This window comes from Diaphorina citri, unplaced genomic scaffold (genome assembly GCF_000475195.1).
Source record: "Diaphorina citri unplaced genomic scaffold, Diaci psyllid genome assembly version 1.1 scaffold6, whole genome shotgun sequence".
Taxonomy (NCBI): domain Eukaryota; kingdom Metazoa; phylum Arthropoda; class Insecta; order Hemiptera; family Psyllidae; genus Diaphorina; species Diaphorina citri.
Window position 1 is genome coordinate 176,814 of NW_007377445.1, and position 144,179 is coordinate 320,992.

The 144,179-nt window shown below is 38.3% G+C and overlaps 6 protein-coding genes and 3 long non-coding RNA genes across 9 annotated transcripts; 4 read left to right on the plus strand and 5 right to left on the minus strand.

Annotated features, from left to right (window-relative positions):
- Window positions 1–23,765: 23,765 nt before the first annotated feature.
- LOC113465475 lies at window positions 23,766–25,777 on the minus strand. The gene is made up of 3 exons (XR_003390176.1): window positions 25,722–25,777; window positions 24,767–25,290; window positions 23,766–24,335 (listed from the first exon to the last, which is right to left on the minus strand). It is a non-coding gene; the product is annotated as an uncharacterized LOC113465475 (long non-coding RNA).
- A 1,258-nt stretch (window positions 25,778–27,035) lies between these two features.
- On the minus strand, window positions 27,036–75,365 carry LOC103524526 (bestrophin-4-like). The gene is made up of 5 exons (XM_026819855.1): window positions 75,203–75,365; window positions 52,213–52,451; window positions 32,862–32,999; window positions 31,716–31,823; window positions 27,036–27,287 (listed from the first exon to the last, which is right to left on the minus strand). The coding sequence occupies exons 1-5, from the start codon at window positions 75,225–75,227 to the stop codon at window positions 27,036–27,038; spliced, it is 762 nt and encodes a 253-aa protein (XP_026675656.1). The 5' UTR covers window positions 75,228–75,365.
- Window positions 35,249–38,422, plus strand: LOC103524443. Its single transcript, XM_008489462.2, has 5 exons — window positions 35,249–35,508; window positions 35,809–36,097; window positions 36,418–36,656; window positions 37,179–37,305; window positions 37,879–38,422. The coding sequence occupies exons 1-5, from the start codon at window positions 35,281–35,283 to the stop codon at window positions 38,136–38,138; spliced, it is 1,143 nt and encodes a 380-aa protein (XP_008487684.1). The 5' UTR covers window positions 35,249–35,280; the 3' UTR covers window positions 38,139–38,422.
- LOC113465469 lies at window positions 38,974–41,245 on the minus strand. Its single transcript, XR_003390173.1, has 3 exons — window positions 41,105–41,245; window positions 40,630–40,992; window positions 38,974–39,282 (listed from the first exon to the last, which is right to left on the minus strand). It is a non-coding gene; the product is annotated as an uncharacterized LOC113465469 (long non-coding RNA).
- LOC113465472 lies at window positions 40,950–41,380 on the plus strand. The gene is made up of 2 exons (XR_003390175.1): window positions 40,950–41,017; window positions 41,132–41,380. It is a non-coding gene; the product is annotated as an uncharacterized LOC113465472 (long non-coding RNA).
- On the plus strand, window positions 67,820–69,875 carry LOC108254569. The gene is made up of 3 exons (XM_026820001.1): window positions 67,820–68,083; window positions 68,579–68,824; window positions 69,579–69,875. Exons 1-3 carry the CDS (start codon window positions 67,853–67,855, stop codon window positions 69,849–69,851), a joined length of 750 nt encoding a protein of 249 aa, XP_026675802.1. The 5' UTR covers window positions 67,820–67,852; the 3' UTR covers window positions 69,852–69,875.
- Window positions 75,366–78,990: 3,625 nt separating the features above from the next.
- Window positions 78,991–96,521, minus strand: LOC103524545 (adenylate kinase 9-like). The gene is made up of 7 exons (XM_026819860.1): window positions 96,024–96,521; window positions 94,642–95,039; window positions 94,323–94,546; window positions 93,859–94,169; window positions 93,623–93,788; window positions 85,357–90,264; window positions 78,991–79,655 (listed from the first exon to the last, which is right to left on the minus strand). The coding sequence occupies exons 1-7, from the start codon at window positions 96,303–96,305 to the stop codon at window positions 79,054–79,056; spliced, it is 6,891 nt and encodes a 2,296-aa protein (XP_026675661.1). The 5' UTR covers window positions 96,306–96,521; the 3' UTR covers window positions 78,991–79,053.
- Window positions 96,522–121,946: 25,425 nt separating this feature from the next.
- On the minus strand, window positions 121,947–135,453 carry LOC103524553 (histone H4 transcription factor). Its single transcript, XM_026819864.1, has 11 exons — window positions 135,264–135,453; window positions 134,377–134,511; window positions 133,995–134,180; window positions 129,178–129,384; window positions 128,809–128,945; window positions 128,243–128,429; window positions 127,396–127,562; window positions 126,791–126,981; window positions 125,884–126,039; window positions 125,481–125,588; window positions 121,947–122,145 (listed from the first exon to the last, which is right to left on the minus strand). Exons 1-11 carry the CDS (start codon window positions 135,328–135,330, stop codon window positions 121,947–121,949), a joined length of 1,740 nt encoding a protein of 579 aa, XP_026675665.1. The 5' UTR covers window positions 135,331–135,453.
- Window positions 135,454–136,281: 828 nt separating this feature from the next.
- Window positions 136,282–139,846, plus strand: LOC103524562 (cytochrome P450 315a1, mitochondrial). Its single transcript, XM_017449655.1, has 7 exons — window positions 136,282–136,629; window positions 136,939–137,082; window positions 137,377–137,564; window positions 137,805–138,142; window positions 138,379–138,570; window positions 138,976–139,215; window positions 139,757–139,846. The coding sequence occupies exons 1-7, from the start codon at window positions 136,340–136,342 to the stop codon at window positions 139,844–139,846; spliced, it is 1,482 nt and encodes a 493-aa protein (XP_017305144.1). The 5' UTR covers window positions 136,282–136,339.
- The last annotated feature ends 4,333 nt before the right edge of the window (window positions 139,847–144,179 follow it).

Here is a 144,179-nt window from a genome sequence, read left to right on the forward strand (position 1 = left end):
TTGTTTAAGAAATTTCAACAAAATCAGAAAAACCATTCGTGAGTTGTCAAGGCACAAATAGACACTTGACATACTACCATAATAGGTCGTAGGTATACGGTTTTGCTGAGATCTCTTCGTTTGGTGATTAAATAAAGGGACTTTTGTACAGTTTTGATAGCGGAAACGGTAACTGTTAAGGCCTTAACGGCCCGAAAGCGAAGACAGAAGGAAGACAGGATAGAAGAAAACCAGCCGTTCTGTGAACGAACCTGATCTGTTTTGGATAAAATCAGCCCCGGGGGGATCGAACCAGCGACCTAGCGCTTACAAGGCACATGCGTTACCAACCAAGCTAACTAGGCTGGCTTAATAGACTTTATTTGATACTTTAATTGTTCGTTTACAGGGATTCGTTGAGTCATGCTATCATTAACACCATCACACGTCCCAGTAATAAATTGACCAGATCTACCGTGAACAAATAAACAAATTATAACTTCATATCACCCATACTTAACACATTAATATAACATACGGTGTAGAACCATTAGAAAGTGATAGACAGCCCCATCGCAGATGATGTATTAGAACTTTCAGAGAACCATGATGTAAGAAGAACCATTTGAACTTGAAGATATAGACAGAAGACACCATAAAAGACTGTGGGGTCCACAACAATTTAGGCCAGTCATTTATTTAAATTTCGAATACCTAATGAGCTCTCGTGGTGGAGCTTTTGTCTTGACACAATGCTTTTGGCTTTGGTTTCAGGGGAGATGAAAGTTTATCAGTCTTGTTTATCTTGAGTGGTTCTCAGATTGGTTTACTCCGGACTGTAGAATAGAAATAATAGAATCAAGGGTCGAGGTTTACCTTGCCCTTGGGATCAATTTTAATTTGAACCTTGTTTATAGCTTTATAGTAAATTGCTAATATAGGACTGAAAACTCCCTTTACTCTCTAAACAAGGTATTCTATGTAACATTCCTTGGTAAATAGTTCACATTTTGAACATTTTTTGAACAATAAGAACTGTTTAAGACCCGTCTTTGTATCTAGATAGTAAAACCTCAAAACAATAAAACATACCCATCTATCAGTTTAGGAACCACTGATCCAGATGGTTTTTGATTCCCCAAGAGTGTCTAATATACGTCTAGCATTACTATAGGTTTACCTTGCCCTTGGGATCAATTTTAATTTGAACCTTGTTTATAGCTTTATAGTAAATTGCTAATATGTATAGGACTGAAAACTCCCTTTACTCTCTAAACAAGGTATTCTATGTAACATTCATTGGTAAATAGTTCACATTTTGAACATTTTTTGAACAATAAGAACTGTTTAAGACCCGTCTTTGTATTTAGATAGTAAAATCTCAAAACATACCCATCTATCAGTTTAGGAACCACTGATCCAGATGGTTTTTGATTCCCCAAGAGTGTCTAATATACGTCTAGCATTACTATAGTGTCTTTTGTATCCAACATATGAACTTCTAGCAGTGCTCTAGTGTCTTTTGTACTAGTTGCCTATCTCCTGCCTGTACAAACATTACATGATTTGTTTCTTTGGGTTTGTTTGTCTCTCGCCTCTCTTGTGGTTTTCAATAGGAGTCTTTGTATTTATCAGTCTCAGAGCTGGAGAACTAAAGTCAAAAATGAAATCCTCTTCATAGGTAGTGTTTAAACCTAAGTTTAAATGTTTAAACACTGTTAGGGGTACGGTTGGCCAAGCGGTAATGCTCTTAAGGTTCAAAAAGTTGCACTCATAGTCTCATACCTTTCGACATGTACCACATATTTCGATTAAAAAAGTTTCAAGAGTTACCTACTTTCTGGTGTGTCTGACACATTACCTATCTCATGACGGATACACCAAGGAATGGGCATGCTATGACACAGAGAAATGTAGTCCAATGCAGATGTTTCATCCCTAAAAAAACTGGGAAGAAGTAAATGAAACCTATGAAACCATGATGTACATATTCACTCTGAAAAAATGGTTTTAGTCCATCTTATTATTCAGATTTCATGCTAGTCAAATTCCAAGCACGCGGACACATAGAGGTGATTTAATAATTCGGAATCACAAAGCATTGTGTGTAGGACAGTCCAAACTATTTGACTTGTGCTCGGAACTTTCGATTTCATTCTTAATTCTTATGTAAATCACTGCATTCCACCGAGAGGATCGGAATCCCCACGCCTAAATCGCTACTTAAGTTCTTATGAAATCGAAATGCTGAAATCTCTACTCAGCAGGAAGATATTTGGCATTTTGGCAAAGCGTTAAATGTCTGCGCAAGTTCTTAAATAACTTGAAGTCAGTTCCTAAGAAAGAAATGTAAAAATGTATGTTTAAACTGCCAAAATTCTTATAAAGGTTACGGCGTTGGATTTCATTTTAGCAACTTCCGAAGTTTTAGCAACCTTTTAAATCTTTGTGAGATTACATGATGTATGATAGCGATGAGCTTAATCCTCAGAGATTGAAAAATATTACATTATGTCCTTTTCAACAATGTATTCTAATGAATCTAATGTCAATTTAAAAGCCACTACTCTTACCTTACTTTTTCAGGTTGGTTAATTAAGTTTTAATGCTTTTAATTAAGTATTGCCTACCTAATCTAGGTACCTATTTGTTTCTGTCGGTTGGATGGGTGCTAGGTAGGTACTAATTTTTCCAAGATGAGAACTAACTAACGCCTGAAAACTAGTGATGATTATGCAATGAGCTCTATTTTGTTTCAATCATTCAGTTGAGTCAGGCGAGCATTCAAGAAGTAGGGTACATTTTATTGAACTTAACCTAGGTACCTAGATGTCTTCTATTTATTTTCAGACTAAATGGAGTCATAGTTCTTCTAGTCTTTTTTTTCAAATAGGTATTAACGACATACCTAAAGAACCGAGCAGTCTATTTTTATCTCATTGAAAAACTGAGGCAATTTTTCAAAACCATGCAAAATCTCGTGCTTAACTGTTCTGGTTTAGTTTCGTCACGATCAATAAAAGCAGTACTTTCTTCACAACATGTCTTGGTCAAATTTGGACTTTTCAAGCTCTGAGTATAGCACAAATCACAAAATATTGTAATATCCCGTATGGATAGTGATAGTCACAAAAGATCTAATCAGGTCGCAGTGACATAATGCGTTTATTAAAGCCGACGGCCCTACTTATACTAACACCAATAGCCCTCGCCAAGGAATTAGGGAGTCGCGGGATCAAATCCCAGCTAAGGCATGGGTAGCTCAGTGGTCAAGAGATCTTGGATTTTACTTCTGTGTTACTATTATTGTCTACCGCGGCTGTTCTACTACCTAACCTCTTCTGGGCTTTCAAGATAGCAACGAGTGTGACACATCCTTTCATGTGGGGACACATCCCTTCATGTTGGGGTTTTGCCAAACGACAAATGTCGAGCTAGTGGAGACTTGGCTAAAGAAATCAAGTGATGAAATCTGTGCACATGTTGAAACTTTTTGATTTTGCATGCAACTTTTTTCAATGCTCCCGACGAGAGTGGTCCAAAAGAGAAAGCAAAAAAGAAAAAGTTGTTGTCATGTTGATTGGAAAAAGTAATTCGCCGACGGATCGAGCACAAAACATCAGAATTAGCTGAAAGCACGACGAAAGGCTACACTGCTACCTGAAACTAAACTTTGCTACCTGAACTGAGACAAGAATTTCCGAAGAAATAGAGATTTCTTTCGAGAGGGAAACAAAGTCGTGAAGAACCATGAACAAAACGTTGTTCTTTTCAGCTGAACAACGAAAATTTCGTGTCCAGTAACAAGCACCGCTAATGTTTTGGTGTTGTTGACAAAGTTGTTGTTCTTGTTGACATGGTTTTGTTGGTGTTTTAGTTGTTGACAATGTCGAGTTGTAGCGGATTTCTCTGCAGTCAGGGTCAGGGGAGATCATGAGGGAACTGAAAACCGTGAGATGCTTTCTCAGATTCCATCAGTGTAAGCGAAGTTAATTGTTTATTCAATTATCCAAAACTATACATTGTAGGTATACTTTTAAAGTAATTAAGTAAGTATAGAACTCTTACATTGCGGTGCTCCCTTCATTACGAGTCCCAGTAGTGCAGTTGCTGAGGCATTGGATTCATAACCTACGGTACTGCGGTTCGAATCCCAGCTGGGTCAAAGGAAGTCCATTTGTGAGACTAAGGTCAAATAGAGTTAGGTCCTGGTCTACGGGTTTGATGGAGGAAATTCCAAGAACGGAGATCTTATCGTCCCGAAATCGAAGAGGTCAACATAATTATAGACTTCGTCTGATGCATCGGCACCATATTTGGAGCAAATCTATATTCGGCTACCAGAGATAGCACGTGATCACAGGGGTCAACAACCTTGGACACAAGAATGGCGCCAACTGAAGTACAGTTGTCATTCTTCTCTGACCTTGAGAGGAAAGTTGTACTTAGGATGAGTTGAGTCCTGAGGACCTGAGGTTGGAGCAAAGGTACTATGATCGTTTGTACTGGTTTTTGGCGCAAAAATCATGGTTTGTGAATGCTTTTTTAAGGGGCTTTCTAACGTCTCTGTACCTATAACTGAGGAGGTTTCGATAGTTGGCCGGGGGTTAAACCTTCATTCGCAGAAAAGCTATCCGGCTCCGCTTTTACCAGCTCCCTTTGTGAGGGGGACTGGTAAAAGCCCAGATAGTCATCCATGAGCAATTGCTCAGAAGATCAACAAATAGGTGAACTAGGTAGGTAGGTATGTGAAACAATAAAGATTGAATAACAAAATTAAACTCCTGGAAACTATGAGACTATGCAATCCGTCATACTTGAGAATAACGAGATCGGTCCAAGAATGTCCGGGCATAGCGTCCAAACATGCTGAGAACTGAGAGGTTAACAAACAATTAGATAACGTACCGTACGTGAGACTTTGGACCCAACAATGATCCAGCTCCTGTCTGACAAAATCAAAACACATAACGAAACAAATACCTCCTCCATCAATACAAAGCACTGAAGTATCTCTGAGAGATCTCTTGTTGTTACCAACCCGATACCTGAGCTGATCAACCAGCAACCAAAACACAAACAATAACACTATAAAGTGTCTCAGGTGATCCCCAATTACTATAGTCAAAAGAGGAGCAATAGTAGAAACAACAAGAAAAGAAGAAGAAGAAGAAGAAGAAGAAGAAGAAAAAAGGAGAACAAGAACCAGAAAATGTAGTATAATAGGATGAAAAAGTAGAACAACAAGATGGTAACACAATATGAAAAAGTAGAACAAGAAAAAAGAACCCAAACCAATTTCAATGAAGATCCTCGACATCTCTGGGCCCGTGAAGGGTCTCTGGTAGGGCGAAGTCAGTCATTCGGAACCCGTTCTAAGTTCCTCAGAGTTCCTCTGGGCCCGTGAGAAAAATCTCAACAACTGGTACGATGGAATAATAGATGCCACTGCTCACTCTGTTGAGCTTCGAGCAAAACTGTCTTTGTTTTAAAACTACTCGGAAAGAGTTTGTTATTGTTTCCTTTACGAGACAATAGAATACGAAAAATAGTTTCGTTTTCCTTAATTGAGAAGGAAAACTCATTAGAAGCAAAAATGAAATTGGCAGTTATGATGCAGCCTCTCCCAAAGGAAGAAGTTGACAGTCATACAGGAAGACGTAAAATACAAATAGATCCTCTTTCCTTCAATTTCTTCGAATAAGCAAATTCCAAAAACAGTGGAGATGACAAATTCAGCGTAAATTTGTCATCTGCACTATTTTTTGGTGGATGTGCCAAATTTCAATCCTTTTTCTCGTGTATTCAGTAAACAAACAACGAGCGTCTTGCTTAGACAGTCTAAATAAAATGAAAACTTGGAGTTATTTTCGAGTGAGCAATGGTGATAGCTCGTTGTCCAAGTTCACTTGAAGCTATTCTGTTTTAATTTGAATAAGTTAAGCTCCGGGCATAGCGTCCAAACATGCTGAGAACTGAGAGGTTAACAAACAATTAGATAACGTACCGTACGTGAGACTTTGGACCCGGAATTTAGAAGAGACTCAGAGACACTTTCAGAAAAGGTTCGTTCGTTTAAATCGAAGTGGACAAAAGGCTATAACATAACCAATAACCATTATATGCAAGGAAATCAAGGGATAGTAAACACTTGAGTGGTATAATAGAGCTAGAATAACCAAACATATTAGAAAGCTTTATTTATACAGTCCTCCAAGTATAAGACGTACAAAGGAAAATATAGGTCAGGTAGCTAGGTGAGATAGTTTTAGTGCTCTTACACTTGAAGAAAGGCAATATTCTTTTCATAAGTCTCTCTCAACCTCACTATAAGGTCTCCCTAACTCAGCTTCACTATAAAGTCTCTCTAACTCATTGAGGATAAGGACACAGCTGAGTGCACTCAGAAAAGATCCCTACCTAGATCTCTTTCAACAGGAACCACACCGGAAACCCTGAATTTCAAGTTTATTGAAGGATCTACACTTGGTGTGAGTTTAATCAGGTTATTGATTAACAGGTTTGTGATACGTACAATCATCAGATTAATAATAAAAAAATCACAATGATTCTAATGGATATGGAAGAAATGGTGCTGGATTTATGAGGTGTCAATAAAGATACTTAGTCTGTTCCTCAGGAATCCTGAGTCACTGACTCAGTAAGTCAGGATAGAACAACTTGAGATTTGATTATGAATGGACATTCGATTGATCATACTCTGGTCTATTTATCTTGAGATATTGAGAGAATTGGCCAGCACATTTTGTACAATCCATTGGAATCTTCTTTAAGACTTGCCATATAAATGATCCTGAGTTCAAATCAGTCCAGGCGACAGGATACAGATTTATTTCTTCTCACAACTTGATCTCTTTCAACAGGAACCACACCGGAAACCCTGAATTTCAAGTTTATTGAAGGATCTACACTTGGTGTGAGTTTAATCAGGTTATTGATTAACAGGTTTGTGATACGTACACTTATCAGATTAATAAAAAAAAAAAATCACAATGATTCTAATGGATATGGAAGAAATGGTGCTGGATTTATGAGGTGTCAATGAAGATACTTAGTCTGTTCCTCAGGAATCCTGAGTCCAGGAATCCAGGATAGAACAACTTGAGATTTCATTATGAATGGACATTGGACAGGCTCGATTGATCATACTCTGGTCTATTTATCTTGAGATATTGAGAGAATTGACCAGCACATTTTGTACGATCCATTAGAATCTTCTTTAAGACTTGCCACATAAATGATCCTGAGTTCAAATCAGTCCAGGCGACAGGATACAGATTTATTTCTTCTCACAACTTTTGGCGGAAGAGAAATACGAAAAACACCAGAGAATCATTGCCCATGTCACAACGTATGAGCATAAATTAGAATATCCTTATATTATTCTCCAATATCCTCCATTATCTTTCCTTAATGACTGTATTTATCACTAAAGTCTACCCACATACTCGTCTAATGGGGAACCTAATAGTCCTCTTAGAATGTCAGGCCCGAGGAACAAATTGAGGGGCAAGGGGTTATTTAGGTGCCCTTTAGACTGTGAAGTGTACAGTGCATCATTTTAAGCATGGGTATTTTGACATCTTCACTAACTCCGGGAGAACTATTGAGTTTGGATACATAGTTTGGTAATTTTGACATCTCCATTAATTTGAGTTTAAGTTTTACGATAATTATTTCGTAGTTTTGATATCTCCACTAATACCGAGATAATTTGGGAGTTTCGGCATCTTCAGTAATATGAAGATAATTAGGGAATTTCGACATTTCCATCTCCACTAATATCGCGATAATTTGAGTGTTGATATCTGTGTATGTAAGATCTCCACTAATCTCGCCAGAATTCGCGAGTCCTGATATCTCCACTGTGGGGCCCCCTCTATTCCCCTGATTCCTAGTTGGGCCCTGTACCCTAATTTTCTTGTTGATGTGTTACATTCTCACATGATTGAACTGTATCAATTTATTCCTTGATTGTTTGGTCCTAGAAATCCTATCCTCCTCCTCAAAATCCCTGTAGGTCTTAAAATATTATAATTATACACCTATTAAACATTAGGTAAATCTTCTCAACAAGTTCAAAATCAGCGGCGCTCAACATGTGGTAGTTAGCGGTTCATAGTGGTTTTTACTTTCTCCTTTACAGATTGTAGAATTCTATTTCTTACAATATTTGTCTTTTAAATTGCATCAGTTGAATACCCAATAACGCGTCAAATTTAGTAAGAACAAACAATAACAAACTTAATAATACTGGTTTACAGTGTCCCGCGAAGAAGGTATACCTTTGTTGAGGACCTCTTTTCTAACCCATAACCATAGCGGGCTTAACACTTTTAACATCTTCATTAACATTTCAAGGAGAGCTCTATGCAGAGAGAAGATTATCTGGACCACTATTGTAGAGGTTTTAGAAAAAAAAATGAAAACTTGGAGTTATTTTCTTGTTAGAGTTATTTTCGTGTTGGAGTTATTTTCGAGTGAGCAATGGTGATAGCTCGTTGTCCAAGTTCACTTGAAGCTATTCTGTTTTAATTTGAATAAGTTAAGCTGAAAAATATGGTGGAATTCCGTAAGACTGATGTGTGATTGTACCGGTCTTCTGCACAGGGAATACGAAAAATAGTTTCGTTTTCCTTAATTGAGAAGGAAAACTCATTAGAAGCAAAAATGAAATTGACAGTTATGATGTAGCCTCTCCCAAAGGAAGAAGTTGACAGTCATACAGGAAGACGTAAAATACAAATACATCCTCTTTCCTTCAATTTCTTCGAATAAGCAAATTCCAAAAACAGTGGAGATGTCAAATTCCGCGTAAATTTGTCATTTGCACTATTTTTGGTGGATGTGCCAAATTTCAATCCTTTTTCTCGCGTATTCAGTAAACAAACAACGAGCGTCTTGCTTAGACAGTCTAAAAAAAATGAAAACTTGGAGTTATTTTCTTGTTAGAGTTATTTTCGTGTTGGAGTTATTTTCGAGTGAGCAATGGTGATAGCTCGTTGTCCAAGTTCACTTGAAGCTATTCTGTTTTAATTTGAATAAGTTAAGCTGAAAAATATGGTGGAATTCCGTAAGACTGATGTGTGATTGTACCGGTCTTCTGCACAGGAACTGTTAAGTCTTACAGTTTACAGTGTTTTTGCACTCGGATAATTAATGCTGTCTGAAGACTGTCAAAGTATAACAGTTCCGTCAAGAGGCCAAAGAGTGATGAGGTAACATAAAATCTACGTGTGTGTAATATGTATGTAAAGCGTTTGAATGTTGAAAATAGAACCAGAAAGGCTGTCAACTAGGAGCAGACTAAAGTTGAACAAACCCAATAAAAAAAGCCTAAACGACTGATTTAAAAATAAATAAATAAATTTAATAATAAAATTCCTTTTGTAGATATCTTTTTATTGGTCACGCTAAAGCTCCCAAGATCAAGATTCCGACCTCACCTAAATGTTGAAATCCTAATCCCGACATTCAAATCCTCACCAGAATTCAGCATGTAAAATTCGAAGCTTTTATTATAATTCCTAGATCGCAAATCCCAGTCGGCCAAGGTGTTTGCAAGTTATTCGCAGAAATTAAAATTGGCACGATCCTCCAACACCGTCCTTTGTATTAGAATTGTACTTTTATTTAGCGTATCATAAGAGGCATAAATGTGTAATCCTTTTTTAAATAAAGGCAAAATCTCTTATTGATCTGGTAATTTACGGCCTTTTTTTTGCCAAATGTACTGAAACACCATTTTATAGGTTTAGATCTTTTAAACCCAATATGTTTAGTGCTTTTAAATACCCAACACTTCGAAACAAATTGCAAGATTTTATGGTGTTATGGAAAATTTGGATCGTGACTAAATATGTCAAATGGGCTTAGAACTATTGAGTTTAACCTTTTGAGCTGTCTTGAGGCATCCTTACTCCATCAGGGACGATTGAACTAGGCGAGTTACGGGGGAAAGGTACAGAGGAGAAGAGAGAGCGAGGTTGGAAAAAGAATATTTTGAAATTAGTGGAGATGCCAAAACTCCCAAATTCATTCACTCACTCATTCAAACACTGTTCGCTCTATCTCCAGAACCTCAACATCTAGAAAGCTGAAATTTGGTAGGAATATTCCTAACATGTTCTAGATGTTCAATAAGAGAATTTTGCCAAAATCTAGAACAAGCTTGAGTTACGATCAATTTTCCGTGGCGAAGCACAGGCAACCTGCTTCTAAGTGTTTAGAAGAAAGAGGTTTTCAAAAATTCATTGTGTCCAACATTCTAGCTTCACTCCTGATGTAACCAGATTACAGATTATCACATTAACGGCTCAGTCTAATGTGCTTAAACCAGACTGGGCAAATATTTATGTGTCTCAAGCAGGTAACTTATTGGTGCTAAGTCAATATTAGTGTTATTTAAGTACCTACAAAGCTGCAAAGTACTCAAGTAGGTACTTTAAGTTTTAAATTCGTGACACGAGACTAGGTGCTCGAAAGTTCGGCTTTATTTCGTTCGCCTTTCTAGAAGTTTTAACACTTTTTAATGTTTGCATGAGACATAATCAGTTTAATAAAAATTAACAGGTCTATATAGTAAGGTTGGTACACACTTCAGTTAAATAAATATTATGTACCTACATAATTATTATTTTTGTCATGGGTGGTTAAAATATCAACCTCAATAGTGTACCTAGTGATTAACAAGGCTTCGAATCGTGAAGTTATTTATAAAATTTATTGAGGTGTATTACACATGTCGTTCCTCTAATCATGCACTAATTTTCAGCACATGGACTCAAACCGCCTATCTTCAGATTCGAACTCCACCGCGCTCACCACTACACAACTGAGATTGTTTGTTTGAAACTTTAAATAAATAGAATAGAATAGAATATACCTTGTTTATCCTGCCCGAATAGGACTGACAAGTCCCTTTACCCCAGCAGTCTAAACAAGGTCTCGTGTATTTGATGGGTTAAAGAATAATATATACAACTAACAATTCAGTTAAAAGACCTTGCTTAACTAGAAAAAAAAAGGGTAAATGTAATCTTACCTGGTTATATCACTGTTGTTGGTGTTGCTGACTTTCTTGCTGTCACGATTGTTCCACAAGAACATGATGTCAACATGGATGTCAACACCAGAAATTCAGGCTAAAATACCTTGCTTAACTAGAAAAAAAAAGGGTAAATGTAATCTTACCTGGTTATATCACTGTTGTTGGTGTTGCTGACTTTCTTGCTGTCACGATTGTTCCACAAGAACATGATGTCAACATGGATGTCAACACCAGAAATTCAGGCTATACCAACACAGTAGTCGACAAGATGTCCATGGCTGTCCACATTGATTCACAGAGTCATCATTCTTAAATACTTGATGTCTAAATTCCATGCTTTGACTAGAATTTGAACCATCAACCATAGAATTCTAGACTCTACCCCTTACTAGGCGAATAATTGACAACTGAGCTATCAAGGCAGATTTCTTAAATACTTGATGTCTAAATTCCATGTTTTGACTAGAATTTGAACCATCAACCATAGAATTCTAGACTCTACCCCTTACTAGGCGAATAATTGACAACTGAGCTATCAAGGCAGATCATTCGCAGAAAAGCTATCCGGCTCCGCTTTTACCAGCTCCCTTTGTGAGGGGGACTGGTAAAAGCCCAGATAGTCATCCATGAGCAATTGCTCAGAAGATCAACAAATAGGTGATCTATGTGAAACAATAAAGATTGAATAACAAAATTAAACTCCTGGAAACTATGAGACTATGCAATCCGTCATACTTGAAAATAACGAGATCGGTGATCAAGGCGTTTTCTACAATACCAAATTTCGTACCTATTCGTTTTTCACCAATCTGGTTGGTTTTGGTTACCTTCCTAAACTCAGAATAATAACATTCTGATAAGGCTGTTTTCCTCGACTTTCAACGCCTACATAATGACTGAAAGCTCTGGAGCATTCTAATGACAGTCTGTCGAGTACTCTCATTACGGATGAGTTGGAAACGTAGAGAAATAATAGTACTAGGAATGTACAGAGAGCTCTGTGTGTTCATTGAACTTCAAGTAGTAGGAGTCTCCCATTAATATCAACTGTACATCCTAGCCCGAGTAGGAGAAACCGGGGAAGAGCTCTGTGTGTTCATTGAACTTCAAGTAGTAGGAGTCTCCCATTAATATCAACTGTACATCCTAGCCCGAGTAGGAGAAACCGGGATATGTATGTAAAGCGTTTGAATGTTGAAAATAGAACCAGAAAAGCTGTCAACTAGGAGCAGACTAAAGTTGAACAAACCCAATAAAAAAGCCTAAATGACTGATTTAAAAATAAATAAATAAATTTAATAATAAAATTCCTTTTGTAGATATCTTTTTATTGGTCACGCTAAAGCTCCCAAGATCAAGATTCCGACCTCACCTAAATGTTGAAATCCTAATCCCGACATTCAAATCCTCACCAGAATTCAGCATGTAAAATTCGAAGCTTTTATTATAATTCCTAGATCGCAAATCCCAGTCGGCCAAGGTGTTTGCAAGTTATTCGCAGAAATTAAAATTGGCACGATCCTCCAACACCGTCCTTTGTATTAGAATTGTACTTTTATTTAGCGTATTAGAGTTCCAGGTTCAGACAGATCATATGATTTACGAGCGGGTTTTGTAATATTTTGGAGCTCTGATTATAAAAGCTCTTCACAGGTTCCATTGGTTCTTTTGGTGAAGTAATATTGTTTGTAGGTTTGTAGAGGACGTAGGTACACTTTCGTCTTTTTTTGTCATGTTGTAGCACCTAGAAGTAATACGTTTCTTGTTTCTTACTAGGCACTGGAGCTACCAAATATGATGAGAAAGAAGAGAACTCAGAAAGTAAGTAAGTAGAAGGTACAGGATATAATGTACGTACGTAGGTTTTCAAAAGTGATTTGAAAAGTCCGTTGAAGGTCGTTGTAAACAGTTTTAGTTTCTACTGTATAAGTAGCCTAAAGGACACGAAAATCATCTGGGCTCTTTATTGTTTTACAGTAGAAAGTAGGTAAAATAAAACCAATTTACAAAGTACCAAATGTAGAAAACAAAACAAATTAACTCACCAAATATGTGTCAAAACTGAGGTGCTACTGATTACTAAATAGCTTAAACAACACTCATACCCAGACCTAATTGATCTTATACAAGAAAATGAATGAAAGCTCTGACACTATTTATTGATGAACTTCAATAATTAGAAAACACAAATGTTCATAACTTTGAAAATGGGAACGGACATTAACATTTACGAAGACACCTAAAACCTATAGATGTCCGGTGAAAGTATCATAAACAATAGCACATCTTAGTTATTATCACCATAGAAAACTTGTGAACATCAATACCGATATTTTCCACAACTTTATTCATTATTCAAGCTATAAACTTTGAGACAAAAGACACCACACAGACTGAAAAAGAGGAGTGTCCTCTCAAATTACCTACACATCTGCGTCTCAAACTGTCACATATCTACCTACCAGAAAGCTCTGTGATGATAGAGCCATAGAGAAAACATTTTTTCAAATAACATAATTAATTCGAACCACACAACTTTTGGACTGAAAACAAGAGAACCTTTTGACACCTACGTGAGATTGTCTGGACCTGGAGGAGTATCTGACCTTACCAAGTCCTAGACTTGACTTGGAACCAACATTATGTGTCCAGCTACTGGAAATAATGGTGGTTATTTATATTGTGTGAAATGAGAATTAGTCAAATCAGTCCTTTTCCTCCAACCACAGTAAGCTTCATTACGGTTGTTGAAGGTTGATTCATATGAGCTTATTGAAATGAGAATGAGTCAAATCAGTCCTTTTCCTCCAACCACAGTAAGCTTCATTACGGTTGTTGAAGGTTGATTCATATGAGCTTACATAAGCAAATTCCAAAAACAGTGGAGATGACAAATTCCGCGTAAATTTGTCATCTGCACTAGTTTTGGTGGATGTGCCAAATTTCAATCCTTTTTCTCGCGTATTCAGTAAACAAACAACGAGCGTCTTGCTTAGACAGTCTTAAATAAAAATAAAACTTGGAGTTATTTTCGTGTTGGAGTTATTTTCGAGTGAGCAATGGTGATAGCTCGTTGTCCAAGTTCACTTGAAGTTATTCTGTTTTAATTTGAATAAGTTAAGCTGAAAAATATGGTGGAATTCCGTAAGACTGATGTGTGATTGTACCGGTCTTCTGCACAGGAACTGTTAAGTCTTACAGTTTACAGTGTTTTTGCACTCGGATAATTAATGCTGTCTGAAGACTGTCAAAGTATAACAGTTCCGTCAAGAGGCCAAAGAGTGATGAGGTAACATAAAATCTACGTGTGTGTATGTATGTAAAGCGTTTGAATGTTGAAAATAGAACCAGAAAGGCTGTCAACTAGGAGCAGACTAAAGTTGAACAAACCCAATAAAAAAAGCCTAAACGACTGATTTAAAAATAAATAAATAAATTTAATAATAAAATTCCTTTTAATCCTTTTGTAGATATCTTTTTATTGGTCACGCTAAAGCTCCCAAGATCAAGATTCCGACCTTAAATGTTGAAATCCTGATCCCGACATTCAAATCCTCACCAGAATTCAGCATGTAAAATTCGAAACTTTTATTGTAATTCCTAGATCGCAAATCCCAGTCGGCCAAAGTGTTTGCAAGTTATTCGCAGAAATTAAAATTGGCACGATCCTCCAACACCGTCCTTTGTATTAGAATTGTACTTTTATTTAGCGTATCATAAGAGGCATAAATGTGTAATCCTTTTTTAAATAAAGGCAAAATCTCTTATTGATCTGGTAATTTACGGCCTTTTTTTTGCCAAATGTACTGAAACACCATTTTATAGGTTTAGATCTTTTAAACCCAATATGTTTAGTGCTTTTAAATACCCAACACTTCGAAACAAATTGCAAGATTTTATGGTGTTATGGAAAATTTGGATCGTGACTAAATATGTCAAATGGGCTTAGAACTATTGAGTTCCTAATCCTTTTTTAAATAAAGGCAAAATCTCTTATTGATCTGGTAATTTACGGCCTTTTTTTTCGCCAAATGTACTGAAACACCATTTTATACGTTTAGATCTTTTAAACCCAATATGTTTAGTGCTTTTAAATACCCAATACTTCGAAACAAATTGCAAGATTTTATGGTGTTATGGAAAATTTGGATCGTGACTAAATATGTCAAATGGGCTTAGAACTATTGAGTTAGAGGAAAACAGGGCAAAATTTACTGCATGTGCAAATAGAAAAAAAAAACATTGTGAATGATTTTGTCCACAATTTTGATTTGTACAAGAGAGATTTGAGGCCAACGTATGAATATGGATATGTGGAGCATTCTAATTATATTTCCAAAGAGCAATCTGTAGGCCTACACTGAGAAAAAAAAATGGTCTCAGGGTGCCACAAGTTTAGGGTGGAAGAACTCTATTATTGGGTTACTTCCCCTCCCCTGATTTAGGCTGTTAGAATGCTATTATTATAGTGTCGAGATTCCCGATATAGAGTTCAACATTGGAATGCTGGAACCCAGTCATCCGATTAGGCTGCCGGTACCCTAGTTTTTTTCTCAGTGTACGGGAATCGAACTTTATACCCTGGAATGCAATCCAGTGACTTGGGTATGATAACCCAGGCATAGATTATTCTCAAATATTTGAAATTTTACCACAGTTAGGTATATGTAATATTAAAAGGTAACTAACTACCTACTAACTATGTAGAGTACCTACTGACGATGGGGTAAACCTAACTACGAGTATATTACTGATGGGGCAAAGGGACTATTTAGTCTCATTCGAGCAGTGTAAATATAGGCAGTGCACATAAGCACTGTTATTATTTCTCTAAACGTGATGATTCCACGATAAACATCAAGCCAAGTTTGAGAAGTACTTTTATCTAAAGATTAAATAACATAAAATTTTAACGCATGTAAACAATGAGTGCTTACGATATTGTTATTATAAAGTCAGGTAAAAAATGTTCAGGTACCTAATGTAAGAGGTATTACAAAGTTAGGTAAAAAATACCTATTCAATGTATAAGGTATTATCTAGGTAAAATTATTCTGTAAGGTAATGCGTTATGAGCTTATAAATATTAATACGCAACGAAATAATAACAAAATTACCTCACACCTTGAGATGTTTATTAGCAAAGTTGCTCAAAACTTTGCTGAAAGCCACTTGGCATTCGTGCTTGCTTTGGACATTTTTTGATTGGCAGAAAAGTTCAAAAAGTGTGTCAAATACACAGACACCTAAACAGGTACCTACTCTCATAATAGTAATTATTTTGCTGACAAAATAAATACATATATGCAAAAGCAGCAAATTATGGATCACCCAACAGTTTGGTAGGAACAAAATATCTCAAGAACGGTGTGAAGGAAGAAGAGGAGGGTGCAAAAGCAGCAAATTATGGATCACCCAACAGTTTGGTAGGAACAAAATATCTCAAGAACGGTGTGAAGGAAGAAGAGGAGGGTCAAATTTTCACACCGTTCTTGAGATAAATTGATTAGGTATTGATTTGAATTTTAGGACATGCATTACCTACCTACAATAAGGTAGCCCCTTTTTGCAAAGTTAGGGTACTTCTATTGCTCCTACTGCGAAATATCGAATCAAAAATTAAAATTCTCAATGCCTGGGGCTTTCTCTACAACTCACTTTTTAAGCTCCGTTATCATTATCATCTGTGGTCAAATGCTCAACAAGATGAGGATAAAATGTAGGTAATTCCTTGACTGGAAATTGAACCCGCGCCCTCATGTTTACCAGGCGAGCGTCCTTACCACTACATTAACAAGGAAGGTAAGTCATTGAGAAAGAGTTGTGATGTTCCTCACAATATCTAAGATTAACGTAAGTTTCGTGAGAAAACCTCAGTAGATAAGTTATGAACCCGCGCCCTCATGTTTACCAGGCGAGCGTCTTAACCACTACATTAACAAGGCAGGTAAGTCATTGAGAAAGAGTTGTGATGTTCCTCACAATATCTAAGATTAACGTAAGTTTCGTGAGAAAACCTCAGTAGATAAGTTAGAAATTTCAACCAAAACAAATGGCTGAGATTTTAAAATAGCCTCTAAAATAGAGGTTGTCTTGGCGTTTATGGTGGTAAAAAATTACCTACTAAAAATTCAATAAAAAATAATTCGTACACACAACACTTTGTGTGTTTGCTTAGATAAATCTTGTTACAGCATCACCATTCTGTTATGAAAACTTTCACGCCTTCTGTGATGAAATTAATGGGTGAATTTTGGAATTAAAAATGTTTCCACGGTGAAATACGAGTGATTCGTGTGGAAGAAGTGTAAGGATGTGTTCACACAGAATGGGCCTAGCGAGAAGAGAGTTCCTCATCCTGATGTAAGAAATGAAAATGATAAATCAAATCCTAAGAAGATAGGTACCCTCGTAGCACAAAGAAGGTACTTCACAGGGCCTAACAATTGTCGACTATAAGCCCGACAATGTTTGCAATCTGGTGATCACTTGGAAAATACATAACTACAAAACAGAGGCCTTCCGGCCGGTGATCTTTGAGGTAGGTATCTGTTCTCTGCCAGGAATTCGGTAGGAAATTTGATTAATAAAATTACATCCTCTCTACCTATATTTATCAGGGACGATTGAACTAGGCGAGTTACGAGGGAAAGGTACAGAGGAGAAGAGAGAGCGAGGTTGGAAAAAGAATATTTTGAAATTAGTGGAGAATGTGGAGATGCCAAAACTCCCAAATTCATTCACTGACTCATTCAAACACTGTTCGCTCTATCTCCAGAACCTCAACATCTAGAAAGCTGAAATTTGGTAGGAATATTCCTAACATGTTCTAGACATCAGGGACGATTGAACTAGGCGAGTTACGGGGGAAAGGTACAGAGGAGAAGAGAGAGCGAGGTTGGAAAAAGAATATTTTGAAATTAGTGGAGATGCCAAAACTCCCAAATTCATTCACTCACTCATTCAAACACTGTTCGCTCTATCTCCAGAACCTCAACATCTAGAAAGCTGAAATTTGGTAGGAATATTCCTAACATGTTCTAGATGTTCAATAAGAGAATTTTGCCAAAATCTAGAACAAGCTTGAGTTACGATCAATTTTCCGTGGCGAAGCACAGGCAACCTGCTTCTAAGTGTTTAGAAGAAAGAGGTTTTCAAAAATTCAATGTGTCCAACATTCTAGCTTCACTCCTGATGTAACCAGATTACAGATTATCACATTAACGGCTCAGTCTAATGTGCTTAAACCAGACTGGGCAAATATTTATGTGTCTCAAGCAGGTAACTTATTGGTGCTAAGTCAATATTAGTGTTATTTAAGTACCTACAAAGTGTAACTACAAAACAGAGGCCTTCCGACCGGTGATCTTTGAGGTAGGTATCTGTTCTCTGCCAGGAATTCGGTAGGAAATTTGATTAATAAAATTACATCCTCTCTACCTATATTATATACTATTGGTTCGCGGGGACTAAGACTAAAAAAGTCCCATTATGCCATGCTGCACAGCATTGCTGCAGCTTCTGCTCAAAGTTCAGTTTATTAAGAGTAACCGCACCGAGAAGGTTTTGAACCAATCAGAATGACCGTAACAATATCCACCTACAAAGCTGCAAAGTACTCAAGTAGGTACTTTAAGTTTTAAATTCGTGACACGAGACTAGGTGCTCGAAAGTTCGGCTTTATTTCGTTCGCCTTTCTAGAAGTTTTAACACTTTTTAATGTTTGCATGAGACATAATCAGTTTAATAAAAATTAACAGGTCTATATAGTAAGGTTGGTACACACTTCAGTTAAATAAATATTATGTACCTACATAATTATTATTTTTGTCATGGGTGGTTAAAATATCAACCTCAATAGTGTACCTAGTGATTAACAAGGCTTCGAATCGTGAAGTTATTTATAAAATTTATTGAGGTGTATTACACATGTCGTTCCTCTAATCATGCACTAATTTTCAGCACATGGACTCAAACCGCCTATCTTCAGATTCGAACTCCACCGCGCTCACCACTACACAACTGAGATTGTTTGTTTGAAACTTTAAATAAATAGAATAGAATAGAATATACCTTGTTTATCCTGCCCGAATAGGACTGACAAGTCCCTTTACCCCAGCAGTCTAAACAAGGTCTCGTGTATTTGATGGGTTAAAGAATAATATATACAACTAACAATTCAGTTAAAAGACCTTGCTTAACTAGAAAAAAAAAGGGTAAATGTAATCTTACCTGGTTATATCACTGTTGTTGGTGTTGCTGACTTTCTTGCTGTCACGTGAAGTTATTTATAAAATTTATTGAGGTGTATTACACATGTCGTTCCTCTGTTCATGCACTAATTTTCAGCACATGGACTCAAACCGCCTATCTTCAGATTCGAACTCCACCGCGCTTACCACTACACAACTGAGATTGTTTGTTTGAAACTTTAAATAAATAGAATAGAATATACCTTGTTTATCCTGCCCGAATAGGACTGAAAAGTCCCTTTACCCCAGCAGTCTAAACAAGGTCTCGTGTATTTGATGGGTTAAAGAATAATATATACAACTAACAATTCAGTTAAAAGACCTTGCTTAACTAGAAAAAAAAAGGGTAAATGTAATCTTACCTGGTTATATCACTGTTGTTGGTGTTGCTGACTTTCTTGCTGTCACGATTGTTCCACAAGAACATGATGTCAACATGGATGTCAACACCAGAAATTCAGGCTATACCAACACAGTAGTCGACAAGATGTCCATGGCTGTCCACATTGATTCACAGAGTCATCGACATCCAAACTTACAAAATCCACTTTATTTATACGAAAAACACCCAAGGAGTTTGCAAAATTAACACTTTGATGTGATTCTAGGTTTAGTAATTATTTTGATTCACTGCATAGCATAAAATTATGTAAAAACACTACCTATTATGTATTTATCCACAGAGTTCACCTGGGTATGTAAATATGTCATCAGTTTATTTTTTAAAACAAGTTCTAAGAAAGGTGTTTTATTCCTAGATTCTATTGTCATTTTGGATCATACTTATCAGTAAAGTGCCTTCGCGAATCGCAAATAAAAGGTCCTACGAATTGGCCATTGAAATTTAATGGTATTTTTTCTATGGGTGGTGGAGTTTTAGGTGTAGCGGCAAACAGCCTTACAGGACAGGTTAAGCTTCTACGAATGGGTGGGGAAGGAAAAAGGAGGAATGAGTTGGGTGTAAAACAAAAATTAAAACGCTGGGATAGCTTATGGCCAGCATGCTTATCCACGTGGTGGACCCCTGTCAGTCTTCTATAAAGTTTGCCCCCCTACTTCAAGGTGGACCCTATAGGCTGAACTTTTCTCCCGCCGTTGTACTACCGGGGTCTTAAGATAAGTCCAATACCAAGTCCACCTGAAGTCACAGACCTCTTCGGTATCTCATTCTACCTTACGTTAACTCAAATTAATATGCCAAACTGAAGTACACCTACTTATTAAGGTACCTTCGAGATTATTTTCGGGGCTATTTCCTTGTTTTGATCAGGGAAGGGCATCGGACCCGCGACCTAGCGCTTACAAGGCAAACGTGCTACCTTCTTAGCTGACTAGGTTGGCGGTCCTCATTTTTAAACGGACTTACGATTTTCTAAACTGATTCTGTCGCTCATTGTTTATTTCAAAGGCGCCGAATATGGGTTTCCAATTTGGACAGCCCTCTTGTACACCGCCTACAGGAAGGGCATCGGACCCGCGACCTGGCGCTTACAAGGCAAACGTGCTACCTTCCTAGCTAACTAGGTTGGCGGTCCTCATTTTTAAACGGACTGATTTACGATTTTCTAAACTGATTCTGTCGCTCATTGTTTATTTCAAAGGCGCCGAATATGGGTTTCCAATTTGGACAGCCCTCTTGTACATTAGAGTGTTATAAAAAGAACCTGTTGTTAAACAATACATCATAACAAGTTAAGGTGCCAATGTGGCTACAACTTTGCATTGGGGCAGGTATTCTGTTAGTTGCAACAGCTTTTATGAGTCATCCACTAATCTCAGATGGCCCTTTAGATTTTATGAGGAATCATAATCAGGGTCTGAAATTTGGTTCGAAGAGTTGGAAGTATTTACCTACCAACCTTATTTGCCAAGTTAGCTTGGATTCGATTGAAGTGTGTCTGCCTTTAGAGCGCTAAGTCGCGATATCGATTCCCACCCGGGGCGGAGATCATCCTAATATTCTGTTAGTTGCAACAGCTTTTATGAGTCATCCACTAATCTGAGATGGCCCATTAGATTTTATGAGGAATCATGATCAGGGTCTGAAATTTGGTTCGAAGAGGTGGAAGTATTTACCTACCAACCTTATTTGCCAAGTTAGCTTGGATTCGATTGAAGTGTGTCTGCCTTTAGAGCGCTAGGTCGCAATATCGATTCCCACCCGGGGCGGAGTTCATCCTAAACAATAAGGTTCGTTCTCAGATTCGCTGGTGTTCTCCTATCCTGTCCTGTATTCTGTTAGTTGCAACAGCTTTTATGAGTCATCCACTAATCTCAGATGACCCTTTAGATTTTATGAGGAATCATAATCAGGGTCTGAAATTTGGTTCGAAGAGGTGGAAGTATTTATTTGTCAAGTTAGCTTGGATTCGATTGAAGTGTGTCTGCCTTTAGAGCGCTAAGTCGCGATATCGATTCCCACCCGGGGCGGAGATCATCCTAAACAATAAGGTTCGTTCTCAGATTCGCTGATTTTCTCCTATCCTGTCCTCCTTATGTTCGATTTTGGGACGACCGGACCTCCGCTGTTACAGTTCCCTCTATCAAAACTCTTGCAAAAACAAAGTTCTCAGTTAGCCAGCCACTCACTATCAGGTAGACCTTACAGGCGGACCTGTTCAGGCAGGCGTACCTGCCAGGTCTACCTGATAGTGAATGCCCGACCTTATCCTCTCTAACCTACGCGTCTGACTTGTGGAGACTCAGGACAGACTCGGAGTCACATCTCCACCGAGTCACCGTTAGCTTTAGGTTACTGTAACTTTGGTGCGTACATTGCATGACTCTACTGTGGTGCTTTGTAACAGCAGCTTCTCAAGTGCATGGGTTATAGCTACAACCACTAGTATGACTATTATTTCGGTAACGAGGATCAGCTGGAATCGTGATCTTCAGCGAATAATGTATGTAGTTATATTGGTACCTGCATGTGGAACTATACCTAGTGGGTATTTTTAACTGTACCTAGCTATTCTGACTAGGTAGGCCTATATGTGTAACTATACCAGTATACCTAGTTGGTACTTTTAGCTAGCTATTTCGCTATGTATGTAGGTATAGGTATACAAATTACCGCATCATATTAGATGATGTGGTAAGCTGCGGCACAGTAAACATACAAAATAGACACATCGAAGAATCAAATTACTCTATGTAGGTCCTTTTGAGGATCCATGGTCTCAAAAAATGAAGTACAATCAAATTAAATAATTGATCCCAACTCTCCTATAAGGGCAAGGTAAACCCTTTAGCCTTTACCCTTGACAAATGGAGTGTGCCTGAAGGCAAGTGATGTGTTCCAATACACTCGACCCTACGACATGTACCTTCATAAAAACTGATTGAGCTAAGCTAACTGCTGAAATTTTCAGCTAAATTCATACCTATACATACATTTACGTCTTTTCTTGTGTCATTGCTTTACTTGATTTCCCACATTACAAACTAAAACCATGTTCTCCCTTCCGTTTAAACCAGACAGGTTTTGCAAGCATGACGGCTACAAGACAACTATTTTCAGTATTTTCCCATCAGATGTTCATATCCGGAAATTTTACTAATGATGAATGATAGGAGTTGAAAACACTCTTGCGTCTCTTGTCCCTTCTTTCAGTCACTTATACCCGCCAGCCCACCACTCACAGTCACGGTCAGTGCCCTATATCACCAACGTAGGTATAGAAAAGTATTTACAATTCCACATTTCGATATAATTCGTCCAAATTCAAAGTTCTGCTTTTCCATTGGCTATTATACTTGTAAGATACTTTTCCATACTTTGGTGATACGGCTACAAGACAACTATTTTCAGTATTTTCCCATCAGATGTTCATAGCCGGAAATTTTACTAATGATGAATGATGGGAGTTGAAAACACTCTTGCGTCTCTTGTCCCTTCTTTCAGTCACTTATGCCCACCACTCACGGTCAGTGCCCTATATGGCCAAAGTAGGTATAGAAAAGTATTTACAATTCCATATTTCGATATAATTCGTCCAAATTCAAAGTTCTGCTTTTCCATTGGCTATTATACTTGTAAGATACTTTTCCATACTTTGGTGATACGAGGCACAGACTGTCTGACAGACCTGGGTCTGGGTCTGTCAGACAGTCGGAAAGTGTGTGGCGGAAAAAGCTTGAGACTTTGGTCTCTCAAAGTTGGAATGGAAATATCTGATACAGACTGATCTTTACGCTTCAGGCTGTGGTATCACGTGTTTTATTAATAGTACCTAATTCTAGATAGGTACTTGGTTAAGTAATTATTTTACACCTATTAGCTCTGGTTACGTTCAGCAATTACACATTTCTACCTATACCTACCTAGGCAAAAACTAGGATGATCTGCAGTTAATGGAATAAAAAACTCAGGTAATCTTTGATCTAATGCCACAGAGTAGATCTAAGATATTACCTATAGCTCAGTAAATTATTTATTTTAATTTTTGGGAAATACACTCAGGTAATCTTTGATCTAATGCCACAGAGTAGATCTAAGATATTACCTATAGCTCAGTAAATTATTTATTTTAATTTTTGGGAAAAAATCGGTCATTATAAATATGTAATAAATACAGGTATTTAAAAATTACCAATTAAAAATTAATGTCTACTTTTCACAGATAAATAACAAGCAAATTTTAAATTAGGTATAGAAAAATTCAGGGGTAATAATTAAAGAACTCTGAAAATCAGGACTAAATTTACTTACTACTGAAAAAAGTTAATTGATTAAAAATAAACAAACAAACACCCACGACTTGAAATTAAATAACGTAAAAACACTCAAAAAGAACGGTAAAACACCAAATATGGACTGATTAAAAAAAGAAGGAAAAAATTGAAAAAAAGTTCGTTAGAAAAAAAAAAGAGTTAAAAAACCGGATGGCTCACACACGACACACACATGAACCTGTTGTGAGTCACAACCGCGAGACGGTACTCCTACTAGTCCGCACACTCACACAATCAAAACCATAATACCAAAGAACTCAAAACTCATCAAAGAAGCAACCAAAAGGCAATAGTAGAACCTACGGAGTACGGTATACATGGAGCTTATGCGAAGACTTAAACAAAGCATAATGCTCCCAGGGGGCGATGTCATGCCCGAAGAGTTGATCCCGAGGGAAGATAGCATGGGTTGGGATATGGACACGGTGCCGAGTGTTACGGGACTTACTGTGACCGGTGTGCCTGAAGATGAAATAATTCGAAATATGAACGTCTGTTTAGTACAGTGCTTCTCAAACTGTGTGCTGCGGCACTGTAGTGTGCCGCGAGGTTGCTTTAGGTTGGAGGTAGGGTCTATACGGTTGCCTTTGGACTTTTTTTCTGAGTCTTGAAAAGTGTGCCGCGGAGTCAACAACTTTGAGAAGCACTTACTGGTTTAGTACATAATTAGATGTAAAATGTTCCAGGGAAGGTAATAGTCAAAGAAGCAACCAAAAGGCAATAGTAGAACCTACGGAGTACGGTATACATGGAGCTTATGCGAAGACTTAAACAAAGCATTCGATCGTGAGACTTCTCAGGGAAGTACCTACTGACGGACCCCAAGAGAGGATCTGGTGCAACTTGGGTGGAGGTGCCCAAACTGAGGAGCCCTCTGTATCGGAGGTCGCGAGCTTAGTAATCGGTGTGTTGATTCCTGTGCTTGTGTGGGTGCACTATGGCTGGTAAGGACAATTGAATAGTGAGTAGTGAGTATGTGGCGGCAAGTAATGAGGTAGGTAAGTAACCAGTGACAACATTATACCAGTGTGGTCCCAGAAATTGTGAACAGGCTCTCAGGTTCACCACAAATAATCAGCAATGGTTTAGAGAAGTCGAGACACTTTCTTTTATCACCTATTCACCCTAGAATTCCCTGAATATATTCCACTCGATTTCTTACAAAGAAGGGGTTTATTCAAATAAAAAAGTTGAAGATATTAGCACCTCACATGTGAACAAAACGGACCCATATCCAAAGCGAGGGGAACAGACCTCTAGCCCTCTGTATCGGAGGTCGCGAGCTTAAGTAATCGGTGTGTTGATTCCTTTTCGGCTCTGTGCTTGTGTGGGTGCACTATGCCTGGTAAGGACAATTGAGTAGTGAGTATGTGGCGGCAAGTAATGAGGTAGGTAAGTAACCAGTGACAACATTATACCAGTGTAAAAAGATTCAACAAAATTGAGAATAAAGGGCAAAGGTGGTCCCAGAAATTGTGAACAGGCTCTCTAGGTTCACCACAAATAATCAGCAACGGTTTAGAGAAGTCGAGACACTTTCTTTTATCACCTTCACCCTGGAATTCCCTGAATATATTCCACTCGATTTCCTGCAAAGATAGGGTTTATTCAAATAAAAAAGTTGAAGATATTAGCACCTCACATGTGAACAAAACGGACCCATATCCAAAGCGAGGGGAACAGACCTCAGGTTGGGTACCTCTAGTTTAGCCAAGGAATATACATATTATTTAGACCCGACACAATACTCTGATCGTCTTCACAATACTCTGGCATGCCTGTCAATGAGCCAACTTTACCTTGATATGCCCGTCAATGAGTCAACTCTACCTTGTTATGCCTGTCAAAGAGTCAACTTTACCTTGATATGCGTCAATGAGTCAACTCTACCTTGATATGCCTGTCAATGAGTCAACTTTATCTTGATATGCCTTCAATGAGTCAACTTTACCTTGATATACCTGTCAATAGTCAACTTTACCTTTTGGGGCACGGTTGGTCCAGTGGTAACGCGCTTGCTTGCCATGCAGAAGGTCCCGGGTTCGAATCCGACCATCGACAAAAATTTGTACTCGAAAAGACATGGGGGAAAAACAAGTTTGCCGATTCATCAAAGATGACTCGAAATTCAAAGCCTTCTTTACAAAAACTGTCGTGCCCAGCGGCTTTACGAAATTGAATGCACCATTTCCTGGTGGATTACTGCAGGGGAGTTGGTGAGTTCGGTGCAATAATTTCCCAACCTTACGAAAAAGGTACAATTGAGAAAAAAGGCATTTCTTTGAGTTGGTTCTATGCCATTTACCTTTACCTGTCAATGAGCAAAATGTCAACTGATATGACTGTCAATGAGTCAAAATTACCTTGATATGCCTGTCAATGAGCCAACTTTACCTTGATATGCCTGTCAATGAGTCAACTTTACCTCGATATGCCCGTCAATGAGTCAACTCTACCTTGTTATGCCTGTCAAAGAGTCAACTTTACCTTGATATGCGTCAATGAGTCAACTCTACCTTGATATGCCTGTCACAGCTAACACAGCGACAAAAATACACAAAATAAACCGTACAACAAGTCAACAAAAATCTATACTTTGAGGGCAATAGGATAAACGACCGCTCTACAACTACCAACATTACCATCTAAATTCTAAATCCAAATCCAAAATGTAATTTACATCAGGTAAAGGACCGCTATGGATAATACTGGCTAGTAGATAATACTTGTTAAATCCATGAAATTTTTTGTAACACAAGTTAAGTAATGACGTTAAGTCGTAAAGGATAGCATACCTGTCTTGTAGGCACTAGGTCCTGGGTTCCATTCCCTCCCCGGGCGAACTTCATCCTAGAAAGGTAAGGTTCGTTCTCGGAACGGCTGGGTTTCTTCTATCCTGTCCTACTTATCTCTTCAATATCAGGACGATTAGACCACCGTTGTTCCCTCTATCAAACCTCTTGAAAAATAGTCAATTCAGAGGAGGAAAGGCCAGACAGTTAAAAGTCACTTACATAGTCTGCATACACATCGTCAGGAGCCACAGATTTCCGCCTGGATGTGATGTTAGCGTATAGGGAGTCAGCCTCTTTCACCTTGTAGAATTCTGCCGAGCCTTTCGGTTCCGATCGGCGGTAACACTCGGACGCCAGCGTGTACGGCAAGTCTTTGGGTACTACTTCGTCCCAGTATTGGTCCTTGAGCAGTTCCGGGTGTTCTTCGTGCATTTCGTCTACGATCATGTAGGCCGCCTGGAACGAAAAGGTTAGGGGGTTTTTATGGTGTTTTAGATGGAGCGGAATAGGATTGCAAGTGTAAAGGTGTGTCCAAACATAGTCCAAAGCCCGTCGCGTCGATCTATATCGATCTAACAGATGAGAGCAATTCACATATACCTACCTTTTTTCCAACTACCTATATAACCTAACGTCACTAAATTTCAGAATGGGGGCAAGTGGTATAAAATGAGAGCAATTGGAGTCCACTCCATATAGAATATGCTAGGTGTTTTAGATGGAGCGGAATAGGATTGCAAGTGTAAAGGTGTGTCCAAACCTGGTCGAAAGCGCGTCGCGTCGATCTATATCGATCTAACAGATGAGAGCAACTCACATATACTACCTAGCTTTTTTCCAACTATATAACCTAACGTCACTAAATTTCAGAATGGGGGCAAGTGGTATAAAATGAGAGCAATTGGAGTCCACTCCATATAGAATATGCTGTCAGAGAAAAGGCACTTCTCCGAACACTTTTTCATGAAAATACAAAAAAAAAAATTCAATGAGTAACGACAACCCTTTATGTATTTTAAACATGAATTATTAAATTTATACCCGGTAGTCAGGTGATCCTAATTATTATTAATACGGTAACCTCGGAAGCAATAAAATATAGAACCGCCCGTAGAATTGTAGATCCAACTTAATCTCACCCGTCAATCAAATTAATCGACTGCCAAAAACTTGTAATGAATTAAATGAATGGATTACATACCAACAAAGTGGATTATACCTACACATGGCAGGATTACATATTAAAAATATATTCTATTCTATATTAAAAACATACAAAGTCATGGAAAATAAATTGGCAGGAGACCCGGGTTGTGTTTATTGGTCTCCGAATTCCGGACACAGAAAGTAAGGAAGACTTCGGATGAGGAAGGGATTTAATGGCAAGGCTATCAATGCACTTTGCAATTCATGCTGTGATGCATAACAATGTGATGAGACGACTATGACAATGTCTTCTTCCATGTGTTTATGCCGCTTGTCAACTGATTTATATGTACCACGGTGACAGTGTAACTAATACAGGTTTGCACCAACCAATAACTTATTGTTTCATTACAATTTTTTATCAGTAGATGGGTTCTTGAAATAAAGGAATTTTCAATTGTGTTAAGCATATTTAAGTGCTTGTCACAAATATCGTTTCCCGATTATTACACCTAGATAAATTTTATGACTTGACTTGGACTCGAACCACCCACCTCCAGATCCAAAGTCCAACGCGTTAACAACTGCACCACTGAGGTTGGTTGGTTTCTTGAATTAATCCCAAGGGCGAAAAGATAAATAATCAGACCTTTGACAAATGGAGTGTGCCTGAAGGCATGTAATGTGTTCCAATTCACTTGATCCCACATCATTCGTCAAGTCGTTAGTGGGCTCCAGATCCGGAGGTTGGTGGTTCGAGTCAAATTCAAGTCGTGAAATGTAGCACTGCTAGCACAGTGTTTTAATTGAAGAAGGATGTCGAGATAAATAATAATCAGACCTTTGACAAATGGAGTGTGCCTGAAGGCATGTGATGTGTTCCAATTCACTCGATCCCACATCAGTGGTCAAGTCGTTAGTGGGCTCCAGATCCGGAGGTTAGTGGTTCGAGTCAAATTCAAGTCGTGAAATGTAGCACTGCTAGCACAGTGTTTTAATCGAAGAAGGATGTTTGTGACAAGCACTCGTGCATTTCATACTCAACACAACTAAAATTCCTCCTTAAGCTTTGCTGAAGCCTAAGGCTCATTCCATGAGGGATTTTTTACTCCAACATATCTTGCTCCTAAGTTAGTAGTAATTATTGGAATACCGCCCTCCACCCAATCTAGGAACGGAAAATCGATTAATAAATAATGATAAAATAAATAGGTGCCCTACCGGTAACATTCAATATATGGATTGCATGATATCGAACACTCGGTATTACCAATGTGTCAAAACAGCTCACTTTTATTCTGATAAGTTGGTAATGTGATCTTGCCAAGTGATAGGGCTTCCTGATGTCTGAACGATCTATCCATCTTCTTTGTTTCTATCCCTATTTCTTCGTAAGTATTGGGGTTTCTGTGAGTGCAATATTTTGTTATTCACAACCAACGAAACAGTTTATGCACAACTAATTACCTGTCGTTCTATTTTATTGCCTCAGTAACCTTCTCTCCTGGTGAAGTCATAAATTTAGAAAATATAAATTGTTTTTTATGACCCTATGGAGTATTCTTCTCTTGACGGGTATTACGTCGATGGTGCTTTTTGAAGATTACGTCGAATAAGGGCACCCTTTTAACGGATAAGGTCAAGCCAGGCTTTGATGTCTCACATTTTTATTATAATTATTTTATTTTCGATATGTCTAAGGCCGGCCCCACTGAGACAGTGTGGCAGACCTAGGTGTACCGCGTCTGTCAGATGGTCTGAGCGTAAGTGGCGTGCATAATAGATTCTGACTCATTGACAGACGTCTTCATGAGGAAAATTGGAAATGATTCTCCTATTGGTATCTACAAAGCCTACCCTACAGTAACACGCGCAAAAAATCAAATCAATGAAGCCAACAAACCGAGAAAAATTACGTTCCTTATCAATGAAAACCAAATGTCAGCCCAAAGCAATCACCCTAGTTAGGACTGATTGAGAGCCTGACGAAAAGCGCCGACTCCGTCTGTACACGGGAAAAGGCGAAGAAAAAGTCTGAACGAATTAACACTTTGAAGTCCTTTAGCAGGGGTTCACATAGGTAGCCAAAATTAAATGTCGGCCCAAAGCAATCACCCTAGTTAGGACTGATTGAGAGGCTGACGAAAAGCGCCGACTCCGTCTGTACACGGGAAAAGGCGAAGAAAAAGAAGACATAGATGCACCAAATCTCCCACATCGCCTCAACCATAACGAAAATAAATTAACAAATTTTGTCCATAAATCGACCATTTTGGAGATCAATAAAACCATGTTATTAAAAGAATACAAGGGGCAATAATGAGACCAAAGTGAATGTATAGTCTCTTCATACAATTCGGGTATACATATTCATCATACTTTTAGCATAGTTCATTAATTGAAATGGCCTATTGATCACAGATGGCAACATACACATTAATCGAGGAACGACATTTTCGACATTCAGGCTCAATACAACTGAAATTCCAATTTCTGGATGAAAGTAAAATCAAGTCGATTTCAAAGTTAAGTACCTACCTGAGTACACTTACACGGAATTTCAAAAGACTTCTTCGTCAATTCACGAATGCATTTATTGAAGGAACACCAAGAAAGGAAAAGGGTTAAGAGCGATAAATTATGGAATGATATGTAAGATCTGCTAGTACAGTAACAAAATAAACATTTTCCATCTACCTACACATAGGAGGACCCAATTCAGCTATGGACGAAACACAAAGGAATTTTTCCGGTCTATTGTATCGATTCATTGGTTATCCTGATCCGTAACTACCCAAATTAACCCTACTATATGCCCACAAAAATATAAAAGACCTAGTTCCAATTGAAATGGCCTATTGATCACAGAAAGCAACATACACATTAATCGAGGAACGACATTTTCGACATTCAGGCTCAATACAATTGAAATTCCAATTTCTGGATGAAAGTAAAATCAAGTCGATTTCAAAGTTAAGTACCTACCTGAGTACACTTACTCGGAATGTCAAAAGACAAAGTTTCTTCGTCAATTCACGAATGCATTTATTGAAGGAACACCAAGAAAGGAAAAGGGTTAAGAGCGATAAATTATGGAATGATATGTAAGTTATATAATTTTATTAGTCAGTTAGCCTGGTTGTGATGAGGAACTACTGGATTTGTGTTACTGTGAAAACTGCAAGGTCAAATTTGCATGCAGAAAAAGACAAGGAGGAAAAACAAGTTTGCCGATTCATCAAAGATGACTCGAAATTCAAAGCAGCAAAAACTGTCGTGCCCAGCGGCTTTACGAAATTGAATGCTCCATTTCCTGGTGGATTACTGCAGGGGAGTTGGTGAGTTCGGTGCAATAATTTCCCAAACTTACGAAAAAGGTACAATTGAGAAAAAAAGGCATTTCTTTGAGTTGGTTCTATGCCATCTATGCCATTTACCTTTACCTGTCAATGAGCAAAATGTCAACTGATATGACTGTCAATGAGTCAAAATTACCTTGATATGCCTGTCAATGAGTCAACTTTACCTTGATATGCCTGTCAATGAGTCAATTTTACCTTGATATGCCTGTCAATGAGTCAACTTTACCTTGATATGCTTGTCAATGAGTCAACTTTACCTTGATATGCCTGTCAATGAGCCAGTTGAGCTCAATGTCGTCATCGTCTTCACCGAATGGACCAATCAGAACTTCGGCATAAATAAAAATAAATATGCCTATCAATGAGCCAACTTTACCTTGATATGCCTGTCAATGAGCCAGTTGAGCTCAATGTCGTCATCGTCTTCACCGAATGGACCAATCAGAACTTCGGCAACTTTCAGCCAGCCCAGATAGAAACAGAACTGTAACCATGGAAACAGATAAACAAAATATTAAATAGGGTAGCCAGCCTAGTTAGCTTGGTTGGTAGCGGCGCGTCTACCTTGTAAGCACTAGGCCACAGGTTCGATTTCCACCCGGGGCGAACTTTATCCCAAACAGATAAGGTTCGCTTTCGGATAAGCTGTTTTTCTCCTATCCTGTCCTAATTGCCTCTTCAATTTCAGGACAGTATAGAAGATAGAAGGCTGGCCTTCTTCTATCCTGTCTTTTTTTCGGCTTTCTTTTAAATGGCTGGGTTCTACTGGAGAAGCTCTTCCAGTTCCGCTCAACTACTAAATTTTTCTTTTACCTTTTACTGTGAGCCTTTAAGGGCCGGTTTCTAACATCCTCGGTTGACTCGCGAGTTTGAAAACCAATGGTTCACCCAAACTCCGGAGTTGACCGAGTGTTGCTAGGCCACAGGTTCGATTTTCGCCCGGGGCGGATTTTATCCTGAAGGGATAAGGTTTGTTCTCGAAAAGGCTGGCTTTCTCCTATCCTGTCTTCCTTCTCCCATCGATTTCGGGACGATAAGGCCCAAGCAGTTACAGTTCCTTCTATCAAACCCCTTAATATATATATAGGGTAGCACAAAGTGCTGGGTAGCCGCCAAACGCTTTAACTTGGAGAGTGGAGTGCCTGCCGTAGGTCGCGAGGTCGATTTCCGCCCGGGGCGAACTTTATCTCAAGCAGATAAGGTTCGCTTTCGGATTAGCTGTTTTTCTCCTGTCCTGTCCTAATTGCCTCTTCAATTTCAGGACAGGATAGAAGATAGAAGGCTGGCCTTCTTCTATCCTGTCTTTTTCTCGGCTTTCTTTTAAATGGCAGGGTTCTCCTGGAGAAGCTCTTCCAGTTCCACACAACCACTAAATTTTTCTTTTACTGTGAGCCTTTAAGATATTTCAGCAGGGAGTTCTTGAATGCCCCTAGACTTTGTGAGTCCCTTATATCTTTTTTCAAGTTTTTTTCTGCGGAGTTTGGAGTGGTAAGTCCATGAGCTCTCTGTTGGAGTGACTTACTTGCAGTACAGTGAAGATGGGTATGTACACATCCATGTCTTCGGGCCTGACTTCTTCACCAGGTTTGAGTGGAGGGTCGGTGATTTGAGCGCCTATCAGGGCTGCCGCGAAATAGGTGTACACGGAAATAGTTACTACCTGTTGGTGAGAAAGGGAGAGATGGGTTAGTTTGGCACAATGGTGCGCCATAGGTAAGACTTTATGGAAACTGCTGGCAGAAAGGGATAGCCCTACGTTGCGCTGGCAGTCTAAATAAAGTATTTGTAATTGTAAAAAATATTGTCATTTATCCATGAAATACGAGAGACCTTATTTGACTATCTTGTCTCTCCACAGACCCATAGCTGGAGTAAAGGGACTCATCAGTCCTTATAGGTAAGACTTTATGGAAACTGCTGGCAGAAAGGGATAGCCCTACGTTGCGCTGGCAGTCTGAATAAAGTATTTGTAATTGTAAAAAATATTGTCATTTTGTATCATTTATCCATGAAATACGAGAGACCTTATTTGACTATCTTGTCTCTCCACAGACCCATAGCTGGAGTAAAGGGACTCATCAGTCCTATTAGAAATCTGGCGGGTGCTATAAAACAAGGTATTTTCTGATATTATTTTTACAATTTAGACATGTTATAGGTCAAGCGTTTTGGTACAGAGCAGCATGTAGCTATATCTAAGGACAGAGCAATGGGCAAAATGGCTTATTGAAAGGACAGAGCAATGGGCAAAATAGCTGATTGCTTTCAAATTGTAATATTAGAGTTCGAATAAATAACAAAATAATTTGTCATTATGTATCAAGTCTTTCTCTCTCTCCCTTCTATCCATCGAAAATGGCTTATTGAAAGGACAGAGCAATGGGCAAAATAGCTGATAGATTTCAAATTGTAATATTAGAGTTCGAATAAATAACAAAATAATTTGTCATTATGTATCAAGTCTTTCTCTCTCTCCCTTCTATCCATCTTATCTAGGTGTAATAATCGGGAAACGATATTTGTGACAAGCACTTAAATATGCTTAACACAATTGAAAATTCCTTTATTTCAAGAACCCATCTACTGATAAAAAATTGTAATGAAACAATAAGTTATTGGTTGGTGCAAACCTGTATTAGTTACACTGTCACCGTGGTACATATAAATCAGTTGACAAGCGGCATAAACACATGGAAGAAGACATTGTCATAGTCGTCTCATCACATTGTTATGCATCACAGCATGAATTGCAAAGTGCATTGATAGCCTTGCCATTAAATCCCTTCCTCATCCGAAGTCTTCCTTACTTTCTGTGTCCGGAATTCGGAGACCAATAAACACAACCCGGGTCTCCTGCCAATTTATTTTCCATGACTTTGTATGTTTTTAATATAGAATAGAATATATTTTTAATATGTAATCCTTTCATGTGTAGGTAATCCACATGACTTTATATATCTTTAATATAGAATATAATATATTTTTAATGTGTAATCCTGCCATGTGTAGGTATAATCCACTTTGTTGGTATGTAATCCATTCATTTCATTCATTACAAGTTTTTGGCAGTCGATTAGTTTGATTGACGGGTGAGATTAAGTTGGATCTACAATTCTACGGGCGGTTCTATATTTTATTGCTTCCGAGGTTACCGTATTAATAATACCCCTTCCTCATCCGAAGTCTTCCTTACTTTCCGTGTCCGGAATTCGGAGACCAATAAACACGACCCGGGTCTCCTGCCAATTTATTTTCCATGACTTTGTATGTTTTTAATATAGAACAGAATATATTTTTAATATGTAATCCTGTCATGTGTAGGTAATCCACATGACTTTGTATGTTTTTAATATAGAATAGAATGTATTTTTAATATGTAATCCTGCCATGTGTAGGTATAATCCACTTTGTTGGTATGTAATCCATTCATTTAATTCATTACAAGTTTTTGGCAGTCGATTAATTTGATTGACGGGTGAGATTAAGTTGGATCTACAATTCTACGGGCGGTTCTATATTTTATTGCTTCCGAGGTTACCGTATTAATAATAATTAGGATCACCTGACTACCGGGTATAAATTTAATAATTCATGTTTAAAATACATAAAGGGTTGTCGTTACTCATTGAATTTTTTTGGTATTTTCATGAAAAAGTGTTCGGAGAAGTGCCTTTTCTCTGACAGCATATTCTATATGGAGTGGACTCCAATTGCTCTCATTTTATACCACTTGCCCCCATTCTGAAATTTAGTGACGTTAGGTTATATAGTTGGAAAAAAGCTAGGTAGTATATGTGAGTTGCTCTCATCTGTTAGATCGATATAGATCGACGCGACGCGCTTTCGACCAGGTTTGGACACACCTTTACACTTGCAATCCTATTCCGCTCCATCTAAAACACCTTAAAAACCCCCTAACCTTTTCGTTCCAGGCGGCCTACATGATCGTAGACGAAATGCACGAAGAACACCCGGAACTCCTCAAGGACCAATACTGGGACGAAGTGGTACCCAAAGACTTGCCCTACACGCTGGCGTCGGAGTGTTACCGCCGATCGGAACCGAAAGGCTCGGCAGAATTCTACAAGGTGAAAGAGGCTGACTCCCTATACGCTAACATCACATCCAGGCGGAAATCTGTGGCTCCTGACGATGTGTATGCAGACTATGTAAGTGACTTTTAGCTGTCTGGCTTTTCCTCCTCTAAATTGACTATTTTTCAAGAGGTTTGATAGAGGGAACAACGGTGGTCTAATCGTCCTGATATTGAAGAGATAAGTAGGACAGGATAGAAGAAACCCAGCCGTTCCGAGAACGAACCTTACCTTTCTAGGATGAAGTTCGCCCGGGGAGGGAATGGAAACCAGGACCTAGTGCTTACAAGACAGGTATGCTATCCTTTACGACTTAACGTCATTACTTAAGCAGCCCATTATATTTCACTCATCATCTCCCTATTTTCTTCACAGGAAAGCGTCGACACACCCATGGTGGAGCGGCGCAAGAACTGGTTCCAGAAGCAAATCCATCGTATGGGATCGGTGCGATCTTCTTCCGTCTACTCGTCAAATCGGACCGGTCTGTTCGGGAGAACTCGGCATAATTCGGTTTATTCTTCGCCCGAGAACGGAGGTATGCAGCCTCCCACGATTACAGTGGTGCCAGACTCGAAGGAAACGCTCAACGCTGCCAAGTTGACTCTGTATGATAAACTGGTCGGTAGCAAGTCCACACGACAGCCCAGTGCCGCGAAAAAAGGTGAGTTTTAAGGTGGCCCTTTCTTAATCTAAAACTTTACTTTCCTTCTTATAGGATAAAGAACGTAAAAATTTATAGTCTCTTTTATAGTGAGAAGTTTATAGGTAAAAGGAAAATTGGTTTTATAGTCAAGAAAAATAGAAACAGATCATTTGCTTGCTACAAATATGTAGAGGTGAAATTCATCCTCACTTATGTATACCTACTTATAAAATATCAATAATAGGTATGTCTCTTTATTCGTTATAAATTTTTGCCAGGGGCAATCTTTACACTTCAGCCTTTCCTAATTCTACCTTCCGTTGTCCTCTTCTCCCCAGGTGCCAGCAAAATGAACGGATCAGCCATTCCGACCACCCTCCGGAATCGACCTCGCATCCCCACCCCGGACGTTACCAAGGAAGACCACCCACTCAAACCTCCACCCACCTCCCAGTCAGTGACGGATAGCAATACGCTCGTCATAACAACCAGTGGCGGCGGGGGCAACACGACGACCACGTCGGTACCTTATAGCACGGCGTTCAACAGTGGCGACCTTTCGCTGGGGCAGATACAGGTGGGTCTTTTTTTTTAGAGGGAACTGTAACCACTGAGGTCTTATCGTCCCAAAATCAGACGACAAGATAGAAAGCCAGCCGCACCGACGAACCTTTTCTGTTGAGGATAAAGTTCCCCCTTTGTTGAGGATCGCTCAGGGCGGGAATAGATCTCGCCACCCAGTGCTTACAAGACAGACCCGCTACCCTCCAATCTTGCTAGGCTTCTATACTGGTGCTACGAACACTACATTTTAAAGAGGGTCTTTTTGAAGTAGTGCCTCTAACCATCCCTGGTGGGCAATGTAAAGGGGGCACCTGCTGGCTTTCACATAAATCCCCTTCCCTGACATTTTTAGTATCGAGTGTTTCTTTCTAAGGCCAGTCACTCACTATAAGTATAAGGTATCAGGTCTACCTTAGTGAGTAGCTGGCCTGAGAGAAAGGTCTTTCGTATGTAGGTATTTGTAGGTACACAATTGGTATTTTCCATTTCGAAGTGTTAAGATCCTCTAATCCAATATTTTGTTATTTCTTTTCAGGTTGTCCTGTCGCCAATCCTGGAGTCTGATCCCAATCATCAGATGACCATCACCTCTACCAGTAGCGTAGGAGCTGCAGCCTTAGCCCAAGCTGTGCTCAATCCAGCACTCATGACCAGCCATATTGGTAAGTAGACCTTGTTTATCCTGCTGGAATAGGACTGAAAAGTCCCTTTATCCTCGCAGATCAACTACAGGGTTTATACACGATCTGAAAAACATGGAATAGTCATGGAATTTCATTCCGGGAAAACGGTATAGACCCTGAACTAGGTCTTTTATATTTTTGTGGGCATATAGTAGGGTTAATTTGGGTAGTTACGGATCAGGATAACCAATGAATCGATACAATAGACCGGAAAAATTCCTTTGTGTTTCGTCCATAGCTGAATTGGGTCCTCCTATGTGTAGGTAGATGGAAAATGTTTATTTTGTTTCTGTACTAGCAGACAGCCTAATGTAAGGTGACACCTCTATTACCTTCCCTGGAACATTTTACATCTAATTATGTACTAAACCAGTAAGTGCTTCTCAAAGTTGTTGACTCCGCGGCACACTTTTTAAGACTCAGAAAAAAAAAAGTCCAAAGGCAACCTCTCTCTCCAACCTAAGGCAACCTCGCGGCACACTACTGTGCCGCAGCACACAGTTTGAGAAGCACTGTACTAAACAGACATATTTCGAATTATTTCATCTTCAGGCACACCGGTCACAGTAAGTCCCGTAACACTCGGCACCGTGTCCATATCGCAACCCATGCTATCTTCCCTCGGGATCAACTCTTCGGGCATGACATCGCCCCCTGGGAGCATCACGGAAATCATGTCCTCAGACAAGGACAACCCGGGTAAGGACGATTCTGCCTGTGGATCCAGCAGTGGCAGTGTGTCCTCAACCGAGGACAGAAGTAGGAAGACCAGCACCACGTCGCAGACAAAACGCGGTGAGGTGTACGTGTGACGCGGTCGAACGCAGAACGCATGTCCGAGAACGCGGACGCGTGTATTTTATTCTCTGATCTGTGATTTTTACTTTCTATTACTCAAGTATTAGCGTAGCTATACTTTAGTTAGGTGAAGGTTAAAGTATAGCAATACTATGCTGGTAATGAGAAAGTATTTTTTTGTTTACTTTACAATAGGGGGTGTCACACGTACAGATCAAAAAGTGCCTATAGCTATAGCAGCGGAAGACTGAAGTAATGCAAAGTTAGTCCTCCGGAAGCCGAAGTAATGTGGGGAAAACCAAAATAAATTTCTGATGATTTAGGGCTTCCAAGTTATTGTTGGCTGGCACCTAGATAGAAATGGACTCTCAATAGTGTTTGTATTCCAACAGTTCTGTGAGTCCATCCACCTAATTGAATTGGTGGATCAGATCTGCCTTTTTGGTGCCTATAGCTATAGCAGCGGAAGACTGAAGTAATGCAAAGTTAGTCCTCCGGAAGCCGAAGTAATGTGGGGGAAAAACCAAAATAAATTTCTGATGATTTAGGGCTTCCAAGTTATTGTTGGCTGGCACCTAGAGAGAAATGGACTCTCAATAGTGTTTGTATTCCAACAATTCTGTGAGTCCATCCACCTAATTGAATTGGTGGATCAGATCTGCCTTTTTGGTACCGAGTGATCGATATCATGCAATCCATATAATGAATGTTACCGGTGGGGCACCTATTTATTTTATCATTATTTATTAATCGATTTTCCGTTCCTAGATTGGGTGGAGGGCGGTATTCCAATAATCACGTATAACACCAAAATAAATTTCTGATGATTTAGGGCTTCCAAGTTATTGTTGGCTGGCACCTAGATAGAAATGGACTCTCAATAGTGTTTGTATTCCAACAGTTCTGTGAGTCCATGCACCTAATTGAATTGGTGGATCAGATCTGCCTTTTTGAAGTTTTTGATCTGTACGTTGTGTGAATAGCCCTTATGATAGTGCAGGCAGATTTGGATTTGTGTACATAAGGAAACTTATTATCATTTTACCATGTTTTTCCAAAAGGATTGGAAAAGCTTAAAAGCTACAATTCTATCCAATGGTTTTTATTAATGAAGGAAACAATAGATAGTTAGGTAATGTAGATGTGTGTATAGCTCACCTATCCCTGAAAAGAAATATTCAGCAAGTGATTCTTCGTTTATTTTGGTAGGCATTTTGATTTTGTGATTTTAACCGAATGGACAACAAGATTGCTATTAAGTGATAGCTAGAAGCCTAGTTATCTAGTCCAGACACTGAACTCGATCTAACAGATATGTAGATAGCAAAAAAGTCAGTCTACCTGTCCATTCCTATAAAGATTTACTGTGTAAATAAATTATACGTAAGTATAACTATTTGATTCCCGCGCGGGGCGGATTTTATTCTAAAGAAATGAAGTTTGTTCTCGAAACAGCTGACTTTCTCCTGTCCTGTCTTCCTTCTGTCTTCGCTTTCGGGACGATAAGACCTTACAGATCCCTGTTTAGATTTACTATTATTAAAACACGTCATACCACAGCTCGAAGCATAAAGATTAGTCTGTATCAGAGATTTCCATTCCAACTTTGAGAGACCAAAGTCTCAAGCTTTTTCCGCCACACACTTTCCGACTGTCTGACAGACCCAGGTCTGTCGGTCTGTCAGACAGTCTGTGCCTCATATCACCAAAGTATGGAAAAGTATCTTACAAGTATAATAGCCAATGGAAAAGCAGAACTTTGAATTTGGACGAATTATATCGAAATATTGTATAACTTAGGAGCAAGATATGTTGGAGTAAAAAATCCCTCATGGAATGAGCCTTGGGCTTCAGCAAAGCTTAAGGAGGAATTTTAGTTGTGTTGAGTATGAAATGCACGAGTGCTTGTCACAAACATCCTTCTTCGATTAAAACACTGTGCTAGCAGTGCTACATTTCACGACTTGAATTTGACTCGAACCACTAACCTCCGGATCTGGAGCCCACTAACGACTTGACGAATGATGTGGGATCAAGTGAATTGGAACACATTACATGCCTTCAGGCACACTCCATTTGTCAAAGGTCTGATTATTATTTATCTCGCCCTTGGGATTAATTCAAGAAACCAACCAACCTCAGTGGTGCAGTTGTTAACGCGTTGGACTTTGGATCTGGAGGTGGGTGGTTCGAGTCCAAGTCAAGTCATAAAATTTATCTAGGTGTAATAATCGGGAAACGATATTTGTGTCAAGCACTTAATTATGCTTAACACAATTAAAAATTCCTCTTTTAATTCAAGAACCCATCTACTGATAAAAATTTGTAATGAAACAATAAGTTAATGGTTGGTGCAGACCTGTAATAGTTACACTGTCACCGTGGTACACATAAATCAGTTGACAAGCGCCACAAACACATGGAAGAAGACATTGTCATAGTCGTCTCATCACATTGTTATGCATCACAGCATGAATTGCAAAGTGCATTGATAGCCTTGCGCACCTATCCCTGAAAAGAAATATCTGCATTCAGCAAGTGATTCTTCGTTTATTTTGGTAGGCATTTTGAATTTTGATTTTGTGATTTTAACCGAATGGACAACAAGATTGCTATTAAATATGACTGTGATAGCTAGAAGCCTAGTTATCTAGTCCAGACACTGAACACGATCTAACAGATATTTAGATAGCAAAAAAAAAGTCAGTCTACCTGTCCATTCCTATAAAGATTTACTGTGTAAATAAATTATACATAAGTATAACTATTTGATTCCCGCGCGGGGCGGATTTTATAAGTTTGTTCTCGAAACAGCTGACTTTCTCCTGTCCTGTCTTCCTTCTGTCTTCGCTTTCGGGACGATAAGACCTTACAGATCCCTGTTTTTCCACAGGTAAGAAGGTCAGTAAATTATAAATATGTTTAACGGTCTATTCTTAGGTTTTATATTTATCTCATTTGTATGAAATTGTAAGGCCACCTTATAGATCCCTCTGTTTTCCTACAGGTAAGAAGGTCAGTAAATTATAAATATGTTTAACGGTCTATTCTTAGGTTTTATATTTATCTCATTTGTATGAAATTGTAAGGCTGTGGGGACCACAGTCGCTTTTGGGTACTTATATTAGGTGTTATAAATAATATGCCTGCAATAATCTGGCATTCTGGCATAGTATGACTGTGGTTCTGAGCCCAAGTGTATTATGTACCCGAATATCCATTATGTAATTAAAATGTGTAAAAATTACGCCCTATGTATTTACGTTTTTTTTTTTTTAACTTCAGATAATGCTTTCTAATGCCTAAAATTCTAGTTTCTAAGTAGGTATATCATAAATTCTGGAGCCAAAATCTAAGGTTTATGTTTAACTCCTAGATTAAGAGTTAAGCATAAATTGGTTGATTTCATCATTTTTGGCCAATCAGATTACTTAATCCGAAAGTTAAACCTTAAACCAAATTAAAACTCAGATTGTGGCCCGGCCATTAGAGAGAACTTTAGATTAGATTCTATAGTGTTTTTAAGTCAAGCACATTGCATACACACTCTAGATTTCTAGGCACCATGAATTTATTATTGGTCAGCCAGACTAGTTAGGCTGGAAGGTAGTGTACCCACCTTGCAAGCTCTAGGTCGCGAATTCGATTAGCGTCGGGACGAACTTTATCTTAAAATTTGTCTTTAAGGACGAGTTTCTAAATTTTCTATACAACCTCCATTTTATTAGTTGCCTAAATTTAATTCCACAATATTACAATATTCCACATGAAACTCTAAATCCGGGGATAGTCTCATGGTTCGAGTAAAAACCTTAATTAAAGTTTTGCCGGAAAAACCATCGTGGAGCTCCTTCTGCTCTTGAACTAGAGGCATGACCAAAGACCAAGTAGATGCAACTATTCCATTATCCACATGTTGAAGTTCAAAGTTCACACTAAATGTACTTGCTGGTACTTAGGATACAAAAATAGTTTTGGTACCTTAATTGGTAAAATTAGTAACGGACAATTTCTCTTATTGTTTCTTGTGTTACAAAAAATTTCATGGATTTAACAAGTATTATCTACTAGCCAGTATTATCCATAGCGGTCCTTTACCTGATGTAAATTACGTTTTGGATTTGGATTTAGAATTTAGATGGTGATGTTGGTAGTTGTAGAGCGATCGTTAATGCTGTTGCCCTCAAAGTATAGATTTTTGTTGACTTGTTGTACGGTTTATTTTGTGTATTTTTGTCGCTCTGTTAGCTTTAGCTTCTGTATCTTATATGTAAATTTTACCATGTGTGCTACGTAGGTATGTCCGAACACCAAGTTTTCTGGTGTCGTTCCTTCTCCTTTAATGATAGTTTCTTCTCCTTTGATAATTATTTGCACGTCTTGTCAGGTACTCTTTCGGAGACCGCAAAAGTAAACGGCGAGCCAAGCCGTTAAGCATAAGATTATCTGGGCTCTTGACCGTTTGGGACCATCATTCTGCCAGCCACTCACGCTGACCGTCTGGCAGACCTGGGTCTCAAGATTTTTTCGCATTTCCGCCATACATGTTGAATAGAATAGAATATACCTTGTTTATACTACCAGCATAGGACTGAAAAGTCCCTTTACTCTCGCAGTCTAAACAAGGTCTTATATATTTGATTGGTAATAACATTACATTTTATGGAACAATAAACAAGACCTGTTTAAATGAAAAAAAAAAACCGTACGTGCCCGTATGCCGTTGCCGTTGAGCCCGTTGAGACCGTATGCCAGACACAGGTCCTGTCAGACGGTCTGAGTGTGAGTGGCAGGCATAAGTACCTACTGTTGCCGGCCAATTCCCTACTAAAAGGCGCGAGATTACCTTCCAAACCCAAGGCCAGCCACTCACTACCGTGTAGACCTGACAGGTACACCTGATCAGGTTCGTCTGTCCGGTATACCTAATACCTGTTGAGCACACACACTATCAGCTATCAGGTAGACCTGACAGGTACACCTGATCAGGTCCGCCAGTCAAGTCTACCTGATAGTGAGTAACTGGTTTAAAATAGGATAAAAACCTGTTTCTCGGAATCATATGGCAACAGTACATTATCAGAAAACTTTGGGCAGTACCTTACAAAATATATTTCTACCTATTTGGATTTTTACCATTAGGTGCTATGCTGAGGCATCCAAGCGTTACGATTTCAAAAAGAAACAAAACGAAGAATTTCCTTTTGTTATAAATAATAATAAACGTACTGTTTGTACGTACGTTTTTACCTATATCTTATGGTATTACAATTATCAGACTGTTAAGTACCCTGGGGCCCTGGATACACCGCTGGCTTTTGAGGCAACTGGGGGGCTTTTCTGTTGTATGCATTGATAATAATAATACCTGCCAATTTTCTTTGGCAGGCAACAGTGATGCTTATATTTGGGTATACATTATAAGAAAAGTTCAGCCTAAAGTGTCCTGATTGGGGGTCCAAACAGCCTATAGGGTCCAAATTGGGGCTCTCATTCTCAAGAAAACTGATCAAAAACAAGGAAATAGCTCGGAAAACGTCAAGTCGTTAGTGGACTCCAGATCCGGAGGTTGGTGGTTCGAGTCAAATTCAAGTCGTGAAATGTAGCACTGCTAGCACAGTGTTTTAATTGAAGAAGGATGTGATATGTAAGTTATATAATTTTATTAGTCAGTTAGCCTGGTTGTGATGAGGAACTACTGGATTTGTGTTACTGTGAAAACTGCAAGGTCAAATTTGCATGCAGGAAAAGACATGGGGGAAAAACAAGTTTGCCGATTCATCAAAGATGACTCGAAATTCAAAGCCTTCTTTACAAAAACTGTCGTGCCCAGCGGCTTTACGAAATTGAATGCACCATTTCCTGGTGGATTACTGCAGGGGAGTTGGTGAGTTCGGTGCAATAATTTCCCAACCTTACGAAAAAGGTACAATTGAGAAAAAAGGCATTTCTTTGAGTTGGTTCTATGCCATTTACCTTTACCTGTCAATGAGCAAAATGTCAACTGATATGACTGTCAATGAGTCAAAATTACCTTGAAGGTGGACTTGGTATTGGACTTATCTTAAGACCCCGGTAGTACAACGGCGGGAGAAAAGTTCAGCCTATAGGGTCCACCTTGAAGTAGGGGGGCAAACTTTTAAGGAGAAGACTGACAGGGGTCCACCACGTGGATAAGCATGCTGGCCATTAGCTATCCCAGCGTTTTAATTTTTGTTTTACGCCCAACTCATTCCTCCTTTTTCCTTCCCCCACCCATTCGTAGAAGCTTAACCTGTCCTATAAGGCTGTTTGCCGCTACACCTAAAACTCCACCACCCATAGAAAAAATACCAGTAAATTTCAATGGCCAGTTCGTAGGACCTTTTATTTGCGATTCGCGGACCGAACGATAACAAACGTAGTAAAACGCGAACAAATCCACCAATAGACAGTCCTAAATTTATTAAGAAATGTCGCTAACTTCCCAAAAATAAACGCTGAAATTCATCTTCTCTGGAATACACACGATTACGGGTTACAGGGAAAGGGGAATATGTTGCACCTTGAGGAACCCCATTCATTTTGAAATCGCGGTGGGTGGTGATCTGATAAATTTAATAATCCATGCTCCATTATTTCATCATTTGGTCTCAGCGGCAACCCTGTAATCTCATCATGGACCTTAGAAGAACTCAGGATCCAGAGGTTGAAGACGATCAGAGTATTGTGTCGGGTCTAAATAATATGTATATTCCTTGGCTAAACTAGAGGTACCCAACCTGAGGTCCTCAGGACCCAGAGGTTGAAGACGATCAGAGTATTGTGTCGGGTCTAAATAATATGTATATTCCTTGGCTAAACTAGAGGTACCCAACCTGAGGTCTGTTCCCCTCGCTTTGGATATGGGTCCGTTTTGTTCACATGTGAGGTGCTAATATCTTCAACTTTTTTATTTGAATAAACCCCTTCTTTGTAAAAACAAGTTTTTTTTATATATATATAGCAAATCTACCATGTGCCAGAAAATACGAGCACCAAACAACGATGTTCTAGAATTCTAAAAAAAAAAAATAAAACAAAAAAAAAAATAATAATAACACCATATCTGATTGAAATTTGCAAACAATCGAAACAGGTGGCCTTGGTAATCTGGGAATTATTTTGCACATCCAATGTAGTTTATCGCTTTATTTACATACAGCAAAAAACAGTACCTACAATCAGCACATTGTTGTACAAGGTGGCAGCCATATCCTCTTCCCATTCGAAAACCTAAACCTAGATACAGTATAGAATAGAATATACCTTGTGTATCCTGCTGGGATAGGACTGAAAAGTCCCTTTACCCCCGCAGTCTATTCCAGGTTTTATATATATTTTGACATATTATGGGGAGACATATACTATTAGGTACCTATAAAGTACCTACATCTGTGTACACGACATAGGTAAACTGATATAGTTAAAAATACACTGATTCAATTTTCAATTATTGAGACCAAGTCTAGGAACCGAACTAAGGACATGACCCCGGTCAACAGGACGGAAGAGGGAGGTGTTACCCATGTAGAACAATTAGTGACAGGATGTAAATCTGGCAGGACAGAAGGGGTCACTTGTTGATTCCGGTTCCCATTTTCCTATCGGTCTGATATAGGTTCTCCTACATGGTACTAATTGGTACTATGTCATAGAAAGTACAAGTAGGATGAGTATTGCATACTCCTACATCATATTTAGATTGTAGGACTTATGGCCGGGGCCACAAGTGAGCGTATTTGGATTAACCTCGGACTAAGCAATCTGATTGGTTGATTTAAAAGTATTCCAAAAATTTTAGCCAATCAGATTACTTAAACCGAGTTTAAACTCACTTTGTGGCCCCCGATCTCAAGTATACTCATGGTAAACTCTTGGTTTTTCCACTCGGTGCAAAACTTGAATTGCGTAAGAACAACTGTGCCAAAATTATGAATTCATGACTCATACTCATTGTAGCTTACGGGAATGTTCTTACATTCAGCTGGAAATTGTGTATCTTGAATATTTAAGTCCATTTCAAGAAACGCCTAAAAAACAAATTCGCAGACTTTAGCGTCAATTGAAAAAAAAAAGAAAAAAAAGAAAAAAAAAAAAAAAAACACACACACAACCCCGACCCAAAGTTGTGACTTTCGTTAGAAATTAATACGAGTAGCTCACCCCTAAAGGAGATTTAGCTAAAAATCAATGAAACTTCTCTTCAGAAAACGTTCTTCCAAGCTTTGTGTTATAGTGTTTTGAACAACGTAAATGTTGAAGAGTAACAAGGAGATTCCAGCGCAAAAACCCGAGAGATTCGAGATCAAATAACTGCAAAATCACGTAGATAACGTAGATTATGAAACGTGCCGGAGTTAAACGCTTGCTGGGTTGCCCCTCCAAACATAACTGAGGTGCCTCCTTGATCATTAGATTTTGCAATTTCATTCTGATGAGTTAAAATTGGAAGATAAAAAACAAATCTAGCTCATAATATTAAACTGTTATTACCTGTCGACCCAGGTATCTATGAGATAGTTCCAGACCTTCCTGCTACAACAGCACATTACTTTTCGTGCCTTCAAAACAACCAAGCTGACAGCATATTCGACATTCTGCAAGCTGCAAATCCCGTTGCTTGGAAATCATCTCTCGAAGTATCGCACAATTTCTCGAAAGACGTAGTAAACAAAAGTCGTTTAGATAATAGATACCTAGTTCTATTTATTGAACTATTCAGAACCAAATTATAGAGCCTACTGTCATGCCACAAACCAATTGAAAACGAGGATAGAAAGGCCTTGGTCCAGCTGTTAAAGTGCATCAGTTCCAAACCCAAATTCATCATGCTAAATATCAATTTTTTATGTCTACCCCAAAAGCAGTAGATATAGAAGAAACAGTAAGTATTGACTAATCACCTGACTCTTTAGAAAAAAAAAAAAAAAAAAAAAATAGCTCCTTTATCTCCAGAACTGTTAAACCTTATTGCAGACATATTTCAGGTAAACGTGCAGAACGGACATGAGAAAATGTTCTCAGCTACTGAGCACCCTGCTGAGTAGACTGCGTCGAGAGTTCATAAAACACATTAAAAACGAAATAACCCGTGGTCAGAGATATCAAGCTCTTGTATTTCATACTCAGAAGGTCCATGGAATCAAGAAATAACGAAAGAAGAGACAATATCCACAAGGAGAGAAAAAGAAAAGGACAAGAAAGACAATATAAATGAGAAGTACCCGAAATCACAGAAAAATATTTAAAAAGGACCAAAAGATAGTAGGCCCAGAGAGTCACTCCTTTTGAAAAATCCAAGTCATAATTTAACGAGACTTGCTGATAAATTGATAAAGCAATAGTTAGTGTAAAGAATAAATAAAAGAGTGTTGTACCAAGACTAGCAAGCGCATTGGTCTTTGTAAGTTACTAACCACAGCAACGAAAACAAAGTTTGAAAGGAATTAAGTAAATACTAACATGGAGCACTGAAGTAAAAAAGAAATGGACAAACGAATGTTTTGTGAAAAGTACAAAAGCAACAACAATAAGCGGAGAACTCCATACCATGGTTGTTGCAGAAAAGTACGAAGCTAAACCAAGACAAGATGAACACCTTGGTAATCTCATTGCAACGGATAATGGATATGATAATAGCAATAATGGATCAGTAAGTATCCTTAATGAATGACGAACACATTGTATTGTAGGAAAGTTTCCAATGGTATCAACCGCTTCACTAGTACAATCGAGTTAATGAAACTAATAGGAATAATAGGATCAATAATATATCTCATGATATACTGGGTAAGACAACACAATAGGGGACCAGCTATTCCAGAGAGAACTTTTGATTTTGTACCTAACGAAAACCATAATAGAGGAAAACCTTGCATGATAAAGTCGAAATATATTCACAGGGCACACTCAACAGCTGTATTACAAAAGAATGTACGCAGTACAAACCAGATAATACGAGTAGATACTTATGTGAAAAGTGAATTTGGATCTAATGCTACAAAAACGAAACACAAAGTCCGTCAGATTTCAACCATCCCGTAAGCACCGGTAACGATATCTCTGTTCCTATGAATGAGGTTGATGTCAGATGTCAGCCGTGGAGTGAACAAAGAATTATGATTGAAATCATAAACATCAACATTCTAGATGGGATGAGGATAATGCAATGGAAAATTCTATCCCACTAGCAAGACTACTTCAAGATGCTCCAGCAAAGTAATAGAAAAACAGTATGGCAAGGAAAATGTTCGAGAAAATTCTAAACAACTAAGCAATCTAGCGAAATTCCAACCTGGTGAACTATTAAAGCTAAATTCCAACGTAATGAAGCATGTTGCAATTTTTAATTGATTCGATTTCCATTTGTCAAGTCTGAATTTCAACAATTTAATGAGTATGTCAATATTGGCATCTAATCTCCCGAGACATAGACGCTCCGAAAGAGTCCCCAAAGACGGTTTGCATGTTGCAATTTTTAATTGATTTGATTTCCATTTGCCAAGTCTGAATTTCAACAATTTAATGAGTATGTCAATATTGGCATCTAATCTCCCGAGACATAGACGCTCCGAAAGAGTCCCCAAAGATCATTAAAGTTCTTAGTCCAAATGGAATTTACAAGAGGAACAATATTACATTATTAAATAATACCAACCAATGGTACAGTCCAACTTTATTTTGAGAAAGAGATACATGATTATGAACGTGCCATATTCAATGAAAAAGTTGGAACAAAAAATGTAATTATGTAAGCTTCCTTCCTACCTACTTATTCAAATATTAATTTTCAAATGTTAAAGGTATTTCCATTTTTTTCAGTTCCTTCCTATACACACTGAACAAATAAATTCTAAAATATTTTACAAATAATAGTTAAATGGTGTGAGTACCTTTTATAATTTTATACCAATATTTAGGTTGGTATGTGTACTAGTATTTGATCATTATTAATAATTGGTTCCTAGTTTAAATTTTTGGACAGGTATCTGTAAAGTTTCTAATAACTATTATTAGGCAGGTAATTACTTTAGCAATGTCACCCACCATCTCCAGTTCCCACATTGTACATATTATTATTATTTATTTTTTTTACTGACCAAACTAGTCTTCCTTGCAAATTTGTATCTATTTCTCCACCTATAATTAGCGCGTTATCGATGCTAGGATCAAATTGATTTGCCGAAAGCTAACCTGTTTGACGATTTTACCTAGATATTTTGCTTTGGTGGCCGTGTTTAAATTCGACATAATCGCTATGATTACCGAGAGATCAACTTGTCCTAGATTTTCCCTTTACATACGTACTAGTCCTTCCACAGGCCCGATACATATCTACGTACTGGATAGAGATTCAACAATTTAACATACTGATAAAGATAATATGTATTGGGAGTAACGACCTCTGTTATCTTAAAAGCTTCAGGTAAGAATCACATCTTCATATCTGGATCACGAGGTATTTCTGTGACTTGGTGTCTGTCTGTTTTGAGTTGTTTTCTGATTGAATTTTACCAAGTTTATTTACCTGTGGTGATTTATTTACACTAACAAAATAGGATAGGACGCGTACGACATCGGAAAATTCCGTTCTCTTGGTTAATTTTTACGTTAAACCTACCCTAAAAAAGGATGTTCTTCAAAAATGGGGTAGTCTAGTAGTCAAAAATACACCCCTAAATTAATTAAATTTGAGCTACCTTGGTAATTATCGAATCCAATTAAATGATTTTCATTTCGAGCTTGAACCTACAAACCTCAGATGACAAAAAGCTTCAAATGACCAATTCCCCAATCCCAATATCTACTTCAACAGACTGACTACTACAGAAAACCACACTTGTAAACCTAAAACTACACAAAACCTATAAGTAATTATGTTCTACGTATGGAAAAGAGGAAATAATTCCAACGCTGCAGGTACCAGAAATTGATTTTCTGATTTTAACCAAAGAAAACAATGAGAAAAAATATCCACAGTATTATTAGGCTTGGAAATGGATTTGATACGATGTGCATAAAAATATGAAACTGCTGAAACTATGCTAGTGGCGAATCCTAACAACAGACATGAGCAAAAACAAACTAATAATTTCAAAACACCCGTACCTATGTGTAGCTTGATCAGGGAAATAGAAAGAACAATTTAACACGAACTTGAGAGTTAATTGCAATGGTCAGTTACATAAATTTGACTTACCAATTTTGAACAAAGGGCCCAGAAGAGCCCTTTTCTGTTGGTCTTGTTTTTTTAATCCAATCGGTTTAGAGATTTCAATAATGCATCTGACTGACTAATAATCGGGTTCACAAAGTTAGTCTAAGTTTAACATCGTTTAAGTTTAACTTTTGGATTAAGCCACCTTCATTTCAAAAACATTCAAAAATTTTAGCCAATCAGATTGCATGATCCAAGAGTTTAAAGTCACTGAGTGGACCCAGCCAAGAGTGGCTACCCTTTATCATTCACTCGTCATACACATTTCCTTTCTCCAAGTATCTTGGACTGAACGTCCACTGGTCATTATGTAATGATATAACACATGAGAGAATTCTCCATCTGATGGGAACTCCATCAAGCACGTATCAAGTTCAAGGGGCGGACCAAATTGACCGAGACATACAAGGCCTTGAATCTGGTCATGCAAAATCAGACATGGAAGATTCAAGAATCAAGATTCCTCACAGTACTCTCAGCAGAGACGGAAACAAACACAGCTTCTCTCTGTTTTGTGGTGAAATATAGTTTTCCGTATCCGTGTATGATTACCGGCGATTTTATTGATGTTTTCTTACCTATTATCCTATTGAACATGATATATGTAGGTAATAATAATGAAATCTGTTAAATAGGTTTTTTTTTTTTTTTTGTCTAATGACGAAAAGTAAACGAGAAGCCATTTTAAAGAAGTCTCACGACTCTGATGAACTTTTAAGCAAAATGTGTAATTTGTGTATACCTACGTATCCACCTATCTACTAAATAGGCTGGTACTACTATTTCTAAGGACAAAGATACAAACAGAAAAATAAAATCAATCAGCCATTTTGACCAAGGAAGAACATTAAAGTAGTAAAAATAGCAAAGTAAATAATGCTTTATCAATTACAAAAGCTTCAGCTAATTAGCTACAAAGGGGGAAAGAAGCAAAAGCATGCATGAGAAAATATACAAATTGATAAAATACAAAGATGTATAAATGCCGGACGTATTCTGAAAACAGATGGCAAAATTATACGTGAAATTAAAACAAAATCAACTAAAATACACAAAGATAGTATGTTAGATAAAATTACAAGGTGTAGGAGTTAGTAAGAAGATAAATAGAATTAAAAGAGACAGTTCAAGAGAATATAAGAGAGAGGCAAGAAATGAAATTGACCAAGTTTGCCAGTAATTTTTAAAGAAATGTTTCCTGAAAGTACAATTTGTCATCCCAGGAACACGGAATTTCTGGCCAAATTTCACTTGAACCCAAAGAAAAAACTTTCGGTGTCGAGTGACATCCATGAATAAATCAAATCAAAGAAACCAGTTTTGACCAGTCTGTAAAAATGAACAAACCTTATGCAAATTTCAAACATGCAAAAATGATATTGGATGATTCATTCGAATTTGCACAAGACCCACTCAGAAGAACAGTTGGAAAGATTGGAAGAGCTGCGATGTAAAACACCATATTGGTAGTAATGAGAGTGTTAGAAATGAGGATATTAGTAAAATAGAACATTTAGAAATAGAAAGAATAGAAGAAACAAGAGTAGTACGAGTATATATCGATACACACCACAGAGAATTTCAAGGATCTATTGCAAATGAAACTCTTCTCATAAGACCAATATGAGCTTGATCAGCAAGAGATCTTCTGAGAGCCAAATCAGGAAATGGGATTAGTTCTAACACAAGGAATGCCTCTCTGGAAAAAATTTCAACAAATTTGAAATATGTATTATGAAATATCGACTCGTATGTATTTTTAATTTCAGCAACTCTTCGGAGGAACTAACCCATTTCGCAGTTTGGCTCTTGGTGAAGTACCTCCTAGTGCACTTACCCAAACATCTTACCTGAGTATAGACGAGGGGAAGGTTGACATTGTCGTACCCGATCAAGGATCCCAGCCTCCACCGTATATCCGACATCTCATTGAGAATGGTCTGAACCATATGATCGCTGGTAATGGTCGCTTCCCGTCTGGCGCGGTTTATGATATTCGTAGCCCAAGTCAGTGGCAACCAATACTTCGTCATCGGATGTTTCTCATCCATAAGTTCGAAAATTTTCTTTTCAGATTCCATCATGAGACCTGAGAGTATTTTTTTATACGTCAACATAGGCCACGTGCTATTTCTAATGCAGATAGATCTAGCACATGCCCAAAGCAGGAATCACATGGTACGAATTTTCCATGACATCAGAATGGTAAAACGACATTTGTGTGCCAGCAATCTAGATGTAATCATTAAGGAAGAAAATCTAATGGAATATTGATTACAAGCGGCAAATGGAAAAATGGTATTATGAGTAACTTGCTGAGCTCAGAAAAGTCTTGTCTTTTTTTTTTCTTTCTTTTTTAATATGTATATACGAGTAACAAGTAAAAGATAGGTACCTACTTTGAAATTTCGTCTTCAAAAAGGACACCTAAATAACTCCATTAGTCCCAGTTCCAGAAAAATAAAACAATAGCACAGGAAAAGACTACTTTTCCTCCAATGAGGTAGGTGTAGCCGGGGACTACGTAAGAAAATGACCGTAATTCCAGACTGGAGGAACACCAGATGAGTCCGAGAATCCCAAATCATTGCGTCCCTCGTACCTGAGATTGAACCTATATACTTGAGACCATAAAGTAAATAAATAAGTATATAACGAACAGGGTGACCAAAAATAACTGTTACCTGTATTCTATAGGCCTATAGGAACAAACTTTGAACATGAACGCTATTGCTATTTTTTTTGTACTTGTCTTTTGTGTTTAACCTAACCCTCGTTTAACCTAACCCTATAATAACATTGGTCACTGCTCAAATAGTGAAAACTCTTTTTTGCGTTTAACCTAACCCTATAATAACATTGGTCACTGCTCAAATTGGGTCATCCCGAATTGCGTCCCTCGTACCTGAGATTGAACCTATATACTTGAGACCATAAAGTAAATAAATAAGTATATAACAAACAGGGTGACCAAAAATAACTGTACCTTTACAGTATGCTATAACTTCTGTATGCTATAGGCCTATAGGAACAAACTTTGAACATGAACGCTATTGCTATTATTTTTGTACTTGTCTTTTGTGTTTAACCTAACCTTATAATAACGCTGGTCACTGATCAAATTGTGAAAGCTTTTTTTTGCGTTTAACCTAACCCTATAATAACACTGGACACTTCTCATTTGTGACAGCTCCTTTTATAGAAACATTTCATTGACGTAACTTCTGAAAAAGTACAGTTGAATTTTTAACGTTATCGATTGTAGGTACCTACATGATGAAAGCTGAAAAAATGCTGCGTACAGTATTTTTTTGTCACCCTGTACTACATGTATACCTTCAAACTAGGATAAGTATATGAAGTACATAGTTCTAACTCAGGTAGCTGAGGGACGCAACTCGGATGATAAATTTCAGAAATGGGACGCAACTCGAATATCACAGTCGGGACTCAAGTCAGATCCCCCCACCTCATTTCCTACAGATACTCGTATCTGCGATTGTTTTCCTCCTTGAGGTTAGAAATTAAATTCAAATTAGTGGTTGATAATAATTTTCCAATTAAACAGTCATCAAACTAAGCATCAAGTGTGGGGAATTTTTGAATTAAAAAAACACGTGATGTTTACATTGTAAACCGAAGGGAATCACCATTAATGGTAACAAGATAGATAAATTCTTGCCTAACTATAATATGATATCTATGTATTTTCTAGAAATATAAATAGGCTATAGGTACTTGTATCCGGATACTTTGGTAAAAATAGTACTTATGAAATAAATCATAGATACCTCCTATCTCTACTCTAGGTAATAGGTACCTACGTATGTATCTACTGTGTATGTGTGAAGTGTGTACTTAATGCTCATTTCTGGACAGTAAATGAAAAATTGCATGACTCATATTTTTCCTACTACTTGTAATGCATCATCACTTCAATAGAAAAGTATTTTGAGGAAACTGAAACCACTAAAGATGAACACATCTTCTCCTGGTCCAATCAAGTTGCACAAAGTCTGCTTACATCACAACAGGATAAACTTTAGAGATTAACAGCCGGTTTTTGAAATTATCAAATAGATAAGAACATGGTTATTATTGCAAATATCATCCTCTACGTTACCCAAATATTATCAAATATCATCCAAATATTATTCTCTTACTTAATTGCTACGTCAGCAATTATTACTTTAAATACCTACTAGCAGGAAAAAAAATTAAAGACTTTCTGAGCAAGATATGAAAAATACTCTAAGGTACAAATGATGGGATGTTTAAACACTCTTCCGCGGAATGGAAAAAAGCAGAGCTATCAGCAAAGAAGGCGCTTCATCCTTGGTAAAGGACATGGAAATTATTTGAGCATTATTACAAAAGGGCTGGTTGGCAAAAAGGCAGCTTTGCGGAAGCCATTACTAAAATATACAGCATATTGCACTTTTTTTACTATTATATTTTTTACATATTATATATTTTGTATTTGCATTAGTTCGATATACAAATTTATTTAGCTCCCTCTTTTTTTTTTTTCAACCTCGTTTTTATACATTTGCAAATACTCAATTCCCATCCAGACATTAAAAATAATAGATCTATGATAATTTAAATGAAAAAAAAATCAAAGGTAAGTTGAAAAGGGATAGAGATGAATGTCGATGACACATATTCAAAATACTGAACAAATTCCAATCATCATTTCTATCCCCAAATATCCCCAAAAGTGATCCGCCCAAATCCATTATGTAAACAAGATTTCCATTTCTCATTACAGAAAAAAGACTGTTGTACAAAATTTCCGTGACAACACAGACAATACAATCTCCCTCAGGTTTACAAAAAAGTCCATTTTAACAATAAAGTTACAAAAATATCAATATCGTCCAAGGATATTTTATTGACAATGCTTACATTAAAATGTTGATTAAAATGCCCATTAGCTTTTAGTTCACAGTTTACACTCAATATCGTCAATGGATATGTTTGATTTGAGTCTATACAAGAACATGCTAAAATGTTGAGTAAAAGCCTGCTTACAAGAAAAAAAGCAAAAGATTATAAAATGAGTAGCAAAATATTATAAAATATTTTGTTAGGTATAGTTAAAGGGTAGATCCTATACTCAATGGGGAGGAAAATACATTCAAAGTTGATAGGTATCTAATAGGTACATAAAATAAATCAATTTGAAAAATAATAACACCAATAAGGAATAAAATTATGACAACTAATTATGTATAATTAATTAAAGTATTTATTTGTAACAAGTGTTTGTTTTGTAATTTTTTCAAAGTTAATTCTTTTGATGTTTTTCATTTAATATTATTTTCTTGGGCTAATAGTAATTGATTATCTACTTTATTAATATGCTGGTAGTGAGATCACTAGTTTCAAATCAAATCCACCACATATGATCACACCCCACACAATATTCAAATCATGGTGGTCATAGATAAATCTCGGGTAATTCCAGAGGCACCTACCTACAGCTAAATACTTGACTACACTATCCATCTACAGTTCCACTATACTGGTTTTGTTCTATTCGCTTCTTGCCTTTCCATCGGAATTGGCATGATATGATTTATACATTCACTGTTTTAAATACAAGCATCTTTTTGGAGAGCTTTGGTAGTTCTATTCCGAATTTCCGATACAAGTCCATTGTCCAATGTCTTGTTTGTAGAAAATATTGTAAAGTTGTTGACCGTAGATGTAGATATTTTTTGCCCAAATTGGCAAATAAATGGTTGTAAATACTTTGTAACAAAACATTTTTCATTGGAAAATAAACTTGATGTTTGCTCGGGTCTGTCCAATTGATTTCAAGACCCATTTACCTTGGTCTCTCCTATGTCAATCATAATTACAAACGAGAAGTCCGACAATTTCGTCATTTTCATCCGAAATATGTTTCGCATGGTAGAGCTGGAGCTATTGACATTACCAAGTCCATCTACATGACTAATAATTATAATGTGAAACATTAAACTCAATGACCACTGAATACTTTGGACAAGATCCAAACAATGTTAGTCACAAGGGATGGTCTATTCTCAATTAGAAGTACTTGCATGATTGTTGGTGTCAACGACTTTACTAGAGAAACGGAGATTTTTTAACTTGGAAAAAAAACTACAACTGCTAAATCCAACAAAACTGCAAAATACATCAAAATTATTACCAACTTTTTTGGTAGTTTTTTTGTCACAATGGGAATGCTTACATAATCCCATTTTGAGCTTCCGTGTAACAAGGTATTGATTAAAGATGCATAAGTGTGTCCACCTATGGTCCAATCACTTCATTGTACTCTTCAAAATCAATCCTCTCAGAGTAGATGAAAAGGAACCAGAGTTATTTTAGCAAAATTCAGAGTATGGATGGAGGAATAGGAGGCCCTGATCAGATCTTCGAATGTGATTTCTATAGACAGAAAAAAGATCCATTTCTATCCATTATACGGTATTGAATGTATTGACTGGAGAACAAACTGTCCTACTTTGATTGAAGGCATTGAAGCATTATCCACAAGACCTGACTGATGTTGCACTGTAAACACTCAGATGAGTAAAATAAGTGCACTGTGTCAAACATGAAATACATGTGTTTATACGGGTGTAATAATTGTCATGTTACACCCATCATTCTAACATGGTAGACAAGTACATCAGTCCAATAGTAACATCTGTCTGTACTATTCTGTGTTTTACTAAGTAGGTATGATTGTATTGCGAGCATTGTACGAAAAGCAACACCGCAAATGACATGTGCAGAAGAGTAGTTTTAGTAGGTTTGGTCGGTGCATCTAAAAAATTTTGCTGCAAGTTCGCAAAAACAAGTAGAAAGTAAAATTTACCAACGAAAAGGTCCCAAGCTTGAATTTTGAATGTTCCTTCACAATGGGTAACATTTACATACATATCTCTCCATATCATAACCGGATAATCCTCACCAACAGCTATATCTTGTGAAATGGGTAAACGGGTTAAGATTTTTGCCCGAACAGTCTGACCACAAATAACAGAAAGTCAGGGTTATTAATTGTGTTTCTTTGGACAAGTCTGGGAGCATTGTAAATCTTTCGACCATTGTAAATGTTTTATTGCTTTCAAGTTCAGAGACAAGGCTGACAATTGAATACTCTCTAAATTGGGGGAGTCCATCTTGTATTACCCGAAGCTGTATGATTTACGTACCGATCTAAAGCACTTTTCTTATACAATATACATATCTACTTCTTGTACTGATTCAAATAAATCTTCAAGAAATGTGGAATATACGTCTAAAAGATAGAACTAACTTCGGAGCATCAGATTATTGCCTGAAGTATTTTTACTCCCCTACCTTCGCCAAGAAAAGGATCCCCTATTTTGGGCCGGAAATCCCTCCCGTGAGTTCGCCCCTGGGTAATGATTGTAGAGCAACTTACAGTTCCCGAGAGTTTTGCTCGGTAAATCGCGTATTGTAGTGTAGCATTCAGCAAGAAATATGCTCTAGCATGTGGCAATGGTGAAGGTGAACCACACTGTGACATGCTAGGGGCACATAGCAAGTTATTCTAGCAGCTCCCAGTCTTCTCTTAGACAACCAGTCTCGATTGACATCAGTGACTCAGCTGAGAGAAGTCAACAACTAGCTGATAGAAGTCATCAACTTGTTTGGTTTCGCGAGAGAGAAATTTCCCACAAAAGGTCTGGTCAAGTTCACCAGCTCTCGTCGGGACGTAAGGCCTGGGCCTGGGCAGACTAGGCCTCTCCGACGACCGTAACGTGTGTGAAGGTCCTAAAAGAGGTATAAGCGAGAATTGGAAATAGACAAATGTGTGTGTGTGTGTTTTTTTTTTTTTTTTTTTTTTCAAGAGGTTTGATAGAGGGAACTGTAACTGCTAAGGTCTTATCGTCCCGAGAGCGAAGAGAGAAGGGAGACAGGATAGGAGAAAGCCAGCCGTTCCGAGAACGAACCTTATCTGGTGGTTACCTTAAAGCCTAGTTCTCCGGGGTTCTCGGGTTCGAAGTCATACAGAGCAGTACAGCACGGGGCCTTATTCACCACAGGGGTACGTCCTTGTCGCACAGGAGATGGTAGAGGTGAGGCTGAAAGTCGAATCATTGGAAACAGAGTGAGTATAATTCATTTTTTCACTATTATTATTTTACTAGAGACAATAAGGTTTTTTTCCCCTCAAGATACCTACCATACTCGTACATGGTATCTTAAGGCTAAAAGAAATTGAGATATCACATTGATCTCAGGTACCTAAAATGAGCTTTGTACAAAACAATACAGTTATTTTATTACTCTTACTTTGTTTTTCTAATCACTTTATTTAAGTGATAACAAAAAATAGGTAATAATAATAAAAAAAAATACAAAAGTGAAAATTGAACAAATACCTACTCTACCAGAGTACGCTAGATATCCATATTACAACAAAAGAGTTGCTCTTCACATGCCCCAAAAAGCATAGGTACGAAACTGAGTTGAGAGTTCAATGCTTGAGATTAATTATTATGTCATTTTACTACACCAATTTTTACTGGTGTAGTAGGGGTTTGCACTCTGTGCAGTTCAAAAGTACAAAACACGGTTAATTTTCAAGTACAAAAGTCATAGTAATAAATTTAAATTTCCTCTAAAAAAACTGTCTGAGAAAATGGTTTTAAGTATTGGCAAAATTGCAAAAACAACGCGAAACGAAAATATCAAACAAAGATATTCTAAGAAATCTACAAGGAAAGTTTTGGACTAAAGAAAGTGCCTCAGCCCTATGCGAATATTCAAATTTCAAATAGTTAGTGGATGATCCATGATCCTGAAAATGATCTAGATTATTATGAAGTAAATATCTATATTATTTGCTGATTAAGTCACCAAGGGAAAGAAGTAATTATTATGTAATGTCTTATGTAATTTTCACCTGACCTTGTATCAATTATCAAACAGTTCTGGAATGCAGACAGGATTCGTTTATCAAAGGAATTATTTTTTTGTAGTTGGTTTTCTCTACGTGACTGAATTAAAAAAAATATGACTCGGAAACAGAATTGCAATAAAGCTCAATTTCCTTCTATCTTCTGGTACAGTCCAAAGTTCACAAGACCGCTTGACTTGAGAGAAAAGGGACAAAGCTTCTGCTTACCGTAAGACGCTCTGGAGGGGAAGTAGTCGTGCGCAGAAAGTGGAACAGCACAAAGTTTGCACACTTTCGGTTCCACTTCCCTCACACACTCCAGAAATGCCTGGATTGAAGATATGCCACAACACCTGCATGACGTCATCACATGCAACATGCATCCCAATCGTGCATGACATTTGACCGTTTAAACTTTAAACGTTTCATTAGAGAGATTTTACACTTTTCCCATTGTAATAATGGTGGATTTCACCAATGACTTAACGAGAGATTTTACTAATGGCAGAATTTTTAATGTTCCGAAAAGGAGTTTTCAATGATCCAAGCCGATATGCCACAACACCTAGATGACGTCATCACATCCGACATGCATCCCAATCGTGCATGACATTTGACCGTTTAAACTTTAAACGTTTCATTAGAGAGATTTTACACTTTTCCCATTGTAATGGTGGATTTCACCAATGACTTAACGAGAGATTTTACTAATGGCAGAATTTTTAATGTTCCGAAAAGGAGTTTTCAATGATCCAAAACCAAATAGGAGTTTCTGGATCATTAAATTTTTTCCCATTAGTGAAATCTCTCATTAAATCATTGGTGAAATCCACCATAAGTCTTATAGCCATAACGAGAACGAGTTTTAGTTTCTGCTCATGCGCAGAGACATAGTCATGGGCAGATTATTGTGATGAAAACCCCAAATAGGAGTTTCTGGATCATTAAATTTTTTCCCATTAGTGAAATCTCTCATTAAATCATTGGTGAAATCCACTATAAGTCTTATAGCCATAACGAGAACGAGTTTTAGTTTCTGCTCATGCGCAGAGACATAGTCATGGGCAGATTATTGTGATGAAAACCGGAAGTGTAAAATGTCTCCAAAATTGAGATGAGGCCGGGACCATAATGTGAGTTTAAACTTGGTATAAGTTTAACTCTTGTATTAAACAAGCTGATTGGCTGAAAATTTGAAATCAACTAATCAGATTACTTTTTTTTTCTTTTCAAGAGGTTTGACAGCGGGAACTGTAACTGCCAAGGTCTTATCGTCCCGAAATCGAAGAGAGAAGGAAGACAGGATAGGAGAAAGCCAGCCGTTCCGAGAACGAACATTATCAGTCTTATCGTCCCGAAATCGAAGAGAGAAGGAAGACAGGATAGGAGGAAAGCCAGCCGTTCCGAGAACGAACATTATCCCCGCCCCGGGCGGGAATCGAACCCGCGGCCTAGCGCTTACAAGGCAGACGCACTACCAACTAAGCTAACTAGGCTGGCAAAGAGAGAAGGAAGACAGGATAGGAGAAAGCCAGCCGTTCCGAGAACAAACATTATCCCATCAGGATAAAATCCGCCCGGGCGGGAATCGAGGATAGGAGAAAGCCAGCCGTTCCGAGAACGAACATTATCCCATCAGGATAAAATCCGCCTCGGGCGGGAATCGAGCCCAGTGGCCTAGCGCTTACAAGGCAGACGCACTACCAACTAAGCTAGCTAGGCTGGCTGAACCTTAACTTAATTTATGCCGTAGGACGAAAGCCAGCCGTTCCGAGAACGAACATTATCCCATCAGGATAAAATCCGCCCCGGGCGGGAATCGAACCCGGGTCTAGCGCGAGCCGTTCCGAGAACGAACATTATCCCATGAGGATAAAATCCGCCCCGGGCGGGAATCGAACTCGCGGCCTAGCGCTTACAGGATAAAATCCGCCCCGGGCGGGAATCGAACCCGCGGCCTAGCGCTTATAACCCGTTCCGAGAACGAACATTATCCCATCAGGATAAAATCCGCCCCGGGCGGGAATCGAACCCGCGGCCTAGGTGTTCCGAGAACGAACATTATCCCATCAGGATAAAATCCGCCCCGGGCGGGAATCGAACCCGCGGCCTAGCGCTTCCATCGAGAACGAACATTATCCCATCAGGATAAAATCCGCCCCGGGCGGGAATCGAACCCGCGGCCTAGCGCTTACAAGGTAGACGTCAGGATAAAATCCGCCCCGGGCAGGAATCGAACCCGCGGCCTAGCGCTTACAAGGCAGGCGCGCCACCAACCAAGCTAACTAGGCTGGCGCGATTACAAAATCTCCCACTGAAGAAATCTCCCTCAAAATGAGCTCTAACAAAATTGTACCAACTAAGCTGACTAGGCTGGCTATTAATTATCTTGATTTCAACCCTACTGTTTACCATCTTCCTCCGGACAAAGCAAGCTAACTAGGCTGGCAATCAGATTACTAATCCACAAGGTAAACCAAGTTTAAACTCAAAATATTTTTAATGGCCAAAATATTTTTAAAGTCAGACAATTCATCGGCAACTTGTCACCTATGACTTTTTCACCGTAATCGAGTTGTCAAACGCTTTACCTCATACAGAAACCCACAACCAAAGCGAACACATATTGAATAACGAGCAAACATATGACATTATTGAATAACAAGCAAACATGACATAAGGTTATGATTGTTATGCCACACAGATGACATGGTGGAAATTAAATAGCGTGCAATAATCCCGCCCAGTCGCCCACAATATGGTAACAAAACAGGTCATGCACAAGTTTGAGACCTGAGGTAGAAGGTACTGTACATCAAAATTATTACCAACTTTTTTGGTAGTTTTTTTGTCACAATGGGAATGCTTACATAATCCCATTTTGAGCTTCCGTGTAACATTATAAAGTTATTGCTTTCAATTCGTTAAATAGACATTTTAATTGATTGATTAATTTTATTGATTCCATCCTTGGGAAAAACCAATAGCAAAATTTCTCTCATATCGGAGCCATCCCTGCTCAAATGCCATCATGTCATCAATGACAAGCTGAATACAGTAGCATATGTTTACAACTCTACCGTGAACAATATTGTCATTGGATTCGTGTCGAGCAGTCATGATCAAAACCAAAGACAAATTAGTACGCCCTGTGAATATTAATTCATGCAAATTGTTGAACACTGTTGAATTGTTCAAGCAATTTCGCGAATTTAATCGATAGACACCTGAGTTCTTCGGAATCTCAGGTCGCAACGAACTTGACATGGTCTCTGACACACAGAATAGCCAATTATTAACCAAAATGTGCACATTCCTTTGCAGACACTTCAGGAACTTGCAACTGAATTTTCAAACTCACAAAGCAGAATGGTCTCCAGAATTTTTTTCTTTTTCGTGTAAAGGCCAATGGTTTTTATGGGTAGGGCAAAGGTTGCGTCGATGTTTACGGGGTTGTTAACCAGAGACGATGCTGAGGAATAAATAATTCCGTCCAGTGTTTGTGGAAAGCTTAAAGATGCTCTACAGAGTTTTCTGAGGACATACAGTCTCCTAGGTCTGTTTTTGAAGATGACTTGATACAGAAGTCAAGGTAATTGAAAACCAGGCTGATTGAAATTGTGCTCAGAAGTTGCCGGCAAATTATTCCTCCGAGATGAAATGCTCTTTACAGCTATCAGTGACCTTCATTTGATATATCACGTATGTAGGTAGTTACATATAGTAATTGTTTATTACTAAGACGGTTAGCGCCCATTTCACTGCTCTTTAGGAATGAACTTTTGTTTCCATCCAGCAAAAGCTCATTGGTCTCGAGATTGCATCAATTTCATCGTCATGTAGAAACAATTCAATGTTATCTCGGATGTTTTCAAAGTTTCTGACTATTTCAAAATCATGTCCTCCTGCATACATATATCTTTCCATAGGTACTGAACTACATGGTTTTTGAATCACGACTATCTAAATTGAATGTTTCATCATCATCCAAGTCATGAGATATAAATCTAATTCGCATGACAGATGAGTGCACGAGCATCACCTGGGAGTCATGGATGCCATTTGCATCTAGTCAAATGATTCAGACAGAGTATCTGGCGAATTGCACTTGACTGTGTGGATTGCTGGTCTCTCTTGATATCATTTGTCTCTTATCAGATTTATCTGGTTATTTGTATTATCATCTGACTGGTATTAGCGCAGGTACTGGTGGAGTTTGTGCTGGAAGGGGCGTTTTGGCGTAAGTTTCTTGAGCGTCAGTTGGTTTTTTCAACCAAACTTCATGATCATCTTCATCTCTCATGGTGTTCGTGGTGTCTAGGTAATCTTGATATGGAGAATTTGAAATCCAGAAAACTTGTTTTGGTCTGCTCCACACAATATTTTATGCTAATGTAGAATAATTCTTTTGCCTTTTCTTCTAGAAATCTAGAGTTCAAGTTGGACTTTTTTTGCTCCCTTCTCAATTTTCGTTAGTTCCCCTTTTTTTACAACAAGGATATTAACTTAACCAGAATTGTTTAATACTGACTAAACTATTAAAATTAATTTATCATTAAAAATATTATGTCAGGTGTAAAATAATATTCGTTTAGGAATTATTTATAAGATATGTACTTAATGCATTCATTAACTGTCATACCTAAGCCACATATCGCTGAAACCTTGCTACTCTAGAAGCAGAATTTAAAATCTAGTTTTTTTGAGTTTATGACAAGTGATAAAAATATTAAAAAACTAACAAGCTTCATAAATGTAGGTAGGTATACATATCTTAAAATTAATCGAATGGATTCTTAACAAACACTTCATAACTCAACTATCTGCATTATAACTGGGTGACAAAGAATTTTGGCTACCTTTTTCTATGATTCAGCAGTAGGTCACCCATTTTCTTTTGCACATAAGACCATAAGATGCTACAGGCTTTAATAACCCTTCTGGGGATTTTCAAGCCAAATTCAAGTAGGTAAATCTTTCAGAGATTTGCAATAATACTCGTATACAAACTAGTTACTGGATAAAGGCAGCTATTTACTGATTGCTGATGACTATTTGATGACTTTCAAAGTCCAATCAGACTTGATTAAACGAATCCATTATGGGTTCACGTACAGTGCACATGGCCCCATTATGATCATTTGCTATTTTTAAATAAAAATATCAATGAATATCCACCATGAGATAATCTTGTTTCTTGGCTAGCCCTGCAGTGCTGATCAGCAAAATAGTGAGTGCCCCCCATTATGATCATTTGCTAAATAAAAATTAAATTAAATTTTTTAAATAAAAATATCATTATTAAATAAAAATATCAATGAATATCCACCATGAGATAATCTTGTTTCTTGGCTAGCCCTGCAGTGCTGATCAGCAAAATAGTGAGTGCCCCCCGTGAGGAGGAATCATAAAAAAAGGTAGGATTCCCTGAAGTTTTTAAGTGCTTTTAAAAATTGACTTTACTGTTATCTGTTTAAAATAATTAAAATATCCATTTTAATAAAAATTTACCAACCAAATGACAATTTTATGGATCCTATGAAAGAACACCTTTTTCTATGGCTGATAAATAACTGAGAACCCATGATTTTTTATAGGATACCAATTGCTGGAGACCATTCGAAAGGTCGTAAAAAAAATATAGGATTTAAATAGGAGTGGTCAATTTCTTTTGAGTTGAAATATTTTGTGTAAAAGTATTAAAAACGTAAATTCAATAAGGTCAGACAAAATCGTTTTTATTAAAAGTGAATTAACTGCTGCATTAGTAGATTTAGATTAGTACTGCTACTGCCCTATGTATAAAATCGAAGTTATAAAAGTACGTACAGTGTGTTCGGAAATTATTGGACACACATCTTATTTCTGATGAGTGATGACCAAATCTATAAAATACCTATGGTGAGTTATTAAATAATTATAACTAAATATTATACTTCTTTTAACTAAATTAAAGTTGCAGGTACAATTTCCGTACATTGGTGGGTTATTAGAAGTATATTAAGGACAGCATAGTTTCAAATAAAACCTGAAAAGCAAAGAGGCGTAACTCAACATAAATTTAGCAAGGTACGCCCCTTTGCTTCTCAAGTATCGAATTGAAGGGTTTATATCAAGAAGGGCCTGGAAAATCGAGTTTCCAGTAAAACAGCTTTGAAATTTCAGATTCATTGAAAAGTTTTGTTCTAAAAAAACTCGTGAATCTTGATGAATAATAGAGATATCGACATAGTTCCTTTTGCAATTGATTATGAACATTTCCCGTTGGCAAAGCTATTTTACTCAAGGCAAAGCTATTTTACTCAAGAGTTATGACCTCCTTGATTAAAACCTGCAGTCAATGTTCGCAGTTTAGAGATAAAATGAGTAAGCGTAAACATAGGGTCATACGTATCGTTTTTAAACGCATCTGAAAAGATGGTCTGCATTTCAGTTCAGATGGTTCCCACTGTACAAAGGCTACAAACATAAACAACGAGAACGGGGGAGTAACTTTGGACTGATCAGGAGATAAAACCGTAAAAAAAAATTCTTTTTACATTCAGGCCTATCTCGAAGAAAAATTAGGACGAAAAAATTGGCCCCGACCGGGATTTGAGCCCATAAACTCCGCGTAACTGGAGACTTGGAGTCTGGAATGCAGACAGGATTCGTTTGTATCATTTTGTAATTGCATTTCTCTATGTGACTGAATTCATAAAAAAAAACTTATATGACTCGGAAACAGAATTGCAATAAAGCTCAATTTCCTTCTATCTTCTGGTACAGTCCAAAGTTCGCAAGACCGCTTGACTTGAGAGAAAAGGGACAAAGCTTCTGCTTACCGTAAGACGCTCTGGAGGGGAAGTAGTCGTGCGCAGAAAGTGGTAATGCTTGAGATTAATTATTATGTCATTTTCTACACCAGTTTTTACTGGTGTAGTAGGGGTTTGCACTCTGTGCAGTTCAAAAGTTCAAAACACAGTTAATTTTCAAGTACAAAAGTCATAGTAATAAATTTAAATTTCCTCTAAAAAAACTGTCTGAGAAAATGGTTTTAAGTATTGGCAAAATTGCAAAAACAACGCGAAACGAAAATATCAAACAAAGATATTCTAAGAAATCTACAAGGAAAGTTTTGGACTAAAGAAAGTGCCTCAGCCCTATGCGAATATTCAAATTTCAAATAGTTAGTGGATGATCCATGATCCTGAAAATGATCTAGATTATTATGAAGTAAATATCTATATTATTTGCTGATTAAGTCACCAAGGGAAAGAAGTAATTGTTATGTAATGTCTTATGTAATTTTCACCTGACCTTGTATCAATTATCAAACAGATGAAGCTATGAATCAGATCAAGCAAAAAATCAATGGCAAAAAATTGATTATCCAGTGCTTGAGTTTCATGTGGGACATGAATCCTACCGTAAGAGCGATTCTGGTGAAATTGATTCTGTACGCAAAAGGCTAAGATCTAGTGAAAAAGCGGTGTAAAGTGAGTAAGGCTGGTGTTTTACGGTCGAGTGTACTGGCGGGCGGAAAACACTGCCTTTACATCTCAAGCCAATAAATTATACCGGTATTACCAATATACCAATTTATTATGACGGTTTCACCGACGTATTATACCAATTTTCCACCGGTTTGAACGGTGCTTTAGGTCTGTTGAACCTCCTCATTTATTTGGGAGGGAGGTGGTACCTATGAAACAACATAATATCAGAAGGAACATTTTAATTTGATTACATTGACCACTTCTCTATTTTTTTTTTTTTTTTTTTTTTTTAAGAGGTTTGACAGAGGGAACTGTAACTCTAGGGTCTTATCGTCCCGAAATCGGAGAGAGAAGGAAGACAGGATAGGAGAAAGCCAGCCGTTCCGAGAACGAACATTATCCCATCAGGATAAAATCCGCCCCGGGCGGGAATCGAACCCGCGGCCTAGCGCTTGCAAGGCAGACGCATTACCAACCAAGCTAACTAGGCTGGCAATCAGATTACTGATCCACAAGGTAAACCAAGTTTAATCTCACATTGTGGTCTCGGCCAAAATATTTTTAATGTCAGACAATTCATCGGCAACTTGTCATTGTCACCTATGACTTTTTCACCGTAATCGAGTTGTCAAACGGTTTACCTCATACAGAAACCCACAACCAAAGCGAACACATATTGAATAACGAGCAAACATATGGCATTATTGAATAACAAGCAAACATGACATAAGGTTATGATTGTTATGCCACACAGATGACATGGTGGAAATCAAATAGCGTGCAATAATCCCGCCCAGTCGCCCACAATATGGTAACAAAACAGGTCATGCACAAGTTTGAGACCTGAGGTAGAAGGTACTGGGCGGGAATCGAACCCGTGGTCGAGAATTGATCTATTTTATGTGTTATTATTTTCAAGACATTTATTTATACAATTGAAGGAGTTTCAACAGTAAAGTCCTACTTCCTAACGTGATATGGATGCTTGCATTTTAGTTCCCTCAAGATAAATGCTACAAAAAACCCAATTTTTTATTTATTTATACTCATGTTTTTGCCGCAGTTCCAGTAGTGACGGCTAGTGACCTCTCTCAGCTCAGCATGTTAGGCGGTGGCGGCAAAGAAACCCTCTGGATAGACCGCGGTTGGCGCGGCTCTGGAGAGAAAGGCGACACGCAGACCAAACTACTGGGTGGTCGAGTAACGGAGTGTTCGGACTATGCCGAGGTAGACTCGAGGAACCTGAGTACGTTCCATCAGGGACCGAGGAAGCTGTATGGCGCCAATCCCACCCCGTATGCGACCACGACGCTCATTAATGGTGCTCCTGTGGTAAGTCCAATAATAGATACCTCCTAAGGCTAGCCACTCAGTATCAGGTAGACCTGACAGGTACGGCTGGAAAGGTCCGCCTGTCAGGCCTGCCTGATACCTGATGAACACGCACCATCAGGTAGACCTGATAGTGAGTGGCTGGTCTAAAATAATATAGGCTCTAGTTGGTCAAGTCTTTTGATGTGAGAAGAAGGATAAGATAGGATAAGAGAAAGTCAGCCGTTCCGAGAACGAACCTTATCTGTTCAGGATAAAATCCGCCCATTTTCTATCGCAGACTGTGGCGAAAACGTAAATTATGAAATATTATTATTATTAAACGATTAGATCAAACTTTATTTACAGAATAAATATTTACAAATTAATGGTAACATAATGAAACAAATAAATAATGGCAAGTATGAATTCATACCTGAGCAACTTCCCGGGTGGGCCTTTTTTTTTCAGAAAAACTAACCAAACCAACATTCCTCATTCCTTCTTCTTCCTCAGGACATGTCTCAGCCCATGTTCGGTGCCAGCAGCTCCTCGGAAACCAAAACCCTCAGCTCCAACGGCTCTTCCGTCGGGAATAACCAAGATGGCGGCCTCGGTCCCGTCTACATGGAGGATAGGGGGGGCAACGCGGCCCCTCATTGGTCAGAATTCATGCCCCCTCCCCCACCCCAACACCCGCCTCCCAGTCGCTTCTGTTTGGCACAACAGGAGAGGGGAAGTGAACCACGGCTACTCTCACAGGTAAGAAGCAAACTACTCTTAAATATAAATAAAAAAGAAAGAAAGAAACTGTTGTTATTGTTGGTTTTATTTTTAAAGAAAGAAAGAAACTGTTGTTGGTTTTATTTTTAACGTTTGATAGAGGTAACTTCAACTGCTAAGGTCTTATCGTCTAGAAATCGGAGAGAGAAGGAAAACAAAATAGGAGAGAGTCATCCATTCCGAGAACGAACATTATCTGTTTAGGATAAAATCCGCCCAAGGGGGAAATCAACTGTTGTTATTGTTGGTTTTATTTTTAAGGTTTGATAGAGGGAACTTCAACTGCTAAGGTCTTATCGTCTAGAAACCGGAGGGAGAAGGAAAACAAAATAGGAGAGATAGTCATCCATTCCGAGAACGAACATTATCTGTTTAGGATAAAATCCGCCCAAGGGGGAAATCAAACCCGCTACCTAGCCGTAGCTAAAATCTAAAATACCAAGGTAACCAAGGTCATATTAGATATTAGTGCTTTATTTAGACTGTCGAATTAGGACATGTAGTCCCATTATCTTAACAGTTTAATATTGCACCACTTTATTTATTTAAATCATAAAGTACAAAATGGTAGGTAACAAATAATAATAAAAATAAAATAAAAAAGTGAAATATAAAATACATATTAGGTTTCTCTGTCTCATATCTCCAATGGGAATTCATTCGGTAAGTACTTTTAGTTTGTAGTTATGTATCTGTAGTTTTATTTTAACACGACAATCTGTTCCGATTCCAGGGCGGTGGTAACAGCTCGGGCCCCTGTGGGTCACCCCAGTTGGGCCGTCGCGCCCAGAGCACCACAAGCACGCACTCCGCACCACACCGCACGGGGTGGCATAACTATGTGCCGCCCCCGTCCGAACATCCGCCGCCCGTGCCGAGGTCCGGGGCGCCGGGCTTGAGAAAGGGGCCGGGTAGCGGTCAAATGCCGCCGCAAGGTCAACACACGGGCTCCCAGTCCGTAGCGTCTGAGTATGACTATGAGAGCGCTTCCCTACTATACAAGTGAGTAGGAATAATTAGACAATACCTATAAAATTAGTATAGGTGGGTAAAAAAAACTGTCTTGGTCTTCATAGGTAAAAAAAAATCCTCCTAGAATTAAGTTGAAACTTTCAGCCTACAAGGTCCCTTTTAGAGCGCTTCCCTACTATACAAGTGAGTAGGAATAATTAGACAATACCTATAAAATTAGTATAGGTGGGTAAAAAAAACTGTCTTGGTCTTCATAGGTAAAAAAAAATCCTCCTAGAATTAAGTTGAAACTTTCAGCCTACAAGGTCCCTTTTAGGCAGTATTGAAAATGTGGATAGCCTTGGTAGCTTGGTATCTACCTATCCCTGACTTGTTTTGGCCTGAGTCAGGCCGACTGACCAGAAATTGTTTAGGATTGATAGAGGGAACTGTAACAGCAAAGGCCTTATCTTCCCGAAATCTAAGATAGAAGGAAGGCAGGATGAAGAACTCGACATAATTATCTAAAATCTAGATTCTAAATCAAAAAGGATTCCAGACTATTCTAGAGTTATTACACCTAGGTAATCCAAAATTCTAAAGATACACACACCTAGGGTGGGTATTCGGAAGATTATCTTAAAGATGCATAAGTGTGTCCACCTATGGTCCAATCACTTCATAGTACTCTTCGAAATCAATCCTCTCAGAGTAGATGAAAAGGAAACAGAGTTATTTTTGCAAAATTCAGAGTATGGAGGAATAGAAGGCCCTGATCAGATCTTCGAATGTGATTTCTATAGACAGAAAAAAGATCCATTTCTGTCCATTATACGGTATTGAATGTATTGACTGGAGAACAAACTGCCCTACTTTGATTGAAGGCATTGAAGCATTATCCACAAGACCTGACTGATGTTGCACTGTAAACACTCAGATGAGTAAAATAAGTGCACCGAAGCATTATCCACAAGACCTGACTGATGTTGCACTGTAAACACTCAGATGAGTAAAATAAGTGCACTGTGTCAAACATGAAATACATGTGTTTATACGGGTGTAATAATTGTCATGTTACACCCATCATTCTAACATAGTAGACAAGTACATCACTCCATCAGTCCAATAGTAACATCTGTCTGTACTATTATGGGTCTTACTAATACTATTCTGTGTTTTACTAAGTAGGTATGATTGTGTGATTGTATTGCGAGCATTGTACGAAAAACAACACCGCAAATGACATGTGCAGAAGAGTAGTTTTAGTAGGCTCCATCAGTCCAATAGTAACATCTGTCTGTACTATTATGTGTCTTACTAATACTATTCTGTGTTTTACCAAGTAGGTATGATTGTGTGATTGTATTGCGAGCATTGTACGAAAAACAACACCGCAAATGACATGTGCAGAAGAGTAGTTTTAGTAGTGTTTGGTCGGTGCATCTAAAAAATTTTGCTGCAAGTTCGCAAAAACAAGTAGAAAGTAAAAATTTACCAACGAAAAGGTCCCAAGCTTGAATTTTGAATGTTCCTTCACAATGGGTAACATTTACATACAAATCTCTCCATATCATAACCGGATAATCCTCACCAACAGCTATATCTTGTGAAATGGGTAAACGGGTTGATTTTTGCCCGAACAGTCTGACCACAAATAACAGAAAGTCAGGGTTATTAATTGTGTTTCTTTGGACAAGTCTGGGAGCATTGTAAACGCAAAAACAAGTAGAAAGTAAAATTTACCAACGAAAAGGTCCCAAGCTTGAATTTTGAATGTTCCTTCACAATGGGTAACATTTACATACATATCTCTCCATATCATAACCGGATAATCCTCACCAACAGCTATATCTTGTGAAATGGGTAAACGGGTTAAGATTTTTGCCCGAACAGTCTGACCACAAATAACAGAAAGTCAGGGTTATTAATTGTGTTTCTTTGGACAAGTCTGGGAGCATTGTAAATCTTTCGACCATTGTAAATGTTTTATTGCTTTCAAGTTCAGAGACAAGGCTGACAATTGAATACTCTCTAAATTGGGGAGTCCATCTTGTATTACCCGTAGCTGTATGATTTACGTACCGATCTAAAACACTTTCCTTATACATATCTACTTCTTGTACTGATTCAAATAAATCTTCAAGAAATGTGGAATATACGTCTAAAAGATAGAACTAACTTCGGAGCATTCTAAAGCACTTTTCTTATACAATATACATATCTACTTCTTGTACTGATTCAAATAAATCTTCAAGAAATGTGGAATATACGTCTAAAAGATAGAACTAACTTCGGAGCATCAGATTAATGCCTGAAGTATTTTTAATCCCCTACCTTCACCAAGAAAAGGATCCCCTATTTTGGGCCGGAGATCCCTCCCGTGAGTTCGCCCCTGGGTAATGATTGTAGAGCAACTTACAGTTCCCGAGAGTTTTGCTCGGTAAATCGCGTATTGTAGTCCTAAAGCACTTTCCTTATACATATCTACTTCTTGTACTGATTCAAATAAATCTTCAAGAAATGTGGAATATACGTCTGAAAGATAGAACTAACTTCGGAGCATCAGATTATTGCCTGAAGTATTTTTACTCCCCTACCTTCGCCAAGAAAAGGATCCCCTATTTTGGGCCGGAAATCCCTCCCGTGAGTTCGCCCCTGGGTAATGATTGTAGAGCAACTTACAGTTCCCGAGAGTTTTGCTCGGTAAATCGCGTATTGTAGTTGTGGATTCAAACACCCGAACTTGAAAATATGAAGAAGAAAGAAATAAATTAAAGCTAAAACACGTCAAAATAGAGCAAATGTGGAGCCAAACACCCGAACTGAGGAACATCCAGACTTCCAGAGATAGAAAAAATCAAAAGAAATAGAAATCAAAGTAACAGCAGGACCTACGCATTTCTAGAAGCGTCCACCAGGCAGGATAAGAGTTGAATGAAAGAAAGAAAGGAAACGAGACCTAAGGATTTCTATATACATCCATCAGAGAGTACAAGAGTCAAACGAAAGAAAGAAAACAAGAACAAGGGCTTTCTAGAAAGATCCATCAAATATACCAATACCTGGATGGTATTGTAGTGTAGCATTCAGCAAGAAATATGCTCTAGCATGTGGCAATGGTGAAGGTGAACCACACTGTGACATGCTAGGGGCACATAGCAAGTTATTCTAGCAGCTCCCAGTCTTCTCTTAGACAACCAGTCTCGATTGACATCAGTGACTCAGCTAAGAGAAGTCAACAACTAGCTGATAGAAGTCATCAACTTGTTTGGTTTCGCGAGAGAGAAATTTCCCACAAAAGGTCTGGTCAAGTTCACCAGCTCTCGTCGGGACGTAAGGCCTGGGCCTGGGCAGACTAGGCCTCTCCGACGACCGTAACGTGTGTGAAGGTCCTAAAAGAGGTATAAGCGAGAATTGGAAATAGACAAATGTGTGTGTGTGTGTTTTTTTTTTTTTTTTTTTTTTAAAACTGTAACTGAAGATTATCAAATTTCTAACCTTCATTCTTCAATTTTAGTAAGGATGACCTTAATTAATTAAAAACAAGAACACAGGAACAGAATTCAATCAGTCTCTTGGCCAAGTACTCAGCACACATACCTGATGCCAAAGTCATAAAGTCTACCCAACTAAAAATGATCACACTCTCAGAATTAATTAAAATTTGCAACCATTAGAGGGAGGCACTCTTTAGGGTACAAATAAGCAATTCTCCTAAGTGATGATGACGCAGAGTTACCTACAAAATTTATGGATGAAGGCGACACAAATTGGGAACATGCAATTAAATAGTGCAACAGCAATACTAAACATGTGTAAGTGTAACACTCTGAATTCAATGAAGTTTGAGGGTGGAATGATTAATGGCTGTCTGGTTTAAATTCACTCAATCTACTGGATATGAAGCTTCAGGAGATGGTTTAATATTATATTGGTGTCAATCAATAACTAATTAAAAATCCTTTTGGTTGCTCTTAAGTTTGCTATTTTTGCTAATAAATCCTCTCATTAGCTTAATTATTTCACTAAAAGGAGCTTAAAGGAGCCAGGGCAATAAGTAACAGGGCATAAGTCTGAAGAAGTCCTCGGAAAAATACAGTTAACGATTTAGACCCTTTTGGTTGCTCTTAAGTTTGCTATTTTTGCTAATAAATCCTCTCATTAGCTTAATTATTTGACTAAAAGGAGCTTAAAGGAGCCAGGGCAATAAGTAACAGGGCATAAGTCTGAAGAAGTCCTCGGAAAAATACAGTTAACGATTTAGACGCTAAGCAGAACCCTAAAAACGATAACAAACATAGAGTAGAGGATAATTATCACTACACTTAAATTCAGGTCTACCTGATAGTCTGTGTGCTCATCAGGTATCAGGTGTAGCTGTCATGTCTACCTGATGTGAGTGGCTGGCTTTAACAGCATGGTCGCTGTGATCTCCGATTTTATTATCGTCACACACGAAGGGAACTTTTGGACTTGAGAGTGCTTGATTCTGTTAAGAATATTTCAAATTTCACAACGAGATTAGTATTTAGAGTACCATGAAAAAATCTCATTTTGAAGGCCCATGCTCCATCAGTTTAAAAGAAAATATCTTCTCCACTTATTCATGATAATTTTAAAATTTGGGCTTATAAATCTACTCAATGGTCTGAGGACATAAAATATGGTTAATAATATGGCCCCTCAACTTGAATTTCACACTTGTGACTTGGTGTCTAGACTGATCACTGGATAATCAATCAATTTTTTGCCATTGATTTTTTGCTTGATCTGATTCATAGCTTCATCTGTTTGATAATTGATACAAGGTCAGGTGAAAATTACATAAGACATTACATAACAATTACTTCTTTCCCTTGATGACTTAATCAGCAAATAATATAGATATTTACTTCATAATAATTCTAGATCATTTTCAGGATCATGGATCATCCACTAACTATTTGAAATTTGAATATTCGTATAGGGCTGAGGCACTTTCTTTAGTCCAAAACTTTCCTTGTAGATTTCCTAGAATATCTTTGTTTGATATTTTCGTTTCGCGTTGTTTTTGCAATTTTGCCAATACTTAAAACCATTTTCTCAGACAGTTTTTTTAGTATACATATAAAATATGAAATTTATGGATGAAGGCGACACAAATTGGGAACATGCAATTAAATAGTGCAACAGCCATACTAAACAACTAAACATGTGTAAGTGTAACACTCTGAATTCAATGAACTTTGAGGGTGGAATGATTAATGGCTGTCTGGTTTGAATTCACTCAATCTACTGGATATGAAGCTTCAGGAGATGGTTTAATATTATATTGGTGTCAATCAATAACTAATTAAAAATCCTTTTGTGTTTGAAATTGAAAGTTTGAAAGAAACAAGAAAACCAAATTTCGAGTTTGACTCTGACCTGCGTGTAGACCAGGGGTACGCATACAGTATCATAACTGATAATGGAGCCCAGCTTTCGCCTGTGCTCCGACAGCTCGTACAGGAGCGTCTGAACCACGTGGTCGCTCGAAATGAGCGCCTCCTTGCGAGCTCTGTTAATGATATTGGTCGCCCAGACCAGGGGCATCCAATATTTGGCCATCGGGGACCGTTCGTCCATCATTTCGATGATTTTCTTTTCGGACTCCATTAGTATACCTGCGAACATGAAGAGTATTGAAGATTAGTGAGAAACAATTGACCATTTATTTAATAGATAGTTTCTGCAACCAAAATTAGCGTCCCCATTAACTGAACTTTTTGACGTTATTTGACGAAAACTCATTTATGCGAAAACTTAATTGACGGGTTCAATTCAACTTAAAAAGTTCAATTAACCAGACGCTAATTTTGGTTGTAAAAACTCTCTAACAAAATAAACAAAACGTAGCTGCCAGCCGTTGACCGGTTGGTAAACAGCATACCTAGTTCACAGAAGCACAATGTTGCAATGTTTGACTTAGGCGGGGCCGGTTATCACTTCCGAGTAGTAACAGAAAAAATTAGCCCTTGCTTATTCATTTTGTTTTGTTGAAACTTTATGTAAATAAAGTTTCTCGTTGTTTGATGGATTGAGGGGTTGGATGGAAAAAGGGCGTAAGTCGACTTACACGGTTGTAAAAACTCTCTAACAAATTAACAAAACGTAGCTGCCAGCCGCTGACCGGTTGGTAAACAGCATAGTTCACAGAAGCACAATGTTGCAATGTTTGACTTAGGCGGGCCGGATTTCAGTAACAGAAAAATTTAGCCCTTGTTTATTCATTATGGTTTGTTGAAACTTTATGTAAATAAAGTTTCTCGTTGTTTGATGGATTGAGGGGTTGGATGGAAAAAGGGCGTAAGTCGACTTACAATCCTAATTTATTAATCAAAATCGGTTCAAAACCCTTTGAAAAATAAAATTTAGTCACCTTCGACAATGTTCACCTTTCCATTTTTCCAGGAAAGAATGTCAAAAACTTTAAAGCCGTTTTTCTCAAAACACAGTTTTCCAACTTACGCCCTTCTTCCATCAAAGCCCTCAATTATTCACAGTTATTAGAAACTGCATATCATCGAACTACACAGTTTTACAACGACTCATCATCAACATCGGTCTCAAACTCCAGTCCCTTGATAGCCCTTGACTATACAGGGGTCTAAGTGAACCTCTTATGTTTATTAATTACGCATTGTTTATTCATTATGTTTTGTTGAAACTTTATGTAAATAAAGTTTCTCGTTGTTTGATGGATTGAGGGGTTGGATGGAAAAAGGGCGTAAGTCGACTTACAATCCTAATTTATTAATCAAAATCGGTTCAAAACCCTTTGAAAAATAAAATTTAGTCACCTTCGACAATGTTCACCTTTCCATTTTTCCAGGAAAGAATGTCAAAAACTTTAAAGCCGTTTTTCTCAAAACACAGTTTTCCAACTTACGCCCTTCTTCCATCAAAGCCCTCAATTATTCACAGTTATTAGAAACTGCATATCATCGAACTACACAGTTTTACGACGACTCATCATCAACATCGGTCTCAAACTCCAGTCCCTTGACAGCTCTTGACTATACAGGGGTCTAAGTGAACCTCTAATGTTTATTAATTACGCATTGTGTCATACTATTTCAAGTACACAGACGTCAGACATGGAAAAACAATCAACAAAGCCATAGTTAAACTCTCTTATCTTGATTCCGTCAGGAAACACAACCTCTCTCTGTCATACTATTTCAAGAACACAGACGTCAGACATGGAAAAACAATCAACAAAGCCATAGTTAAACTCTCTTATCTTGATTCCGTCAGGAAACACAACCTCTCTCTACATATAAACAATAACGAAGTGTGAATGGTTTACAACCGGGTCTGGAGTTCCTTCTGTTAGCTGAGTCCACACAAAGTCGACGCCGTCCATAGACGTCGACTGAAACCGTACACTGCCTCGACAACATAGATTCACATCTTCAACTCGCCGATCGACGGCGTCGACTATGTGTGGACACATTTTTAGGGAAAATACAGGTTATGTTCATGCGTCCAAACAACCAGATTAGAACGGAAAGCAAGACTTCTGCTAGTATTTCAAAGACATTATAAAGGGACCGCCTATCCTACCCGACGTCGACTGAAACCGTACACTGCCTCGACAACATAGATTCATATCTTCACCTCGCCGATCGACGGCGTCGACTGTGTGGACACATCTTTAGGGAAAAAACAGGTTATATTCATGCGTCCAAACAACCAGATTAGAACGGAAAGCAAGACTTCTGCTAGTATTTCAAAGACATTATAAAGGGACCGCCTATCCTACCTTAACAATCTAAATCAGGGATCGCCAACCCGTCGATCGCGAGCTACTGCAACCCATAAAAAGTTGGCGACCCATGGTCTAAAGAAAGCACATTACTATAGCCATATGCATGTATTCCAGACTATAGTACAGCCTATAGCATAATGGACCCAGATATTCGACTACTATTGAACACACTGCTGCACCTCGAGAACACCTCGTGCAAACCAATGCACACCACCACTAGGCCAAGGTGGATTCCAATGCAGATGGAACACATCAAATGCATTATGACTTATGTTATGACAGAACTAGAACACGTCAAAGTAGAGCGAAGTGGATTCAAACACCCAAACTTGAAAATATAGAGAAGAAAGAAATAAATTAAAGCTAAAACACGTCAAAATAGAGCAAATGTGGAGCCAAACACCCGAACTGAGGAACATCCAGAGATAGAAAGAATCAAAAGAAATAGAAATGAAAGTAACAGCAGGACCTACGCATTTCTAGAAGCGTCCACCAAACAGGATAAGAGTTGAATGAAAGAAAGAAAGGAAACGAGACCTAAGGATTTCCATATACTATCAGAGAGTACAAGAGTCAAACGAAAGAAAGAAAACAAGAACAAGGGCTTTCTAGAAAGATCCATCAAATATACCAATACCTGGATGAAATCTAATAATTTATGTCTAGAAGAACTTGACATAATTATCTAAAATCTAGATTCTAAATCAAAAAGATTCCAGACTATTCTAGAGTTATTACACCTAGGTAATCCAAAATTCTAAAGATACACACACCTAGGGTGGGTATTCGGAAGATTATCAAATTTCTAACCTTCATTCTTCAATTTTAGTAAGGATGACCTTAATTAATTAAAAACAAGAACACAGGAACAGAATTCAATCAGTCTCTTGGCCAAGTACTCAGCACACATACCTGATGCCAAAGTCATAAAGTCACCTAATAGCCACCGCCGCGCGGCACGGAGGTAGCAATGAAAGGGATTGGTCTTAGGGCAGCTACTCACTATCAGGTAGACCTGCCAGGTGGACCTTTTCAGTCGTACCTATCAGACCAGACCAGACCAGACAGGCGGAACTCTTCAGCCGTACCTGTTAGGTCTACTTGATAGTTGATAGTGTGTGTGCTCATCAGGTATATGGTATACCTGACAGGCGGACCTTCTCAGCCGTACCTGTCAGGAGAGTCAGGTGGTAGAACATCTTAAGACTAGTTTCAAAAATGCAACATTGTAAAAAGAAAACAAAGATAGTACTTTAATATCCCTCTACACTTCTTTCATGTTGGTAACATCTCAATAGCTTCAATCAGTTTCCCAGTTTTTGTTTTCAACGTTCGTCGAAAATCACGATCCTCTTTGTCTCCCCTCAGCCACAGCCCGTACCAGAACATCTTGAGACTAATTTCAAAAATGCAACATTGTAAAAAGAAAACAAAGATAGTACTTTAATATCCCTCTACACTTCTTTCATGTTGGTAACGTCTCAATAGCTTCAATCAGTTTCCCAGTTTTTGTTTTCAACGTTCGTCGAAAATCACGATCCTCTTTGTCTCCCCTCAGCCACAACCCAATCAGAAACGGATTATAGTCCCAAGGTAAAGTTTGCACTAAATGGAGCATAATATCCATCCTCGCCAGAAATTGTTGGAATTGTTCAGTAAAAGTATTGGTGATACAGGTGTGTTTGTGCTGTATCTTGGACGACAAGTAATAACCCAAGTACAAGGCCGCAGACAGATGTGGTGACATGAAGGGATATTTCGGCCGCAGATGGCCAACATTCAGCAGTGCCTCTTGCACGACCTCGGCCAGATTTTCATAGATGTAACCCACCAGTGGGAGTTCCCTCGGTGGAATGGGCTTACGTTGCTCAACAGGCAAGAGAGACAAGGTGCAGTTAATCTCCTTGTCATAGTAGTACTCAGGCCGAAGACAAAACTGTTGCATGCAACATTCGCAACAGAAGAGGAAAATCTTCTTTCTATAAATGACGGCAAACTCTTGCAATCCTTTGTTGAGTTTGGCGATTCTATTGGGGAAACTGTTCCAGAAACACACGTTACAGTAACCTTGGGAAAGAGAAAGAGAACGGCACTTGGTTATTTTCATTTACGTCACCTGACTGGTTTTGGAAAACTAAGTTGGAAAAAATATATTTGATCTGGATCTACACTCACCCACAAAATTACTTGGACACATCGAAAAATGTCCATAACTTCGCTTCTACCTGTTCAATACGGATGATATTACTAGGGGACATCCCAAATATTGTTTTCAGTGTTTGATTCCTCATGTTTCTGAAAATTTTCATCGTCAGGTGCTTCATTTGAATTATATAGAAAAACTATTTCATTTGACAACACACTACACTTAAAACAGGGCAGCTTGCCAGCGATAAGAAAATAGAAATAGCTGATGATAGAAAAGCAGATACTAGAATACCTATTAATAGAAAGGTACACCTACAAAGCAGATAGTGAAAAACGATGTGTCTATCTTTCATATCTCACCTGACTACTGTGCAATTATGTTCAATACTATGAGCATGAGAACTTGCATTATTCCATTATCTTTATCTTTCGCGAGAACACGAGTCAAAAAGTAGGGTAGATAGACTCAACTGGGACCAAAACTTGAAAAATTGACGTTATGGAAAGTTCGGAATGACAATATAATATACCTACCTACTTGAAAAGGCCGATGAGACAATCCCAGAAGTAACAGAAAGTCAACCTTTAAGCTTTATGACTGAGTTCTGTCTATAGCTATAGAGACCATACAAGTACCTATACGTAGATGAGATGGGGGTTGAAGAACTGATGGTGACTCCTATGATGATATACTCCAAAGTGAGGTTCAAGAGAAAAATTTGGTAGCTATAGATGACTAACTTGACAAAATAACTAACCAAGCTTTTTAGAAAACACAAAAACTTCAATAGAACATGGAAAGTTCGGAATGACAATATAATATACCTACCTACTTGAAAAGGCCGATGAAACAATCCCAGAAGTAACAGAAAGTCAACCTTTAAGCTTTATGACTGAGTTCTGTCTATAGCTATAGAGACCATACAAGTACCTATACATAGATGAGATGGGGGTTGAAGAACTGATGGTGACTCCTATGATGATATACTCCGAAGTGAGCTTCAAGAGAAAAATTTGGTAGCTATAGATGACTAACTTGACAAAATAACTAACCAAGCTTTTTAGAAAACACAAAAACTTCAATAGAAAAGCATCATGGAAGATGAGCACCACAAGACAACAAAGTCCGGGGAAGAAACTGCCTTAAAATTTCGATCTTTGATTATTCATTGGACCATCCTCGTCACCAGACGGAAAAAAGTCACAATTTTCTCAATGTACCGATAGAAAGTCCTCTATTTGGTCCACTGGTCACACTATCTGACGAGCACTGCAATTATCTTGTTTCGGAATTAGACAGGAAAAACAGAAGGTAGCATCTTTAATTTTTAATGTTCTTTTCCACAATAGAGGGCGCGATGGCCTTGGCCTCAGTTTGGATGATAATGATCGTGCCTAATTGATACGGACAGCACGAGGTACGGAACATAAAGAATCTAATGGCATGGATGTAACAAGCATACTCGCATGTAACAAATAATGGATGTAGAAATGACATGGATCTAACAAGTATAATCGGATGTAACAAGTATACTCGGATGTAACAAATAATGGATGTAAAAATGACATGGATCTAACTAATATAATCGGATGTAACAAGTAATTAATGTAAAAATGACATGGATGTGACAGTAACAAAAGTTGTATAATCGGATGTAACGTAATGCTTTCGAAAATTAAAAGAAATAAAACACATAGAACATGAGCATTTAAAAGCCCCACATGGATGTAACAAGCATACTCGGATGTAACAAATAATGGATGTAGAAATGACATGGATGTAACAATAACAAAAGTTGTATAATCGGATATAACGTAATGCTTTCGAAAATTAAAAGAAATAAAACACATAGAACATGAGCATTTAAAAGCCCCCTGTCACAGGTAATAATGTCAATCCTAACAAGTATAATCGGGTGTAACAAATAATGGATGTAAAAATGACATGGATGTAACAATAACAAAAGTTGTATAATCGGATGTAACGTAATGCTTTCGAAAATTAAAAGAAATAAAACACATAGAACATGAGCATTTAAAAGCCCCCTGTCACAGGTAATAATGTCAATCAATCAATGGACATTGAAAAAGCCGTAAACAACATCAGAATGAAGAACCCTATGTTAGAGAAGCTTTGAAGACTCTAGAAAACATGAGAAAGCCAAGGTTAAAAGACAGTTAGCTAAAGAGATGAAACTAATGAATATCCAAGAGAACAAAGTTGAAGAAATTAAAGAATTAGGGGTGATTCCACAAAGCTAATGAGTTGATTTCTTTTCTAGTATCTGATTGACTTGATTTTAACTACCAATATGTATAAAATAGCCGTAAACAACATCAGAATAAAGAACCCTATGTTAGAGAAGCTTTGAAGACTCCAGAAAACATGAGAAAGCCAAGGTTAAAAGACAGTTAGCTAAAGAGATGAAACTAATAAATATCAGATAACAAAGTTGAAGAAATTAAAGAATTAGGGGTGATTCCATAAAGCTAATGAGTTTTCTTTTCTAGTATCTGATTCTGATTGACTTGATTTTAACTACCAATATGTATAAAATATCAGCTCCCTGGAGTAGAGCTCAGTTTACATTTAACGCTCAAACAAAAATATGTATAAAATATCAGCTCCCTGGAGTAGAGCTCAGTTTACATTTAACGCTCAAACAAAATCCAAGTATTACAGCACTGGACATTAAAACAGACAAACAGTGGCTGTTGAGCAAGGCTAGATATGGATTACAATGGTTTGACTTGTGGTTCCTGGTATAACTCGGACCCCAGGTATTCCCATGTTGTTTTCCATTTAAAATTTCAAGAAAAAGTGAAACAGACAAACAGTGGCTGTTGAGCAAGGCTAGATATGAATTACAATGGTTTGACTTGTGGTTCCTGGTATAACTCGGACCCCAGGTATTCCCATGTTGTTTTCCATTTAAAATTTCAAGAAAAAGTTTGTGGTGTCCCTGTTTAACTTTGGTGCTCGATAAAAACAACAAAAATTCGTACCAGAACTAAAAAACATGACTTTATCAAGCACTTTTTGGAAGTTCTTTGTGAAATAAGGTTGGTGTTCACCCTGGGTTCTTTTTTCATTGATTCACAAGTTTTCATTCAGCAAAATTGAGTTCAAGTTTAGGACCGTTTAGCACAAGAACCACATCCCGCAGTAAGGTGGTTTCTCCCTAGAAATGGTCGACAGATAAGAAACTGTCAAAATAGCATTAAAAAACAAAAACACAACTTGAAAATAAAGTCAATATTGTACTCGAGATAAATGGCACATTGAAGTCCTCTAGAACAAAACAATGGAAATTATCCCAGGTTCAAACACTTAGCCAGCATCCCAGATTATCAGGTAGCTTATACCTATTAGGCGTCAACTGATAAATTAAATAGAAAGTAAAAAAAAAAAAAAACATGACTTTATCAAGCACTTTTTGGAAGTTCTTTGCTGAATAAGGTTGGTGTTCACCCTAGGTTCTTTTTTACTTTCTATTACTACAGTATAGCGGAGCTATACTAGTAATGAAAGTATTGCAATCGGTCCAAATTTTCAAAATCGGGAAATGGTTGGAAATATCCGTTTTGGGATCCCCTGATGTCAAAAAAGTGATTTTTAGCCCACTGGACATTCGTGATCTCATCATAGGCAATTACACTGGTACCTCTTGGATAATAACTTTGTTTTGAGTGATGCGATGAGGAAAACATACCTCTTGTTTACTTGCATCGTGTTCACTGATATCTGTGAAAATTTTAACGAGGCAGAGGAAACTAAAGTAATATACCTACCAATGGAATGAGTTTGAGAGGGCCTCACTTTAAGGAAATAATAGGTACCTAATTTCCTAATTATAATATCAGGTATGTACATAGTATAAACTGAAGTGTTGTTTCTAATCATGCCCTGGGTATGGGTACCAATAAATACATAGATACCTCAATAGTTTAACAATAATTTATTTATTAGAGTGTAGAACAATAATTATGGTAGGTTCAGATGGGATTCAACAAAATAGCTGATCTCCTGGCATCACAATCACATACGAGACCCATCTAGTACTCCACACAATTAGTTTATTAGTGTCTATGATATCAGGTACCAATATTACACTATTAATATCGATGTAGCTCTTAATAATTGATTTTTACTTTCCTCATCATTATTCTACTTCCTAAATTATTCAACAAGGCGGCCCAAGGCTGCAAGTCCCGGGGGCCCTATGAAAATTTTCACGAGGCAGAGGAAACTAAAGTAATATAAGTACCAATGAGATGAATTCGAGAGGGCCTCACTTTAAGGAAATAATAGGTACCTAATTTCCTAATTATAATATCAGGTATGTACATAGTATAAACTGAGGTGCTGTTTCTAATCATGCCCTGGGTATGGGTACCAATAAATACATAGATACCTCAATAGTTTAACAATAATTTATTTATTAGAGTGTAGAACAATAATTATGGTAGGTTCAGATGGGATTCAACAAAATAGCTGATCTCCTGGCATCACAATCACATACGAGACCCATCTAGTACTCCACACGATTAGTTTATTAGTGTCTATGATATCAGGTACCAATACTACACTATTAATATCGATGTAGCTCCTAATAATTGATTTTTACTTTCCTCATCATTATTCTACTTCCTAAATTATTCAACAAGGCGGCCCAAGGCTGCAAGTCCCGGGGGCCCTTCATCACAATCACATACGAGACCCATCTAGTACTCCACACGATTAGTTTATTAGTGTCTATGATATCAGGTACCAATACTACACTATTAATATCGATGTAGCTCTTAATAATTGATTTTTACTTTCCTCATCATTATTCTACTTCCTAAATTATTCAACAAGGCGGCCCAAGGCTGCAAGTCCCGGGGGCCCTTGGGAAAATTATATGCAGGTGGTTTTTGAGACATTTTCTTCTGAATTAGCTGAATTGTCTTTGGACGAAATATCAGTGAGTCTTAAGCTCATGATTTTGGTAGGATCTGAGATCGGTGGCTCTGTTCAACATAAGCAAATACTTGTTCCTGGAAAATTATGAACAAAATGTACAATTAAAATATTCTAATAACAAAAGATTCGAGGAATTCTTGATTTTGACATTTTATTGCCGTCTTTGGACTCAGTTCTCAGAAGTGTGATATCCCCAGGGAAAGATCATCCCCTCTAGGCTGTTCAATGTTCATCATTGTTTTCAATCATATGTGCTACTTTTTGTTGGCAAAAATGTTCATTAAGTTCCATTTTTATGGCCTTTCTTCGTTCAAGACCTTTCAGTAAGAATTCTGCTATCCTGAAAAATCTTGTTTTTCGTCCTCTAGTGAGTCATCATTGTGCTCATTTTTGATAAATTGCTTGAGAATATGTCCAGGTACCCTTTTAGGTGTTCTGATTTAAATCTGGATGTTGTGGAGGTAACCCAAGCCGTGTTTTCAATTGATGAGGGTAACCTATCCGTATTGAACAGGTAGAGCGAAGTTATGGACATTTTTCGAAGTGTCCAAGTAATTTTGTGGGTGAGTGTATTATTTAATATTGTACGACCGCATTAAACAGTAGACAGTAACAAGTAAAATAACAAAATTATGCCGATTTGTATGAAGTTACCTTTATTTTCTGCTATGTTCATAAGCATTTCCTTGTATTTATTCTGTTTCAGAGCTATTTTTCTTGGTCGTTCAAGAAAAATATTGGGATCCAAGTTACAAAAGAATTGGTCAGGATCATTCAAAAACGGTAGGTAATGTTGTGGACACAACCAGAAAAAGTGGTTTTTGTACTGTACAGAATTGGCACGATCCAAAGCCTTACTGACAAATTGCCTCTTTTCCACCATACAACCCACACAGCTATTTTGAATCAGGCAGTGCAACCGAGAGTCATATTCATAGGGGGTAATACACATGTGTTTGAGTGTGGCTGGAGCATTTATCAAGTTTTTCATCTTGGCATAATTTCCATTGATTGCAGTGAATATTTTGTTGATTTCGGTCACGATTATGTCAATATTAAGTTTAATAGTAATCGTTTCAACAGTTAAAACGTTGTCCCAATATTCACGTACTTTCTCGACAATCGTCTCCAGTTTCGACGGAAAACGACTAGTATTCAGTTTGAAGTTTATGAACTGTGAAGAATATTTCAAAGGCATTCTTTCAGGGATGGAACTTTCTTTGAGATGAGAGAAAATGTGTTCCTTTTGAACATTTAACTCAATAACAAGGTGAGGTATAATATTGAGTTTGGTTAACTCCAGGATGAGGTTTTCGTTAGCAATCACACCATCCAGCACATAGCCCATGACAGGTGCTTTTCCCACATGTACAAGAACTTCGATACATCTCGCAACTAAAATATCTGGTATAGAGCAGCCTTTGGTCAGACAAATTTCAATATGATCCGCTAACAGTGTCCAACTGAGATTTTTCTTAACATAACGTACAGCTGCACCAATTGTAATTACTTCCAAGTCATAATATTCAGCGAGTGTTTTGGCTAATGTTGACTTTCCACTTTTAACAGCTCCTACAATAGCTATTTTCACTGGACAAGAGAATGCATCTACTGTGCTATTGAATTTGACATATTCCAGAACATTTTTCTTGAACTTGTTTCGATTGCTTTCACCATGGATGAAGTAAATATATTTTCTATGAATCAACGTATAGATTTCATTCCGTTTAAGTCGTTTCTCATATGGCTGTATTGTATTTTTGGTATCATGCAATTCAACGGGACATAAACGACCGTATTTACTTAAATAAAAATATCCGATTTCAAGTAACTTTTCTGCAGTTTTTCGGTCAACCTCATAAAGTCTTTCCAATACATGTGGATCTTTCATACGTAATCGTTCCTTCAAATGAAACTCGCATTTAGCGACATCGTGTTCAGATGGTATTGACGAGATCCAAGGTATATCCAATTTTTTAGCAACGCGTTTAATTTTTGAAATTTCGAGTAGTTCTGTTTCGTGAGTAGACATAATATCTTCATCAGGAATGTTTACTTTTTGATTTAACGATTTCATTTTATAAATTGGTTTTGGAACTATCTGACAAACAATCTTGTGTACTTGTTTTACAACGTTCAGATCTATTTCTTCTGGTTCTAGTCCATAGCGAATAGCAATGTCCTTAATACTAGAACTGTGTTGTAGAGGATTAGTTACCTTTTTAATCTGGCTGAAGTTTGGCTCTATATCGTATATGTCTTCCACTGTATCGAACAGACTGTTCGCATCTACTTCTGCCAGTTCAAAATTCTCCATACCATGAGCCGTGTATTTTTCCATTAACTCTTCCAAAAGGCGATCATTACCTCTAGCAAACTCAATTTCAGCTTCAATTCTCTCGAGTATATCATGACTACTCGAATCCATAGGTTTCCCATCTTTCAAAGCTATTTCTCGTGACCATACAATACCCAGTAAATAATGAAAAACTCTTTTCCTTGCTTCATCGTATTTTAGTTTTATGTCTTGGTCATGTAAAATTATTTCCATTTTTATGGCGCCTTTATGAGCCGTCCAATTCTGTTTGACTCGATCTAGAACTCTTTCATTAATTTCATCTTCTGGAATCTTTAACTCTATGAAAACATCTGGTAAGAACATATTTGAAACAAGATACTTAAAGTCAGTTAGAGTATGAGGAAATCTATAATATAGAAAACCATCTGTACATGGATGCTGAAACGTCCAGTATCTATCCACCAAAATGGACTGTTGCTCTTTTTCGAGAAGAGGTTCACAACTATTAAAGTATTCACGTAACATCTGCAGGTCACCCAAAATAGCTTTGTCTTTGAACGCCAAATCGAACTTTGTTGTAGGATCCTCGTACAATACACCAATTGGTAAAATACCCGGAGGTACAATATCTCTTTCGAAAACAAAATAGTCACCCAAAATGGCTTTGTCTTTGAATGCCAAATCGAACTTTGTTGTAGGATCCTCGTACAATACACCAATTGGTAAAATACCCGGAGGTACAATATCTCTTTCGAAAACAAAATTGAAATTTATCAACGGAAGATCCAATAGAGATGCTAACTTTTTGCAAAAAAATTCTCCCGATCCACAAATAGTGGTGAGAGCACATACTTTTAAAGGCCCAAAAGCTTTTTGATTGAGTGGTTCTATGAAATTAACGTAGAGATTTGGATTCAGTTTAAACTTTTCTTTGTTTTTCTCAGATTTGAAGTGGTACATTTTATTCTTGTATTGGACAACATGTTTTGAGTTCCCTTTGGTAAGCTGTTTGTGTTCTTTTAAAGCAACTGGACAGTAAAATACGGTGTCTCCCAAATCATTAAAAATGAACCACTGTTGATCAATAGATTCATCACTATCGTCATTTGAATCCTTGGTCTCTTCATCCTCTTTTTGTGACATGCTCCTGTCCACTACAGGGTAAGAATATTTAGAAATAAGATGGCTTTCGATTTGACTAATAATATCTGTTGATTGAACAACATCAACCTCTGTAATAACGTCACTGTTGTTGGGTAAAACGGTTGATTTAACATCAGTCCAATTTAAAAGTATGCGATCATTCGTTTCATATTGATCTGAGTTATCAGATACTGGAATGATTTCGACATGGGACTTGAAGGTTATTCGTTTAGGAGGTTTTTCTTTTACAGGTTCTTCATTTTCCAGTTCATTTTCACCATGTTGCTCTTGTGTTTGTTCTTCAAAACTAAAGGCACTCGGAGCTTGTAGAATACTAAGTTCATCTCTCTGGCCTACGAAGTTAAAATACTTTTCTTGAATGGAAGAAAGTTCTTTTCTATTCGGACCAAGGTTTTTCTTTCTTTTGTGTATCACTGAATTGTCGTCTATGGTTTTAATATTTATGTTGGATAGTTGTGTGTTTGATTCCTCATGTTTCTGAAAATTTTCATCGTCAGGTGCTTCATTTGAATTATATAGAAAAACTATTTCATTTGACAACACACCATTATCTTTAAGAACCGTCCATAGGTTTGTTTCAATGGGAAGACCAACCAACACCCATCCTCTGTATGGGGGTAGTTCATCATTGACGAAATTTTGCTCATATAAATATTTTTGATCTTGATCAATATTGTCAATTCTGACTATTGCATCTTTTATGTCCTCAAGAGACAAACGTGGGTCAAATTCATAGGAAAATGATCGTTCGACTAATTCGTCTAAACTTTGTTCACATTCTCTTTCAACAATTTCCTCAAAATTATCAGGAACGTACTCATCAAGCAAAGTGTAATTTTCACGAATTCTTTTACAGAGTTCTGAATTATTTAATATGTTCAACATTGACTGAGTTGGTCCATGATTTCGATGATCTGAAAAAATTGGCTCCTCTCCCTCTTCTTGCTGTTCTTCTTCTTCTAGAGACATTGTGGCACTCAGACTAAACTTTGAATTTATCAGAGCAAAAACTTTATTTTTCCAATCAAGAATTTTCTGTTCCATCATATTTTTCTTGATTATTTCTAACACTTTTGATTCGTTTGCTCTATTTTTAGCGTACATTTTAAAACGTTCCAAAGTTCTATTTCTTTTGATATCGACAAACTTCTTGAGTAATTTGTTAAAGTCAACGTATTTCAAATGAAACTTTGTGCACATATTGCGAGCAATATCTGTTATATTGGTTCCAACAAAACCACAAATCATAAATTTGAAGATTGGCTTTGGGTTCGGTTCTTTGATAAAGACTTTTGGGTGTAAAATAAATTGTTCTAGACAGATTTTTGACTCCAAAAAGTATACTTTGTCCAAATAGGTTGCTGCAAAGTTTGATTTTCCATTAGCAGGAGTCCCATAAAACAAAGACACAGGACATTTTGTACCAAATTCAGACAGTTTCCATTTAAATGAACGAATATTGTTTATAGCGCAGACTTTCTTAAACATTTCTTCTTCTCTAGAGTCCTCTTCTCCTAAATCTTCCTCTTCTTCAGATTCTTCTGTTTCTTCAGCAGTTTGCTCCTCTTTATTTAAAGCATTTGGATTCAAGGGGTAAGCCATGCAAGGTTTTCTCACACATATTTTATTCAACCACTTCTGTAAGATCGTGAAATTTTGTCGGGTTGGGAATCTAGCATCCAACTTGATATAGTACTGGGGATCATGACTAAGAACATACTCATTAATCAAAGGTAAAATGATATCGTGGTAGTACTTAATCGTTTTTAGACCAACATTTGTTATTAAATTTTGTGCTTTGACAGATTTGAAAGTAGAATTTAGATGTTGAGAAGCATCTTCGAAATCTTCAAGTATAAAGTTCAAGACATACTCGTCTGGCAAGTTGGGATATTTAGGATTAATGTCATGTGTCTCCTGAGAATAATGCTTTTCCTTTTCTCCTTGCGTATCTTGTTCTTCAATCTCTTCACCTTCTTCTTCCTCTTCTTCTTCTTCCAGCTTAGCATCCTCATTTACATTTGCTTCTTTTGGGGGTTCAGCTTGCAGAATCTCATAGATTTTGACAATTCTCGAAATGCCCAAATTGTGTTCATAACCTTAAAAATAAGAGATATATTAAATTAATAACTTTTTACAAATGGATGACATAGTCCTAAATCTGTACCACTTTAAGTAGGTGTTGTAAGAGTAATCAATAAGTAGTCAGTCAGCCTATAGATAGGATGACGGACTCCTAGTAGAGTTATTATTATTATTTTATTGTTATTATTAACATTTATTTAAGTGTGCTAACATAATTATAAAATCTAGGCGCACGGCAGTGCCCGTGCGCCAGGCCAAGTTCCGGCCTGAGCACGCCAGTGTGTATACACGAAACATTTCGACGCATTTTTACCCCTGTCATAACTCCGTCAATTTTCAATGTAATCTCACGAAATTTGGACCATATGTTAAGTTATACATGCTTATTATGCCTGCAAATCCGAAGTTCTAGCTTTAACTGAAGGGGTAGAAAGAACGGCTTGAAAATCGCTTATTTTACGACTGATTGACTCATCAAAATTATGAGGCACTTCCCGATGTCGTGGAAACTTGAAATTTGGCAGGATGGTAGGTCTTGATGAGTAAGTAAGGGGAAATTGTCATAACTCCGTCAATTTTCAATGTACTGTCACGAAATTTGGACATATGTTAAGTTATACATGCTTATTATGCCTGCAAATGCAAAGTTCTAGCTTTAACTGAAGGGGTAAAAAGAACGGCTTGAAAATCGCTTGTTTTACGACTGATTCACTCATCAAAATTATGAGGCACTTCCCGATGTCGTGGAAACTTGAAATTTGGCAGGATGGTAGGTCTTGATGAGTAAGTAACAGTTGGACCAAATATTCACTCTACAGAACAAACCCAATATTATCGTTTATTTGTTTTGTCCTGACCCGTGTTTGATTCGGTTAAGATCACTAACTAACACTGACTCCAACACAGGTAAACTTTGTGAAGACAAAGTATTCTAATCAATTTCCCTACATAATGCTACTTGACATAGTATCCCGTTTATAAAACGCAGGTAAACTTAATTATGTTTGAACTTTTTGGGGACTACATACATACGTAACTTGCAGACGACCTTAGGGACCAGAACGTAACTGAAGTAGAGGGACCGGAACATTAAGAGCTATTACTTTTAAATGTGAACTTATACATACCTATTACATATCTCATTCTGTTGAGAAGTTCATGTGTACGACTTGCAGATCGGCAAAATTTGCACTGGGCTCCGCCCAAAGGCGGAATTAACCGCTTTTGGCGGTTTTCACTAAACGGTTAGAGATATTGAAAAAGTTATGAGAGTAGACCCCCAAAAACCATACCTAAAACCCCCATAATGTATTTTTATGAACATCGGAACAACGGTTAGCGGTGTTTTACCGTATTTTTTACAGTTAACGGTATTTCGACCGCTTTTTTACTGACTACAGGCTAACTAAGGTATCAAAAAAGATATTTCACCAACAACACCAACACCAAAAACAACAACAACAACTCATGGAAAGCTTGCAAATAGCAAGGTAATAAGGAGATCTTTACCTAATAATCATTTGTAAATACACACTTAGAAAAAAGGAGTGAGATCCCCCACAAAAACACAAATGTGAAAAAAAGGCAAAGTTCCTATCCAAAAATGTTGGCCTATAAAAGTGGTGAGATCAGAAAATTCAGGCCAAGTCTGCATTCACAGTTTTTCGTGTCTGCTGAAAACGCTGGATCTCAATAAAATTCCTTCAACCTTCTCCCAATTTCAACTTGGCAATGTTTTTCCTTCTCACATTAATAATTACCTACCTATTATTAACATGAAAATAAATCAGAAAATTCAGGCCAAGTCTGCATTCACAGTTTTTCGTGTCTGCTGAAAACGCTGGATCTCAATTCCTTCAACCTTCTCCCAATTTCAACTTGGCAATGTTTTTCCTTCTCACATTAATAATTACCTACCTATTATTAACATGAAAATAAAAAGAAAACATGGGTGAGATTAGTGTGACCTATGCGGAGGCGAGTGAGGGTGACTTGGTCGCGCCGAGAGAAAGTTTGAGGAGGGTGCCAGGGTTTATTTGCTTCTTTAATTAGTCGAAGTTTGTTACCTATTAGGTATAGTAGAGTTATAATTTTCCCAGTAGTTATAATTTTGATGAATTCAAAGTGTGTTCATCTCGTTATTTTAGAAATCAATAATTGATCGGCATTAATGTAGTATTTCAATCTGTTTCATGTTCTTAATCAATAATTGATCGGCATTAATGTAGTATTTCAATCTGTTTCATGTTCTTAAGTTCCCTAAGTTGTATGCTGACCTACAATGACCTTGTATCACCCAATGGTATCTGATTCTCTACAGGTATTTCAACTGAGGAAAGGGAACTATTACTTTGCTCGAGTTAAGTTTGTTACCTATTAGGTATTAGGTATAGTAGAGTTATAATTTTCCTAGTAGTTATAATTTTGATGAATTCAAAGTGTGTTCATCTCGTTATTTTAGAAATCTAGAATTGATCGGCATTAATGTAGTATTTCAATCTGTTTGATGTTCTTAAGTTCGCTAAGTTGTATGCAGACCTACAATGACCTTGTATCACCCAATGGTATCTGATTCTCTACAGGTATTTCAACTGAGGAAAGGGAACTATTACTTTGCTCGACTTGCCACATGTGTAGTTTTGAATGCAACAAACTGCAAGCCGTACACATGAACTTCTCAACAGAATGAGATATTTAATAGGTGTGTATAAGTTCACATTTAAAAGTAATAGCTCTTAATGTTCCGGTCCCTCTACTTCAGTTACGTTCTGGTCCCTAAGGTCGTCTGCAAGTTACGTATGTATGTAGTCGTTGCCACATGTGTAGTTTTGAATGCAACAAACTGCAAGTCGTACACATGAACTTCTCAACAGAATGAGATATGTAATAGGTATGTATAAGTTCACATTTTAAAGTAATAGCTCTTAATGTTCCGGTCCCTCTACTTCAGTTACGTTCTGGTCCCTAAGGTCGTCTGCAAGTTACGTATGTATGTAGTCAAAAGTAATAGCTCTTAATGTTCCGGTCCCTCTACTTCAGTTACGCTCTGGTTTAGGGACCAGTCGTCTGGAAGTTACGTATGTATGTAGTCCCCAAAAAGTTCAAACATAATTAAGTTTACCTGCGTTTTATAAACGGGATACTATGTCAAGTAGCATTATGTAGGGAAATTGATTAGAATACTTTGTCTTCACAAAGTTTACCTGTGTTGGAGTCAGTGTTAGTTAGTGATCTTAACCGAATCAAACACGTATGTAGTCCCCAAAAAGTTCAAACATGATTAAGTTTACCTGCGTTTTATAAACGGGATACTATGTCAAGTAGCATTATATAGGGAAATTGATTAGAATACTTTGTCTTCACAAAGTTTACCTGTGTTGGAGTCAGTGTTAGTTAGTGATCTTAACCGAATCAAACACGGGTCAGGACAAAACAAATAAACGATAATATTGGGTTTGTTCTGTAGAGTGAATATTTGGTCCAACTGCTCATCCGGACTAATCACATCAGTATCCTCCTTGAGTTCTTTATTTCCAATCTGGAACGTAGGGATTCCGCTCAGAATGTATCCATTGTTTTTAACTTCACTCGATGATTTGATCTCTTGCATGATCAACTTGAACAATACAGTCGACCGGACTAATCACATCAGTATCCTCCTTGAGTTCTTTATTTCCAATCTGGAATATAGGGATTCCGCTCAGAATGTATCCATTGTTTTTAACTTCACTCGATGATTTGATCTCTTGCATGATCAACTTGAACAATACAGTCGGACTTATACATTTGCCTTTCTTGAGTTCGTTGGACAGTTCTTGTGTTTCATTGGACAGTTCTTTTACGAGGACAGTTTTCGGATCGAGTACAACTAAGCCATAGTCATCGTGCAGTTTTTGTACTAGTTTTGAGCAGTCAATCCCTGTGGAATGGACAAGTAGATTGTTAGTTCTTAGGATGCCTTTCTTCTACCGAAACGAGAGCGACATAAAAACATTTATCAACCAAATTGATGTCAAAAGCGACAGTAAATACTATCATCAACCAAACTGCTGTCTTTTGGAGATGTGCTCACCTGGTTTATTAAAGATAATGAAGTTCTTCGGGGACTTCTCTAGGAATGTCATATCAGCATACTCCAAATTGTATTCATCCTTGAATTTGTCATTCCTTTTAGATTCAAATGGTCTATGCATCAGTTTATTCTCAACGGAGTCAGGTTTGCAAAGATATTCAAGCTCCTTTTGAATGAAGGCTAGATCAAAATGAGCATTCAAGTTACGAATCTTCTGGTGAAATGTAAATACAGAATCTTTTGAGCTATCAGCTTTAGGTTTCGTCTCAGATGAAGAGTCTTGTGATTCGGATTCAACAGGAATAGATAACGATATGGGATAAATTCAGAATCTTTTGAGCTATCAGCTTTAGGTTTCGTCTCAGATGAAGATTCTTGTGATTCGGATTCAACAGGAATAGATAACGATATGGGAACATCAGATACATTCTCGCTGAGAGCTTCATGTATTAAACTTCTTAGTGAGCTACACAAGTCAGTCAGATCACTTCCTTCTTCGGAGGGAATGTTCGAGTCCAAATGGTCTAGAATCGCATTTTGTAACTGCTGACTTAAAGCATCACTGATTTCGGACAAGTGTAAATTGTCAGATATGATATCGAGTAGGAATTTGTCCCAGTGGACAGAATCGACGGTAGATAGTGGTATGGGTTCGTTTTCATTTTCACTGAGCTTGTGTGTGAGCAGGCTTCCTAAATCTTCAACGAGTTTGCTGATCTTTAAAATCAAACAAAATATGGGAGTGTATGTATTAACCTGATCATAAAAAACAACAATTACCTATTGAACAACATCAATAAAATTGTAACCTAAACCAACAGTACTAACACACAAAAGGCTGAGCTAAAATAGTAACAAAAGTTTCAGTCTGAAAATCGCAGCAGATGCTGTCCTTTGGACCTTACAAAAATCAAAAGCCAAAACTAACAACAAATGAAACACCTATGAATAAAACACACCTGTGAATTTGCTCGCGACGGAGTTCTAGGTTTCGTCTGGGTCAGCTGTTTCAAATGGTCGAACGTCGTTCCATCTTCAGTTTGGGCGTACAGAAGTGACGGGAAGGTCAAAAATTCGCTTAACGGCAAAAATCGCAAATCTCATAAAGTACAAATAATGCATGTATGTAGGTGATTATTTTGGAAAAATTGCTAGAACCAATGAATACCCTCGAAAATGTGGGGGCTGTGGGTTCTCAATTCTAATGGATACTTCTTCGCGATTCTGCTCCACATGTATACGAAATGGGACTAACTTTTGGGATCATTTTTCAGTATACGAGTAATGCCGGCCACTCACGCTCAGACTGCCTGACAGACCGTCGCGGGTCGGAACGTGTGTGGCGGAAAAGCTTCAAACCGTCTGACAATACAAGCTTTTTCCGCCACACTCGTTCCGAAGGTCTCAGACTGTCTGAGCGTGAATGGATAAGGTACTTTTTGGACACCTTATCGTCATTGTTATAGATTGGTAAGTAGGTAAAATGTATTTACCTGATCATAAAAAAACAACAATTACCTATTGAACAACATCAATAAAATTATAACCTAAACCAACAGTAGGTACTAACACACAAAAGGCTGAGCTAAAATAGCAACAAAAGTTTCAGTCTGAAAATCGCAGCAGATGCTGTCCTTTGGACCTTACAAAAATCAAAAGCCAAAACTAACAGCAAATGAAACACCTATAAATAAAACACACCTGTGAATTTGCTCGCAACGGAGTTCTAGGTTTCGTCTGGGTCAGCTGTTTCAAATGGTCGAACGTCGTTCCATCTTCAGTTTGGGCGTACAGAAGTGACGGGAACTGTCTAAACGGAACTGGTTCATCGTGATGAAACTTTTTTTCTTCTCTCAGCAGAGTGCGGGCCAGTCTATCTTCTTCCGTCTCGGGACGAAGGCGGGGTCCCTGTTCGCTTTTTTCCGATCCCAAGGAGTGAAGCGATTCGATATCGCCTAAGTCTAGAAGAATCGTCTCGTCCATTGTAATATCGTCAGTGGAAGGGGTACTCGATTCGCAAGATGTCCATGACAAAAGAACGTTTACTTCAAAAGTGTTTCTTATTATTTGGAAATGAAAACTGTCCTCGTGAAAATATTCTCAGAGAAAATGAATTAGCTGGAAAATTATTATAACGTAATCCCAGCATTCCCAGCTTCACACCCTAGACAGATTGGAAGGTGGGGCGACTCCCTTGTTAGTGCTTGTTAGATCGATTACCACCCGGGGCGAACTTTATCCTAAAGGGACAAGGTTCGTCCTCGGAACGGCTAGCTATCTCCTATCCTGTCCTTCTCAACACCCTAGACAGATTGGAAGGCGGGGCGACTCCCTTGTTAGTGCTTGGTCGCAAGATCGATTACCACCCGGGGCGAACTTTATCCTAAAGGGACAAGGTTCGTCCTCGGAACGGCTAGCTATCTCCTATCCTGTCCTTCTCTCTTCAAGGGACGATAAGACCCTATAATCCCTATATCAAGCCTCACCAATCAATTTCTTTGAAAATATGAACCGTGCTGAAATTCCTTGCACTTGATCCCAAGGGCAAGGAAAACCTAGACCCTTGATAAGTAGTGTGCCTGAACGCATGTGATGTGGTCCAATCTAATCAAAACGGGATTTTTGCAACGGGGGAAAAATTAGGAAAACTACACTTACCACTCCCGGTATGGCAGCACTGACGAACAGAGCCAACGTATCCGGCCACGGCAGAAGCCGGTACTGTTCCCACCATCGCTTCACAACCAGGGATACGTAAAAGCCCAGCACGAACGACATGGGACTTGACAAGTAGTGTGCCTGAAGGTATGTGATGTGGTCCAATCCAATCAAAACGGTTTTTTTTTCGTAATTTTGCAACAGGGGAAAAATTAGGAAAACTACACTTACCACTCCCGGTATGGCAGCACTGACGAACAGAGCCAGCGTATCCGGCCACGGCAGAAGCCGGTACTGTTCCCACCATCGCTTCACAACCAGGGATACGTAAAAGCCCAGCACGAACGACATGGGAATCACTTCAGTCTTTTTGGCACAGTATTTCTGCAGTCTTTCAAACAACCTGGGGACACGAAGGGTGAGTGGGAGTTATTTAAGGGTTTACCCAAGGATGAATACTGCTGTGAACTTGTAAGGTTTTCTAAAGTGGAATGAATATTTAATAGGAATGCATTTGATTCAGACTTTCATGAGTCTCTCTCTCTGCAAGATTGATACTAATATGCATGATTTGTTTGATTGTTTGTTTGTTTATTTGTTTGATTGATAAAATTAAAATGATTAACGTCACCGTATATCTGCTAAGATCTTTAAGTCTTTAGTGACCGGGGTATTACTCACTATTCGGCGACAAGCTACAAGTCCTACTCAGGTTGAACTCACCCAGCCTGAGTGACGCCGGGAAAACCAGCAGCACGCGAACAATCCTCTCTGCAAGATTGGTACTAATATGCATGATTTGTTTGTTTGTTTGATTGATAAAATTAAAATGATTAACGTCACCGTATATCTGCTAAGGTCTTTAAGTCTTTAGTGACCGGGGTATTATCCACTATTCGGCGACAAGCAACAAGTCCTACTCAGGTTGAACTCACCCAGCCTGAGTGACGCCCGGAAAATCAGCAGCACGCGAACAATTTAACAATTTATGATAACCCCAACAATTGGTACTAGTTTTCAACTAGCAATAATCGCTCAACGGATTAAAATGGAATTATAAAGACTTGAGACAAAAGGAGTGATTGACTTACCTCTGATGAGATTCTATCAGTGCAAATCTATATGTAAAATTAATAATATAATAAATAACTAAATAGACGACTAGTTCGCGCCACACTAGTTTGTATACACTGCCACGCCATCTGAAACAAAAGAAGGGAATAGGAATTAGTAAATCCTTCCAGGATGATGTTGCAAAGAGGATAGGCAACAAGAAAGTAATCAGCGAAATGCTAGGTCTACTAAGGTCTGCCAAAGACGAGATTGTCTGAACGAAACTATTTGCTAACGTTTGCGTATTCTAGGTACTCCACCTTGGAAAATGAAAACATCAATCACGTTTTTGAAGATGTCATTGCCATTCAATTGAACAGTCTGTATGTATGCATGCCTTTGAAGCCACCTTCTAAATCATATCAAACATTCAACATTAAGTACTTTGCGCGAGAAACTTTTTTCCCGAATACCTTCAATGAACTCTTTGGCACGGTCATAATTATTTCAAGTAGCTCCAGTTTCCAGTTTCACAGAGGTACACTCCAAAAATTCCAACAGTCATTGGTTTGCAGAATTATTGATGAATCCAATTCTTGCTTTCTCTACGCGAACTCTAACCTCTTTGAAGAGTTCCTAATCTTCATTAACATTACTATGTTCCAAAATTTCTCCCAATGTCTTAATATCCAGAGACTGAAGTACTTCACCTAGCCATTATCAGGTCACCATTACAATGGTACCGCTGATGCTGTAGAATCTGTAGATAACTCAGACAGTGTTCAACATAAGGTATATTAATAGATATATCTATCAATGAAACCTACATACTTCTGGATTCTGGATTGTGTAATCTTCTGTCTTCATTGGAGAAACGATTCATCATAAAATGTGTACTTAGGTACATTAATATTGAGATGAAATCAATACATAAAATGTCTCTTGACTCAATCGTAAAGATATTAATTAGTACATCTACATGCCGATGGAAATGTAGTTAAAATAGCTGATGTGTATCCATCCTTCATTCAGTCTGTTCTACTATTAGATACCTACTACTGCTATGTAGTTAGTCTTATAATTAAGAACACAAGTACTACTAGTCAAGAAGAAGGTAAGTACCTGTAGAAGGTATGTATACCTGTTGCTCCTTATCTTGCCATTCTTTTGCAAAAATACATATAATCCGGTTTGCGTATTCTAGGTACTCCACCTTGAAAAATGAAAACATCAATCACGTTTTTGAAGATGTCATTGCCATTCAATTGAACAGTCTGTATGTATGCATGCCTTTGAAGCCACCTTCAAAGAGCCATCAAAAGAGTACCTAAATAACGTAAAAAGAAGTTGATTGGAATCTAGGTACGAGTAGTATAGGTACCAAGTTCAAATTCTTACTTCAGTATCAAGAAGAAGCTACGATAAGATACAATGAGGAAAGCATTCCGCTAAAGATCGTTTTACTGAGAGAAGCTTACTCATAGCTTTACTTAAATGTAGCTCTGGGATATAACATGTCAATAGTTCAGATTAAGATGTCTATCTAGAATCTCCAAGTTCAAATTCTTACTTCAGTATCAAGAAGAAGCTACGATAAGGTACAATGAGGAATAGCATTCCGCTAAAGATCGTTTTATTGAGAGAAGCTTACTCATAGCTTTACTTAAATGTAGCTCTGGGATATAACATGTCAATAGTTCAGATTAAGATGTCTATCTAGAATCTAGATTAGAACATGTATTAGGAATATGTGGGCTTAATGGTCTACATAAGACACCTGTAGTCTACCGCTAAAGGTGAATACATTTACGGTAGTCAGTAGACAGGTTTAGGTAAATTTTAGAGGCATTTTGACATATGAATCTAAACCAAGTTGATTAATGTTGACTACTGTCACTGAAGTGCATATCATTTTATTAATGGTCCGGTTTTATTCAATACGTTTAGTATGAACATTTATGGTTTTATTTTTATTAGTTATGGGTAGGAACACTGAGCTGATTGCGCATACTTCCGTGAGGTGTTGTAGTGTGGTCACGTCACTGAAGTGCATATCATTTTATTAATGGTCCGGTTTTATTCAATACGTTTAGTCTGAACATTTATGGTTTTATTTTTATTAGTTATGGGTAGGAACACTGAGCTGATTGCGCATACTTCCGTGAGGTGTTGTAGTGTGGTCAAATACTTTTTTGAGGTTAACAGACTTAACCCAGTGAGCATTTGGATGCTTTTGCTTCTGCTATTAACCATTAACTTTAAGGTTACTTCACGGCTGCCTTTCGCTGAGAGCAAGATTCTTTTGTCGTGTGAATCTTGCTGCTTTTGATTTCAAGTGGTGGTAGAAAGGGAAAATGTTATGAAAAGTTTGTTTGTCTACTTCCCAGAAAAATGAGATCTGGTCATGATAGTTTCTTGGCAAATCATTCCATATAATCCTTGACTGATTTTTAGGAAGTGATACCACTTTGAAGTTTTTGATTGAGTAGGTGTCAAAACCGTCACGTGCTCATATAACAAGCATGATAAGTCCCTTATCTTATGACTAGATCACGATCTCAACGTAAACATGTCGCATGATTTCAGCTTTGATGAAGAATCTTTATTGAAGATGTATCAATGATTTTGTCATTTACATCCTTATGACGATGAGTTGTTGCAGCTGATCTTGGAGGGCAAGGAAAGAGAGGCAGAGGAAGGCGCAGGACGAGTTGGTTGCAGAATTTGAAGGAGTGGTTTGGTTACGGCACGACGGAGATCTTCAGAGAAGCAAAGAACAAGCACCATGTAGTCATGTTGATTTCCAACAGGAGAGGAACTTTAAGAAGATGATGATGAGATGGTTCATAGCCATCTCTGCCACTACCTACTCTGCATAGGTAGTCAAGCTACGACCGAAAAACCGCCCTGCGGCGCTTATCAACGAGAGATGATGTGGCTGGTCGCTCTAGTTGTCGACAGAGGGGATAGGGTGAGGAGGTGCTCACCTGCCCCCAGCTGAGCTAAACCTGCACCCGGAAGATGATGATGAGATGGTTCATAGCCACCTACCTACTCTGCATAGGTAGTCAAGCTACGACCGAAAAACCGCCCTGCGGCGCTTATCAACGAGCGATGAAGTGGCTGGTCGCTCTAGTTGTCGACAGAGGGGATAGGGTGAGGAGGTGCTCACCTGCCCCCAGCTGAGCTAAACCTGCACCCATGAGGAACTGGCAGCGGCAAACGACAAGGCAATCGAACTGAAAACACAAGATATAGGTGTGATGAACCGGACACGGGAAGTAAGAAGGGTGAGGATCTCCGCCAATGCGATAATGAGAGCTTGAGCAGTATGAAAAGCATCTGCCTGGTTATCAATTCCCACCTGTCAATAATAACTGCATTTTGTATTACCTACACAATATAACAATACAATATCTGGTTCTAGTAGGTAGGTACAATTGAAATAAATTCAGACTAAGTAGGACATCTAGTACCAACATTGCAATAGTCAGTGACAATGCACTGGGGCATTCCTTCCTCCTACCCAACAGCAATGACAATCATATAGGTGTGATGAACCGGACACGGGAACTAAGAAGGGTGAGGATCTCCGCCAATGCGATGATGACAGCTTGAGCAGTATGAAAAGCATCTGCCTGGTTATCAATTCCCACCTACAAATTTCCACCTGTCAACTGCATTTTGTATTACACAATATAACAATACCATATCTGGTTCTAGTAGGTAGGTACAGTTGAAATAAATTTAGACTAAGTAGGACATCTAGTACCAACATTGCAATAGTCAGTGACAATGCACTGGGGCATTCCTTCCTCCTACCCAACAGCAATGACATAATGTCCATCCATGTACAAGCAGTCAATCATCGAATAAAATTACAATGAATTATAATCTATCTGAATATGATTTGAAAGAAACTTCAGCTAATGTTTAAGTAGGTACCCACCAGCTAAACATGCAGCTATAATGAAATTATACCTATACATGAAAATCAAGGGGTTGCTGCTGTTGGTAGCTCAGTGGATAAAGCAATGAAGTTCCACAAACTGCCTCAGCTAATGTTTAAGTAGGTACCCACCAGCTAAACATGCATAATTATAATGAAATTATACCTATACATGAAAATCAAGGGGTTGCTGCTGTTGGTAGCTCAGTGGATAAAGCAATGAAGTTCCACAAACTGCTACAAGATCAATACTTGGAAACCAATTTGTTATAATAAGCAAACTATACTCGTATTTTTTGTAAAACGCTTAAAAACTTAAGAACAACGGATTATGATAAGAAATTCAATCACAATCCAATAAAAGAAAAATTACTCATCATAGAATTTATAGATTCATAGGTAACTTGGTAACTAGACAAATACATAATGATAAGTCCCAATGATCATTCGAAGGAGATACATGATGACTAATATGAATTTATGAATATAAGTGAATGATGATGGCTTTACAATACTATACTTACACGCCATTATTTAGACCTTTACTCATCATAGAATTTATAGATTCATAGGTAACTTGGTAACTAGAAAAATACATAATGATAAGTCCCAATGATCATTCGAAGAAGATACATGATGACTAATATGAATTTATGAATATAAGTGAATGATGATGGCTTTACAATACTATACTTACACGCCATTATTTAGACCTGATTCTACAATATTCTACATCACTACATTACCTGTCCTAACCGTAATGAGGTTCTATTGTCTTAAAGTGTCTTCGTTAATATTTAGTCAATAATTTGGCACTTCATATTGTTCCTCTGCCATTAACAGTATAATACTAACATTAACATTATAAGTAATATTAACAGTGTGTGATGGTCTTCTGGACACGAAATAATAAGTCCATAATATATGTTTTACCACGTCCCCGACACAAAACAACGGAATATTCGGCACACATGTCCTACGTTTAACAGTATTAGGGGTATTGGGAAGAAGAAGAGGAAGAAGAAGGGGAAGAAGAAGAACAAGAAGAAGAAGAGGAGGAGGAGAAAGAGGAAAAAGAATATGGGGAGGAAGAAAAGAAGAAGAAGAAGGGAGTCTCCTGCAGCAGGAGACTCCAGGAGACTCATTCCGGAGTCTCCTGCTGCAAACATAACGAAAAGTCATGGGGGTACGAAGAGGATGCAACCTGCGGATGCGGCAGCGAGCAGACGCATGAACATCTCCTGGTATGCGGCAAAATGGAGACGACAGTGCTCCATAATATATGTTTTACCACGTCCCCGACACAAAACAACGGAATATTCGGCACACATGTCCTACGTTTAACAGTATTAGGGGTATTGGACCCTCAACTTGAGGTGATCATAATACCTAGCTCTTCCAAAAACCAAAGATAATAATAATAATTGTACTAATAACAGTAAAGACATAAAGAGCTTTCATATTAGAATAAATGACACAGGAGTAATAAAAACTGCAGGCTCTCACCGATCTAGGAATACCAAAAATAATGCCAAGGAAGTGGGGACGTAGCTTAAGGCCAGGTCTACACTTTCATGTGGACCTTTTTGGTCTTTTTTTTAAGATTTTCATACATTTATTGCTTGCGCAAAAGCCCAAAGTTCATTTCAACATGAGACTGTGGGTACAGTCGGGAGTTAACATTCCCAAACTCTTTTGTCAAGGGATTTAAATCGACACTGGATCGTTGACTCTTCCAAAAACCAAAGATAATAATAATTGTACTAATAACAGTAAAGACATAAAGAGCTTTCATATTAGAATAAATGACACAGGTGTAATAAAAACTGCAGGCTCTCACCTATCTAGGAATACCAAAAATAATGCCAAGGAAGTGGGGACGTAGCTTAAGGCCAGGTCTACACTTTCATGTGGACCTTTTTGGTCTTTTTTTTTAAGATTTTCATACATTTATTGCTTGCGCAAAAGCCCAAAATTCATTTCAACATGAGACTGTGGGTACAGTCGGGAGTTAACATTCCCAAACTCTTTTGTCAAGGGATTTAAATCGACACTGGATCGTTTACTGACTGACACCATAATCGGGTAAGATATTGTTATTGTTCTATGTGTGTTGACAAAATGAGATATGTCAGAGATTTGTCATTTTTAAACCTCGACCTTGCTTTGTTTGACTGTACAAACATTGTAGATCTACCATAATCGGGTAAGATATTGTCATTGTTTTATGTGTGTTGACAAAATGAGATATGTCAGAGATTTGTCATTTTTAAACCTCGACCTTGCTTTGTTTGACTGTACAAACATTGTAGATAAATACACCGCCTAATGTACTTATTAAAATCCATTTTAATTGGGCTGTAGGAACACAAGAGTACTTGGGTATTAGTATGACGTATGGCTTAGGGTGGAAGTTGTATGCAGTTGTGCATGGTACAGACAGAGCTTAATAAGTGGTTTGTTGTTGGTATGTAATGGTTTTCAGTGGCGGTTGATCTCCTTGTTATGGTGGTTGATCGGAAATGGCCTAAATGGATCATTCAAGAGTGATGTATTATGTTTATTAATTGTGCGATAGAAGTCTCGGACACCCATTTCGTAAAACTCGGACAACCAATGAGTACACCAGAAGGAGTGGACTGAACAATTTCAATACAAAGGAAGTTTTGGTGATTTTGGTATACTCAGAAATGGCCTAAATGGATCATTCAAGAGTGATGTATTATGTTTATTAATTGTGCGATAGAAGTCTCGGACACCCATTTTGTAAAACTCGGACAACCAATGAGTACACCAGAAGGAGTGGACTGAACAATTTCAATACAAAGGAAGTTTTGGTGATTTTGGTATACTCAAAAAAGAAGCTAGGAGTAATCCAACTTCTTCCGCAAGAAGGAAGGAATTGATAATCTAAGCAAACAAAGCCGAACCAAACTGATTTCTGGATTTCAGGAGCACTACTACTAACAATCCATTTCAAATCAATACTACTTTACCCCCGTTTTGGGAAGGAAAACAAGAGCCTGTCACCAACAAAGACACGGCGGCACCTACTCACCTACGCGACTTGAACATTAAACCATCTAATAGTTGTGTACTTGGCGCTCTGTAGTCTGTATTGACAACATAGTTAAACATTTCAAGGCTTTTACAGTGCAGTTTTGTCTTACATTGTAATACCAAACCGTAGATTAGTCAGAGTGATTGTCGTATTGTATTCCTTGCTACCAGATTGGTACCAGACGGACCGGATTACTTAGGGAACAAACGAACGTATAGTTGTAAGAATTCCTGGTAAATAACCACTCACTTTTCATTCCAAGGACTATGATCCCAAGGGCGCTTTGTAACTCGAAGAGCTTAAGGCTCAAAAACCACAGGGGTTAAACATTGGATATAATCTAAGCAAACAAAGCCGAACCAAACTGATTTCTGGATTTCAGGAGCACTACTATGTAACTATGTACTAACAATCCATTTCAAATCAATACTACTTTACCCCCGTTTTGGGAAGGAAAACAAGAGCCTGTCACCAATAAAGACACGGCACCTACTCACCTACGCGACTTGAACATTAAACAATCTAATAGTTGTGTACTTGGCGCTCTGTAGTCTGTATTGACAACATAGTTAAACATTTCAAGGCTTTTACAGTGCAGTTTTGTCTTAGTTTATACGCAAGTATTTATACCGATACACCGTTCAGAAAGTGATTAGCCCGAGAACTAAGTACACGAGAACACTTGTATACCTGTGCTATCAATAGGCACACGTATGAATGTGCAGTTATGAAACGAAAGTAGACTCCACGTAAAAGTAAAACGCTTTACTGGGGATATAAAAGTCAAGTAGGTACTATGGAGTTTACCTATTGAATGTCGAGATGTCTATCATAGCATTCATAGCCCGGTACACCGGCTCACCAGCGTGCATAAGCATAGTGACCGATATTACACGGGTATTAGGAGCACAATAGCGATAAATATCAGGATCAATAATACCCGTAATGTTATCGATCCATTTTGAAGACACTGAATAGATAACTTTTGTTTAGGGCTTAAATCCATTGTAAGGATACCTTCTACTGCAGAGACTTACCGATGTTAGAGCGTCAAATATCAGGATCAGTAATACCCGTAATGTTATCGATCCATTTTGCAGACACTGAATAGATAACTTTTGTTTAGGGCTTAAATCCATTGTAAGGATACCTTCTACTGCAGAGACTTACCGATGTTAGAGCGTCAAAGCTCTTTTGCTATTGCGGGATTTCAAAATCAGATTCCGTAATACTCACTTTACAGACAGTGGAAAGATCACATTCGTTCCCGGCTTATCCATTGTAAGCATACCTTCTACTGAAGGGACTTATAAGACCGATGTTAGAGCGTCCAAGCTCCCTTGCCAATTTGTGATTTTTAAATCAGGATCAGTAATACTCCTTGCCAAAAGCGGCCATCTACCTAAAGCACACCGTTGCAGATGGGTCATTTTGAGCAAAACAGACCGGTCGGTGACTTAACCTAGTCGTCCCAAGACTTACGGTTCCACCAAACCGTAGATTAGTCAGAGTGATTGTCGTATTCAGTGGCGTAGCGTCCATATAAGGCGTGTATGGCGGCCATACACTCGAAATTTCACTCAAATACCCTTAAATATTTACCGATGTTAGAGCGTCAAAGCTCTTTTGCTATTGCGGGATTTCAAAATCAGATTCCGTAATACTCACTTTACAGACAGTGGAAAGATCACATTCGTTCCCGGCTTATCCATTGTAAGCATACCTTCTACTGAAGGGACTTATAAGACCGATGTTAGAGCGTCAAAGCTCCCTTGCCAATTTGTGATTTTAAAATCAGGATCAGTAATACTCCTTGCCAAAAGCGGCCATCTACCTAAAGCACACCGTTGCAGATGGATCATTTTGAGCAAAACAGACCGGTCGGTGACTTAACCTAGTCGTCCCAAGACTTACGGTTCAATCTGTATCAACGAATGGCTAATAGGTACGCAAGTATGTACCACCGATATACATAGGTACAGTATTTGTACGCAAGTATTTATAGATTTATACCAATACACCGTTCAGAAAGTGATTAGCCCGAGAACTAAGTACACGAGAACACTTGTATACCTGTGTTATCAATAGGCACACGTATGAATGTGCAGTTATGAAACGAAAGTAGACTCCACGTAAAAGTAAAACGCTTTACTGGGGATATAAAAGTGCACGAGGAAAGCTAGACTTGTAGACAGTGCTGCTTATGCCTACTGTTTTAATTGAACCTGAAATTACACATGAACCTGGCAATAAAATTTGAATGGGTTTCGGACACTCATTATACATACAATCTAATCTGGCGATGATGGATAGACCTGTACAGATGAATCCCAATGTGTGTGCCAATAACTCAGTGGCGTACCGTGGTCTAAATTCAAGTGTAGGGCGTTGTAGGGCTCATGCACAGGTCTGCCAAGTCCCATCACAGTACATGCCACTAATATTTATGGGCATTAGAGTGAACTTTTGAGTTGTATGGCCGCCATACACGCCATACATACACGTAATGGGTTTCGGACACTCATTATACATACAATCTAATCTGGCGATTATGGATAGACCTGTACAGATGAATCCCAATGTGTGTGCCAATAACTGCATGTGTAGAGTTTACTTGTGCAGTTAAATCTGCCAGTAAGATCGGTGAGCAGTCGCCCTAAATCTAGCTGAACGATAAGATCCGGCCCAAGGTCTCAAAATTCAGATTTTTCCTAAAAAGTTCCAACATTCGGATTTTTCCCCTCTATTTTATCTGGGCTATCTATCAAGGTAAATTTTGGAGACAAGACGTGCATCACAAGCCCTCTCGCGAGATTTCACAATAACTGCATATGTAGAGTTTACTTGTGCAGTTAAATCTGCCAGTAAGATCGGTGAGCAGTCGCCCTAAATCTAGCTGAACGATGAGATCCGGCCCAATGTCTCATAATTCAGATTTTTCCTAAAAAGTTCCAACATTTGGATTTTTCCCCTCTATTTTATCTGGGCTATCTATCAAGGTAAATTTTGGAGACAAGACGTGCATCACAAGCCCTCTCGCTGGATTTCCCCCGTTCAATTCTTTGATTGTCTAACTTCACACGTGATTACATTTCACGAGACCAGGGTATTGTCAAATATTGAGTTCTCAGTTAGCACGCGTTCTCGGAATGTCTCCATGAAATGAGAACTTGCCGTCTCAATACACTAAACACACTTTGCAAACGCTAATAAACTCACTTCTGAGTAAAGAAATATGTGTCATCACTTGTACACCCAACTAGCAAACTGTTAAATGTTGAATGTTCCTTGCATTGCACCTAAACCTTATTTCTGATGCAGCCTAATAAATCATATAGCGCTCGACTCAAGACCCATAGGTATTAGGAGTGCTCGGGTTCAAATCCCTCCAAAAGTTCTTTTTTTTTTCATCTATTTTTTTTTTTCTCCTCTCACCCGGAAGAGTGGCCGAGTTGTCAAGGCGCTCGACTCAAGACCCATAGGTATTAGGAGTGCTCGGGTTCAAATCCCTCCAAAAGTTCTTTTTTTTTTCATCTATTTTTTTTTTTTTTCATTTTCTTCATTTTGGGGCTTTTTTAAAATCAGTTTAATAGAAAATAGAGGGAAGTCCACCTTGCAATAAATTAGGGTAAACAAACTTCTTGTTCATAGGATCTGTTAGGCGAAAGTGGTAATACCAAAAATTTGAGAACTCGGAGAAGTTCAGGAGATTGCAACATTTGGCGGCCGGGAAAAACGCCAGATAAAGCGCCCGAAATTTCGCAACTTTGTCAGTTTTTTGCTTATAACTCCTAAACCGTGCCGTTCCATGCAATGTTTATGGGTATTTAAAGTACACCATTTTTTTTTTTTTTTTTTTTTTTATAGTTGAACAATTTTCCTAGTCAGGATTATCAGGCATACTAAGGCGAGTGTGGAACTGGGAAGGTAGGTAGGTACCTAGTTATACTTGTCTATGCCAATCCATGAAGAGCATGGATGATGGAAATTAGTACCCTACACGCCTTACACTTGAATTTAGACCACGCTACGCCACTGGTCGTATTGTATTCCTTGCTACCAGATTGGTACCAGACGGACAGGATTACTTAGGGAACAAACGAACGTATAGTTGTAAGAATTCCTGGTAAATAACCACTTTTCATTCCAAGGACTATGATCCCAAGGGCGCTTTGTAACTCGAAGAGCTTAAGGCTCAAAAACCACAGGGGTTAAACATTGAACTTGGAGGGCTAAAAGAAAAATGTTTGGTAATTCAGGAAGGCCTTCTTTCACCTTGCTTCCGACAATTAAACGGCTATAATCTATGATCCAGTGAATTGAATTAATCTTATGAATCCAATGATTCGAATACTAACATCTTATCTAAAATAATCCATCAACAATTCCAGCTGATCACTGGTGCTTTATCAGTTCTATTGACTATTTTTTTCGTCTCTAGGAGAGTGTTATGTCATTGTTGATCAGTCTCTCTCACAATGGCAATTTGTTCTTCGAAAATATTAGCCCTATCATTGTTCGATCATCATTGCACACTTTATTGTTTAAAGTGTTCATAAAATTTGTTATTGTTTCATATTTAGGTAAGATGTGCTCTCGACGTTATTGTTTATTGTTAGCTTCGTATGGTGTCGAATACTGATACTAATTCTCCAAAGTGATGTCCTTGCATATTTCACAGTCATTTCAGAGGAAGATCGGAAATGTATGGAATACAGGATCTATTATGTGAGGACGTAAAACTTCCACGTCTATTCTTTTATTTTCGCACTTGTTGCTCCCCAGTCAGGAATGTCTAAGTTATTTATTTATAGGCAAGTACATTCTTTGGATCAGGAATTTTCGACCGCGCATCATTGACCTCAAAAATTTCACATTTTGGGATGTTGGCATCTTTCATTATTGAAGGGATTTGTGAATTTTGTGTTAATTACGGACATCTTTACATAATTATGTATGTAAGTATGTGCTTTGTTATGAAATTCCGCGATCTCAATTTTTTGAGTAGGCTGTATATTCTTATGCAAAAAACCCAAAGTGTGTATTCTCTCTTCTCTTTGGTATCGATTGTTCATGCGGTTGTTGGCTAAATAGTTCGCTCCGTGTTTGCAAAACTGCAGAGGTTGTTAATTACAGTCTGTCTGCAACACCTTGGCAGTCGTTGAGGTGATTGTGGTACCACTGACTATAATTGGGAGGGTTTTCTCTAGAAAGAGAGGCAAGGTCGCGACCTAGATATTGTTCCATAAGTAGGGTACCTAATTAAAACTGAAACCAACATTGGTACTCATTAACATGGTACTGACAATGGAGAGTTCTGTTTAGTTACATAAAGGTAGTGACGGTATAAGGGTGCTTGAATATTCGTGTTGTACCTTATTGGGGACTTTCATTAGAATGGTTTGGTTAAACTTTGTTAGTGACGGTATAAGGGTGCTTGAATATTCGTGTTGTACCTTATTGGGGACTTTCATTAGAATGGTTTGGTTAAACTTTAATTTAAACGATAGTACTCTTCTAGGTTATTTCAGGAATTGGTTTTAATCAGGGAAATAATTAACAGAGAAGAGGATACAGGGAAAACCTGACATTGATAGTAGAAAGAGACGACGAGGTAAGTAAATAAAGGGGAGAGAGAGAAAGAGGAGGAAGAGAAAGCTCACGATAGTACTCTTCTAGGTTATTTCAGGAATTGGTTTTAATCAGGGAAATAATTAACAGAGAAGAGGAGACAGGGAAAACCTGACATTGATAGTAGAAAGAGACGACGAGGTAAGTAAATAAAGGGGAGAGAGAGAAAGAGGAGGAAGAGAAAGCTCAGAACTCAATGTTAGTGGAGATATCAAAATTCCCAGAACCTACTGAAGAGAAGAGGGACGGAGAGAGGAACACACGTTTACGGAGGAGGAAGAGAGAGGAAAGGTGAGAATGACCCAAATCTGACACGCAGGATAGATTAGTGGAGATATCAAAATTCCCAGAACCTACTGAAGAGAAGAAGAGGGACGGAGAGAGGAACACACGTTTACGGAGGAGGAAGAGAGAGGAAAGGTGAGAATGACCCAAATCTGACACGCAGGATAGTTAGGAGATTGACAAGGGATAATTATGTACTTTGAGATTGACAAGAGAAATTACCTGGGCTGTAGACTTGACTACATATGCGAGAAATACTCACTCACCTACAAGTAGAACTTGGCAGAAGAGAGTCCAAAATGAGCAAATTAATTGCAACAGAATGGCATTCTAACATCTACTTGTCGGTATGACTGGGTTGTATGAAGGGGGCGAGAGAGATTGGTAACACGCCCATGTTTGAAGAAAAGAAAGTTTGATTATGCTTCAAAGCTTCATCTTAAAACTATTGGAATCTTTGAAATTGAATTGAATTGAATGTTCTTATATATTTTTTCATAATTGATTTATACAATAAAAATCTCCTAAGCTAAGCCTAACTTCTGCGGACGCTTCAAAGCTTCATCTTAAAACTATTGGAATCTATGAAATCTAGGGAGATTAGACCGAAATTGCAGAAATATCACAGAAAATGAGACGTTGGGATCTTTGAAATCTAGGGAGATTAGACCAAAATTATTATCGGTACCCAGAAGTGGCCTCAAACCGCAAAAACCGACGACCCCCTGGCTTACAAGATCACCGGATCGACCACATTTCACCACTAGACGGCTTTGATAACAAGTCTTCGGCAAACACTCGCACTAGGGAGATTAGACCGAAATTGCAGAAATATCACAGAAAACGAGACGTTGGGATCTTTGAAATCTAGGGAGATTAGACCAAAATTACTATCGGTACCCAGAAGTGGCCTCAAACCGCAAAATCGACGACCCCCTGGCTTACAAGATCACCGGATCGACCACATTTCACCACTAGACGGCTTTGATAACAAGTCTTCGGCAAACACTCGCAGTCATTTTGAGCAAAACAGACCGGTCGGTGACTTAACCTAGTCGTCCCAAGACTTACGGTTCTGTATTCCTTGCTACCAGATTGGTACCAGACGGACAGGATTACTTAGGGAACAAACGAACGTATAGTTGTAAGAATTCCTGGTAAATAACCACTTTTCATTCCAAGGACTATGATCCCAAGGGCGCTTTGTAACTCGAAGAGCTTAAGGCTCAAAAACCACAGGGGTTAAACATTGAACTTGGAGGGCTAAAAGAAAAATGTTTGGTAATTCAGGAAGGCCTTCTTTCACCTTGCTTCCGACAATTAAACGGCTATAATCTATGATCCAGTGAATTGAATTAATCTTATGAATCCAATGATTCGAATACTAACATCTTATCTAAAATAATCCATCAACAATTCCAGCTGATCACTGGTGCTTTATCAGTTCTATTGACTATTTTTTTCGTCTCTAGGAGAGTGTTATGTCATTGTTGATCAGTCTCTCTCACAATGGCAATTTGTTCTTCGAAAATATTAGCCCTATCATTGTTCGATCATCATTGCACACTTTATTGTTTAAAGTGTTCATAAAATTTGTTATTGTTTCATATTTAGGTAAGATGTGCTCTCGACGTTATTGTTTATTGTTAGCTTCGTATGGTGTCGAATACTGATACTAATTCTCCAAAGTGATGTCCTTGCATATTTCACAGTCATTTCAGAGGAAGATCGGAAATGTATGGAATACAGGACCTATTATGTGAGGACGTAAAACTTCCACGTCTATTCTTTTATTTTCGCACTTGTTGCTCCCCAGTCAGGAATGTCGAATTATTCAAACTCCATTTGAAGGTATGTATAAGTTATTTATTGTATAGGCAAGTACATTCTTTGGATCAGGAATTTTCGACCGCGCATTATTGACCTCAAAAAATTCACATTTTGGGATGTTGGCGTCTTTCATTATTGAAGGAATTTGTAAATTTTGTGTTAATTACGGACATCTTTACATAATTATGTATATGTAAGTATGTGCTTTGTTATGAAATTCCGCGATCTCAATTTTTTGAGTAGGCTGTACATTCTTATGCAAAAGACCCAAAGTGTGTATTCTCTCTTCTCTTTGGTATCGATTGTTCATGCGGTTGTTGGCTAAATAGTTCGCTCCGTGTTTGCAAAACTGCGATTTTGGTTGTTCTTTTCACATCTCCACCAATTCTGATTATACTTTCGACACCTCCACTTGTTTACCATTTGAAATATCTTTTTCTATAACATTCTTGAATATTTCTCATATTTTAATGCAACAAATTATCGCCTCTTAGACTAAAAAAGGATATTTTGTTCAAATAAAAGGGTATATGTTTATAGGGTTGACATTGACAGTCATCAGTCCTGATCGACTAATAACTTTCTCATTGTCAGTTACTAGGTACGGAAGAGGGTCAATTAATTCGAAAATAATTAAGATTGGCCCGAAGGTTTGAAAGCCCCTGGGAGGTCCCCAATATCGTACGTAACCCAAAATGTAACCTTAATTACACAGACGAAAACAGAACACGTAGTTACACCAAACTATGTAGTACTGTGTTTCAAATAAAGGTACTCATTAAAATCGAGCTTTTAGCGTTTTACTCGTACGTTCACTAGATTTTATGCTGATTGTCAATATTGATAAAACTTTTGAGTACATAACGATCTCAGGTGATCAGAAGCCAAATAATCTGGCCGGAAGGTATCAAAATATTCCACTAAGGCTGTAATAGGCGCTAAAAGTTCAGCAAAGCGTGGGGGAAAGCTGGAGGGTAAAAGTTACAGGTGCTATCATGGAAGTTCAGAGAACGTCGTGGAAAGCTGAAGGTTTGACAGTTAAACTCTGGGTAATGTTTTCACAGAGAAATTTGACAGTAAAGTTAAACTCAGGCGAAAATACTCGGTGAATTCACTGCAGAGGAAATTTGAGGTAGAGTAGCTAGTTCCATAGTGCCATGAACTCTGTTTTTCCTGAGATACAAAATGATCCCGTACACGGCAAAATCGCTAGTACCCAGTACCCGGTAGCAATCTCTTCAGTCACATTTGTAAATTTGTACCATTGGTATCAAAATATTCCACTAAGGCTGTAATAGGCGCTAAAAGTTCAGCAAAGCGTGGGGGAAAGCTGGAGGGTTAAAAGTTACAGGCGCTATCATGGAAGTTCAGAGAACGTCGTGGAAAGCTGAAGGTTTGACAGTTAAACTCCGGGTAATGTTTTCACAGAGAAATTTGACAGTAAAGTTAAACTCAGGCGAAAATACTCGTTGAATTCACTGCAGAGGAAATTTGAGGTAGAGTAGCTAGTTCCATAGTGCCATGAACTCTGTTTTTCCTGAAATACAAAATGATCCCGTACACGGCAAAATCGCTAGTACCCAGTACCCGGTAGCAATCTCTTCAGTCACATTTGTAAATTTGTACCATTTGCCTCGTCAACTACTAAATGTAAACAACCAGTGGACAGCATGATGTATTAATGTTCAACAATAACAATGGGATAGGTTGATGTATTAATGTTACAGTGCTATGTACCGCTAGATCCGAGTGACATTGATGTCTGAGAGGCTGGAAGTTGCAAGTTCGAATCAGGAACTGAACTATTGGATGTTGATACTAGATATGTGTCTATTGTATCTGGTACAGACGACCTATGATTGGTTTGGGTCAGTCGCGGATAATTCAACAAACTTAAGACGTATCCATACTGAGATAGAACAGCCCAAATACAAGCTATAATGAACGTTGAACAACTCCGAGCTAAGTCTAGCCTCATATTGACTTCATGTTAGTTCAACTTTAGACGTTATTCATGCATCTGTTCTCTAAGTCTGAAGTGCCTTTCAAAATGAAAGAACGACTTCAGATTTCGTTAATTGATGGGTTTGTTCCTGGTGTTAAAATCTGTGCCTGGTGTTCCTCAACATCGCAAAGTCGATAGCGATCCGTTTGGCAACCTTCTCCCAGGAAGAGGAATTGACAAACGAGTTTCATATTAAATCAACTCCAACACGCCAAAATATCGTCCAAAACATTGTACACATATTTTCTAGGTGGGTAGGTGTGCATACAAGCAGGTACTGGTAAATGATACAGTAGGTTGCAAACTTGTACATATTGCCTCCGGGTCAGGCGTGGAGCTATACATTTCAATCATGAAAGTTATTAAAGTTCAGGAGGGAAATAACAAGAATACGTCATCCGTAGTGCTTGTCTCACTCAAAGAGTAAAACCGTACACTAGGTTGCAAACTTGTACATATTGCCTGGGGGTCAGGCGTGGAGCTATTTCAATCATGAAAGTTATTAAAGTTCAGGAGGGAAATAACAAGAATACGTCATCCGTAGTGCTTGTCTCACTCAAAGAGTAAAACCAGGTACATACACTACAACATGTCTCCCATCCGAACTACTTAGTAGTGCTTGTCTCACAAAAAGTGTAAAACCAGGTACACACACACTTAAACATGTCTCCCAACTTAATCTTCTAACCTAGTATTTCGACAGATTCGAGTCTATGTGATATCACCCAAATCAGTAAACGTAGCGCAATAGGCACATCCACTAAACTTAGTGGATAAGTCACATTTCCTGAGTTGAAGAGGATGACCGTGTCTCTTCTTGGATTCAAACCGCAGTCCCACGCAACTACGAATCCAACACCACTAATTTTACGGTGGTCAAAGTCTCATATAATTGAGGATAAAATTCAATGCTTCAGATATAATTTGAACCCACGACCTCCTGATGAGCAAGGGGGACCACTCAGCTACCACGGTTTTTCCAATCACGTCACTTCGACCACACATTTCCAGTCACATTAGCCAGAACTATCTCTCCTACAAACGCGTTCGGTGCGCATTGTTGGCGTGGCTCCAGCTTGGTTCTCGGTACCTGGAGTACTGTGGTACTTCTAGAGGAAATCACTTGTCCCAACGTGATATTCTATTATAGAATCTTGTGTAATATCGTGTTTGACCTTTACTTCGGACTGTGTGGGGCTCCATATTGTTCTATTGTGGCAGAAAAAGGCGTGTACACTGATCGCTACAAGTGTTACAGCTGTTACATGTGCGAATACAAGTCGTGGAATTCAAGATGAAGTATTGAAGTTCTGACTCCGAGATCTTGAGGTCCTCTATACAGAATTACAGATAGCGAGAATACCACATCCATAGAACCTAGAAACAGGTAAAGTAATTGGTGAACAAGGTATATCTGTAGATACAAGACCTGTGTCATAGTCATAAGGAATAGGTATGTACCTACCTAATATCTAAACGTAGAAAAAAGCATGTAGCTATGTAGTATTGAACTCGCAAATTTTTCAAAGAAAAGAGCGTTCCAAAATCAAAAAGTAAACAAATGGGATTAAATATTGGCTAATTGGGAGGGTTTTCTCTAGAAAGAGAGGCAAGGTCGCGACTTAGATATTGTTCCATAAGTAGGGCACCTAATTAAAACTGAAACCAACATTGGTACTCATTAACATGGTACTGACAATGGAGAGTTCTGTTTAGTCACATAAAGTTAGTGACGGTATAAGGGTGCTTGAATATTCGTGTTGTACCTTATTGGGGACTTTCATTAGAATGGTTTGGTTAAACTTTAATTTAAACGATAGTACTCTTCTAGGTTATTTCAGGAATTGGTTTTAATCAGGGAAATAATTAACAGAGAAGAGGATACAGGGAAAACCTGACATTGATAGTAGAAAGAGACGACGAGGTAAGTAAATAAAGGGGAGAGAGAGAAAGAGGAGGAAGAGAAAGCTCAGAACTCAATGTTAGTGGAGATATCAAAATTCCCAGAACCTACTGAAGAGAAGAAGAGGGACGGAGAGAGGAACACACGTTTACGGAGGAGGAAGAGAGAGGAAAGGTGAGAATGACCCAAATCTGACACGCAGGATAGTTAGGAGATTGACAAGGGATAATTATGTACTTTGAGATTGACAAGAGAAATTACCTGGGCTGTAGACTTGACTACATATGCGAGAAATACTCACTCACCTACAAGTAGAACTTGGCAGAAGAGAGTCCAAAATGAGCAAATTAATTGCAACAGAATGGCATTCTAACATCTACTTGTCGGTATGACTGGGTTGTATGAAGGGGGCGAGAGAGATTGGTAACACGCCCATGTTTGAAGAAAAGAAAGTTTGATTACGCTTCAAAGCTTCATCTTAAAACTATTGGAATCTATGAAATCTAGGGAGATTAGACCGAAATTGCAGAAATATCACAGAAAACGAGACGTTGGGATCTTTGAAATCTAGGGAGATTAGACCAAAATTATTATCGGTACCCAGAAGTGGCCTCAAACCGCAAAAACCGACGACCCCCTGGCTTACAAGATCACCGGATCGACCACATTTCACCACTAGACGGCTTTGATAACAAGTCTTCGGCAAACACTCGCAGATATGTACATACGTGGCTCGATAACAAGACATAAGAGCTCATATAGGCAGAGAATATACAGACAAGATTGACAACAATGGCGAAATCAATCACCAGAAATGTATTTATCTTCCTAAAGCATGTTCTGAGTGCCTACTTTGAACGTTTAAGATACTCTAGGGCCGAGTTTAGAGAACCTAAAGCGCATGCAAGACATGGAACTTTGAACTATGACAGTCAACTAAATATGGACAATGAACTTCTGGGGTCTATAACTCTGTACATTACACATTAAACGACGAACATTTTTTCATAATATTAAAACCAAAATTAACGGTCATTTGGTATTTAAAATCCCATAGTTAAATATGGAACTATGTATAAAACCGGGCATTCGTTCGACTGACCTCAGACGGTAATAGTAATATGTAGTACTCATACTCAGACGGTATTCCCGACCAAAATATATTCGGCCCTGGAGTCATCATATCTAAAGACACATCCTCATTAATGTACAGATAAATAGACATTGATGGTACTTGTGTATGCTAATGGTAGTACGACAGACGGTTTATCTCTGATCTCCAGGTAGGTATTTGTCACATTAGTCAGCATAATTTCAGAGACCAGTGGCGACTGCGCCGATGAGGACTTGAGTGGAAAATTGTTTCCACAAAACGAAACAGAATTTTCAAGGATGGAATTTTCAAGATTTTCCTGTAGACACTCTTTATCATGGAGGGTTGGAGTCTAGAGGTGATAGCAAACAAGCCGTTTTACTCGTATAAAGCTATATCCACATATGTATAGTCGATGTCGACAGCTGTCGATCGACGAGGTGAATATATGTCGTCGAGGCAGTGTGGACGATTTCAGTCGACATCGATCAATGGTCGTCGAACGTCGACTATGTGTGGACACAGCTTTAGAATGTCATCTAGCTTACCGATTATGTTTATAACCTTACTTCCTTTTTAAAGCCAAGATCTGAGCCACGATGCAATAATCTACTATTCCGGCCTAAAGTTACTTCAAAGTTTGAAACAGCTTTGAGTGTGCTTTTAAGCAAAAAGAATGTTCCTTCAGGTCGCCCTATTTGTTAAGGGCAAAGAGTTTACCTTGCCCTTAGGATCCTTAAAAGAAAGAGAAGAAAAGAAACCAATTACAGATGAAAATTTGCATGTAACGAGTTAAAAAATAACAGCGCCAGCTGTTCCCATCAAGTCGCCACTGAATGGAAAAATTGTTTCCACAAAACGAAACAGAATTTTCAAGGATGGAATTTTTAAGATTTTCCTGTAGACACTCTTTATCATGGAGGGTTGGAGTCTAGAGGTGATAGCAAACAAGCCGTTTTACTGGTATAAAGCTATATCCACATATGTATAGTACATGTCGACAGCTGTCGATCGACGAGGTGAATCTATATTGTCGAGGCAGTGTGGACGGTTTCAGTCGACATCGATCAACGGTCATCGAACGTCGACTATGTGTGAACACAGCTTTAGAATGTCATCTAGCTTACCGATTATGTTTATAACCTTACATCCTTTTTAAAGCCAAGTCCTGAGCCACGATGCCATAATCTACTATTCCGGCCTAAAGTTACTTCAAAGTTCGAAACAGCTTTGAGTGTGCTTTTAAGCAAAAGGAATTTACCTTCAGGTCGCCCTATTTGTTAAGGGCAAAGAGTTTACCTTGCCCTTAGGATCCTTAAAAGAAAGTGAAGAAAAGAAACCAATTACAGATGAAAATTTGCATGTAACGAGTTAAAAAATAACAGCGCCAGCTGTTCCCATCAAGTCGCCACTGATCACTTGTCACATGGGGTTTGACCTGTGACATAGCTCTGTGTCAATGAAAGTGAATGCCGTATAATGGTCTCAGCTGGTGCTGAGGTTTCAGATCGGTCTGGTCTCCTACACCGTGGTCCTTGGTTCAGACCACATTCCTCCACCAGTAAAAATAGACGGGGAAAGAATTCAGCTAAAACTATTCGGTGTAGGAATTTCACTGGTTTGTTTACATTCCTTGAGATTGGGATTGAATTTTTACGTCTCTGCTGTACAGATGTACTCGGGTGTTAGAATTACAAGAATCTTCTCACTTTCAGTTTTCGAAATTATAAAAAAAAAAACACCTGGGAATGACATGTGAAAGTGACTTTTTCACAATCATCTGTAGGAGGACCCATTCGTGCAAATAAACGCTACTAGTCTGAACCAATTTTCTGGTTGAAAAACTAGTGATTCTAATTCCACAAGAGAGCAGAGAATTGCCGCTGATAAGAAGCAACAAAATCCGAATCGGTATACCTAAACCTATGACTATTGCCGATTTGCAAACGTCACGTCAGGAACAGATAGGCAATTGAAGAAAAATCAGGAGGAAGAGATGAGAGACAAAAATATTTTTTTAAAAAAAGAAGCATTTGCCAATTTTGATTTAATTACCTCTATTTCTAAACATTAGATAGGAATATTTAGTTTCGACTGATTCCTTCAACTTGAATGGGAATCAGATACCCATTAACCCATAAGACAGCGATACCTGTAATCAATGGAATCTGCTCATGTACAGGTGATGGTATTAGTCTAATGGTTAGATTCTAATCAATAAATTAAATCCAAGTTCAAAAACCTGGTGCCATTATATCTTTGCCTCTTCATATCTATTGGCCATTTTCAAATTAATGTTAGCGTTACAAGAATCTTCTCACTTTCAGTTTTCGAAATTATATAAAAAAAAATAAAAAAAACACCTGGGAATGACATGTGAAAGTGACTTTTTCACAATCATCTGTAGGAGGACCCATTCTTGCAAATAAACGCTAGCTACTAGTCTGAACCAATTTTCTGGTTGAAAAACTAGTGATTCTAATTCCACAAGAGAGCAGAGAATTGCCGCTGATAAGAAGCAACAAAATCCGAATAGGTATACCTAAACCTATGACTATTGCCGATTTGCAAACGTCACGTCAGGAACGGGTAGGCAATTGAAGAAAAATCAGGAGGAAAAGATGAGAGACAAAAATATTAAAAAAAAAGAAGCATTTGCCAATTTTGATTTAATTACCTCTGTTTCTAAACATTAGATAGGAATATTTAACTTCGACTGATTCCTTCAACTTGAATGGGAATCAGATACCCATTAACCCATAAGACAGCGATACCTGTAATCAATGGAATCTGCTCATGTACAGGTGATGGTATTAGTCTAATGGTTAGATTCTAATGGTTGGATTCTAATCAATAAATTAAATCCAAGTTCAAAAACCTGGTGCCATTATATCTTTGCCTCTTCATATCTATTGGCCATTTTCAAATTATGGTCGTAGATATGGCATTTCCACCAATTTTGGTTGTTCTTTTCACATCTCCACCAATTCTGATTGTACTTTCGACACCTCCACTTGTTTACCATTTGAAATATCTTTTTCTATAACATTCTTGAATATTTCTCATATTTTAATGCAACAAATTATCGCCTCTTAGACTAAAAAAGGATATTTTGTTCAAATAAAAGGGTATATGTTTATAGGGTTGACATTGACAGTCATCAGTCCTGATCGACTAATAACTTTCTCATTGTCAGTTACTAGGTACGGAAGAGGGTCAATTAATTCGAAAATAATTAAGATTGGCCCGAAGGTTTGAAAGCCCCTGGGAGGTCCCCAATATTGTACGTAACCCAAAATGTAACCTTAATTACACAGACGAAAAAAGAACACGTAGTTACACCAAACTATGTAGTACTGTGTTTCAAATAAAGGTACTCATTAAAATCGAGCTTTTAGCGTTTTACTCGTACGTTCACTAGATTTTATGCTGATTGTCAATATTGATAAAACTTTTGAGTACATAACGATCTCAGGTGATCAGAAGCCAAATAATCTGGCCGGGAGGTATCAAAATCTACTCATTAAAATCGAGCTTTTAGCGTTTTACTCGTACATTCACTAGATTTTGTGCTGATTGTCAATATTGATAAAACTTTTGAGTACATAACGATCTCAGGTGATCAGAAGCCAAATAATCTGGCCGGGAGGTATCAAAATATTCCACTAAGGCTGTAATAGGCGCTAAAAGTTCAGCAAAGCGTGGGGGAAAGCTGGAGGGTAAAAGTTACAGGTGCTATCATGGAAGTTCAGAGAACGTCGTGGAAAGCTGAAGGTTTGACAGTTAAACTCTGGGTAATGTTTTCACAGAGAAATTTGACAGTAAAGTTAAACTCAGGCGAAAATACTCGGTGAATTCACTGCAGAGGAAATTTGAGGTAGAGTAGCTAGTTCCATAGTGCCATGAACTCTGTTTTTCCTGAGATACAAAATGATCCCGTACACGGCAAAATCGCTAGTACCCAGTACCCGGTAGCAATCTCTTCAGTCACATTTGTAAATTTGTACCATTTGCCTCGTCAACTACTAAATGTAAACAACCAGTGGACAGCATGATGTATTAATGTTCAACAATAACAATGGGATAGGTTGATGTCGCTGTTGAATACTGATCTCAGGACAACTTTCAGTACCTATATGGTGTCGATCAATCGTGTCTACAAGGTGAGCTTTATACCAGAGTGTGCAGGCTCATATAGAATTAGACGAGCCTTTGAATCGGCTGAATCACTCGTACCCTGACCGGCCAATTTCAGGACTTTGGGGACTACAGGAAACGGATACTCACTCTCGTGGGAGAGGATGGGCTCTGTCAGCATTTTGGTGAACCTGACGATACTATTCTCGATGTGAGGACTAGAAGAGAAAAGATAAGATTGCAAGCGAGCCTTAGGTCAGAGAGTTTTAGGAGATATCCCACTAAACCAGATCCCCCAGAATGGGAATGTCTTTAAACTACTGTCTGAGTTTTCCAGGCCGCTTGCCTCACATCATTGATACACGTTACGCAGGAAGCGTACGGTCAGAACTAAGCCAGTGCAGCCAGTGTCATTGTAACCTCAATTACCGCCTAAAGAAATGGGTTTAGCTGACTTAGCGAGACCCCAAGCTGCCGTCTGCGCCAGAAATAACTGTAATACTTAGTTCAACTTTAGACGTTATTCATGCATCTGTTCTCTAAGTCTGAAGTGCCTTTCAAAATGAAAGAACGACTTCAGATTTCGTTAATTGATGGGTTTGTTCCTGGTGTTAAAATCTGTGCCTGGTGTTCCTCAACATCGCAAAGTCGATAGCGATCCGTTTGGCAACCTTCTCCCAGGAAGAGGAATTGACAAACGAGTTTCATATTAAATCAACTCCAACACGCCAAAATATCGTCCAAAACATTGTACATTTTCTAGGTGGGTAGGTGTGCATACAAGCAGGTACTGGTAAATGATACAGTAGGTTGCAAACTTGTACATATTGCCTCCGGGTCAGGCGTGGAGCTATACATTTCAATCATGAAAGTTATTAAAGTTCAGGAGGGAAATAACAAGAATACGTCATCCGTAGTGCTTGTCTCACTCAAAGAGTAAAACCAGGTACATACATTACAACATGTCTCCCTTCCGAACTACTTAGTAGTGCTTGTCTTACAAAAAGTGTAAAACCGGGTACACACACACTTAAACATGTCTCCCAACTTAATTTTCTAACCTGGTATTTCGACAGATTCGAGTCTATGTGATATCACCCATATCAGTAAACGTAGCGCAATAGGCACATCCACTAAACTTAGTGGATAAGTCACATTTCCTGAGTTGAAGAGGATGACCGTGTCTCTTCTTGGATTCAAACCGCAGTCCCACGCAACTACGAATCCAACACCACTAATTTTACGGTGGTCAAAGTCTCATATAATTGAGGATAAAATTCAATGCTTCAGATATAATTTGAACCCACGACCTCCTGATTAACAAAGGGGACCACTCAGCTACCACGGTTTTCCCAATCACGTCACTTCGGCCACACATTTCCAGTCACATTAGCCAGAACTATCTCTCCTACAAACGCGTTCGGTGCGCATTGTTGGCGTAGCTCCAGCTTGGTTCTCGGTACCTGGAGTACTGTGGTACTTCTAGAGGAAATCACTTGTCCCAACGTGATTCTATTATAGAATCTTGTGTAATATCGTGTTTGACCTTTACTTCGGACTGTGTGGGGCTCCATATTGTTCTATTGTGGCAGAAAAAGGCGTGTACACTGATCGCTACAAGTGTTACAGCTGTTACATGTGCGAATACAAGTCGTGGAATTCAAGATGAAGTATTGAAGTTCTGACTCCGAGATCTTGAGGTCCTCTATACAGAATTACAGACAGCGAGAATACCACATCCATAGAACCTAGAAACAGGTAAAGTAATTGGTGAACAAGGTATATCTGTAGATACAAGACCTGTGTCGTAGAACACTCGCAGATATGTACATACGTGGCTCGATAACAAGACATAAGAGCTCATATAGGCAGAGAATATACAGACAAGATTGACAACAATGGCGAAATCAATCACCAGAAATGTATTTATCTTCCTAAAGCATGTTCTGAGTGCCTACTTTGAACGTTTAAGATACTCTAGGGCCGAGTTTAGAGAACCTAAAGCGCATGCAAGACATGGAACTTTGAACTATGACAGTCAACTAAATATGGACAATGAACTTCTGGGGTCTATAACTCTGTACATTACACATTAAACGACGAACATTTTTTCATAATATTAAAACCAAAATTAACGGTCATTTGGTATTTAAAATCCCATAGTTAAATATGGAACTATGTATAAAACCGGGCATTCGTTCGACTGACCTCAGACGGTAATAGTAATATGTAGTACTCATACTCAGACGGTATTCCCGACCAAAATATATTCGGCCCTGGAGTCATCATATCTAAAGACACATCCTCATTAATGTACAGATAAATAGACATTGATGGTACTTGTGTATGCTAATGGTAGTACGACAGACGGTTTATCTCTGATCTCCAGGTAGGTATTTGTCACATTAGTCAGCATAATTTCAGAGACCAGTGGCGACTGCGCCGATGAGGACTTGATGGAAAAATGTAGACATAAGGAATAGGTATGTACCTACCTACCTAATATCTAAACGTAGAAAAAAGCATGTAGCAGGTAGCTATGTAGTATTGAACTCGCAAATTTTTCAAAGAAAAGAGCGTTCCAAAATCAAAAAGTAAAGAAATGGGATTAAATATTGGCTTAGGAAAATTTGAATCAAATCAAGTTTGGTCATCAGGAGGTCGCAAGATCAAATCGCAGGAAAGGCATGGAATTTCATTTCCAACTCCTTGCTGATCTGACAACAGATTTATGGTTAGGATCGCGTATAAAAACGGTAAGGAGTCACTTAGAGCAGGGAGTGCTGAGGTAAAGGGACTCCTTGGTTTCATTCGAACACTATGAATAAGTACGACTATAATTCTTCTACAATCCGGAGGTCGCGAGTTCATATCGCAGGAAAGGCATGGAATTTCATTTCCAACTGCTTGCTGATCTGACAACAGATTTGTGGTAAGGATCGCGTATAAAAACGGTCCCTACAGTAAAAGTAGTCACTTACTGGGAGTGCAGAGGTAAAGGGACTCATCAGTCTCATTCGAGCACTATGAGTAAGTATAAGTAAGACTATAATTCTTCTACAATCTGCATGGTCTCAGATACCTTCTATTTTCTACATAATATGCAGACAAGAGAGTGGTAATCAAGTGACACTTGTGAGTCTGATAACTCTGATATACTCGTACGGAGACGGGAACTTTTGCAACAATTACACCATTTGTATCTCCTGATAATCCTATTGTGATGTCACTGGTGGCAAAGTTCTGCACCAAGCAAGGTCGAGGAACCCTCGTACACTTGTGTGTGTATGTTCGTTAAGAATAAACTAAGAATCAACTGAGAGCTAGATAACACAGATGAAATATATATATATATTTCGTGTGACAAAGTTAAAAAACCCCTGCGAAGGTTCACAGAACATATATTTGACAAAATAGCAAAGGTTCCCGAAAATTAAGAGTGGTTGGAGGATAAAAGTATTTTGTTCCCGAATCTTAATAAAATTGGCATGCATCATGCATGGAGATAATTACGAGTAGGTATATGAAAATAATATCATTATAAGTATCTTACCTGAATCGATCAGTTCCCGCGGGAAACGTGAGGCTATGGATTTTCTTCAAATGTTTGGATAATGCTGTGGACGTACAGTAAACGTTCGAACACACATGACATACGTATCTGTGGACACCAAAAATAGAATTGAGAGCAAATCAGTTTAAAAACTCTAGTTAACCAGATTAAGAAATTGATTAACTGGAGAAACCGGAAGAGATCCTGCCGTCAAAGCCTTATTCGTGGCTAGGATTGGATATAAAAGAATACAATTCAGTTTTTTTTTTCAGACAGTTCTGGGGAGGGATTTTTCCGTCAGTATTTCGACCATTATCCTCTCTCTAAACGTACCTCGATCTTTCCCCCATACAGCCCAATAGTTAAAATCGACCTTCACAAAGTTACCGAGTCTATCACGTACCTTGATCCCTCATGCTTCGACTTGACATGATCATACATAGTTCGTCTACACAGACACGTATACTGACAGCCAGGGTAATCACAGGATAGCTTTGGTCTTTTCTCCTTTGGCAGATGAATCTTCTTGTGATCGAGGAGTTGATAGTTTGAGATCGTTCTGAAAACGGAAAACCGGGTAAAATAGATTAAAAGTGGACACTGAAAAAGATCTAAAAGGCTAAAGACTGTCGAAATATTATATTCTCGCCTTTTTCAAAATTATGAACCAACAATGATTGATATGAGTTTTCAAGTATCCCATACTTAAGACCTCATCTATCAACAAAAGGACGTTCCTGTAACACCACCGATGTTATAACCTACCCCCAACTCCCACTGAATTCAATATCCTTGGAAATTATAGCATACCAGTTTGGTTTCGGAAAACTGGCCCCTTGAGGCCTCAAAGAAGACCTGTGCTGCCGAGGTAAAATAGATTAAAAGTGGACACTGAAAAAAGATCTAAAAGGCTAAATAAAGACTGTCAAAATATTATATTCTCGCCTTTTTCAAAATTATGAACCAACAATGATTGATATGAGTTTTCAAGTATCCCATACTTAAAAACTCATCTATCAACAAAAGGACGTTCCTGTAACACCACCGATGTTATAACCCACCCCCAACTCCCACTTGAATTCAATATCCTTGGAAATTATAGCATACCAGTTTGGTTTCGGAAAACTGGCCCCTTGAGGCCTCAAAGAAGACCTGTGCTGCCGACAGTTTTTGCAAATCTCTTTCTACGAGGTGCTAAGGTTGTAAATTTTCAGAGTAACACAACATATTTATGTATTACAAAACCATATTCATCAAAGGTTGCCTTGTTTTCAACTTACTTAAGGCTATGTTGTTTGTTTTCAACTCACCTAAAATCACACTGGTTGCATTTAAACATGTGGTGCTGGCCATCCAGATGCTTGTAGCGTATGTGAGTGGCCAAGGTGGACGCAGACAAACACATGGCCTGACATATGTTGCACTGTTTGGTATACACGTGGTTCTGGACATGATTGTGAAGCAGAGACTCCGTGCTGAAGTACTTCTTGCACAAGTTACACTGGGGAGGAAATTCAGATTACCTAAGGGTTAATTGGGCTGATTGAGTATTGGATACATGGGGAAAGATGAGTATTAGATACATGGGGAAAGACGAGCTGGTCAGCCCAGTTAGCTTGCAGGGTATTGCGTCTGCCTTGTAAAAGGTAGGCTGCGGGTTCGATTCCCGCCCGGGGCGAAATTTATCCTGATCAGATTATGTTCTATTTCGGAACGGTTGAATCTCTCCTAGCATGTCCTGCCTACTTCTCTTTGCGATTTCGGGACAGATAAGATCTCCGTTGTCACATTTTCGAGTCCAAGTGAAATGCATTTTGAGTTGTATCAAGTGGGAACGACATTTGTAATTTCAACTTTAAATATGACAAACATTGAACTATGATTAAATAACACGATTAAAGTCCCTTATCATTACCTGCAAGTCCTGGTCTTTCTTCAGCCGATGGCAATGTGTTTTGAACGCGCTTCTCGTCTTGAACATATCACCGCATGTAGGACATGCCACCTGCTTGAGCTGGGTATGTTTCAGTAGATGACGTATCATCATGGCTTTCCTATGAGCGGTAATCCTAGGGTTACAATCTGAAATGAATCGTGATTTGATACAAATAAAAAACAATAGAAAGTAATAAATATAGGTACAGGCTTAGTTGAAGAAAAAAAAAGGTCTGACGAGGTATAAGTGTAGCAAGTTTCAAGTCGATCGGACCAAGTGGGTCCAAAGTTAGTTAAAATATTTGATAGATCGACCTTCCACGCAGTACGCGTTGCACCCTTGCCCAACTTAGATCAGGGCAGTACTGCTTACTCAACAGATACCTGTCCAGAATAGATGGAGTAACACCAAACTTGGGTCCGAAGTGCAATACCGGGCCACATGACGTCTCAAAAATGGTCTCAGCAGCTCAACTTGGGACTGAACATCGATATTTTAATAACACTTTACATGACTGACACCCTTATTAAACAATAGACAACAGTGTCTCACTGTCTCTATTTTCTATTTTTAGAATTTTTAGTTATAACAAATTTTCCGTCAATTTTTTTAAAGAGGTTTGACAGAGGGAACTGTAACTGCTAAGGTCTTATCGTCCCGAAATCGAAGAGAGAAGGAAGACAGGATAAGAGAAAGCCAGCCGTTCCGAGAACGAATATTACCCTATGAGGATAAAATCCGCCCCGGGCGGAAATCAAACCCGCGGCCTAGCGCTTACAAGGTAGACGCGCTACCAACTAAGCAGGATAAGCCTCTAGTTGCTTACTTTTCCACTCGCACGGTAACTTGACATACTGGTTCGCCTTCGTGTGGAATTTCTCCATATGATGATCAATGTGAATCTCATAGGCAAACATACTGACGAAACTCTGCCGACAGTTGTTCCACATACACACGCGATTCGTCTCCCGAGTCTTGAACGTGTTGACTCGCACTGGATTGAATGAGCATTTCTGAAAAATGAAACCGAAGAAGTACGTTTACTAAGGGCATGGCTTCTTAGTCATCCTGTCATACAGAACAGACCAGAGTTGAATAGGTAGAAAAATTGAATGGGTAAGAGGCAGAGTGGATCAAGTCCAAAAAACGACTTTTTGAGTTTTGTATAGGTATCATTAAAAAAGAGTGCAAAAGGATCTATCAGATTTTAAATTGGTTGCTAACTTCACTTTAGTGTTGTATTGAATTGAGAGCAAAAACGAAATGGCTGGGTATATCTTGAATTTTGACCAGTTCTAAACTTTGACTCCATTTATCTTTTTTTGGACTTGGTCCATACATTCAATTATTGGTACTGTTCACTAAATTGATGAACCTTTATTGTTTACTTACCTTGAGTGAATCTCTCTTAGCACAGTTGAGTCCAACACACTTGAGAGCTGTATGATATGCATGGAAATACAGATGAAACACACAGTTCTGTGCTTCTAATATGGCAAGACAGTCTTTCCATTGACACTGGTACTTTCCTGCAATACAAGACAATGAGTTGTATGTTATGTTGGATCCCAGTCTAAATGCACTAATACCTTTGCTACTTCTTCAACAAGGGAAATTTCAGGCTAGTATAGTCCCTGCTTAAAGCCCCCCCAGACAGACTAAGCTGGTCTACTCCCTGTTCAAAGTCCCCCAGCCAGATTATGAATAAAATAGCTTATACATATTATCAAAAACAAATGAACAAAAATTCACAAAAATTACCATTGTCCAGGAACTTCAAATGTTCTGTGTGTTTTTTCACATGGTTGGCAAAGTCATATTTGTTCCTGGTCATAGGGAATGTGCAAGGTTTATCATCGAACATCCATTCGCAATTGAGAGTCAGCTCTTCGTGTGAGAATAGAACTCCAGCTGGTCTCTTTTCCTCTTTGCCTGACCCTTTGGCTACAAGAATAATGTCAGTGCTCTCTGAAAAATCAAAGAAACAGCAGTTATACAAAAAAAAAAAATAGGTATCTAGGAATGGTCCAATGCTTACTTATATCTTCCCAAATCTTCTTTGACATTATACACATAAACAAAAAATATGTTTATTTACATAATATCCAGTATGGTTTTCATTTATACCCTAATTACACTGATGAAATCTGCATATGAGAGAAGAATGCATTATTTGAAAGGCCTTCAAACATGAACACAACCACCTGTCAAGTCAATCTCATTTTAAAAATTATAATCTTACCTGATGGGCTCTCTTCATCTTCATCCTCGGTATTATTTCGTTTCCTTTTAGCTCTCTGGCTGTTTTCTTTGCCAAAGAAAATCTTGTCTTCATCTTCGTCACTTGGCTCAGGACTAGTTTCATCAATATTGATTACCCTCTGATTGTGTCTCTTGTGCTCAGTGTCTGTCAGAATGCCTGTGGAACCTGGAACAATTGAATGGACAAAGTGAGCTTTAAGTTTTAACCCAACATTATTTCTCTGAGTTTGTCTGTTTGTTCTACCTAAAGTCTGTTTAATTTTATGGCTTTGGCACCAGTCTGGTACAACACTACAACAGGTAAAATTCAGAAAAATATCCCTAATATACAAGACCCCCCAGCTATATGAAACAGGCTTGTGGTTTCTACTTACAAGAAGTTACACTCTCACAGTAGGTAGAATTTGCTTCCAATATAACAGAACTATTGAGGTCTGCAGCATCATCAAGAGCACTGGTAGTTGGTTTTGTGTCATCAATATCTTCCACATCAGTTTTCACCTCTTGCACTGAAACATTCAAAATTCTTTACATAAACTAAATTTCATGTAGGCATTCACAAACCAGTCCCAACCCTCAATCATTACTTAGTACTAACCCAAGAGAAAATAAACAAACCATGCTAATGAATAGAAGTGTCCACAACAGAGCCTTGACCAGAGCTCTGACCCTTGTACCAACCTTTGCAGAAAATGAAGAAATTGAGCCTAGTATTTTTTTGGAGATGTATGATGGGTTTGTATACATTTTTGATAACATTCTAACCTCAAAATTTTCAAGCATATCTAAATATGCAGGAGGTTTCAGGCTTCATTGTGGACACCCTGGTGTGATGATCTAATGGTCTCAGTGGAAGTCAAGGGTCAATTTTCTTGAGAGGGTAAATGGTCCATGGGTACTTGTGCAGAAGTCACATCTGTGGAATATTGCTACCAAAGGAACTGGCACAAACAAGCAGTGACCAGTGTAATTAGGTTAAATGCAAGAAAGAGTTTTCACAATTAGAGCAGTGATTGGTGTTATAGGGTTAGGTTAAATACAAAAAGGAGCTTTCCTTTTCCACGGACGTGACTTCGCCTTCATCTCACTAATTTTTCATGTATTACGTATAATCTGAAATAGGCTGAGAACACCCAGTAATAGTCAGGAGCACGTGTTGCCTCAGACAGTCACCCATCCAGATATCAACCACGTGCGACGTTGACTAACTTCCAGTGATCTCTCCGGAACTGTTGCATTTAACGTGCAATAGCCATTAAATTTAAATGTTGTTAGATAGGGTTTTATTTTATTTAATGTCACGGTAAACCTACTAAAGTTTCCACTGACGGAGATTTGACCCACCATTCGTTGACAACCTACCCGCCTATTCACATTAACCTCACCCAACCTTAATGGGGTCAAGACAATCAAGCAGCACGCAATTGTCCAGATAGTCACCCATCCAGATACCAACCACGTACAACGTTGATTAACATCAGTGATCCATCAGGAACTGGTGCATTCAACGTGCTATCGCCTTAGGATAAAATCAGAGTGGAGAGGAGAGCAAAGATCATAGAGCTTTATGCCCTCAGCTCAATGTGGTTTGAACACTGAACTCGTCGCTTCCCTCCATCCTTCATCGCTTCCCTCCATCCTTCGTCGCTTCCCTCCCTCCTTCGTCGCTTCCCTCCATCCTTCGTTGCTTCCCTCCATCCTTCGTCGCTTCCCTCCCTCCTTCGTCGCTTCCATCCATCCTTCGTCGCTTCCCTCCATCCTTCGTCGCTTCCCTCCATTTTTCGTCCCTTCCCTCTACGAGCTCTATGCTCTCCACTCTGTTTTGATCCTTAGGAGCTGACTTTGGTGTTTTCCCACAGGAACATCACTCCTCTCCCTCACTCTCTCCACTGCTTCGAGTAGCGTCTGAATTGTCTCCATCCTCCTCCATTTTCTCTTCTTCTATTTTCTTACTTGGACTTTCTTTACCTTCTGAACCTCCGTTTTTCTCTTTTCCCATTGATTGTTTGCTCTCACCTTGCAATTCGTTCCCCGATTCTTTCTGTCCTATCGATTCTTTGCTCTCACCCTGTAATTCTTTCGCCGATTCTTTGTTCTCACCTTGTAATTCTTTCGATTCTTTCTCGTCTATCGATCCCTTCCCTGCTTCTTTCTTCTTCTTGTCTTCCTCCTCCAAAAACGTGCACTGCCTTCATTACCTTGATTTAATTTATGATCATCAGATTCCATATTATCACTATTTAGTATTAATTAATGAGATTAAAATTGAAAGAATCACATTTCTCCCAATACTTTTTTGCTTTTTTTTTGGCAAATTTCAATTTTCAAATCGTTTACATTTTTAAATTTTGCCGCTAAATATTTGTTGGCGCAATTTTCCATGTTGGCCACCTGTTGAATTAATTTAAACTCGTTTCATACGATGCTGTGAACGATCAGTCTCCGTATCTGTGTATTGATTCCAAATAATTTGACCCTTTTCCTGATATTTTCCAACTAAAACTTCATATAAAATGCTATGGAAACTATTTATTGCGCTAAAAAAGTTCATTTCAATAGACGAAAGTTCACGCGAATCCAATTTTACCTTTCGCACATTTTCATTATGCTGGCACCACTGATACTCTTCTTGAAATTCAAAATGGCTTTTCAGTTTTCAGTAAACAACTTTTTATTTTTCTGTGAGCTGTGAGCGGTGAATGAAGAACGAAAAAGTGTAGTGCAACTGAAATCGTTGAAACGTTTAATTTTCTTTTGGTGTTCTTTCATCATGGCCTCTTTAGCTAATCTCACAGATGAAGAAATAAGAACCTATCTAGTGAAATATAATCTACCGATTGTTCCCATAACTGATTCCACGAGAAAATTATTACTGAAGAAAATTCAAACGGCCCTCGACGGAGGTGGTTCTACTCCAAACGACAAGAAGTCTAGTAAGAAATCTACTTCTAGGTCGAATGTTCGAGTCTTGAACGTGTTGACTCGCACTGGATTGAATGAGCATTTCTGAAAAATGAAACCGAAGAAGTACGTTTACTAATGGCATGGCTTCCTAGACGACCTGTCATACAGAACAGACCAGAGTTGAATAGGTAGAAAAATTGAATGGGTAAGAGGCAGAGTGGATCAAGTCCAATAAACGACTTTTTGAGTTTTGTATAGGTATCATTAAAAAAGAGTGCAAAAGGATCTATCAGATTTTAAATTGGTTGCTAACTTCACTTTAGTGTTGTATTGAATTGAGAGCAAAAACAAAATGGCTGGGTATATCTTGAATTTTGACCAGTTCTAAACTTTGACTCCATTTATCTTTTTTTGGACTTGGTCCATACATTCAATTATTGGTACTGTTCACTAAATTGATGAACCTTTATTGTTTACTTACCTTGAGTGAATCTCTCTTAGCACAGTTGAGTCCAACACACTTGAGAGCTGTATGATATGCATGGAAATACAGATGAAACACACAGTTCTGTGCTTCTAATATGGCAAGACAGTCTTTCCATTGACACTGGTACTTTCCTGCAATACAAGACAATGAGTTGTATGTTATGTTGGATCCCAGTCTAAATGCACTATTACCTTTGCTACTTCTTCAACAAGGGAAATTTCAGGCTAGTATAGTCCCTGCTTAAAGCCCCCCCAGACAGACTAAGCTGGTCTACTCCCTGTTCAAAGTCCCCCAGCCAGATTATGAATAAAATAGCTTATACATATTATCAAAAACAAATTCACAAAAATTACCATTGTCCAGGAACTTCAAATGTTCTGTGTGTTTTTTCACATGGTTGGCAAAGTCATATTTGTTCCTGGTCGAACAAAAATTCACAAAAATTACCATTGTCCAGGAACTTCAAATGTTCTGTGTGTTTTTTCACATGGTTGGCAAAGTCATATTTGTTCCTGGTCATAGGGAATGTGCAAGGTTTATCATCGAACATCCATTCGCAATTGAGAGTCAGCTCTTCGTGTGAGAATAGAACTCCAGCTGGTCTCTTTTCCTCCTTGCCTGACCCTTTGGCTACAAGAATAATGTCAGTGCTCTCTGAAAAATCAAAGAAACAGCTGTTATACAAAAAATGGGTATCTAGGAATGGTCCAATGCTTACTTAAATCTTCCCAAATCTCCTTTGACATTATACACATAAACAAAAAATATGTTTATTTACATAATATCCAGTACTTATGTTTTCATTTATACCCTAATTACACTGATGAAATCTGCATATGAGAGAAGAATCCATTATTTGAAAGGCCTTCAAACATGAACACAACCACCTGTCAAGTCAATCTCATTTTAAAAAATATAATCTTACCAGATGGGCTCTCTTCATCTTCATCCTCAGTATTCTTTCGTTTCCTTTTAGCTCTCTGGCTGTTTTCTTTGCCGAAGAAAATCTCGTCTTCATCTTCGTCACTTGCCTCAGGACTAGTTTCATCAATATTGATTACCCTCTGATTGTGTCTCTCGTGCTCAGTGTCTGTCAGAATGCCTGTGGAACCTGGAACAATTGAATGGACAAAGTGAGTTTTAACCCAACATTATTTCTCTGAGTTTGTCTGTTTGTTCTACCTAGTCTGTCTAATTTTATGGCTTTGGCACCAGTCTGGTACACTACAACAGGTAAAATTGAGAAAAATATACCTAATATACAAGACCCCCCAGCTTTATGAAACAGGCTTGTGGTTTCTACTTACAAGAAGTTACACTCTCACAGTAGGTAGAATTTGCTTCCAATACAACAGAACTATTGAGGTCTGCAGCATCATCAAGAGCACTGGTAGTTGGTTTTGTGTCATCAATATCTTCCACATCAGTTTTCACCTCTTGCACTGAAACATTCAAAATTCTTTACTTAAACTAAATTCCATGTAGGCATCCACAAACCAGTCCCAACCCTCAAACATAACTTAGTACTGACACAAGAGAAAACAAACAAACCATGCTAATGAATAGAAGTCTCCACAACAGAGCCTTGACCAGAGCTCTGATCCTAGTACTGACCTTTGCAGAAAATGAAGAAATTGGGCCTAGTATTTTTTCCGAGATGTATGATGGGTTTGTATCGAGGAGCTTAAGCTTCCTTTTATAGCTCCATGGTTTGTATACATTTTTGATAACATCCTAACCTCAAAATTTTCAAGCATATCTAAATATGCAGGTTTTAGGCTTCATTGTGGACACCCTGGTGTGAATGGTGTGATGATCTAATGGTCTCAGTGGAAGTCAAGGGTCAATTTCCTTGAGAGGGTAAATGGTCCATGGGTACTTGTGCGGAAGTCACGTCCGTGGAATATTGCTACCAAAGGAACTGGCACAAACAAGCAGTGACCAGTGTAATTATAGGGTTAGGTTAAACGCAACAAAGAGTTTTCACAATTAGAGCAGTGATTGGTGTTATAGGGTTAGGTTAAATACAAAAAGGAGCTTTCCTTTTCCACGGACGTGACTTCTGCATAATTACCGGTCCATGTTCTATGGTTGATGGTTGCTGTTGTGGCCATGCACCTAATGTATACAACATGCTTTTGACACTACTTCTAAGTACTTGCTTTTACAGTTCATGATCAAGATTTTGACTTACCATTAGAAGGACTCCCACACTCACTGGTCTCATACTCGGGAAGGGTAAAGACATCATTGTCTTCCATATTTCGATCTTGCAGTATCTATCACGGTATGAGGTATGAGATCTAACCGTCAAAACTTTGTTAACTTTGGACTTTATATTTCTGCTTTTGCTTTTGAATCTTTTGATTTTGGCGTTTTGCCGTTTTTTTTTTTTTATTATTATTATTATTTTTTTTTTCTTTTCAAAACTTTTCCATTTTTCCCGCGAATACATTCTACCTCTGTGGACTAATTGACTCTGTGCTCTTTGCACGATGACGTCATTCGATGATCTGATTTAAAAAGAACTTTCAAAAATCAAAAAACAGTCGAAATCATAAAATCAAAATTTATTGATACCTCTTTAAATGACAAAAATTTATCACTTATATGAAAAAATTAAACGATCATGTAAAATTTTAATTTACACAGACACAACCAAAATGCGAATAACTACGAATGACGTCACTGGTACAGAGGTAGAGTGCATGGCCACAGAGGTAATGTAAAATTTGAATTTTTGTGATAAATAAAGCGAAACCCGCGAAAGATAAGAAAGTTGATATTTGGGTTAATTTCTTCAATTTCTTCTTTTCTAACAATTTTGTATTTCCACCTGTATATTAGAACATGTAAAACTTGTCTTGATACCTGAAAAAACCCTACTCAATCAGTATTTTCTCAAGTACAGGAAGGTAGTATGTTTATAAGATTTTTTTTCTAACAATTTTGTATTTCCACCTGTATATTAGAGCATGTAAAACTTGTCTTGATACCTGAAAAAACCCTACTCAATCAGTATTTTCTCAAGTACAGGAAGGTAGTATGTTTATAAGATTTTTGCTTCAAGGTTCTCAAAACACCTAGCTCAACAGGTGCTCTGTGTGTTTTCCATAACTTTATTTTGTGCTTGGATATTGATTGAAGATGTCAAAGGTTATTCCAACCCCCAGATCTTGGCCAATTTTTGGAACACTTATCTCTATCCTAATCAACAGGTGCTCTGTGTGTTTTCCATAAATTTATTTTGTGCTTGGATATTGATTGAAGATGTCAAAGGTTATTCCAACCCCCAGATCTTGGCCAATTTTTGGAACACTTATCTCTATCCTTAAAGAAGGAGGTGGTAAACAGCTTCACAGATATGTAGAAAAAAGACACCAAGAATTGGGACCAATTTACAAAGAAAAGATTGGACCTGTTGAAGCATACTTTTTAAATGATACTGCTGATGTGCGAAAAGTGTTTGCTTTAGAAGGAACATATCCCAAGCATATTTTACCACAGTGTTGGGAAAAATACAGGAAGTTGTATGGATGTGACAGAGGACTGTATTTTATGTAAGTCACCCTTTGTTTTAAATGTTTGTATACCAAATTTTGTTGGACAAATTGTGGAAGAAAGGAAAAAAAATGATAGATGTACTAACAGATCTAAAATGGTTGTTTTAAAACTTGATTTTTGGATGTTTAGTCAATAGCTAGGTACCTATAATACCTAAGTGTTTCCTGAAAGTATTATGGGGGCATTGCATTGCAGCAAAATCCTAAAATACATTCTGCAAGCTGGAATGAGAAACAGCATTTGGTTGATGTGGACATTATTGAGAAAATATACAGCCTATTAAAAAGTCCTTTTTTTTCTTTCAGGGATGGTCCAGAATGGATGAAATACAGAAAAATTATGAATAAATATTTGTTGAAGAATTACAGTGCTGGTCCAGAGCATATTTTACCACAGTGTTGGGAAAAATACAGGGAGTTGTATGGATGTGACAGAGGACTGTATTTTATGTAAGTCACCCTTTGTTTTAATTGTTTGTACCAAATTTTGTTGGACAAATTGTGGAAGAAAGGGAAAAAAATGATAGATGTACTAACAGATCTAAAATGGTTGTGTTAAAACTTGATTCTTGGATGTTTAGTCAATAGGTACCTACCTAAGTGTTTCCTGAAAGTATTATGGGGGAATTGCAGCAAAATCCTAAAATACATTCTGCAAGCTGGAATGAGAAACAGCATTTGGTTGATGTGGAGATTATTGAGAAAATATACAGCCTATTAAAAAGTCCTTTTTTTTTCTTTCAGGGATGGTCCAGAATGGATGAAATACAGAAAAATTATGAATAAATATTTGTTGAAGAATTACAGTGCTGGTCCACAGCAGGAGTTGACCAAGGAATTATTCAAAGCATTTGAGCATGACATTGTTGAATCAACTAAAGCAAATAATAAACCTAGTTTTGAATCACACCTCTATCAGCTGTCAATTAATTGTGAGTACAGCCTCCATTGTATTGCCCCCCCCCCTTCCCCCCTCCCCTGATGGTTTAATCAAGGAAATGTGTTGCTTACTGGTTCAATCAAGGGAATGTGTTGCTTACTAAATACAAATGAAATGAAATTACCATTCAGTAGGAGGCCATTTTCTAATTTTTAGAAAAAAGCCTAGGTTTTTTTTATTATTTTAGTGATTTTTTCATACTTGTCTGCATTTCCTTTTATAAATGTTTCAGTTATCATTGCCCACATGCTGGGTACACCATTCATCTCCCATTACAAGGAATTATCGAAAGAAATTCATGACCTCTCACAAGTGGTGCATAAAATATTTGAACACAGTGCTGCCTTGTCTATGCTGCCTATTAATTTATCAATCAAATTAAAACTATCTGCTTGGACAAAATTTGTGGAGAGTGTACATCAAAGTTTGGCTTTAGCATCTGAGCTGTTGCATAAAATGGAACCGTTCAATGGTGATGGACTCTCTTCCAAATTGAAGGAAGTAGAAAATGTTTCACCTGAGTCGATAAGAAGAATGGTCATAGATTTTATTCTAGCTGCAGGAGACACAGTAAGAAATGTTTTTGTAATTACCAATTAATAGGTGTCTACTATTCTATCTATTTGTTTGCTGACATGGTAGAATGAAATTAACTATGTTTACTTTTTTTAAGTAAAGAGCACATTTCACATACCTACCTTTAGTTGAAAAAAAAAAAAAAAGGTGTCACCCCATTCTATTATTCAGAAGAAAAATTGCAATAATAATCCTATCATATGTATATGTTCTGCTTTTCTCTTTCAAAGACAGCAATATCCACCCAATGGATTTTCTATTTGTTGGGAAGACATCCTTCCGTCCAAGATCAACTCTACCAAGAACTCCAAAAGAATAACGACTGCTTGAATAATGAGATCATAAACCACGTCATACGAGAAGGTCTGCGCATGTACCCTATTGCCCCTTTCATCACCAGATTCATGCCCAAAGATGTCGAGGTAAGCTCACAGATGTGAAAATCTTTGGGTAAAAATAACCATGAAACTCTATTTCGTGTTAATATATAGGCTGGGCGGCGCGGCGCTTCAAACTCTTGACGTTCGTGCGCCTCCCGGCACGCTTGATATCCCGATTTTTCATTTATTTTAGTTTTTAAAATCGATAGAGGTTAGAGGGAATGTAACTACTGAAGTTTTATCGTTCTGAAATCGAAAAGAAAAGGAGGACAGGATAGGGAAAAGCCAGTCCTTCCCTTTAGATGTTTACTAGTGGGCTAGATTTTCATCCCATTAACAAATAAGAACAAAGGAATGTTTTTTTACTAGATTAAAAAAAAAAAAAAAAAATCCTGAATGGCAGTGACTGGAAATAACGTTTAATAAATCCATTTCAATCTGTTTCAGATCCGAGGCTATCTGATTCCCAAGGGCTCCCTTGTCCTGTTGTCAGTCTTCTCCAGCAGTCACAACCCAGCCTACTTCCCATCGCCTGAACAGTTCCAGCCTAGTAGATGGAAGAGGGATGCCAACAAAAAGTACATCAACGTGGTAGAGCCCTATGCCTCACTGCCGTATGCTATGGGCGCCAGGTCATGTGTTGGTAGGAAGCTGGCTCAGACCCAAATGTGCTTGACCATCGCTCAGGTAAGTCACAAAAGATCTAACCAGCTCGCAGTGACATAGGGCGTTTATTATAGAGATGGTAGAAAATGGCAGTGTGTGGCAGAAAAAAAAGATATCTTTTCTTTACTCTGCCATCACCATTCGGCTACAACTGAAGCCGCTACAACAACAACAACAACAACAACAACAACAACAACTTATACCAATAATAATCCTCAGGTAGGGAATCATGAAGTTTGGTGCAGTTAAATTTGACCAGTTAGAAAAAGTTACTGAACGAAATAAGGTTAGAGGAAATTTGCTCATAAATCGGTCGGTCGATGTCGACTGAAACCATATACTGCCTGGACAACATAAATTCACCTCGTCGATCGACGTCCATCGACTATGTGTGGGAACAGCTTTACATTTTGGGCCAAATTGGACCTTGAAAAAAATTCCGAGTGCACTCAACCTTCAATTGTATTTTTTGATTTGATATTTACGAGGCGGAGTGTATCCTTCTATGCTTTTCTTTAAATGTATTTGTAATAATTCGTATTCCCTCCTGTTTCTTTTGCAGATCGTTAATAACTACCACATCAAAGTAGACAAACCAGTGGATGTTGTGTTGAAAATTGTCAAAAAATGTAATGTAGGACGCCACCTATAGGTTGATTCGGTAAGTATTGTATGAAGTTTTCGATATCATGGGATTTGAATCCGTAAGATTGGTTTGGGTCAGTCGCGGATAATTCAACAAACTTAAGACGTATCCATACTGAGATACAACAGCTCAAATACAAGCTATAATGAACGTTGAACAACTCCGAGCTAAGTCTAGCCTCATATTGACTTCATGTTGGTTCAACTTTAGACGTTATTCATGCATCTGTTCTCTAAGTCTAAAGTGCCTTTCAAAATGAAAGAACGACTTCAGATTTCGTTAATTGATGGGTTTGTTCCTGGTGTTAAAATCTGTTCCTGGTGTTCCTCAACATCGCAAAGTCGATAGCGATCCGTTTGGCAACCTTCTCCCAGGAAGAGGAATTGACAAACGAGTTTCATATTAAATCAACTCCAACACGCCAAAATATCGTCCAAAACATTGTACACATATTTTCTAGGTGGGTAGGTGTGCATACAAGCAGGTACTGGTAAATGATACAGTAGGTTGCAAACTTGTACATATTGCCTCCGGGTCAGGCGTGGAGCTATACATTTCAATCATGAAAGTTATTAAAGTTCAGGAGGGAAATAACAAGAATACGTCATCCGTAGTGCTTGTCTCACTCAAAGAGTAAAACCAGGTACATACACTACAACATGTCTCCCATCCGAACTACTTAGTAGTGCTTGTCTCACAAAAAGTGTAAAACCAGGTACACACACACTATAACATGTCTCCCAACTTAACCTTCTAACCTGGTATTTCGACAGATTCGAGTCTATGTGATATCACCCATATCAGTAAACGTAGCGCAATAGGCACATCCACTAAACTTAGTGGATAAGTCACATTTCCTGAGTTGAAGAGGATGACCGTGTCTCTTCTTGGATTCAAACCGCAGTCCCACGCAATTACGAATCCAACACCACTAATTTTACTGTGGTCAACATCTCATATAATTGAGGATAAAATTCAATGCTTCAGATATAATTTGAACCCACGACCTCCTGATGAGCAAGGGGGACCACTCAGCTACCACGGTTTTTCCAATCACGTCACTTCGACCACACATTTCCAGTCACATTAGCCAGAACTATCTCTCCTACAAACGCGTTCGGTGCGCATTGTTGGCGTGGCTCCAGCTTGGTTCTCGGTACCTGGAGTACTGTGGTACTTCTAGAGGAAATCACTTGTCCCAACGTGATTCTATTATAGAATCTTGTGTAATATCGTGTTTGACCTTTACTTCGGACTGTGTGGGGCTCCATATTGTTCTATTGTGGCAGAAAAAGGCGTGTACACTGATCGCTACAAGTGTTACAGCTGTTACATGTGCGAATACAAGTCGTGGAATTCAAGATGAAGTATTGAAGTTCTGACTCCGAGATCTTGAGGTCCTCTATACAGAATTACAGACAGCGAGAATACCACATCCATAGAACCTAGAAACAGGTAAAGTAATTGGTGAACAAGGTATATCTGTAGATACAAGACCTGTGTCGTAGACATAAGGAATAGGTATGTACCTACCTACCTAATATCTAAACGTAGAAAAAAGCATGTAGCTATGTAGTATTGAACTCGCAAATTTTTCAAAGAAAAGAGCGTTCCAAAATCAAAAAGTAAACAAATGGGATTAAATATTGGCTTAGGAAAATTTGAATCAAATCAAGTTTGGTCATCAGGAGGTCGCAAGATCAAATCGCAGGAAAGCCCGATTCTTTCTCGCCTATCGATTCTTTGCTCTCACCTTGTAATTCTTTCGATTCTTTCTCGTCTATCGATCCCTTCCCTGCTTCTTTCTTCTTCTTGTCTTCCTCCTCCAAAAACGTAACGTTGAACAACTCCAAGCTAAGTCTACCCTCATGTTGACTTCATGTTGGTTCAATTTTAGACGTTATTCATGCATCTGTTCTCTAAGTCTAAAGTGCCTTTCAAAATGAAAGAACTACTTCAGATTTCGTTAATTGATGGGTTTGTTCCTGGTGTTAAAATCTGTTCCTGGTGTTCCTCAACATCGCAAAGTCGATAGCGATCCATTTGGCAACCTTCTCCCAGGAAGAGGAATTGACAAACGAGTTTCATATTAAATCAACTCCAACACGCCAAAATATCGTCCAAAACATTGCTTGCTGATCTGACCACAATTTATGGATAGTACTGACTTACCGTAGGGAGTACTGAGGTAAAGGGACTCATCAGTCTCATTCGAACACTATGAATAACTACGACTATAATTCTTTGACTATGATATGACTATAATTTTCTTCTTTTACAATCTGCATGGTCTCAGATACCTTCTATTTTCTCTACATGCGCAGACAAGAGAGTGGTAATCAAGTGACACTTGTGAGTCTGATATACGGAGACGGGAACTTTTGCAACAATTACACCATTTGTATCTCGTGATAATCCTATTGTGATGTCACTGGTGGCAAAGTTCTGCACCAAGCAAGGTCGAGGAACCCTCGTACACTTGTGTGTGTATGTTCGTTTGCCTGCGGGGCATAACTTGATTCTTGATGCGCCCAGTGGTGTGGGCAATGGGTGGCTTCACCAGACCATTGCCCTGATATACTGATCGAACAAAACGAGGTCTATTGAACACGAAGATTTTGTTTTTGGTTGCCAGCCTAGTAAGCTTGGAAGGTAGCGCCTTGTAAGCGCTAAGTTCGGTTCCCGCCAGAGGCCAATTTTATCCTAAACAGATAAGGTTCGGTCTCGGAACGGCTGGCTTTCTCCTATCCTGCCTTCCTTCTCTCTTCGCTTTCGGGTACTGATCGAACAAAACGAGGTCTATTGAACACGAAAATTTTGTTTTTGGTTGCCAGCCTAGTAAGCTTGGAAGGTAGCGCCTTGTAAGCGCTAAGTTCGATTCCCGCCACAGGCCAATTTTATCCTAAACAGATAAGGTTCGGTCTCGGAACGGCTGGCTTTCTCCTATCCTGCCTTCCTTCTCTCTTCGCTTTCGGGACGATAAGACTCAAAAAGCCCACTCTGAGGCTTAGGTGTAGGGGCAAACAGCCCTAAAGGTCGGGTTAAGGTTATACGGATCTACGAAATAAGTAAGAGTAAGTTGTTTCTGTCGATTTGTTCTGCGATAAATGTTCAAAACGAAGACGAAGAGTGACGAGGACTGCCGTGAGAAACCATTACAAAATCATCACTTCTTCCTTGATTTCATCCTCAAACCTTCTGCTCTGGTTGTGATCAGACTCCCTCCGGATTCCAAGCATTGATTCGCCTGCTTATTACCCAGGTACTTGCTGTTTGCAGTAATGTTGGGTTTCATTTTGATTGAATTTGAAACGTGCTTACATTTGGAGAGTTTCTTGAATCTCTTCTGTTCTTTCTTTGACGTCAAAATTGTCGGGTTTATATGAGCGATAGTCTTGGGAGTCAATCCTTACACCTAATCAAAAATAATATAATCAAATCAGAGGATTATGTAGTCCGGTTAGGGTCACTGCTCATTTCCAAGGCTCTGATTATACGACTTGGTGACTCAACTATCGATTGTCCATTGTGACTCTTGGGCCCCATTGCAGACTTTGAAATTTATGTAGTTACTTTTCTCTCAGGGTCCTTTGAGTCTTTGGAGGGTTGAGCTAGGAGAAAAGATCAAAAGGAGTTTGCTAATCTTAGGAGTTTACCTTTCGCCCCAAGTCCCTCAAACTTTGCAGAATAGTTTGATAAATTATGTAGATCAAAAGTGCCCATGAGCTTGATTACAAAAAAGTATAGTTCGACAGCGGTGGCTGCTATTAATAACCAAAATTGTGAAGGAAGGCTCTGAAAAAAGAAGCTTATGGCTGACCAGGTATGCGGTATATAAGGAATGGGACACCCTGTACTGTGAGAAATTAATGCATGCATACGAGATGAAACTAATGATAGTACATTAAGATTAAGACAAAGGTATTGACAAGCCAATGGAGCATTACCGTTATCTTAGCATACAGAGTGTTCTAAACTTTAAACAGAAAACCAATGTGTACAACATATTTATGTATTACAAAACCATATTCATCAAAGGTTGCCTTGTTTTCCACTTACTTAAGGCTATGTTGTTTGTTTTCAACTCACTTAAAATCACACTGGTTGCATTTAAACATGTGGTGCTGGCCATCCAGATGCTTGTAGCGTATATGAGTGGCCAGGGTGGACGCAGATAAACACATGGCCTGACATATGTTGCACTGCTTGGTATACACGTGGTTCTGGACATGATTGTGAAGCAGAGACTCCGTGCTGAAGTACTTCTTGCACAAGTTACACTGGGGAAGAAATTCCGATTTCTTGTCAAAAAATGTAATGTAGGACGCCACCTATAGGT

What these genes read in the sequence shown, in the direction of transcription:
- LOC103524443 (XM_008489462.2), top strand. Translation starts at nt 35,281, where the DNA reads ATGATCGTAGACGAAATGCACGAAGAACACCCGGAACTCCTCAAGGAC. An exon ending in GCCCAGTGCCGCGAAAAAAG is followed by an intron (nt 36,098 to 36,417) that starts GTGAGTTTTAAG and finishes TCTTCTCCCCAG; the next exon opens with GTGCCAGCAAAATGAACGGA. An exon ending in TTTCGCTGGGGCAGATACAG is followed by an intron (nt 36,657 to 37,178) that starts GTGGGTCTTTTT and finishes ATTTCTTTTCAG; the next exon opens with GTTGTCCTGTCGCCAATCCT.
- LOC108254569 (XM_026820001.1), top strand. Translation starts at nt 67,853, where the DNA reads ATGTTAGGCGGTGGCGGCAAAGAAACCCTCTGGATAGACCGCGGTTGG. An exon ending in TCATTAATGGTGCTCCTGTG is followed by an intron (nt 68,084 to 68,578) that starts GTAAGTCCAATA and finishes CTTCTTCCTCAG; the next exon opens with GACATGTCTCAGCCCATGTT. An exon ending in AACCACGGCTACTCTCACAG is followed by an intron (nt 68,825 to 69,578) that starts GTAAGAAGCAAA and finishes TTCCGATTCCAG; the next exon opens with GGCGGTGGTAACAGCTCGGG.
- LOC103524526 (XM_026819855.1), bottom strand. Translation starts at nt 75,227, where the DNA reads ATGCGTACCCCTGGTCTACACGCAG. An exon ending in TACCCCTGGTCTACACGCAG is followed by an intron (nt 52,452 to 75,202) that starts GTCAGAGTCAAA and finishes AAATACTCTCAG; the next exon opens with GTCTCATGATGGAATCTGAA. An exon ending in TTCCCCTCGTCTATACTCAG is followed by an intron (nt 33,000 to 52,212) that starts GTAAGATGTTTG and finishes TCTCACCAACAG; the next exon opens with GTAGTAACTATTTCCGTGTA.
- LOC103524545 (XM_026819860.1), bottom strand. Translation starts at nt 96,305, where the DNA reads ATGGACGAGACGATTCTTCTAGACTTAGGCGATATCGAATCGCTTCAC. An exon ending in CGTTGCGAGCAAATTCACAG is followed by an intron (nt 95,040 to 96,023) that starts GTGTGTTTTATT and finishes TTGATTTTAAAG; the next exon opens with ATCAGCAAACTCGTTGAAGA. An exon ending in CATTATCTTTAATAAACCAG is followed by an intron (nt 94,170 to 94,322) that starts GTGAGCACATCT and finishes TCCATTCCACAG; the next exon opens with GGATTGACTGCTCAAAACTA.
- LOC103524553 (XM_026819864.1), bottom strand. Translation starts at nt 135,330, where the DNA reads ATGGAAGACAATGATGTCTTTACCCTTCCCGAGTATGAGACCAGTGAG. An exon ending in CTGTGAGAGTGTAACTTCTT is followed by an intron (nt 134,181 to 134,376) that starts GTAAGTAGAAAC and finishes CAATTGTTCCAG; the next exon opens with GTTCCACAGGCATTCTGACA. An exon ending in GCGGGAACTGATCGATTCAG is followed by an intron (nt 122,146 to 125,480) that starts GTAAGATACTTA and finishes TTTCTCTTCTAG; the next exon opens with TCCTCACATCGAGAATAGTA.
- LOC103524562 (XM_017449655.1), top strand. Translation starts at nt 136,340, where the DNA reads ATGTCAAAGGTTATTCCAACCCCCAGATCTTGGCCAATTTTTGGAACA. An exon ending in GACAGAGGACTGTATTTTAT is followed by an intron (nt 137,083 to 137,376) that starts GTAAGTCACCCT and finishes TTTTTCTTTCAG; the next exon opens with GGATGGTCCAGAATGGATGA. An exon ending in TCATGCCCAAAGATGTCGAG is followed by an intron (nt 138,571 to 138,975) that starts GTAAGCTCACAG and finishes AATCTGTTTCAG; the next exon opens with ATCCGAGGCTATCTGATTCC.